The sequence below is a fragment of the Camellia sinensis genome, chromosome 1 (genome assembly GCF_055761805.1).
Source record: "Camellia sinensis isolate YWXY chromosome 1, ASM5576180v1, whole genome shotgun sequence".
In the NCBI taxonomy this organism is placed as follows: Eukaryota; Viridiplantae; Streptophyta; class Magnoliopsida; order Ericales; family Theaceae; genus Camellia; species Camellia sinensis.
This window is the reverse complement of record NC_138961.1, coordinates 145,627,572-145,771,750: the sequence shown is the minus strand read 5'-3', so window position 1 is coordinate 145,771,750 and position 144,179 is coordinate 145,627,572. Positions and strand designations below refer to the sequence as shown.

Here is a 144,179-nt window from a genome sequence, read left to right as displayed (position 1 = left end):
TTGCAAACCCTGCACCCTTGTTACCTCATTTTTGGACCAAGCCTTGGTCCTTCAAGCCTGCAACCCTTTGTGGCTTGCCGACCATCACTTTTGGGTTGCCGGCCACTGATGTAGCTTGCCGGCCACCAATGATGGCCGGCCGACCACCAGTTTCTTTTGCAGATATTTTGTGACAATTGAGCCAGCTGTTTGCACAGATGCATGCATCTGCACCCACGTGTAGGGTTGGATATCCTTGTAGGGAATTCATGTTTTCTATATATAGGAGACCCCTCTCTCTTGTTTTAAGGTTAGAAAATTTTGAGATCAAAATTTTTCCCCTCGCTCTACAATTCTCTCTCTCTTTAGCAAATTTCTACACTTTAGCCTATACACTCTCAACCTTTGCCTATACACCCTCAACCAAATCTCTCCATATTTGAGTTGAGGTGTCTTTGAGGCTTGTTAGAGCTCTTGAGGATGTTGTTTTCTTGGTTTTATTGTTTGAAATGTTTCTTCTCTTCAAGAGGTATAAGGCTTTGTCCCTTTACTTGCTTTCTCTATTATTATTCTTGCTATTTTTCAACTGATTTTGGGCTATAAAAACTCTGTGTTTTTGGACTGAAACTTGGGTTTTAAGGCCATTAAAGGTTGGGCGGTTGATAGCCCTTCTTTGTACCTTGTTTTGGCGGCCTTTGCCCTTGTGTTTCCCACCCTTTTACTATGTTTTTCTAAGCTTTTAAACACTGATTTTTAGAACTTTTTTAGTGGCCAAAATCATGTTTTGAAGTCCAAATTTGGAGGGGTTAGCCTCCCCTCCTTGTGTCTTGCTTACTAGCCTAGTTTGTACCATGTTTTAGCATGTTAATCTAGCTTTTATTAGCTCAATTCCAACATATTTTAGGACTTATTTTAGACTATTTTGGCACTATTTTTGGTTGATAGTTTCATTTGAGCATTGTTTTGCATGCTTGTAGTGTAATTGTCCTCATGAGCTTTGTGTTCTAGGCCTTAGACACCATCTCCTTTGAGTTGATAGCATTTATTTACGCTTTTCTCACTCATTTTCAGTACTAATAATCTCTGCAACCTCCCTCTTTTCTTGGCTTTTGTTTTTCTTTGAGAGTTATTTCAAGCCTCTTGTTCTTTTAAGCATGAGATTGAGCTTGTCATGTTTAATGGTTTAATCCCTTTTAGGGGTTCGTTATCAACGGCATGACATCTCTTTCATGTCTTAAGTTAATTCTTGGTTTGGTACTTCACTCCACTAGAGGACTTAAACTCATTGTTTGGACTCAATTGATTAAAGAATGGTTGGTAACCTAAAATGGAGTAATTAAAATTGAGGCTAAAATGGTGAAAGATAATAATTTGGTTGTGTTCAATCGGACGTTAATTGAACACATGGAACTTGGACTATTTCATACTTGCTAGTGATGAAATGACTTAAGTCTCCAAGGTCACCACTTCCCTTGATCTTTTATGATAGGGAGGTGGTTTTTTAGAGTCTCATTTTGTTGCATTTATTGAACTTGCACACTTGGTTTCACAAGCCATCATGCAATGAAATTGTATCCATTGATGGTTCGTGAACCAAACTTGCTACTTCTTTGATTTGTCCATGAAAAAGAAGGGTGAGTTGCGCAAAGAAACCCTTGAAAATACCCTATATATGCTTTGTTTGTCTTTTGTTGCAGCACGGAGAACTGGGTAGCAGTGGCCGGCAGACCATTTTCCATGGCCAGCAGATGGCTGACAGACCACCATTGATGGCTGGCCGGCCATCACTGGTGGCCAACAATCCTCATCACTGGCCAGTCGGCCATTGATGCAAATTTCCGCAGTGTGTTTATAAGAAAGAACAGAGTTGTTCTGGAAGTGGGCAACAATGTTAGTGTTCTATTGTGTAACAGAGGCTCTCCTGAAGCAAAACAGTGGCTTTTCAGGTGAAAATCGAGCACGTGCATGATCATTCCTTGCATTATGAGCTTGTTTTAAGTTTAAATATTTAGCTTAGCTATCCGTTGTAATTAATTAGTTATAGCTAATTAATTTTGATATGTGTTGTAACTAATTAGTTAGTTAATTAGTTATTCAATTTCGTTTTGTAATCAGTTAGTTAACTAGAATAGTTAGTTGATTTATTGTGTTGTGATACTTAGTTAAATAGTTTAGCTAATTTCATTTGTTTTGTAATAATTAGCTTAATTAGCTTATCTTTAATTAGTTAGTTAATTAGCTTAGTTCATTCAGACTCTCCTTCGTGAGAGTACAATGTAATAACGTGCACGTCTTCCAACCCCATGTCTTTCTCCCTTTTATTTACTAGCTTATGATGGTTAGTTTTGAGACATCACGTTTTGTTTAGCATACTTCAGGTTTGCATCCATTTGTATTGCATGCACTGAGGCTCAGTTTATCATTCTAACTGCATTGTTAGTTTAATACTTCTTTGAATACGCGCTTAGATCGTATGCTATTTAAATGCTATTTAAATGATTCACATGTCATTTTATATAACCGAGCCTATTTAGTTGCATATCACTTATGTTGTCATATTACATAAGTTAGGATCATGCATTTTTCTAACTCATTTCTTTTTTGGCTTGGAGTACTAGGTGAGCCTTTACTCATTTTCGTATATCGCATGTGTGTGATTGTTACCATGTTTAGCATGCTTGCCATGAGGCTAATTGCTTAATTGATAAACTGCTTGAATGCCTGTGGATGATGGCTTGTTGTTTGAATTTGAATAATTTGGGCAATGTTCATATGCGATCACTTTTTCAAGTGGTACATATTTCAAAACAATTTTGCAAACGAACATGACTCAAGTGTTCTAATTCTTGCAAAGTTAGTCTATACTTGTGTGTGCGCACATCACATTGTAATGCTAGCCTAATAACTGGAACAAGAGCATATAATGTTGATAAAAATCATATCATGATTAGTAGAGGCCGATCTTTGATCGGGTGAGCGGGGGTGCTCAAATGTATTCATGACCTTCCCCTCTCATACCTAAGTTCCCGAGCTGAGACAATCTTGGTGATGACGGACACGTGGCTTTTGGCACGAGTCATAGGTTTCCTAAATTTTTCTAAAATAAAATATTTAGGTGGTGACTTTGTATATGGCAAAGTAGTCCATTTTTGGCAATTTGATTCAAAATCGATTTTCCAGAAGATTTACTGGATTTGGACTCTTTGGTGTTTATCAATTTCACATTGCACTTGTGAGATTAGATTTAGAACCGCGGGAGTGCGAACTGTAGGCCTTATATTCAAACTTCCGAAAAGGGGCACGAAAAAGCCGAGCTACAGTTTCTGGCGACTCTACTGGGGATTTAGAGAACTTGACTTGAACTTCATGATATAAAATTTTATCTACACTTATATGTTTCTTTGCATTGCATTTGCATTTGCATTGGTGTGTTTAAGTCACTGTGTTTGCCATTTGCTATTCCTGGACGGTTTACTGGAGGCTTGCTTAAAAGCTTGCCAAAAGGCTAACCGGTCGCGAGCTCTGCCACGATGAGAACACAACCCTTGGATCTGGACTACCACTGTACCGTTTGATCCTCCTTTCACTTCTCAGCGTTAGGTGTGAGAGGTATATTAGGTAGTTTTTCTGAGGTACTCTTTTTGACCATTTGGCCTAGTTACATATCGAGAGCCGTAAAGACTGTTCCAAACTAGGATAGAATGCTCCACTGAATACAGGATTGTGTGAAACCACTTTGTTTGAATAGTGAACCCTAGTCCTGACGAAACTAGGACAGGGTAACCCTACCCCCTCATAGGGGTGTTTTGGCTCTCACTTAACTGGTATGTGCTTTACAGTGAAACTGTACAGGAGCGTGCATATCAGTTGCAATTTGTGTATCAGTTTTGGGGGTAGAATTTAGTATTGAGTGCAGTCCTACAGCTTTGATTACATCTGTGTGTTGTTAACATCTGAGCTAAGGTGTTGTGCGGTTTCTGATTACTGCTTTCTTTTTGTTTTATTTCTTTTTGCTAGGTAGTATAACACCATAGCTTTGGAGAGTTCGGATATGCCCCAAGCACTCTGGACCCATGTCAGAAAGCTTTACAGAGCCGGAGATCTTGTTAGGGGACAACCAGTGTTTACTTTGCTCTCCCTGGTTACTAGATGGAGGAGAGTAAGGTAGAGTTCACCGGTTCAATTTCTATAGCAGTCAACCCCCACTTCACCTGCATCTAGTCAGGATCAGTCTTCTACATCCAGTCCAGTACGTGATCACTCGCCAATTCCGATGGCACAATATCCCCGAGTCAGCATGGAGGACCTAATCACCTTCAACAAACAGTTGAAACCATGCAGCAAGACACTGCTCGTCAAGCTAAGGTCACAGCACGTCAGACAAAGGTAATAAGCAGGCTGTAACAATAACAACCACAGCCGGTAGCAGCTTCTGCGTCTCATGCACCTCCTACGGGTATCCCAACACCCGGAGCCACTGCCTATGTTGAGAATCAAGGCAATTCGGCAGAGCCGATCCCACCACAAGCCTCCAAAGCACTTGTGTATCAGACCGAGGCTCCATTTGAGTTTGAGGTCGACCCGACTGTGCTTAAAGTCAACAAGCTAGAAAAGCTTCTCAAAAGAGCATAGGGTGTGAATTATATTCTCGACATAGAAGATGGGTATACCGACTTTGTAGTGACATTGCCAGACTAGTTCAAAATGCTGTATATCGATAGATTCGATGGTTTCGGAGACCCCATGGTTCATTTTCGGTTATTTTTAAACATCCTATGGTCAATGGGCCTGACCAGGTTACAGAAGCTCTCACTCTTTGACCGGACCATGTCGGGAATAACGGCTATATGGAGAGCCAAGGCTTCAATGATGACCACACGACCTTTTGAGAAAGACTATATAAGGATGGTAGTCCGCAATCTGTACAAGAAGGTGTTACAGAAGATGATCGTCCTACCTTTGTTCACATTCACCGAGCTCCATGAAATGGGGGTTCAGATTGAAGACGCCATGAAACAAACGCTAATTACTGATGAGAAAGAGCAGACCAAGAGGCCTTTTGTGCGCAGTTACAATGCAACCACCAGTGGTAGCACAATTGCATGGCCGTCTGATATGAGTGTTGTCACTACCACAACCAAGACCGCCAATCCCTTTGCTATCACAGCTCCACAAACTTCAAACAACCCTGCCCAATCCCAGAGAACCTTTACCCCACTCTACATGCCTTTATCTCAAGCCATGAAGGTGTTGATCAAAAAGGGACACCTCAAACCATTAGCGGCTCACCCACTACCTTATCCTCTTCCGCCAAAACACAACCCGGCCAAGTATTGTGCATTTCACCAGCAACGCAATCACGACACTGACCAATGTCTTAAGCTACGTCATGAGATTCAAGACCTCATTGACAATAAGGTGATTGCACCTCCCCAGAAACCAAATGTAACCACCAACCCTCTCCCTACCCACAATGAAGTTCCTTCACCTCACAATCTAAACCGAATCCATATATTGGTCATCCCCTACGACCCTAGCGTATATATTACCCCTTTATTCCTGAAAGCACAGATTTGTGCATGATGGACACCTCCCTACTGCAACCTAAACCTGTGGTGGTGACAATTGGTGTAGAAGGGAGGCTGGCCTTAGAGGGGAGTATGAGTCCGCAGCCTGAGTGCTCTGAGGACTTGTCTGAGGGGGAGTATGATCCAAGCTGCTACATTGTGCTGATTGATCAAGTCAAGCCAAAAGTGATATTGCCAACAGTAGTGGCGCTCAATGTGGTTAGGGAGGATAGCCCGAGCCAAGGTTTAGATGATCTGGTAGAGCTAGAGGAGGACTTAGACAACATACAATTCTTTGATGAACAAGATCAAGGGGATGTGTAGATTGACTAGTTCGATTTGAATGGATCAGCGGACAACTCAAGGTGGTTGAGTGATTAACCTGACAAAGAGAAAGTAACTGAAACAAAACCGAAAGAAAATGGAGCAAGAATTGCTGCAGCGGCCGGAATGGCCGATGAAAGGAGAAAACTGCCGAAGAACACCGGTGTGAAAATTTCAACTCAGGAACTGGGCACTGTGAGTACTATGGACACAAAACAGGAAGCTATGCTGAAGCAATTTGCATAAGAGAGGGTTGAAAACAACCAGAAAGTTGTAAGAGCCTAACACCCCACGGGGGAAACTTGTGATGTGAAAGTAATTCAAATGGAGCCAGACAACTGTTTATCGGTTGCCGGAGGGGTATGGTGGGAGGATGACGATCTACTTCTGGCTCACACCGACAAGGACTAGGGTGAGTGCCTTTTAGATAACACGTGGTACGCTGAAGAGATTGATCACATGACGAGGAGTGGGCGATATTTCAAACCACCGCACTTAAACCAAGCTGAGGCCTTTGGGAAAGACAGAGAGATTGAGAAACAAAAAGAGAAGTAACTAGAGAAAGAGACAGTGTTGAAACAACTAAAGAAAATTCAAGCTGACATTTCAATCTGGGGTCTTCTTATGGCCTCCTGAGTGCATTGACAAGCTCTGCTGTCAGCAATGGACAAAGCTAAACTATCTATTGACACTACCCCTGAACAGCTTGTGGGACTAGTCTTCCCAGGTGGTGCTAGGCCAACCCTGACCTTTTTTGATAAAGAACAGTCGCCGGAAGGCTCAGCTCACAACAAACCCCTGTACATATCTGTTCAGTGCCGAGAAAAGTAGGTACCGGTGGTGTTGGTCGACACCAGTTCGACTATCAATGTATGTCCTTCTCGTACAGCTTATGCCATCGGCCTTAGACTGGCAGACTTCGTGCCCACAGCCCAAGTGATTCGGGCATATGATAATACTAGCGGCGAGGTTATGGGCACGGTACAAATCAGAGTTCAGGTAGGCCCAGCTCTGTAGGACGTCAAGTTCTATGTCTTGGATGTCCCAGCCACCTTCAACTTACTGCTAGGAAGACCCTGGTTGCATCTGGTGAAAGCAGTCTCCTCTACCCTCCATCAAATGCTGAAATACCTTCACGGGAAAGGAGTGGTGATTGTTTTCGGGAATTCGTCTATCTATCCACCGCCAGATGTAACTACACCAGTGTTAGAGATCGTTCATAGTAAAGAGGATATTTTCCTCTCAGGGTTTACTCTAGCTGAGGCCTGAATAGTACAGACCATCTTGGCAGCAGATGAGGGCATGTATTTCAGTGCCCAATCTGTTTATTTCATGAACAAACTGCAACATATGCCAGGAATGGGGCTTGAAAGAAGTGGCCGAAAAGGCGTCATAGCATTGGCCGATGTGCCGCATAATCTGTATACCTTTAGGTTGGGATATGTACCCACCAAAAAGGATTGGGTTAGGAAAAGGGAAGAGATGGCAAGCAGAGCCAAAGCCAAGCAGGTTGGGAAACAGTATGAGCTCATTCACAGGCCGATCTGGGGAACGCTGAATGGCCACTTTGTTTGGGAAGGTGAAGACTTCCCCTTTTGCGGCTTTCCCAAGCCCTAGATGAATTCTGCAAAACAGTGTGTCCCTGGCTTCAAAATCTTCTTTGACCTCCAGTTACAAGATAATAATGTCGAGGAAAAGGTTGAACCAACTGCTAAAGTTGAAAAGAGCATGGAAAGTGACTCGGACAACAGCGAGCTTGGAATAGGGGCAACACTGGCATGTCTCCTTACAGATCCTCCGACCGACTCAGAGGGCTTAGGGGATAACCTTACCATCTCCATAATCGAGGGATCAACCAGGTGTGAACCCGTCCAGCAACATTTTGGATGCATCTGAAGCACCATCTCTTGTTTGGTAGCTGGAGGAGAGCTACTTGTCTAGTTCTGAGTTGGGTGATGAGCTAGAATCTGATTCCACAAAGTCTATGGAGTCAGAATCAGATTCCAGTTCTTCTGAGTCCAAGTCTGGTATTCCTAAGGATGATAACTCGGATGCCAAGGTCTTGTCTAGGTCCTCTTTTCCTTTTGTTTTTGAGCCGGTTGTAATTGAAGAGCTGGACCTTATGAATGAGAATGCCGCTGCTGATTCTGAGTATTTCTCTATGTCGCTTATTTATTACATTGACCAAGATTTTCAGAATTTTAATGAAAACGAAAAGGAAAAAATTCCTCTAGTTTTGAAAAACTTGATTAATCGAGAGGATAAGAGGTTTGCAAAACCCTACGCCGATGAAATCATTGCTATTAATGTGGGTACTAAGAAAGATCCGTGTCTGGTCTAGATCGGGTCCATGTTGTCTTCGGAAGAGCGCGAGCGCTTAGTCACTTTATTAAAAAATTTCAAAGATATTTTCTCGTGGTTCTACGAAGACATGCCTAGAATCGATCTTGAGATTGTACAGTATTGGATCTCTTGACCCCGAGGCCCGACCCGTCAAACAGAAGTTGTGAAGAATCCGTCCAGATTGGGCGTTGAAAATCAAAGAAGAGGTCACCAAGCAGATCGAGGCAGGTTTCTTGTTAGTATCTGAATATCAGACTTGGTTGGCCAACATCGTCCTAGTGCCGAAAAAGGATAGTAGAATACGGGTGTGTGTGGACTTTCGGGATTTGAACAGAGCTAGTCCAAAGGACGACTTTTCTCTGCCGCACATCAACGAGTTAGTGGACTTCACAGCACGTCATGCATTGTTATACTTTATGGATGGGTTTTCCGGGTATAACCAGATTCTCATGGCGCTCGAAGACAGAGAGAAAACTGCATTTACTATGTCGTGGGGTACCTACTACTATCGGGTTATGCCGTTTGGTTTGAAGAATTCCAGGGCTACAACCACCATTCTACACGACATGATCCACGAAGAGGTCAAGGTGTACGTGGACGACATGATTGTTAAGTCCAAAGAAAGAGAGGGCCACTACACCGCATTGAAGAAATTCTTTCAACGGGTCAGAGAATACAGATTGAGGTTGAACCCACAAATGTGTACTTTTGGCATAACAGCAGGGAAAATGCTGGGCTTCTTGATCACACAGAGAGGCATCGAGGTAGATCCTTCCAAAATCAAGGCCATCCTAGAAATGCCACCACCAAGGACTGAAAAGGAAGCGCGAGGCTTACTGGGTAAAGTGCAATTCATAAGACGGTTTATTTCTAAATTAACTTTGACTTGTGAACCACTATTTTGTCTCCTAAAGAAAGAAAGAAACTTCGATGGGATGATCAATGTCAATTCACTTTTGAGCAGATGAAGCAGTACCTACAGAATCCGTTTGTGTTGTCACCGCCAGAGCTGGAGAAGCCTTTGATTCTGTATCTGTCAGTCACAGACACAACAATGGGATGCATGCTTGCTCAGGAATCTGAGGATAGGGTGGAGAAAGCCATCTACTATTTGAGTAAGAAAATGTTAGATTATCAAACCCGCTACACTTCGTTGGAGAAAGCTTGCCTAGCCTTGGTATGGGCTACCAGGAAGTTGAGGCACTACTTGTTAGCTCACTCTGTAATTCTGGTTTCGAGATTAAATTCCATCAAATATCTCTTTGAGAAACCATCGCTTACGGGTTGGTTACCCATTGGTTGCTTCTCCTCTCCAAATTTGATCTCAAGTATGTTACCCGCAAGTCAATCAAAAGGAGAGCTGTAGCGGAGTTCCTGGCAGATCACGCAGTAGAAGGAGATGAAGCGGTGGAATACTTGTTCCCAGATGAAGCCATTCTGTAAGTTGAGGAAGAGACTTGGACAATGTACTTTGACAGAGCATCCAATTAGTACGGATATGGGATAGGTGTGTTGTTGATAACACCCGACGACTCCCATATACCTTTAGCCTTCAAACTCCGGTTCAAGGTGTCCAATAACAAAACAGAATATGAGGCATGTATTGCTGGTTTAGAAGCCGCCCTGGAACTAAGGGCAAAAAGATTGGATGTTATCGGGGACTCGAGCCTAGTTGTGACTCAAGCAAATGGAGACTGGAATGTCAAAGAAGAAAAGATGAAGGTTTATCACCAAACCCTGGACGTTCTGATTCCTAGGTTTGAAAAGTTAACTATTACGCATCTACTGAGAGAGAACAACAGGTTCGCTGATGCTTTATCAACTCTATCTTCTATGATAGACATCCCGCTTGGAATTCGGATGCGTCCGATCATCATTGAGTAGAGATACATGTCGGCCTATGAAACTATCGCTGCAATAGATGAAGCGCAAGGCAAAAACCCTTGGTACTATGATATTTGGAACTTCTTGGAAATGGAGATTTATTCACCAGGGGCGAATGCGAAAGACAAAAGGGAAATACGGTGAATAGCCGTCCAATTTATCATCTGCGAAGGTAAATTGTACAAATGAGGTCATCTAGGAATGCACAAGTTGTGTGTCAAAGAAGATGAATCAAAGTGCCTGATGGAGGCCATCCATGGAAGAGAGTGCAGAGCACATATAAATGGAGTGATGTTAGCCTAAAAAATTCTCAGGCAAGGTTACTACTGGTCCACTATGAAGGGGGATTGTATTGGTTTTATTTGGCGATGCCACAAATGCCAAATTCATGCCAATCGCATGAATATCCCATCATCAAAACTATATTACATGACTTCACCATGGCCTTTCTCGGTCTGGGGAATCAACGTCATCGGCATTGTCACACCAAAAGGGTAGAATGGGCATGAATACATTCCGGTGGCAATTGATTACTTTACAAAGTGGGTAGAAGCTCAGTCCTACGCAATGCTGAAAGCATTGCATGTGGCCAAGTTCATCCGGAACAATATCATTTGCCCCTATGAAGTCCCAAACGAGATCATATCAGATAATGGCTCCCATTTCAAGAAAGAGGTGATTGACTTGTTGAAGAAATACAATGTGGCTTTCTATAAGTCATAAACATGCAAGCCGCAAACCAATGGAGTTGTTGAAGCCACCAACAAGAACATCAAGAATATTTTACAGAAGATGGTTGAGACCTACAAGGATTGGCCAGATAAATTGCCATTCGCACTCTGGGGCGATAGAACTTCAATCCGGACATCTACAGGGGCAACTCCTTATTCTCTTGTCTATGGGATGGAAGTTGTTCTGCCAATTAAAATAGAAGTCCTGTCGCTGCAAGTTATGGCTGAGTGTCAAATAACAGAGACGGACTAGCAACAAAGCAGATTTGAAGAGCTGATGCTGCTTGATGAGCGAAGGCTGAAAGCATTATACCATGTTTAGGGCTATCAATGCAGAATTACTATGGCTTTTAACAAGAAGGTTAAGTCCCAGAATCTCAAAGAGGGAGATATGGTACTGAAAGACAACCGAGCTCTCATCCATGACCCTAGGGGCAAGTTCAAACCCAATTGGATTGGTCCTTACATCATCAAGACTATCTGGTTGGGTGGAACTGTTATTCTTATGGACCTAGATGGCCTGGAATTTTCATAACCGATCAACATAGACAAGTTGAAGAAATACTATCCCTGAGAGGCTCGCTAGGCCGAAAACTCAGAAGGGAAACCTAGGCAAAAGTTAGAGCATGAAAAATTAGAAACAAGGAAAAACTGAGCTCGCAAGGTTGAAAAACCCAAAGGGCGGCCTTGACAAAAGTTAGAGCACAAAAGGAGAGAGTTAATACTCAAGTGAACCTGAAACAATCTACGAAAGGCCCGATTCCCATCTTCGGCATACGTAGGCAACTTTATTCTAAAGTTTGGCCGTAAACACTTCCAATTCAACTGTTCTGTCCACGTGTTTGATCAGGTCATCTTTGTCTGTTCCTTACCTGAGGTTCGATTGTGATCTTTACCCTGAGAGAAGAACTGGCTACAATGCTGAGCAGTGCTATTCAATCAAGGGCCAATTTACGATCTTTGGATTTGGGGTTGTACATCTCGAGGATTGATTCCATACGTGTCAAGTGGTGATCCTTTTCGAAAATGGTTTTGGACAATTTTAATAAAAGTTGATTTTGTTCAAATTTTACCTTTTACAACTTAAACCATTTTTGGACCAAAAGGAAAATTCTTAGTGCTCACAACTTTAATTTCATTAATTTTAACATAAAAGTTCTCCAACTCTCTGATACAAATCAAAGTTGCTTTTATTACATCAAAAACTTGAAAGGAAAGGTCAAAGCAATAAAATAGGGGCATAGATGAGTCAGATGTTTCTATGTCCCCTGCTCGTACTTGTAGAAGCTTCTGAAGCCAAAGTGGGCCCGGTTTGTGCCTCATCCTCGAGCCAAGCCAAACACTCGCCAGAAAGGGCGTAATTAAAACTAGGGGCAGGGGCCAGAAGCTCTCTTGTCCTCCAAGCAGTGAGGTACCTAGCCAAATGTGAATCATGGATGGGGAATGAAATCGGGTACTCTACCCCCTCCTCTGGGCGGATTTGATCATGCCCAAACTGATGTCTGAACCAGAAGGAGAAGTAGAACACACAATACGTAAAGCCGATCAATTGAATACCAGGCTGCCGAGTCATGCTGTAGCTCATCTCGGTCAGGTTAAACTAGGGGCAACGCCAAGCTATGTCAGCAACAGACCTGTTGGATAGCAAATGTCACCGCCATCCCTTATTCGAAAAATCTACTAAACAGTGGCGGAAGAAATAGCCTCGAGCTAAGTACTCAGGGCAAGAATCCACTACCTTCAGCTTATCCATAAGCCACACCTGGGGAGGGATCAAAGAAAAGAAAGATTAAAGAGTAGAGAGATGTATGTTGAGAGAAAAGTGAGAAAAGGGTTTTGACAAAAAAACATAGCCTGAGTTCTGAGCGATGTGAGAAACACATATAAGCAAATGGTGGGAAACAATACCTAAAGAAGTAGTGGGCTCGCCGTGAATCTGGTAGTCTCCTGCCGATGAAATGCGTCTAAACCCATCAAAGTCTCGGCAGCACTAAGCCAATGCAACTCTTGCCCTCTTTCAAACCTCAGGCCACTTCGACCAACAGAATGTTGGACCCGCCGAAACTAGGGGCAAGAAGGAAATAAGCAAGCATACATAAGCAAAGGGCGTGTTGCCAAAATCCTCGCCAGAAAAGGTCGCCTCTGTCACTGACGTCGAAAAAGCGATGAATTAGGCTGGGAATATCCAACTCTCCATTGTGAACCAAAGATCGAGCCTCGTGTAGAGTGAGCCCACACATTCGTCCTAAAGTTTGGACGTGACCAAAACGGGGCTAAGGTATGATTTTCTCATTGCGTCGGGATTCCGTTAGTACTTGAAATTCTTCAATTGTCGAGCATATCTCTTGTCTCCCGAAGCTAAAGAGATATGTAATCGGGTCCTAGTATCGTGCTACGGCATGAAGGAACGGAATACAAAGTGGAGTACGACTCTGCGGGAAAAGTGCATTTATGTCGAAACCCCAAAAATTTACCTTTTTCGAGCCGTCTAAAGTCGTAATCCAATCCGAGAGCTTTTCGGCAAAAAATGGCTCTATTTGTGAAGAAATTGCAGCTGAAATGAAGTTCTGGAGAAGAATTCATGAAACTGAACCTTTTGTAGAAGATAAGGCTGTGAGTAGAGGCCAGCTGTCAACAATCTGGCCATTCTCACCTTTGATGGCCGGCAGGCTACATTGATGGCCGGCAGGATGCGCTAATGACTGATAAGCTCCCTCTCTGGCCGGCAACCCTTTTCTGGTTTGCTGTCCACCTGTGTGCGAAGCAGTGCTAGAAGTATGTGTTTTGTTTTGGGTCTTTGTGTGTTACAAGGTCTTGTTTTGAGTCCTTTTTGGTTTTAGCAAGTTAGTTTATTTGTATTGAGTTGTTTTTGCTTTGTTTATCGAGGTGTTTTTGCTTATCGAGTTGTATTTTGCCTTTTGTATTCTGTTTGTTGGCCAGTTCATTACCCGATTAAGAACATTGTTTCAATCGAGCGCTCTTGGCCAATTCAATCCCGTGTTCATTTTCATGTAAATATGGTGCTCATGATGCAAAAATAAAAACACTTTTTATAAAACTGCGCAGTTTTATTTCGATCATGGTTTTTACAAAAGAGAAGTACAAGTTTTAGAGCAAATAACACCTATCTAAAACTATACATCTACTAATGCTACCAAACAAAAAGAAACTAAGCAAAAATATAAAAAATCAGCGCCGGTCGCCTCAGGCTCGAGAGGCCCTCTTCGTCTTCTTCCTCGGAGGAGAGGACTCTGGGGCACTATTTCCATCAGCATCGTTGTATGAATCAATCTCTGAGCCAGAACCAGAGCCAGCATCGTCTCCGCTCTTTGCCCCAGAACCTGCCTCGACATCATTACCTCCGCTCTCGGAACCAGAGTCGACATCGTCTCTACTCTCGGACGACTCAGAATGCTGACTCGCTGCCTCCTCAGAGTTGCTGGTCTCAGCATCGTCATTGCTCAAGATAGGCTCTGGAAGACTACTCCGGCCTCAAGCACCCCTATCTCTGCCTTTCCCTCCTGTTGTTGGAGGAGGTACTGCCGGTGCTGGTGTTGCTGCTACAGCTAGTACACTCGGTATAGCTAGGATTAGAAAGGATAGTTGTCACATATTAGTTTCAGTGTATATATCAGATGCAAGCATAGTATGCAATGTATGTACCAGATGCAAGTATAGTATGCAGAATGGGTGTATGCAGAAGTCAAATATAGTATGTAAGTACAATGTGCCAATGCAATGTGTCAGCACAGTTTGGAGAAGACTACAGTTGAAATGCCAGTGTATCAGTGGAAATATGATAGCATGAAGTGTAAATTGAAGAAATTTCTAGGATTCCATGGAGACCAAGCAGTGTCTCCCTCATCTGTACTATACCCATCAAGGAGGCTATCAGCTCAAGAGCGCTCCCTGTGTATTCTATCGATGCCTATAAATGCATTTGGATGATCAGTGTCTACAATAAACATATCTGAACTGAAATGTAGAGTGCAAATTGTAAAGTATGGTCCATACCTTAGTCGGGCCTCGAACCCCGACAAGCTCATGATCTGCCGCTGCAGGCTCAATCGAGACCTGGTAAGCCGCCCCAGTATGCTGCCAACATGTCAGCACGGTAGGAAGCTCTGGCCAACAAGTCCTCTGCCTCTCACGAGGAGCCCCTCTAGCATGGTCCTTGGTCACCCTGGTTACCCTGGTCAACCTACACGCCTCTCTCGTTGCAGGAGCCCTCGCCCCCTCACCTCCGCGAGCACCTGTCAGAGATGGCATGAGATGGGTCTGAATGAAGGTCGTGTAGTCGCCCTCTGCCCTAAAGTAATCAGCATTCAAACCCACCATAAACTGAGTGATCGCACCAATGGATAGGCTGTCTGCTGATCTCATGGACTCCGGCTGTGCCATCGGAACGATCAAGTCTAGTAAGCCCACAGTTTGACGGACAAACCGCTCACTCAAGAGCCAAGCCCGACAGACTACGCCCTCAAGTAGAAAGTGAAAGTGAGAAGTGGCTCAGGCCCCAGTGTACTCGTCCCGTATCCCAGCCAACATCATGGCCTAGGGCTACCACATGATCTGCAAACAGAGAGTGTACATATTTTTAGTTGCTGAATGTCAATCAAAATAGTGTTAAGGAAAAAATGACTGAAAACACAATGTATGATATGTGAGAACACAATGTATGAATAGATATAGAAAATGCAAAGCAGAAAGCTCACAGCATGAACAGGATGCAGAAAGTACAAAGCAGAAAGCACAATGCATGAACAGATGCAGAAAGTGCAAAGCAAAAAGCATAGGTGTTGAACAGATATGAAGCAAAAAATGCAAAGCAGAAAATGTAAAATATAAAGAGGAAACTGAAATGCATACCTCCCAGGCTCGCCAGTAGCCTCCGATCATCTCTCCCCTCAGGCGGGAGGTAGAGCTCATATAGCCATACAAGGTGGTAAGGCCAGCTCCACCCTAATCATAGAAGTAAACCTAAGGAAGGGTCACCAGGGCACTCAGCAGATATAAGCGCACTCAACAGATATAAGCCCACGGTGTTCCACCTGTTTTAAAATAAGGTGGTATCGAGAACAAACATCAGGAAGCCCCTAGCGTACTGCTCCATCTCCTCTGTTGTCTCGGGCTCGCCCCATCGAAACTACTCAGTGAACCAGCTATATCTGACCATAGTTGTTCGATACAAAAGTGGGCATGCTCCTAACAGCTCGATCTAGGCGGCCTCCCATTCCCCCATGTCGGTGTCAAACGGGATCAGATCACTCCCTACTCCTAAGTCGGTGATTATGGCGAAGTCATAGGGAGTCATCGTCATCGTCATCTCCTCGGCAGTGGAGAAATGAAAGGAGTTGGTGGTGTCCCACCACCTCTCCACTAGTGCTCACAGAAGAGGATGGCTAGCGATGAACCACATCAGGCCAGAACAGAAGAGGCCGAAACTAGTCGCGTCCACAATGTCACGAACTCCTGCAAGGAGCTTGTCATACCAATCTCGTGTAGTCATGGCTCCGTACCCTTTGAAGGCACGAGACTCACCCTGTGGCAAAGAACAAATGAATCAAATGTGGCAGTAATAAAAGTACAGTCAGATGAAAGGCAGTGCAAGTAATGTAGTAAAGGAAAAGCAAGAATGCATGAAAATAGAGTTCATACCTCAACGGCGACGGATGAAAGGTGAGAAGCCAGCTCCCTTAGCAGGAGGTCCTCCGGTACATCGAGAACAAAGTTGCTAAAGCGCCTAATGCCATCGGCTAACAAGATATGTGTACGAGGATGGTACCTCGCTGGATCAAAAAGCTGTGCCCCCAGTGGTAGCGGCTCTGGCTCCACCTCGAGCTCAAACTCTGCCGCAAGGTTGGCCTCGATGCCCTGAGCCGCCTCACCAGTCTCGGTAGTGACCAGCTCCTCTGCCTCGACAATAAGGGGGAAGTATAAGGGGAATCTCCGGAGGAGCCCTGTCGTGTGGTGAATCATCTGCCATCTAGAAAATAGGTGAAAAGTGAGTAAAAAATGAAGAAAAATGAAGAAAAGAGAGTAAACTTGGAAAAAGTCAACCCTAGCAGAGAGAAAATGGAAGTAAAAGTCAAAGCTCAAAAAAGTTGGCAAAACCCGAGAGAAACTCGAGGGGAACAAGCCTAGAAGAGTGAAAATAAAGAAAAAGTGTCGAAATCAAAATCCAATCGGTTCAATGTGAAGAGAATCAAGAGGGTTTAGCGAATAAAGTTTGCGTGGGGCGTTGGAAAACGCATAAAAAGCTCGGATCTAGAGAGGGAAAGCATCTAGAGAGAGGGGGGGAACATTTTCGGACATGAGGTTATGAGGAAATGAAGCTTGGAAGCCTATACTTAAAGACCCGTGTGTGAAAAGACAATTTTGCCTCAAATTGCCATCGGTGGCCGGCAGGCCATACTGGTGGCCGGCAAGGCTATTCAATGGCTGGCAGGTGGCCGACAACCTCCTCTTGTGGCCGGCTGCCTTCCTCTGAGTCTTGATGCAGTTTTGTGTCTTTGTTTCCCAAGAAGTGCAAGGAAAGTTCATTATTAGGTTCAAATTGTCTCTACGGAAGCTCAAAACTGTGTTTTTGGCGCAGGATGTTCATCACTTGTCAACATGAATGAGGTGTATCCTTTTTAAACATATTGCAATTCCTCCGAGAGGTGAATCAGAAGGTGCCATCGAATGTCGCTTTTGTTCGTTTTGCCTGCATTCTCCTTTCGTTCTCTATTGTTGCATAGAATATGCATTTCACATATTTGTTGCATAGAATATGCATCTCACCTGTATTGTTACATAAAATATGCATTTCATATATACACATTGCATGTGTATCTTGCATCATTCCAATTTCACATAGAATATGCTTTTGTTTCTTGCATAGAACATGTTTTCACTTAACATCATACATCGGTCGTCCGTCTTGCATAGAATATACTTTGTGCATCTATCGCACTCGTTCACTTTGTGCATCTATCACGCACCCCTCTGTTCTATCTCAAGACACGCGAAGCACAGCCCTGGGTGGGTTTCATCTCGAAATGTGAGAAGTATGACCTCGAGCGGTTTTATCTCAAGACGCGCAAAGCGCGGCCCTGGGCAGGTTTCATCTCAAGACACGTGAAATGCGGCCTTGGGCAGGTTTCATCTTAGGACGTGCGAAGTGCGAGCCCGAGCAATTTTATCTCAAGATGCGTGATGCGCAGCCCTGGGTGGATTTTATCTCGGAACGCGTGAAACGCGAGCCTGAGCGGCTTTCTTTTATCTCAGGACGCGTGACATGCGATCTCGAGCGGTGTTGTATCTCAGGACGCGTGAAACGCGAGCCCGAACGGGTTTTCTTGTATCTCGGGACGCGTGAAGCACTAGCCCGAGTGGTTTTCTCTTATCTTAGAACGCATGAAATGCGACCCCAAGCAGTTTTCGTTCTTTAGTTTCTTGGGACGTATAAAACGCGACCCCGAGCGATTTTCGTTTTAGTTTCTCAGGATGCATGAAACGCAACCTTGAGCGGTGTTTTTCTTTCCTCGTCCTTTGTTTTGGCATGGTTAGAATGTGATTTTATCTTTTTGCATCGAACGTGTGTTGGTTTTAAGCTTGAAGCGGCTCATTCGTGTGTTGTTACCTCGTTATTGCCTATTGTATTTGTTATTGCTTATTGCATCATCTCGTATCATCGTGAGTTTTCAAAATAGTCAGCTTCGCGTAGCGTGTGAGTCCAGCTTTCAAAGTTGCATTGTGCATATCATTTTCTTTTGGCCCCAGAACTACGCTGGTTTGATTCCTTTCAAAGGGATATGTAGGCTGTCTGCAGGGGCAACCATTTTATTTTTATCTGGATTGTTTGTCCAAGTCTTACGGCCTTGTCAAAATGGGTCGTCTTCGGGCTTTGACATTCACTCACGTCATTTCATGACGTCAAGCTCTGTCAAAGAGGGGCAAGTGTAGACACTCCATTTTTGACGACCCTTATGACTTGGACACCATTGCATACACACCCGATGATGATTCTATATGCTCGCCAAGTGCTCGAAGTCCTCAACGAAATGCCACAGCTTTGGGCCTTGCAAACCTTACACCCTTGTTGCCTTATTCTTGGACCAAGCCTTGGTCCTTCAAGCCTGCTGCCGGCCACCTTTTGAGCTGTCGGCCATCACTTTTAGGCTACTAGCCACTGATGTGGCCTGCCGGCCACTAGTTTCTTTTGTAGATATTTTATGACAACTGTGCCAGCTGTTTGCACAGATGCATGCATCTGCACCCACGTGTAGGGTTGGATATCCTTGTAGGGAATTCATGTTTTCTATATATAGGAGACCCCTCTCTCTTGTTTTAAGGTTAGAAAATTTTGAGATCAAAATTTTTCCTCTCTCTAGCAAATTTTTACACTTTAGCCTATACACTCTCAACCTTTGCCTATACACCCTTAACCAAATCTCTTCATATTTGAGCTGAGGTGTCTTTGAGGCTTGTTAGAGCTCTTGAGGGTGTTGTTTGCTTGGTTTTATTGCTTGAAATGTGTCTTCCCTTCAAGAGGTATAAGGCTTTGTCCATTTACTTACTTTCTCTACTATTATTCTTGTTGCTTTTCAATTATTTTGAGCTATAAAAACTCTGTGTTTTTGGGCTGAAACTTGGGTTTTAAGGGCATTAAAGGTTGGGGGGTTGATAGCCTTTCTTTGTACCTTGTTTTGAAGGCCTTTGTCCTTGTGTTTCCCACCCTTTTATTATCTTTTTCTAAGCTTTTAAACACTAATTTCTAAAGCTTTTTCAGTAGCCAAAATCATGTTTTGAAGTCCAAATTTGGAGGGGTTAGCCTCCCCTCCTTGTGTCTTACTTACTAGCCTAGTTTGTACTATGTTTTAGCATGTTAATCTACCTTTTGTTAGCTCAATTCCAACATGTTTTAAGACTTATTTTAGACTGTTTAGCATTGTTTTTTTGTTGATAGTTGTATTTGAGCTTTGTTTTGCATACTTGTAGTGTAATTGTCCTCATGAGCTTGGTGTTCTAAGCCTTAGACACCATCTCCTCCTTTGAGTTGATAGCATTTATTTATGCTTTTCTCACTCATTTTCAGTACTAATAATCTCTGCAACCTCCCTTTTTTCTTGGCTTTTGTTTTGCTTTGAGAGTTATTTCAAGTCTCTTGTTCTTTTAAGCATGAGATTGAGGTTGTCATGTTTAATGGTTTAATCCCTTTTAGGGGTTCATTATCAACGGCATGACATCTCTTTCATGTCTTAAGTTAACTCTTGGTTTGGTACTTCACTCCACTAGAGGACTTAAGCTCACCGTTTGGACTCAATTGATTAAAGAATGGTTGGTAACCTAAAATGGAGTAATTAAAATTGAGGCTAAAATGGTGAAAGATAATAATTTGGTTGTATTCAATCGGACGTTAATTGAACACATGGAACTTAGACCATTTCATACTTGCTAGTGATGAAATGACTCAAGTCTCCAAGGTCACCAGTTCCCTTGATCTTTTATGATAGGGAGGTGGTTTTTGAGAGTCTTATTTTGTCTCATTTATCGAACTTTCACACTTGGTTTCACAAGCCATCATGCAATGAAATTGTATCCATTGATGGTTTGTGAACTAAACTTGCTACTCCTTTGATTTGTTCAAGAAAATGAGGGGTGAGTTGTATAAACAAACCCTTGAAAATGTCATGTACATGCTCTGTTTGTCCTCTATTGTAGCAAAGAGAACTAGGTAGCAGTGGCAGGTAGGCCGCTTTCCACCTGCCGGCAGACCACCATTGATGGTCGGCCGGCCATCACTGGTAGCCAGCAATCCTCATCACTGGACGGCCGGCCGGCCACTGATGCAAATTTCAGCAGTGTGTTTGTAAGGAAGAGCAGAGTTGTTCTAGAAGTGAGCAACAGTGTTAGTGTTTTATTGTGCAATAGAGGCTCTCCGGAAGCAAAACAGTGGCTTTTCGGGTGGAAATCGAGCACGTGCGTGATCATTCCTTGCATTCCGAGCTTGTTTTAATTTTAAATATTTAGCTTAGCTATCCGTTGTAATTAATTAGTTGTAGTTAATTAATTTTGATATGTGTTGTAACTAATTAGTTAGTTAATTAGTTATTCAATTTTGTTTTGTAATCAGTTAGTTAACTAGAATAGTTAGTTGATTTATTGTATTGTAATACTTAGTTAAATAGTTTAGCTAATTTCATTTGTTTTGTAATAATTAGCTTAGTTCATTCGGACTCTCCTTCGTGAAAGTACAATGTAATAACGTGCACGTCTTCCAATCCCATGTCTTTCTCCCTTTTATTTACTAGTTTATGATGGTTAGTTTTGAGACATCACGTTTTGTTTAGCATACTTCAGGTTTGCATCCATTTGTATTGTATGCACCAAGGCTCGGTTCATCATTCTAACTGCATTGTTAGTTTAATACTTCTTTGAATATGTGCTTAGATGGCATGCCATTTAAATGATTCACATGTCATTTTAGATAACCAAGCCTATTTAGTTGCATATCGCATGTGTTGCATTAGTCATATAGCATAAGTTAGGATCATGCATTTTTCTAACTCATTTCTTTTTTGGCTCGGAATACTAGGTGAGCCTTTACTCGTTTTAGCATATCGCATGTGTGTGATTGTTTCCATATTTAGCATACTTGCCATGAGGCTAATTGCTTAATAAATAAACTATTTGAATGCTTGTGGATGAAGGGTTGTTGCTTGAATTAGAATAATTTGGGCAATATTCATATGCGATCACTTTTTCAAGTGGTACATATTTCGAAATAATTTTGCAAACGAACACGACTCAAGTGTTCCAATTCTTGCAAAGTTAGTTTATACTTGTGTGTGTGCATCACATAGTAATGCTAGCCTAATAACCGGAACAAAAGCATATAATGTTGATAAAAATCATATCATGATTAGTAGTGGCCGAACTTTGATCAGGCGAGTGGGGGTGCTCAAATGTATTCATCACCTTCCCCTCTCGTACCTAAGTTACCGAGCCGAGACAATCTTAGTGATGATGGACACGTGGCCTTTGGCATAAGTCATTGGTTTCCTAAATTTCCCAAAAATAAAATATTTAGGTGGCGACTCTGTATCTGGCAAAGCAATCCATTTTTGCCAATTTGATTCAAAATCGATTTTCCAAAAGATTTACTGGATTTGGACTCTTTGGTGTTTATCAATTTCACATTGCACTTGTGAGATTAGATTCAGAACTGCGAGAGTCTGAACTATAGGACTTATATTCGAACTTCCAAAAAAGGGCGCGAAAAAGCCGAGCTACAATACGTTAGCTCAAATCTAGGAAATTCCCCTTGAATCTCTTCCAATCTCTAGCTTCTCTTCTTCAACTCTAGAACTCTCTTCTTCCTCCCTCTCTCTCTGACTCTCTAGCAAGAGTTCTTAATAAAAGATGATCTCAAGACAACTTACTATATGCATAACTTAGGTTAGCTTAATTTAGGATTTATGCTAACTCAATTAATTCATTATGAATCATAATTTTACAAAATTTCACAGTAGGCTCTAAAAATCACACTAAACACAGATATGAAGTCGGTTTTGGTTTCTAACGCCTCTAAGGCTTTCAATTTTCAGTTCAAAGTTCTAATTATAACAGATTTTCCTACAACATATACAAATTCAAAATCACATAAATCACATAATTAATCATGTAAATTCATATCAAACACATAATCACATGCATAATTAAGCATAATACGGGTTAGGTTATCACAGCTATGATTGTTGTAGAAATTGCATGAGAACTAGGAGAATTGAAATGATTTTTTCATCCATTTACAATGGGCATTGTTGCATATTAACACATTAAAAATGTATATCGTTTTGAGAAAACGAGGTGAATACTTGGTGAATCTGGGTAGGAGTGTGGTTACAATATTAAGTTAGCCTATGGGTCCTTGGTGAAAGACCAGAAACCCGCGTGGATAGGTGTCGAGCCTTCCGGTTAATATCGGTAAAAATGACAGATTGGTAATACTTGTATGGTCTACTTGCAAACACGAACCTAGAGATTCACAAAGTTGTATTTATAGTCCTGCTTTTTTTGAAAAGGAAACGTTTTATGAATTGCGATATAAACCTGGCATTGCATAGTTTTAGAAAGAGATATAAATGTTTGGCACGAGCATTACATATGCAATCACCTTATGACTTTGTTAAGATTCATAAACTGTGTTGTAGCATCTCTATTGAGTTTTAGCTCACGCTATGTGGAAAAACCATTTTCAGGTGTTGATGATATGCCTCTACCAAGGCAATAGCTTAAGAGGACTTGGAGCAACAACTTCATTTTCAAGTTCTTAGACCGTTTTGTGGTTGTCTTTGTTAATGACATCTTGATTTACTCACCCTCTGAGGAGGAACACAAGGAACACTTACGAGTTGTGCTTGAGTTGCTTAAAGCCCACAAATTATATGCTAAGTTCGGGAAGTGTGAATTTTGGTTGAAAGAAGTGAATTTCTTAGGGCATGTGGTGTCCGAGGAGGGAGTGATTATAGACTCTTCTAAGATAGAAATAGTGCAAGATTGGGAACAACCTAAGAATGCCTTTGAGATTCGTAGTTTCTTAGGGTTAACCGGGTATTATCGTCGTTTTGTGAAGGATTTCTCTAAGTTAGCCTCACTTTTTACTAGACTGATGAGGAAGGGAATTAAGTTTATATGGAAGGAGACTTGTGAGAAATCGTTCCTAGAGCTTAAGGTTAGACTTACTACTGCTCCAATGTTGATTATTCTGGAGAAGGATTTGGGTTATTCAGGGTATTGTGATGCGTCTTGGGAAGGTTTGGATTGTGTCTTGATGCAAAAAGGGAAGGTAGTAGCTTATGGCTCACGCTAGTTGAAAACACACTAGAGAAACTATCCTATGCATGATCTAAAGCTAGCAGCAATGATTTTTGCCTTGAAGATTTGGAGGCATTACTTGTATGGTGAGAGGTTTGAGGTATTCTCTGATTGCAAGAATTTGAAGTATTTGTTTTCACAAAAAGATCTGAATTTGACGCAAAGGAGGTGGATGGAGTTTATGGAGGATTACGACTTTGAGTTGCATTACCATCCTGGGAAAGCCAACATAGTGGCTGATGTCTTGAGTAAGAAGTCCTTCAGCAGTGTAGCTAGTATTGTCATTCAGAAATGGGAGATGTTGGGCACTATTGGTGAGTTCGACTTGCATTTTGGCTAGTTCGTTAAGTCAGCTACCTTGTTTACTATAGTTGCACAACCTATATTTGTGAATCGAGTTATAGAAGCACAGAGGGGTAATCATGAAGAAGAAACCCTCTGGGAGAAGATCCCTAGTGGCGCTTGAACATGTTTTCTGACTCAAGTATTAGATACCTTGACCATCTTTTCATGCCGAAGTTTTATAGAGAGGAGGTACTCCGAGAGTTTCACATTCACGCCTTACGATACATCCAGGAGGCACAAAAATGTGTCACAACCTTAGTCGCCAGTTTTGATGGAAGGGGATAAAGAGAAACGTAGCCTTGTTTGTATCAAGGTGCCTTACTTGTCAACAAGTGAAGGCCGAGCATCAAAGGCCAGCAGGTTTGTTGCAACCCTTGCTAATAGCTAAACGAAAGTGGGAGTATGTCACGATGGATTTTGTTCTGGGTCTTCTAAGGACTCAACGGGGTAATGACGCCATTTGGGTGATAGTTGATCGATTAATTAAGTTAGCGCATTTTGTTCCTATGCACACGAGTGACTCGGTAGATTACCTGGCAAACCTTTATGTTAGGGACATTGCTCGACTTCACGAGGTCCCTGTGACTATTGTTTCGGATAAAGATCCGCGTTTCATGGCTCAGTTGTGGCAAAGCCTACAGAATGCCTTAGGCATTAGGTTGACTTTTAGCACCGCTTATCATCCTCAAACTGATGGGTAGTCAGAATGTACCATTCAGATCCTAGAAGATATGCTTCGAGGTTGTGTTCTTGACTTTAAGGGGGCATGGGGGAGACACTTGCCTTTATTGGAGTTTGCTTATAACAATTATTTCCAATCGAGTATTGGCATGGCACCGTTTGAGGCCTTGTATAGCTGATCGTGTAGGTCTCCTGTATGTTGGGTCGAGGTGGGTGATGCACCTATGATAGGTCCCAAGTTAGTCTGGGAAACGACGGAGAAGGTTGCGCTTATTCGGAAGAGGTTGGTTACAGCTCAAAGTCGCCAAAAGAGCTATACTGACCGTAGGAAAAGGCCATTGTCCTTTGAGGTAAGAGATCACGTCTTCTTGAAGATATCACCTTCAAGGGGTTTGATAAGGTTTGGGAAGAGCGGGAAGTTATCTCCTAGATTTATTGGGCCCTTTGAAATCCTAGAGCTGAATGGGGAGGTAGCTTATCGTTTGGCCTTGCCACCACAACTTTTTAAGGTTCATGACATGTTTCATATCTGTATGTTTCAAAAGTACAAGCTGGGTCCATCACACGTGTTGGATTGGACTGAGTTAGAGGTAGATGATGATGCCTCTTATAAGGAGAGACCGGTTAGAGTCCTAGATACATGGGACCAAGTCTTGTGAGGCAAGACAATTCCATTGGTAAAAGTATTATGGAGACACCACAGGGTTGAAGAGGCGACTTGGGAATGTGAGGCGAAAATCCGTGAGAAGTATCCAGACCTATTTGTTGATGTTTGAACATGTATTAAAATTTTAGTTATGATAATGTAATATAAACATTGTATATGTTTTAGAAATGTGAATTGTATATTCAGTAATGAGCACGTGTTTATCACAGTAATGAGAATAAATGACCGGTGGATGGGTCATGGTGATGAATTTGATTTACTATCATTGTTGTAATTAGTTTAAACATGGTTTTGGTTGTTGATTTAAAATTTTGAGGACGAAATTCCTTAAGAGGGATAGTTATAGCGATTCTAGTTTAAACCCAACTCATTTGATGTGTTAGGATCCGGGTTCCATTGTCTTATATGGTTACTCATGCTTTATTTCCTCTTACTCCTCATTGAGTTTGGTTATTGGAGTGTCTTGGTTGCGTTTGGAATAGGTCGGAAGTTAGTTTTGCAAAATAGTTCTTGCCCAGATTTTGGCTTCTTTGCTCAAGCGACATTTCTTGCACTCGAGTGGTCTTTGAGAACTCTCAGTACTTTTGCAGGCCTGCAAAGATACTGGAAGTTGGCATTCTGCGCTCAAGTAGTCATTCTTGCGCTCGAGCGGTATCAGCTCGAGTGACCCTTTTTGAGCTTGAGCGATAGTCCTCTGTCTGTAAAACTTTTAGGAGTTTGTATTCTTTGCTTGAGTGGTAACCTTCTTCGCTTGAGCAGTCTCACTTATTGTGTCTGGTCGCTCAAGCGGCAATTCTTGCGTTCGAGCGGTCTACGCGTATATCAGTCCATAAAGTCACCTTTTTGGTTCACTTTTTCATATCTCTCTCTCTAAACTTTCTAAAAACCCTAAATCTAGAGTCTTTCTCTCTAAAACTCACATTCTCTCTACAAATACCTAGATCCATTGATTTCTTCACCCGTGTCCCTTTGATAAAAAGATAGAACACTCCAAGAGCTTCCTTTTGATTGGAGAAAAGTTGGGTTTCAGCGTTGTTGAAGTTTCTCCATTCCTTCTCTTGTCTTCTAAGCTTGAGGTAGGGATTCTTCACACTTTCTTATAATTTTTAACTTAATTATCTGCTATTTTTTAAACAATATTATAATTTGGGGTTTTTGGACAAATCTAGGGTTTTGGATTAAAACTCAAAAGAGAGATTTTCAAATGGATTCTTGCAAATGGTTGTGGGATTGTAAATGAGGATGAGTTATGATAAAATGATGTGTTTTTACCATTGGGGTTAATTTATAAAGAAAAAAGGGTTTTTCCCTAAAAGTTTCAAATGTTGATTTTGAAAGGATAATGGAATTGGTGTTGGAATTGTGAAATTGAGTTGGTATTGAGGTTTATAGAGTTGGGTATCCATTACCACTCACATCTTGAAATTTTAGAAAGTTTATCTTTATGGAAAAATAATTTATCTATTTAGAGATATTAGTTTTGGGCTATCGGTGGAAGATATTTATGATTGTTGTAGAAAGTGCATAAGAACTAGGAGAATTGAAATGATTTTCTCATCCATTTGCATTAGGCATTGTTGCATATTAACATATTTAAAATGTATATTGTTTTGAGAAAACGAGGTGAATAATCGGTGAATCTGGGTAGGGGGTGTGGTTACAATATTATGTAGGCCTGTGTGTCCTTGGTGAAAGACCAGAAACTCACGCAGATAGGTGTCAAGCCTTCCAGTTAATATTGATAAAAATGACAGATTGGTAGTACTTGTATAGTGTACTTGCAGACACGTACCTAGAGATTCACAGAGTTGTATTCAGAGTCCTACTTTTTTTGAAAAGGAAATGTTTTATGAATTGTGATATAAACCTGACATTGCATGGTTTTAGAAAGAGATATAAAGGTTTGTCACGAGCAGTGCATATGCATTCACCTTATGACTTTGTTAAGATTTATTAATTTGTTGTAGTATCTCTACTGAGTTTTGGCTCACCCTATGTGGAAAATCATTTTCAGGTGTTAATGATATGCCTCTACCAAGGTAATAGCTTGGGAAGACTCGGAGTAAGAGCTTAATTTTGTTTACTTGTTGTAATTATTTTTGTATAAGCCTAGGGTTTTATCTGTATTGAGTTTAAAACTCACTTTTGTTGTAACCAAGCATCGTCTTAGAAAATTGTAGCCATTAGGGCGTTCTCTCATTTGTTTGTGGTCATCCTAGTTTCTTATTATGTAACATATGCTATAGATTCAAGGCTAGACTTGTGAATGTATTTCTGCATATGTTACTCTTTTATTCAAGTAATTGAGATTAATGGAGGATTATTATTTATCACGTTTTGTTATTTAATTAACATGATATATGGTTTATTGTCATTTATTTCGGGGCGTTACAGTTAGGTTACCTTATTGAGCTCCCAATAATAAATGCGCAATGCTCCCATTTCTTCTAGAATAAAACATAGGCTCTTCAACCCTTTCTCCAGCAAGATAGGGAAAAACTGACTTGGAGGTTGGAATATAAATAGGCCTTAATCAGTTCTTGAAACTCTTTCCTGAGCCGTACTCTAGGAGCACCTAATAACCACTTGAGGGAGAGAGCATGCATACTAAAGATAGAGAATAAGAAGATGTGCTTAAAAATAGAGAATAAGAATGTATGCTTAGTAAAAGGACAATTTTGTCAATGTTGCAACTGGGGAGTTTTTGAATGCACCCCAAATATGTCTTGAACACCCCACATTTAATGATTATTTTTAATATCAAGTTACCAACAAAGACAGAACCTTAAATTCATTTCTCTTAAAACTCAATCTAAACTACCATATTCTTCAAGAGTTCGGATCCTCTGCAAGGTTTTGTTGCATGGGTTCCTGTGATGCTACAAAATAACGTTGTTTTCTTTTCTTTTCTTTTTTGATGATCTTCTTTCCTTTGCTTATTCTTTCGTTATTTTTTCTCTTAATTGTGTAACCCAAAATGCGAAGTAATAGCGAGGAGGCGGTAAACGAAGACGAATCCGAACAAAGACAAACTACAGTGGCGACTAGAGAGAGGAAACCGGTGGCAACCGGCATGGCGACGACCTCTTTCCTCTGCTTATTCTTTCCTTAGCTTCTTGTGGGTGAAGATACTACTTCAACAAAGAAACAACCCAAATTGTTACATTGTTGTTGTATAATATGAAGAAAATCTGAAGATACAATGATTCAAGAGATTCCAAAATCTGAAGACACCATCCAAAATTACAATTATTAAAAGAAATGTTTTTTTTTTTTATAACATTTCACTCAATACAATGATCAAAAGGCAATTTCTCAAAATTAATAAAGAATCAAATTCAGAGTGATTTCCTTTTGATTTTATTACAAATTTGAGAGAGATATATCAAATTACCTCTTCTTTCCAATTTTTTTAGAGTGAGGAAATTAGCGAACTCTTTCACAGGTGACCCATCGGACTCACTCGTCGCGGTCCTTTTTTCGCTGGTCACCAGTCCACTACGTTACCCTACTCATTGTCTCCCTCTTTCGACTTCGCTCTGCTTCATTTTGGGAGTTAGCTGTGGTGAAAGAAAGAGCTAAAAAGAAGATTAAAAAATTAAAAAATTAAAAAAAACCTAAGCAAAACAACATTATAAAAAATAAAAAATAAAAACCTAAGCACAACGACATCGTTTTGCTAGCATTACAGGAACCCTTACAGGAAAACCCTGCAGAGGATCCGGACTCGCATTTGACTATGCTCACCACCATTATATGTGATTGCCTCTCATTGCTCTCATCCAACTATCTCCACCACTCACCACTTCTTATACCCCTTCCGTTCACCTTTTTCCCTCCTCCCACTTCCAAGCACCTATGTCATTCACCCTTATTTCTAACCTCTTTCATTATCACTCTCTCCACCTATCCAAACCCTTACCACCAGTATCCAACACTACCATCTCCCCATTGTTCATGATCTAGAGCAACACAATCATTTTCTTTCTTCCCTATTCATGATCTCCATTCACCCATACAGAATTGAAACATATTTTCCTTGTTTTAGGCACCAACAACAAGACAATCACTCTTGGTTTGACACTACAATTGGACAATATATTACCACATATTTGGCTTGTTCATGTACAATCGGACAATCATATCTAGTTTGGTACTCTATAATAAAATTCCTGTGTCATGTTCGATTATGAAAATCTGAACGAGTTAGGGGCATTGAGAGGGGAAGTGAAGGCAGTATGGATAGATGGGAAATAAAGTGGGGTGCATGGAAGATTAAGGTTATGGATAATGTTGAAATTGCTATCTTCTAAGAAAAAGAATAAAGTTCAAATTTATTTAGGAACATAATGCTCAAAAAATAGTGTTTAATAATTTTTTGGGTGCATTTAGAAGTGCTCTACAACTATTTGAGTCAAGATATTAAGGTCATTTTCTTAAATAATAAAAATAAATAAATTATATTAACATTTCATGAATTTTGAAGTTTTATAAGTTTTGCATAATTATACTATTATTTAAGGTTTCAATTTACTCAACACTTAACTCATTTTCATTAGTAATTTATTAGTCATATGAATTAAAAAATAATGATGTGATTTTTTTAATATTGAAATATATATTTATGTCCTTAGGCTATGTTTGATTGCCTCACTATTAATGGGATTGAAAGTGAAACAAACATTTAAGGTGTGACGACCCCAACGTGCATATAATAATTATATTTATTTAATTATGTGTTAATAATTAATTTTGATATGCACCATGTGATTAATTTGAGTATATTTATTTGATTTGAAAATTATCTGTTATGATTTCTGTAATGATCTGAAATTGAAGGCCTTAATGGCGTCAGAAATCGAAATTGGCTACATGGATGGACTAATTGGATTTTTTAGAACTATTTGGTAAGTTTATTTGAAAATTGATTCAGATTAATAAATTAAGTTGTGTTTAATTAGCCTAATATTCTAATTGATGTATTATGCCATCCTAAACATATATAAGTGAGCCTTAAGCTCATTTGATCTCATTCTTGATCATTTTGGGTGCAAAAATCTAAGGGAGAGCTCTAGAGAGACAGAGAGAAACTCAATTTAGAGAGAGAGAAGAGCTTGTAGACAACTCAAGTTTTTTTGCTAGAATTGTTGTTCTTAAACGCCTTAAGATCGAACATTGAAGAGGACCATCAGATTAATCACGGTAAGTAATATCTTAGTAAAGATATTTTGTTATAAGCTATTTTCTTAACGCTTTTATGGTAAGTCTTGGAACTTACAATTTCTGAAATATGAATGAGACTCCAAATGTTTCAATGTGACTTTGAATTTGACTTGATAAAGATTAAAGCATGATGGACCCAAGGTCATTTGTAAATGATGGATCTAAGGCCGTTTTGCATAAGATGGACCCAAGTCCATTTTGTAAATGATGGACCCAAGGTCGTTTCGTAAATGATAGACCCAAGGTTATTTTGCATAAGATGGACCCAAGGTCATTTTAGTAAATGATAGGCCCAAGGTCATTTTGCAAAAGATGGACCCAATGTCATTGTGTAAATGATGGACCCAAAGTCGTTTTGCATATAATGGACCTAAGGTCATTTTGCATATAAGTTGGGCCTAAGGTCATTTTGTATATGGATATATATATATACATATATGTATATTGGGCCCGAGGTCGTTTTGCATATGAGTTGGACCTAAGGTCGTTTTCTATATGGATATATATTGGACCCGATGTTGTTTTGCTCTGTTATGATCTATTTGAAGTTGATATAAATGAGAAGGGTATTTTAAATGTTTAAATTATAAGTATGATTTATTTATGTACGAATCTCATTCATTAATGTTTTTACTTTGATGTTATTCACTGAGCTTTCGTTTACTTCATTATATATATATATATATATATGTAGGTGAGCAACGGGATGTCCAGCCCTAGTGAACCTGTGAAAGAATTACCTAGTTTTGTGGAGTCAGCCAAGGATGCCTCACGTATGAGGCTTTTATCTATGATCTTTTGTCTTTTGTTTTGTCGGTCATATTTGACCTCATTTTTGTATCTATTGTATTTACTCCTTTGAGTTTGTAATGCAATGACTCGTATTTGTGAATGACTCTAGGACATATATGTTATCTATGTGTTTGCATACGGATGCGAGTTATTAACGTATGAATATTCTGTTTACTTTATATATGCACTACTCATTGTGCAAAATTTGTTAGTCTGCTTCCGCTTCTGGCCCCATTACTAATTAAATATTTTGTTAATTCTGATTTTGAGGTCGGGTAATTTGGGATTACTGGCTGGTCATGACTTAAACCTTTAGGGACGGGTTTGGGTTGTGACAGTTGATATCAGAGCACAATTTAATAACTCACACACTTGTCTAAATGAGCAATTAGGTGTCTAGAAAAGACTTAAGGTACATTCATCTGATAAGTATTGTGTGGGTGAAAATCTGACCACACTGCCCGTCTAGTGATCAGCTGGAGAGCACAAGCAGAATAGATGGCTTAAGCAACCTGAAACAGAAAGAAAAAGCTCCGGCGGTGGTTCTTCCACCCGGGGACACTCCGACGATCAAGTCAGTATATCTCTCAAAGATAATCAAGTACTAAACTGAATACTCAAAGTCTATATTACATACCTTAGACCCACGGGGGTGCCTCTCTTTTATAATATACTCAATCCAAGTCCCACTAGAAGTATGACTTCTATGAACTCTAGTTCACTGCTTACTCTGGACTCTTTTAAGTGATAAAGATAAACTCCCTAAGAGTTTAATCCTTATCTTGATTCAATCCCCTTTGCCTTAGGATTCTCGCCCCTTATCTCGGACTCCGACATCTTCGGAGATGACCTCGGCTTCTCCGATATTACCTCGGCTTAACTACCAGGGCACGTGGCACCTCGGCTGACACGTCGGCGTCACCATGCCACGTGTTGGTATCCAGAAAATACATCCCCACAACTGCCCCCTAGGTTCTATTACCTCGGCATTCTGAGGTGATGGAACCTATTCCGAAATTTTGTCACTTCTATTCTGAGTAATGGCTCAAAAACCATTTTGCCAAGATTATCTACTTTCAGCCGACGTGTTCTCTTCGGAGAACAAGGCTTCAATCGTATTCTCCCATGCGCATGAGCTGTCATGCATATCTAACTGTTTCTTTTACGTGTTTCATCTTTATTGGAGCGTGTCGGTGACGCGCCTGAAGCTGTCTGTTCATTTCGTCTGCGCCGCCTGACGCGTGCGTTACTCTAGGCGTAATGATTACCCTGATTTTGCCGCCGTTTCACATTTTTGACAAAACTTTTCTTTTGCCTCTATCTTTTCTTCACTTTTTCATTCCGTCTTCTTGCTCTTTCTCTCTCTGAAAGCTCATTCTTCTTCGAATCTGCCATTGCCTCAATCTCTCTTCTGGATTTGCTTTTAACCCCTCATTCTTGCAAAGTCTTCTTGCTGTTGCAACCGGTTTCTGGGTTCGGCGAACATTGCCTCGGCTTCCTTTGTCCTGGTAAGATCCTTTCCTTTAATTCTTCCATTCTTTTTATGTGCTTTTGTCTGTTTGTCGCCATTACTGATCTTGTTCGAGGTCTTGGTTTTATTTGTATCTTGAATTTGTGGCTTTTACCTTGAACTTTTATGCTTTTTCATCATTCTCTTTGCCGCTGTTCTTGATTTGTTTCTGTATCTCTATTGTTTCTGAGAACTATACCTCTGTTCTTGAATCTGAAACTTCGTCTTTGTTTTCTCTTTTTTGTATCTGCCCCAGATCTGTGCCCTCGATTTTTATCTTCATACTTCATTGATTTGGGATTTGTCTATACAACCCTTAATCTTTAGGGAAACCTGAAAAACGCCCATCTTCTGAAACATATTCCTCTTAGTTTAATCCAACATAATGGGTATGTGGAGGCATAGGGTAAATACCCCGACAAAACTTGAATACTTTAGGCAAGAATTCTCTATCCCAGCCGACGTTCATCTTAAATTGGCTGGGGATAATGATACCATCGTGCCCACAGATCATACAATGCCTTTTCCAATAGTTGCTTTTACCGAATGTGGACTTCGGCTTCCACTTGATCCCCTTTTTCGTCAAGTTCTCCATTTCTATAAGCTGAACCCTATGCAACTTACTATCAATTCCTATAGGGTAATTAACGGTATTATTGCCTTAGCTAGGCAAGAAAACCTTAGAATCACCTTAGCCGACCTTCAATATTGTTATACCATGTGCCCTCTCGATCTGAAGGATAGGGGTTTTGTCTATTACCTTAAGCCGAGATCCACTCAGTACAAAATTATAGCCGACCTCCCAGACTCCAACAAGGGGGCTGGAGATGATTTTCTCATTGCTTCTGGAAATTGGGAATTTGGCCCAGATGAAGATGTCCACCTCTACCCTCTTCCTCGAACACTTACAGAGGGCAAGAGTAAGAGCCCTGAGTCAACACTTAGTTGTTTTTACTTAAGACTTTAATACTTTATTTCTGACGCCTGTTTCTTTGCAGATCTTCATCAGCCACCGAAAAATTTTCGCCAATCCTTCTTCCCAGGAACAGATTTGAAAACACTTCTTGGCCTCCCAATCCATAAACGAAAAGCCCCAGTATTACTAAACTTCATCCCTACATACAAATCCACCTTACCCGACGTCCCAAGAAAAAGGAAAAAGAGCCTTTCTCCACCTACAGCCACAACCTTAACTGCTTCTACATCCCGAACAGATCAAGAATCCACATCTGACCCAGCCGATCTTCCATCAACTTCGGCCCCCTACTTAATACCAATTCCTGAACGTAAACGCCGAAGAAAGCTTGTAAAAACAGCCGAAATGGTTCATCCAAGGCCTGTCGTCCAAGATCTTCTCGCCGACCTTCCAACTGACGCCGAAGCCGCACCAACGCAATCAATGCTTCCACCCAAACCAAAGAGGGTAAAAAAGGCTCAGCCTAAGGCCATGGCTACAGATGCCGAGGCTGAGGATGCTCTGCCGATTTCGAAGCTAGCTGAAAGCAAAAAATCAGCCTCTACTTCAACCAAAAGGTCTGCTGAGGGCCAACCCTCAGGGTCTACACAAACAAAGAGGCCAAGGTCATCGTCTGCAACGACCTCGGCTTCGAAGAAGCCCGACGTCCCCTGGGCCCCTGATCTATCCCTGGAGGATAGGACCATCATGGCTAGTGAAAGTGCTGACGACATTAATGTTGTTGTCGCCCTTAGCACTGCTCTTCTTCTACCAAATGACTTGGAGCGAAATAGCAAGCTTAGTGAGTATGAAAATTATGCTCTTATGCTCCAACATTCTGCTCAAGTAAGTGTTTCTGTTTGTACTTGTGATTTTTTTCCTTCTGTTCTTCACTGAGAGTACTGTCTCACATTTCTGTTTTTCTGCAGGCCATTCAACATGCCCACTCATTTGCCATGCAATCCTTTGAAAATCGTCAAAGGTTGGTTGATATGAAAAGGGAAGCATCTTCTATGAAGAGAGAGATCAAGTCTCTTGAAGCAAAAATGAAAAAGTTGGAGGATCAAGCCGAGGCTGCAACCAAAGTTCAAACTTTAGCTCTTGAGAAAGCCGAAGCTGCTGAGGCCGTTAGAAAAGTTGCTGAGGCCGAGAAAAGAGAGGCCGAGGTTCAGAAGGCCCAAACGGAGAAAGAACTCCAGCAAGCTCTGGCTACAAAAGAGGCCGAAATCAAAGAGGCCGACGAAAAGGCCTATGCTCAAGGTATGGCCGACGTCGCAGAAGACTACAAACTTCAAGTCAGGCAGGCATGCAACAGGGGATTTTCCCTTGGTTGGATGTCCTTGATAAAGAAGCTTGACCTTCCTGCTGACTCGCCATTGCGTCAGGCCGACGCTATTCCGTTACCGTTTCCTCCTCCTCCTCCTGAAGGTGAATCAGAGTCTGAGGCCGAGGCCGTTGATGAAGATGAAGAAAAAGATGATTGTGACGCCTTGGTGAGAAGACCCAAGAATGCTGCCGAAGCCAAGTCCCCTCCTCCTGCTGAGCAGGTTATGGACTTGACTTTGGATGAGGAGGGTGATGGGGCTGAGGGGGCACCCAAGGAGACTGCCACTGGGCAACTATCATCCAATCTTCTGTTGGTAGAAAGAAGTGTTGAGTCAACAATCGCTGAGATTGATGCCGAGATAGAAGCGGAGAAAGTGGCCGAGGAGGTACCACCAGAGTCATCTGAGGTCCCAGTCCCTGCAGTGGCTGATGCTGAAGAATCTTGAAAAAATTGTCCTTTGTACTTTTTTCCTTCTTCTTTTTTTTCTGTTTTTTTGCGCTTTGTACTTTTTTACTTTCTGGGTAATGCAAAACTCTTTCTTTTGGCCGACGTGGTTTCTTCTATATGTAACTGCAACAGTTCTTCTTCTGGATGTTCCAATCTTGTGATATTCTGTTGACTATTTCTGCATAGTCTTGTACTTATGAAATTTTTGCATATTTCCTCATGTTGCTTCCTTTGTGCAATCTCCTCGGGGTTTCATACCTCGGGTATAACCATAAAACTTTGACTTCGGCAAGATACTATCCTGCAAACTTTTCATAGATTTCAACAAGTATAGAACATATAGAATGTAAACTTTGCAAGCTTCTTCTCAATTAAGTATTAAATGATAATCTTAATCTGACCCACTTGTAAATTGCTACAAATTTTAACAAGTAATGAACAATATACTTAGCCTTTATTTTAACCTGTAACTTTCTGTATACCTCGGCGGTTGATCATATGTCGGCTTAACATAAACTTGTAAATTGCTACAAATTTCAACAAGTGTTAAGCATCTTCCCTTGGGTGTAAACAACCCACATATTGCTATGAGAACTTAAGCAATAACCTCGGCCTATCTTCGACTTGTAAATTGCTACGAATTTCAACAAGTGTTAAGATAAGGAATCAGCTTAATTCCAACTTGTAAATTGCTACAAATTTCAACAAGTGGATTAAGGAATAACATCGGCTTAACTTCAACTTGTAAATTGCTACAAATTTCAACAAGTGAAGATAAGGAATCAGCTTAATTCCAACTTGTAAATTGCTACAAATTTCAACAAGTGAATTAAGGAATAACATCGGCTTAACTTCAACTTGTAAATTGCTACAAATTTCAACAAGTGAAGATAAGGAATCAGCTTAATTCCAACTTGTAAATTGCTACAAATTTCAACAAGTGAATTAAGGAATAACATCGGCTTAACTTCAACTTGTAAATTGCTACAAATTTCAACAAGTGAAGATAAGGAATCAGCTTAATTCCAACTTGTAAATTGCTACAAATTTCAACAAGTGGATTAAGGAATAACATCGGCTTAACTTCAACTTGTAAATTGCTACAAATTTCAACAAGTGAAGATAAGGAATCAGCTTAATTCCAACTTGTAAATTGCTACAAATTTCAACAAGTGGATTAAGGAATAACATCGGCTTAACTTTGCCTGAGTTTGATATGTCTTCGAAAACATCCATGCATAACCTTATCAATCGAACATGTTGAAAGGATTCTGAAAAGACTTTATTGATAATATCGGCCAAACAATGATGTTTATCTAATGATAGAAAAATTTCAAATTACAAGTATTCCAAGGTCTGGGCAATGCTTTGCCCTCATTGTCCTCAAGCCGATATGCTCCATTGCCAAGTACTGAAGTAACTCTGTAGGGTCCTTCCCAGTTTGGGCCAAGCTTGCCCTCCCTAGGATCCTTCTTGTTCCCGACGACTTTTCTTAGGACTAAGTCGCCAACTTGAAAATCTCTTGGATTGACTCTCTTGTTGTAAGCTCTGGCAAGCTGTTGTTGGTATACTGCGAGCTGAATTGCAGCCTTCTCTCTTCGTTCTTCCAATAAATCCAGGTCTCGGGCTAAGAGTATGTTATTGGTGCCATTCTCTACTCCCTGGGTTCTGATCCCTGGGATGCCGATCTCCAATGGGATGACTGCTTCTGTGCCATATGCCATGGCGAATGGGGATTCTCCTGTTGATCTTCTCGGCGTAGTCCGATATGCCCAAAGTACGTTGGGCAATTCGTCCACCCACTTTCCTTTTGCTGCCTGGAGCCTCTTCTTTATTCCATCCAGGATTACTTTGTTGGATGCCTCTGCTTGCCCATTGCTTTGAGGAAAACTTGGTGTTGAGAAATAATTCTTGATCTTGAATTTTGCACAAAAGTTTTTGATAAGTTTGCTGTCGAATTGTGTTCCGTTGTCGGCAACTATAGCTCTTGGAATCCCAAATCTGGTGATTATGTTTCTCCAAATAAAATTCTTGACATCCACATCTCGGATTTTGGCAAGAGGTTCTGCCTCTATCCATTTTGTGAAGTAGTCTGTTGCTACCAGCAAGTATTTTCTCTGCCCAGTTGCCTGGGGAAGTTGTCCAACCAGATCCATGCCCCATTGGGCAAACGGCCAGGGGCTGGATACTGGGTTTAGGTCGGCAGCTGGCTGATGTATCAAAGGTGCAAACTTTTGACATTGTTCACACTTCTTTACATAAGCTTCGGCATCCTTTTGCATGTAGGGCCACCAATACCCCTGGGTAATGGCCCTGTGGGCTAACGATCTGCCCCCTGCATGGCTTCCACAAATTCCTTCATGAATCTCGTAAAGGAAATCTTCAACCTGCAAAGGATGTACGCACCTTAAAAGTGGTCTAGTGAAGGACCTCCTGTAGAGATGGCCTTCCGCTGTTAGACTGAATCTGGCCGATTTCAGTCTAATTTTATGTGCTTCTTTATGGTCTTCTGGCAGCTTCCCCTCTTTTAGGAATGCAATGATTGCATCCATCCAACTTGGTCCAAGGCCCACGCACATTGCTTCTTGTTCAATGCTCTGTTTATCTATGCTCGGGGCCGACATGTAGTCGATCATAATTGTCCTTGTTTTTCCAGTTTGAATTGAGCTGGCCAAGTTTGCTAACGCGTCGGCGTGGGTGTTGTCATCTCGGCTTACTTGGAGTAATCTGCAGTTTTGGAATAGGGCTGCCAGTCGGATGACTTCCTTTGCATATGCCGACATTCTTTCGTCTCTGGCTGCAAATTCTCCTGTTGACTGGTTAACAATCAATTGTGAATCACAAAAAACAATTACCTCGTCTGCCTCTGCTGCTGCTGCTAGCTTTAGCCCTGCAATTAATGCTTCATATTCTGCTTCGTTATTGGAGGCTTTGAACCCCAGACGGATGGACTGTTCTACAATTTCTCCATCTGGAGATATCAGCAGTACTCCTGCTCCTGCTCCCTGGCGGTTTGAACTTCCATCGACGAATAGTCTGAATGAATCGCCGATGTAGATGCTGCATGGTCTGAGCTTTTCTTTCTCTTGCTTTTTTGTCTTTGACTGGAATTCTTTTTCCTTGTCGGGCCGATGCTTATCTTGGCTCGACGGAGCCTGAGGTGTGATGGCTTCCGGTGTGAGTTCTGCGACGAAGTCGGCCAAAACTTGGCCCTTTATTGCTGTTCTTGGTCTAAATTCTAGGTCAAACTGGCCTAGTATTACTGCCCATTTTGCTATCCTTCCTGTTAAGTCTCCTTGATGTAATAAGGACTTCAGTGGGTGCTCTGTTAGGACCACAATCTTGTGTGCCTGAAAGTAATGGCTCAATTTCTTTGAGGCCATTACCAAGGCTAGCATTAATTTTTCCAGTGGTAGGTACCTTGTTTCTGCGTTAGCCAGAATCTTGCTTACATAATAGACAGCCTTCTGTTCTCCTTTTTCCTCTCGGATTAGCACTGCACTGACTGCGTGTTCAGAGACTGCTAAGTACAAAAACAATTCCTCCCCTGGGATTGGGTTAGAAAGGACCGGGGTTGTGGTCAAGTACTTTTTTAGGTCGGCTAAGGCAGCTTCACATTCTTCCGTCCATAGGAAGTCTGTGGCTTTTTTCACCAGGTTAAAGAAGGGTCTGCACTTGTCTGAGCTTCTGCTGATGAATCGGTTTAGGGCTGCGGCCCTTCCAGTGAGCACTTGAACTTGTTTTGCCGATGTTGGACTCTGTAGTTCCAGGATGGCCTTGATTTGGTCTGGGCTGGCTTCAATGCCCTTTCTTGTTACCAGATATCCTAGAAATTTACCTGACCCAACTCCGAAGGCGCACTTTGAGGCGTTGAGTCGGAGCCGATATCTTTTGAGTATGTCAAAGACCTCTTTTAGGTCGGCAAGATGACCTTTTGATTCCTTGGTCTTTACGACCATATCATCGATGTAAACTTCTACCGTTTTGCCAATCAGGTGTTTAAACATCTTTGTCACTAACCTCTGATAGGTTGCTCCTGCGTTTTTTAGCCCAAAAGGCATTACCCTGTAACAGTACAGGCCTTTCGGGGTGATGAACGCGGTCTTCTCCTCATCTGGAGGGTACATAGCAATCTGGTGGTACCCTCTGTATGCATCTAAAAAACTCATCCTTTCATGTCCCGAGGTGGCGTCTACCAGTTGGTCGATTTTGGGCAGAGGAAAGCTGTCTTTCGGGCAAGCTTTGTTGAGGCTGGTGAAGTCTACACAAACCCTCCATTTGCCATTCTTCTTTTTTACTACTACTGTGTTGGACAGCCACGTTGGGTACTGGACTTCTCGAATAGCCCTGGCTTCAAGGAGTCTGTCTACCTCTTCCTTGACTGCTTCGACGTGCATTAACGTCGGCCTTCTGGCTCGTTGAATCACAGGTTTTGCCGATCTGTCGACATTCAGACTGTGGCAAGTGACCTCGGGGTCAATGCCAGGCATTTCATAAGGTGTCCAGGCGAACGCCTCTATGTTTGCCCTTAAAAAATTTTCCAGTTCTTTTTCTTCTTCTCTGGCTAAGCCTAAGCCGAGAAGAAAAAATCGTTCTTCGTCGCCCTCCTGGACGAGGATTTTCTTTAGCGCCTCTTCGCTTTTCTCGGCTGGTTCTTTCCCAACATCTTCCAGGACTTCCATGTCCTCATCTTCAACTTCTGCTTTCTTTGGTTCCTGTACACTACAGGTGGATTTTATTGCTGCCATGGAGCAATTTTTGGCTTGTAGTTGATCCCCTCTGACTTCTTCAATCCCATTCTCTGTTGGGAACCGGAGTAGTTGATGCAATGTCGAGGGGACTGCCCCCATTGCATGCAACCACGGCCTTCCCAAGATGATGTTGTATGGTGAGGGTGTGTCAATTACCAGGAATTCCGTCCTGATCTTCTTAGTGCCGGCTTGTACTTCTAAGCTTGTTGCACCCAGTGGCCATGTCGGCGTTCCGTTAAAGCCGACCATCGGGCCGCTTGATTGTTCTAGGTCATCGGGGTGAAGGCCTAGCTCTTTGTAACATCTGACATACATGATGTCACAGGAGCTGCCTTGATCTATTAGGATGCGTTTAACTTGGCACTCCCCGACCTGTAGGGATACTACCAAGGCATCATTATGCGGGTGTTGGACCAGTTCTAGGTCGGCTTCAGTAAAGGCTATTATTGGCCCTTGGCATTCTTCTGGCCGATGTCTCTTTTCCCCGACTTGATAAATATGCTGTAAATGTCTTACCCTCTGGGTTTCTCCTCTGATTTCGTTTTCATTGACCCTTGAGTGGATTACATTGACCACCCTTGGTTCTCCTGCTTGTGGTAGCTGTGCTGGGGGAGGGGGTGCTGCTGGTGCTTAGGGCAGCCTTGCCTGCTCTTCCCTTGTTCTGGCCTCATCGACCAGGTCCCTCAGAAGGCCTTGTCTTACTAGGTCCTCCAAGTGTGCTTTTGAGGCTCTGCAACCTTGAGTTGGATGCCCTTCTTCATTGTGGTAGGCACAACGTCTACCAACGTTCCTTCCCATGAATTCCCCTGGTGCTCTTGCCGGAGCCTTGAAATAAGGTTGATTTCGAATCCGATCCAAGATTTTATGGATTGGGATCCGGAATACTGTGGTTACCGCCTGTTTATTTCTTAATTCTATTTCTTGTTTGGTAGGCCCATTGTTGATTCGGCCTCGCTTTGGCGAGCTGTTTCCCTTTTCTTGTTTCACCTCTTTGTTTCCCGATGTATCTTCTTCGGCCCTGGCATATTTCTCAATTCTTGCCATAAGTTCTTCCATGCTTTTTGGCAATGTTTTTGCCAAAGACTTCCGTAGAGGGCAGTCATCTTTCAGGCCGTTCTTGAAAGACACGACTGCTACTTCCTGGTTGCATTCAGGTATTCGGTTGAACACCTCGTAGTACCTCTTCGCATAGGCCCTGAGGCCTTCTTCCTTGGTGATTCGTAGAGCCATCAAAGCATCAACCCTCAGGGGTTGCAGCTTGTTGGTCACGAATCTAGCCATAAACATCTCGGCCAAGCCTTCCCATGTCTTTATACTTCCTTTTGGTAACTTGTGAAACCAATCAGATGCAATTTCCCCAAAGGATGAGGGGAATACTTTGCAGAGCAACGGCTCGTTTCCACTATATAACGCCATTGAATTTAGGTACAACCCAACATGAAAGTTTGGATCTGATTTACCGTCATAGATTTGAAACCTCGGCATACTGAATCTTTTGGGCGGTTCGAATTTGTCCAGTTCCGCCGAGAAGGCTGTCTTCGGTTTCACTGGGGAGTTTACCTCGGCTTCTGCATTCTGTTGCCTCCTCTTGAGGTAGTCCCTCATGTCTTCTTTGCTCCTCCCTGGAGCTCGGCTGTCTTTGGATTTTAGTCTTTTTGGTACACTGCTTTCGGCCTCGTGGTGGGGTCGTTTGGATCTTTCTTCGTGGGATGTGTCAAAATGGAGTACTTGCCCCTGAACATGTCGATGTTCTTTGGGGTCTGGATTCTTCATGTGGTGTGTCCGTCGGGACTCTTCTTGCCTCGGCTTTTCCCGTCCGACTTCCCTGGAAGGCCGGTGTGAATGCCTTCCGCTTCTGGTATGCTGAGGGACCTCGGGGATTGTTTTTCTTACCTCCTTCTGAGTGTTGTTCGCTGGCATCGGCGTATCTTGCAGCGGGTATGGTGGCTGCATAACATTATTCTGCATCATGAAGTTGACGACTGACTGGAGGTCCGCCAACTTGTTTGCTAGTTCTTTTACTTCCTCATCCCTCCGTAGGCACCTGTCCCTCCATACCTGGAGGTTATCTTCATTGTAGTATTTTCCTTGGTTTGCTCTTTTTGACGTGTTGCCTTCTGGGATGACGTCGTTCTCTCTGTGACCCTGGTCACGGGCTTCTGCATTGTGGTTATCTCCTTCGATATCAAGATCAATTGGGCTGTCACTCCCAGTGGGAGCGTCATCCCCAATATTTTGTTGTCCGTTACTGGCCATCTATTCTTCCTTCGTTCCCACAGACGGCGCCAAATTGTGTGGGTGAAAATCTGACCACACTGTCCGTCTAGTGATCAGCTGGAGAGCACAAGCAGAATAGATGGCTTAAGCAACCTGAAACAGAAAGAAAAAGCTCCGGCGGTGGTTCTTCCACCCGGGGACACTCCGACGATCAAGTCAGTATATCTCTCAAAGATAATCAAGTACTAAACTGAATACTCAAAGTCTATATTACATACCTTAGACCCACGGGGGTGCCTCTCTTTTATAATATACTCAATCCAAGTCCCACTAGAAGTATGACTTCTATGAACTCTAGTTCACTGCTTACTCTGGACTCTTTTAAGTGATAAAGATAAACTCCCTAAGAGTTTAATCCTTATCTTGATTCAATCCCCTTTGCCTTAGGATTCTCGCCCCTTATCTCGGACTCCGACATCTTCGGAGATGACCTCGGCTTCTCCGATATTACCTCGGCTTAACTACCAGGGCACGTGGCACCTCGGCTGACACGTCGGCATCACCATGCCACGTGTTGGTATCCAGAAAATACATCCCCACAAGTATATATTTGTGTGCATTGATAATATGTGAATATGTAAAAATATCAATATGAGAACATTTGCCTATGTGTAACTACATCTATGTGTATCTGTGTATATCTCTGTAGTTGTCATTATATGAGTTCATGTAGAGCACGGAGAGAACAAAGACATATGAGTTGGAAGAATCTTCCACAGCCTGACTTGATAGACTGGAAAGAATAGTAGAAAAAATGGTAGAGAGCTTAAGACAGCAACAACAGTTACCATTACGGCAAAAACCTCCGCTACCATCAGTTCAGGAGCATCAAGTGAATGCTTTGAAGGTAACAAAATATGTTGAGGTGTTAGATTGTGCACTGATATCTGAAGCTAACATGAACCTACATTTTGAATGGAAAAAGGAAGAGACTAAGTTCTAATGTGAACAAGGAATTCTTGAAGAATAAGAAATCAAAGACATAAACATCTAGGTAAGATGAACTCCCTCAAAGAAATGGCTCAGCACCGATTTGTTCAGAATGTAGAAAAAAACACCGAGGGATTGGTTACCAAATTTCCAGGACTTGCTATAGATGTGGTAAAATGGATCATATGGTACGAAACTACTCCGGACTGAACAAAATGTGAATAGACCGCTACCTCATCTACTTTTGTACCAATGACCGAAGTTGTTATGACAAGAAGAACTGCTAGCCAAGATAGAGTAATTGCACTCGTTTCAAAAAACACTCAAAACACTAGGACTGCTATTATAGGTACCTTTACTATTTATGAACGAATGCTTATGTGTCGATTAATTCTAGACTCTTATATAGATACACCTTTGGTTAGAATGTTAATTGATTCGGGTGCGATACATTTTTTTGTCTCTACTACATTTACATCTAGATTGAGTAGACCCATGAAATCATTACCCTATCTATTGTGTATATCTGCTCTATCTGGAGAATCTGTTTTGTGTGAATCTGTGCATCATGCTTGTGAAATATGCATTGAGAATGTTAATTGATTCTGGACATATATTTATACCTTTGCTTGGAATGATTTGTCAAATTACTTGTTCCCACTGACTTAACCATCAGGACTATGATTTTGTAATTATGTGACTAAGTTGGGCACTCAAGTAGTGAACTCTATATTAGGTGTGACTGTGTACCTTGCTTATTTAAAGATTGACTAGACTATTCGACCAGACAATAGGAACCATGATTTTGTGATTATATGACTTATTTGGAATTCCCACATAACGAACACTATACCATGTACAGCTGAGGAACTTTGCATGATTTGGTTTTGTGTATCTATATACCTACATGTGAGACTTTTTTGGGAACAACTATATTAAATATGGCATGATACCTCATGATATGAATTGTCATTATACGACTTTGATATGACTTTGAGAACTGATGAACTTAGAACAATTGTGAAATTATTGACTATATACCTAAGCGAACGGAATGTGACCTATAGAACCAAATGTACTTCATTGAGAATGATGGGGTAGAATCTTTATTTGATTGATCTAACAAAACCTTCATCTGATTTGATCTAATAAGACCTTTGTTTGGTTTAATCTGATAAGACCTTTACCCGATTTGAGACCCATTATCTAATCTGATTTTGTTTACAGGAGATTATGAACTTTTCACTAACAAATGACCGGGTTATTCTTGTCAAGGGAATTGATAGACCCAGAACTTGAATCTGTTTTGAATAATTAACTTATTTAGAAGACCATATGTGAACTGCCAATGGATTGATTTAATTATGAACACTATTGAGAACTAACCTTCAACTGTCAAAGATATAAGTGTTATAGATAAACTGAATTATGCAAGCCCAAAGATTGAATGTTTTAGAGAATGGCTGCTTTGTGTTACCGTATTTTAAATTCCATGCTATAGGGATTATTAACAGCAGATTATTTAATTATGAACAATATTTAAACAAGTACCTTTAACTGATTAGGAACACATGTAATATGCTAAAGATTGGTTGCCTCGGTGTTATCAGATTTTGCAATTCATGCTATGGAAAATATGAACTATGTATGACATGTGATTGATTGCTTCGCTATTGCCTTTGCTACTATGGGATTAATATTTGGATCCGTTTTGTATTCTTGATGACTTTTAGATGCTTTTGAATGACGATAATAAATCACTAACCCGAATACCAAATTGACCTACAGGCTATCGAATGATTGAGAAATGAATCGAACTTCCGTGACAAAGGGGAATGGATTGAATTTCTGTGATAAGGTTGAGAAAGAAACTGCTTGCAAAAAGAGAGAATGATATGAGACCAATGTATTTGATCTGTTTTTGATACAAGGTATCTAGAGTTTTTTCCGACATGCGGTAACGCAAGTTTGAAAGACCAAACTTCTTAAAGAGAAGAAGACCATAACAACCCTAACATGCATATCCTAATTATGTTTATTTAATTATGTGTTAATAATTAATTGTGATATGTGTCATGTGATTAATTTGAATATATCTGTCCGATTTGAAAATTATCTATTGTGATTTCTGTAATGATTTGAAATTGAAGGCCTTAATAGTGTTAGAAACTGAAATTGGCTACATGGATAGACTAATTGGAGTTTTTAGAACCATTTGGTAAGTTTAATTAAAAATCGATTCAAATTAATTAATTAAGTTGTGTTTAATTAGCTTAATATTCTAATTTATGTATTATGCTACCCTAGACATATGTAAGTGAGCCTTAAGCTCATTTGATCTCATTCTTGATCATTTTGAGTGCAAAAATCTAAGGGAGAGTTCTAGAGAGAGACAAACTCAATTTAGAGAGAGAGAAGAGCTTGTAGACTTGGAATTTTGCTTAAGGATTGAAGAATTAAGGGAGACAACTCAAGTTTTTGCTAGAATTGTTATTCTCGAAAACTTTAGGTTCGAATGTTGAAGAGGAACATCGGATTAATCAAGGTGAGTAATATCTTAGTAAAAATATTTTATTATATACTATTTTCTTAACACTTTTATGGTAAGTCTTGGAACTTATGATTGAATGAGACTTCGAATGTTCTAATGTGACTTTGAATTTGACTTGATAAAGATTAAAGCATAATGGACTCAAGGTCGTTTTGTAATGATGGACCCAAAGTCGTTTTGCATAAGATGAACTCAGTGTCATTTTTGTAAATGATGGACCCAATGTCATTTTGCATAAGATGAACTCAATGTCGTTTTGTAAATGATGGAGCTAATGTCGTTTTGCATAAGATGGACCCAAGGTCATTTTGTAAATGATGGACCCAAAGGTTTTGCATAAGATGGACCCCAAGGTCGTTTTGTATATGAGTTAGACCTAAGGTCGTTTTGCATATAGATATATATTGGACCCGAGGTCATTTTGCATATGAGTTGGACTTAAGATCGTTTTGTATATAGATATATATTGGACCCGAGGTTGTTTTGCTTTGTTATGATCTATTAATGTTTAAATTATAAGTATGATTTATTTATATACGAATTTCATTCATTAACCTCTTTATTTTGATGTTATTCATTGGACTTTCGCTCACTCTATATATATGTAAGTAAGCAGCGGGATGTCCAGCCCTAGTGAACCTATGAAAGAATTACTGAGTTTTGTGGAGTCAGCCAAGGGTGCCTCACGCACGAGACTTTTATCTATGATCTTTTGTCCTTTGTTTTGTCTGTCATATTTGACCTCATTTTTGTATCTATTGTATTTATCCCTTTGAGCTTGTAATGCAATGACTCGTACTTGTGAATGACTCTAGGACATATATGTTATCTATGTGATTGCATATGGATGTGAGTTATTAACGAATGAATATTCTGTTTACCTCATTGAATAAAATTTGTTAGTCTGCTTCAGCTTTTGGCCCCATTATTAATTAAATATTTTTTAATTCTGATTTTGAGGCCAGGTAATTTGGGATTACTGGCCGGTCATGGTTTAAGCCTTTAGGGGTGCGTTTGGATCGTAACATGAGGTCTATTGGATTGTTAGTATCACAACTCAACCCCAGGGGCTTAGGGCTGGAATCGCAACTTATTAATTAATTCTAAGCTTAATAAATTAAATGGCGTAGGCAGAGGCAAAATGGAAATAAGAAAATAATTAAACAGAAAATTTACTTCATTCGACTATTTTGATAAAAGAAAGTACATCTATAGGGCTTTTATTTATTTTTTTATTTTGCAGTGACCGGCCCTCAGTAAAAAAATAAAAGGAAGAAAAGGGGAAAAAAAACAAACAAACAAACAAAATAACGGATCAATATCAATTCTTGTTCAGGTTTCACTACACGAGGTTACAAGTCTTCCTTACATCTCGTCACTTGAAAGGGTAACAGCTATAAGCACACAACAGAGTGAGAAATATTATGTCAAGAGTATAGGGACCACGAAATAATCATGGATAGTTAGTTAACCTAAAACATTTACATAACTTAATTTGAATAAACAAATTATTCAAAGTGGCGGAAATTGAAATATGGAAATTATGTAAATAAGTAACCATAACCACGGTACATAATAGAGGTCACAGGAATGACAATCAAAATAGAGGTCAATGGATCCATGACAAACAAAGGACCGCAAGTGGCCAAACAGAGACCAATGGTTATTTAAGTCCCCAAGACATGAGACTCCCGTGGTGGTACTTAAAGAAAATAATTGTTTATAAAACCATTGTCAAATAATTTCTAAAAGCTAAACAAATATATTCATGAGTTTTAATTTAAGCAAATTGAGTTCAGAAAATAATTAACGTAATTAAAATGTAAATATAAGTTATAAAACAAATTTGTATAAATTAAATTATGGTAGTTCAAAACATACGTAAAATATATTATGATAACTCAATGTGTAATATAACTTACATTTATTTTAATTCTTACTATTCCCCTCTTCTTCTTTTTTTCTTTCCGACTTTTCGAGTTCTCTCTTTTGTTTTTGTTTTTTTGTTTTTCTTTTCTCTTTCACAGCCCCCTTCCCCTTTTTATACACGCCCCTGGGTGATGACTCATCCCGTGATGATGAATCAAGATTGATGACTCACCCTCCCCTAAGTTTAGATGGCACAGATGGCCCAATAACCATTACTCCAGAAATTTGCAAATCTATTCCGTTAATTGTTACTGCTTAACTTGACCTGCTTAACTTGACCTTATTAGTATTCTTATCCTTATTATCGCTATTACTTCTTATTATTTGTAATATCATTATTTTTTAATTGTTGTTCAAATTGTGAAATTAAATAAATAGATTCACGAATAAATTAAAAAAAAATTACCAAGAACGCATGCTGAGAATTACAACTAAATTACAACAAAAAATACATAATACAATAAAATGGTAAAGAAAGCAAACCGAAGCCTGCACGATAGCAGTTTCCTTAAAACAGATTTTGCCGCCTCACGGGTCGAGTGCTTGAGGAATTCCAGCGTCTGTCTCCCCCCAGGATACGACGGTCAAAAACCAGCTACGGCAGTAGCACTTTCTATCTAGCTTAGCAAACAAAACCATGGCAGCACTCTCTCACTACAGGAACTTTCTAGCAAACTGACTTGTAAAAAGGAAGCAAAAATTTCTGTGTTTGAGACATGACAGGAGGGTCTCAATTTATACATGTATAAGGGAGAGAGGAGAAGCCTCCAGCCTTTATGGCTGGTCACTAATGCACCATTAACCTCTACAATAAAGGCAGGAGTTATAAACCCATTAATGCACTATTAAACTCTGCAATAAAGGCAAAAGTTACAAACCCCATTAACTCTTTCATGAAGTTAACTTCATAGGGCAATTTCTCATTCAATTCTCAATGGTTTTTGGCCATTCTATTTGTGGTGTAAAGATCTCATTGCAAAGTATCTAGACCCACTTGGACCCAACACAATAGATGGTTGGGACCCACTTTAATATTTAATTAAAGTCACCAAAAACCATTTTTTCCAACAATCCTCCACATGAATAAAAATTGACCGAATGACTCAACAAACGGATTTTGTTCAACAATAAAGACTTGGAGAGAGTTCAACGGACTAACCCCGACATCAAAGAATGTAGCTTTTGGCTTTGAACCTCTCCCAGTGAAAACCTATCAAGTTTACTGGCTGATCAGTGAATATGACATCTTGAACTGCTCTGCTGTTTATGTAAACTGAGACAATAGATCTCACATGGGAATTACTCCTACCACCATTCTGTTCTCACTGGTGTGCCCTATATGGCCCTGGGCATTAGCCTGGTTCAGCGAGTGGTTTCAACGAATCTTGGCCTGCCCAATTCTTCTAGAAGCGACCCCACTTCACACTCACATAGATGACTCTGCTTGAGTATCCTGCTATACTCAGCTCAACAGCTTAACACACTAGAGTCATTAAAAGCTCAGCTTAACCTCTACACTTGCAGGTATCACTGATAGAAGGAATGGCTGGAGGTTTAACCTCCTCAGTGACATACCACCGTTACACGCAATTAGGTTGTCCCATTGAACCTAGATCTTGGGATCTCCAATCAACTAGGTTGGGTTTCCATTCTGATAACTTCCAAAGGCCTCAACCTCATTCCTTTTTACGACGTCTCGACCAACACTCATTTAACCCTTTGGTTAGCGGATCCGCAAAGTTGTCCTTAGACTTTACATAGTCTGTAAAAACAACTTCATTTGAGAGTAGTTGTCGAATGGAATTATGTCTACGACGGATATGTCTAAACTTTTCATTATACATATAACTATGTGCCCTACTAATTGCAGATTGACTATTACAATGTATACAAATAGTTGGCATAGGTTTAGACCAACGTGGCAAATCTTCAATGAAATGGCGAAGCCATTCAACTTTCCCCGCTGCTTTATCAAAAGCAATAAACTCTGATTCCATCGTAGATCTAGATATACACATTTGCTTGAAAGATTTCCAAGGTACGGCTGCCCCACCAAGAGTGAACACAAATCCACTAGTGGACTTTGAGTCCTTTATATCTGATATCCAATTCGCGTCACTATAGCATTCTAGCACCGCTAGATATCGAGTATAATGCAGCCCATAATCCCGAGTGTAGCGTAAATACCTTAACACCCACACAATTCCCTTTCAATGAGAAGCATCGGGATTACTTGTGTATCTACTAAGCCTGCTAACCGAGTAAGCTATATCCGGCCAAGTACAACTCATCAGATACATCAAACTGCCAATGACCCTAGAATATTCTAGCTGAGAGACACTCTCATCATTATTCCTAGTCAAGTGCAGACTAACGTCTACCGGTGTCCTAGACACACTTGTATATGATTTATCAAATTTTTCAAGTCTCTTCTCAACATAGTAAGACTGAGAAAGTATAATTCCACTAAATGTTCTGGTAATCTTAATACCTAGAATAACATGTGCAAGGCCCATATCTTTCATGTCAAACTTTGAGTTTAACATTCTCTTGGTAGTTTGAACCATTTCATCATTACTACCAACAATGAGTATGTCGTCTACGTAAAGACACAAAATGACATAACCTCTGTCAGTATCTTTAACATATATGCACTTGTCACGCTCATTGATTCTAAATCCATTTAACAACATAGCGTTGTCAAACTTCTCATGCCATTGCTTTGGCGCTTGTTTCAAGCCATATAATGACTTGACAAGCTTACAGACTTTCTTATTTTTCCCTAGAGCTGAAAACCCCTCGGGTTGTTCTATGCAGATTTCTTCATCTAAATCTCCATTTAAGAAAGTTGTCTTTACATCCATCTGATGTATCTCTAAACCACGTAAAGTGACTATCGCAATTACCATGCGAATGGATGTAATCCTTGTCACAAGTGAATACGTATCAAAGTAATCTAGGCCTTCTCTCTGCTTGTATCCTTTGATTACTAGCCCATCAGCTTTCTAAAAATCCACTTACTCCCCAAGGCCTTACTGCCTAGGGTTAGATCAACCAACTCCCAAGTAATCCGGGCCAAAGGACTTTGCAGTCCTAGCCCCCTCTTACTCCTTCTTAGCTCATCTACATCTTCAGCTTGATCATCAACTTGATCACACAAGTGATCATTTGTTTGATTAGCTATGTAATCATTGTCACCTTCAACCTCTTTCATGGAATTCGGAATACATTTTCAAAGAAAAATGAATTTCTTGATTCCATGATAGTATTCTTGTGTATATCTGGAATAGTAGACTAAACCACAAGAAATCGATATGCACTACTAGATTGTGCATAACCGTTGAATACAAAGTCAACAGATTTTTAGGCTTATCCTAACCCTCATGGGTTTAGGTATTCCCGCCTTTTGCATGACACCCCCACATTTGTAGAATTTATACAAAGGCTTTTGGCCTTTTCCGAAAATTCATACAGTCTTTAAACAATTCCTTGTGTCACAATGATTATGAAACTCTCAAAATCATATCACAGTAAATACATTCCCAGAATATCATCAACCGAATTAGGCACCCAAATATATTTGGTCCAACCTATCACTCTGAAGCCAATAGTCTTACTTTTAGGAAACACAAATCCAGTGTTCAATAGTCTACTATATGGAACTTCATAACATGGCCAGTAGTCTTATCACTAGGAATCACTAATTTCTCAGCATGTGGTCAGTAGACTTTCTACTACTAAGAATCATAATGTTCTAACATAGGATCAATAGACTCTTTCATTACTAGAAATCATCATGTCTTGACATATGACCAGTAGCCTCTCTATTACTAGGAACCATGATGTCTTGGCATGTGATCAGTAATCTGTTCACTACTGGGAACCACAATCTCATAACTGTGTAGCCAGTGGTCTAACACCTCCTAGGAACCACCAGTTTTTTATCTCTGTGATCAGTGATCTTGTACTCACTAGGAGCCACCAATTTAAGAATATATTTGGAATTTAAAACTCCAAAAAATATTCACCCACTATAACAGGTTGTCATCTTTACTTTCAAACAAAGTCACATAGCAATCATAAATGCTATAAATAACACAAGGTTACCATACTAATTGCCTCTGATCAATTCAGAAATGTTATTATGTAATCTTATGATTTCCTTTAATCACACTTGATCTCTCTAGATCATCTTTTAAGAATCTCGCAAGGCTTAACGTTGTCAGGTGGAACAACATTTTTGTTGTCACCTCTTGAAGCCATTTCTGAAAAATCACAACAGAATTTCATTATTCTGTTTTTTCCATAAACTAAACTTAACACTAGAAAATCCACAGTGGGAAATTTAATTCAAAATTAGTCTCACCACTTAACTTAGAATTGAACATGGTCAAGAATGTTCCCAGAAAGACTGGAGGGGTCACAATGGTCCCACTTAAAACTCAGTTAACCTTTTGACAAAACTTTCAAGAGCATGTTGACTCCTAGTACATGGAAAACAAATTTAAAAATTAAGTTTTTCAGAGGATAAATCAGGTTATAACAAACCAATTCCCAAGCAAATAAAATTTGCTACCAGAATTATACCACTCATAAAAGTTAACCGGTACTCCCGGAACTAAGCCCATTATTTCTGAATAAACTCAAAAATATTTTAGCTAATGCTAAAATTTGGTTCTTTTTTCAAACCAAAACACTTTAGAAATAATCAGATTATAACCAAAGACTTTCTCCAAACTTTGTTTTCCAACACTTTGGGAATAAAATGATTAAACTCAAAGACTTTCTCAAACCCCAAAGGTTTGAAACCAAATCCATCTTAGTTGTCATTTCTGAACAAATAAGAACTACTCTTTAGCCAATGCTAAACACTTTGGTTTCTATTCCAGAAAACTAAACCAAGTTCCAAACTTACAAGCAATTTAAAAATTGCTATCCTCAAATACATGCATATAAAATGCTTCTAATAATACAAGCAAACAAAACTTGCTATTACAAATTGGTAAACAAACCAACTAAATCTCAAGCAAAAAATGCTTCAACCATTTAAATAAAATAGCAAATCCATAAGGATTCTATTTAGTCCGAAATCTTTTCCACGCTTAGAAATTCCTGTTCATCACAAAGGTTAGTCGTCCAGACTTTTTGTTTTGACACCCCAAATACTATACATTTGGTTTTGTATTTGTTTTTCCATTCCCTTTCGCATAAGTATTCCTGTAAAGAAAGTTAGCAGAAAAAACCACAACAAAATACAAACAAATAATCTAAGCAAAAAATAAATATAATAAATAATTGAAACCATCTAGCCAACTATTTATAAAATTAACCAATGAATTAAAATGCCAATTAAATTAAAACTTTAAAATAAAGTTCAATAGCCATGAGTTATGAATGAAATTAATTCATAATAAACATTTAAACTAATAACTCCAAATAAATAAGTTAAATTCAAAGTTAATACACCAAATTAAATAATTCAGATTAATGCACCCAGTTAAATTCAGAATATTCATGTACATAAATTCATACAAGTTACAAAACTATATAACTCCAAAATACATTAAACTAAAATTAATAGGCAAGAATTATAAATAATTGTTAGAAACCAAGAACCATTTAGCAATTAACATGCAAAAAATTTTAAAGATTAAATCATGCAAGAAAACTAAAAGCTAGAAACTAAATAACATGTCAAAACTTGCATAATTTACAAATATTGAATTTTCAGGAAAAAACCAGTGGACTAAAAACCATAAAATTGAAAGTCTATGAGCAGAACATGACAAACTCAAAAGTCATGCAAATCATATTAAAAAAAACTGAAAGCAATCAACCATAAATTATCTAATAAACATAAACTAATTATCTAATAAATTGGATTGCAACCATAGACAATGAGAAGTAAAACAGTAGCATGCAATCTTATGAATTTAATTTTATAATTTATGAAAACATCAAAAATCTGTTTTAAGCTTGTTGTTCAAATTGTGAAATTAAATAAATAGATTCACGAATAAATTTAAAAAAAAAATACCAAGAACACATGTTGAGAATTACAACTAAATTACAACAAAAAATACACAATACAATAAAATAGTAAAGAAAGCAAATCGAAGCCTGCACGGTAGCAGTTTTCTTAAAACAGATTTCGCCACTTCACAGGTCGAGTGCTTGAGGAATTCCGGCGTCTGTCTCCCAGGATACGACGGTCAAAAATTAGCTACGGCAGAAGCACTTTCTGTCTAGCTTAGCGAACAAAACCATGGCAGCACTCTTTCACTACAAGAACTTTCTAGCGAATTGACTTGTAAAAAAGAAGCAAAAATTTCTGTATTTAAGACTTGACAGGAGGGTCTCAATGTATATATGTATAGGGGAGAGAGGAGAAGCCTCCAGCCTTTATGGCTAGTCACTAATGCACCATTAACCACTGCAATAAAGGCAGGAGTTACAAACCCCATTAATGTACTATTAAACTCTGCAATAAAGGCAGAAGGTACAAACCCCATTAACTCTTTCATGAAGCTAATTTCATAGGGCAATTTCTCATTCAATTCTTAATAGTTTTTGGCCATTCTATTTGTGGTGTAACGATCTCATTGTAAAGTATCTAGACCCACTTGAACTCAACACAATAGACGGTTGAGACCCACTTTAATATTTAATTAAAGTAACAAAAAAAACTATTTTTTCTAACATTATTATTATTATTTATTTATTTAACCCAAGTCATAACATAATTATATACTATTTTTTTATATTTATTTATTTATTATTAATTATATAATTTGGGCGTCACAGTTAGTTCGTTATTTGATTATAAGGTTAAGTTTGGCATCCTTCAAAAAATCTAAAAAGTCAAAAAGTCACTATCCTATTTAAGTCACATCATCTTGTTTAAGTCACATCACCTCTCTAACACATCACTTCAAATCCAACCCAAATCCAACCCATATTTCATAAAAAGTCAAAAAGTGCACTTATTTAGTCTTCCCAAACTTGGCCTAAGTTTGTTATTTGATTATAGGATAAAGAAAAAGGAATTAAAGGTGGAGAACATGTGAGTCGCACCGGATAGGTCAATGTAGTGTTTGTTTTGCATCATACTAAACTATTGGGTAATTTTAATATTGATACAGAGTATTAGATGGAGAATGATGAGGGATTAAATAATACCATAGGTATTAAGGTATTAAAAGGATGAACTCTCGCTGGATTATTTTTCTTCCCTTCATCCAACAATAAAAAATAATCATACTTTTATTTCATTCTAAACAAATGCTATTCATTCTTTCTATCTCATTATTTTTTAAAATATGAATTTTTTACTGTAATTTTAAAAATTACATTTTGCCCTTCAAATTTTTAATAGCATTACAAATGACTCATGTCATTAATAAATAATTAAGTTAATTAATAATTTTTAATAATATTAAAAATATTTTTTAATTAATAATTTTATTATTATATAAAAAAGTAATTAGAATGTTCATTTTTTTCCCTCTAAATTCTATTAAATGAAAATTTTTAATAAAGAAATATTTATAGTATTTTTTTTTGGGTACATCAGAAATAAAAATATGTATAATTTTTAAAGTCATACAAAAAAATTTATATTTTAAGTAAATTTGTAATTTATTATTATTATTATTATTTCTCATTTTGTTCAATTTTTTCTTTTATTTATTTATTTATTTATTTTGTTATTGCTTCACAAAATGAACATTCTCCGAACAACAATATAAAATCCAAATAATGCCCAACCAACCCTCTCCATTCCACTCCACTCCACGCACAACACAAATAACAAATCCATTTTTCCAACTCATTCCCCCTGAAATGCCGAACCCTAACTCTCGGTATCGCTTGCTCACTCACTCAGTACTGCCACTCCTGATCTGAGTCGCCTCGCCTCGATCGGAGCTCACAAAAAATGGATAATTCAACCCGTCACAAACCGCATCACCGCCGTCAACCACCCACGCGCCGCCGCTCATGGTGCTGCTCCTTCGCCGTCACCCCCCGCAGCCCTGAAAACCCTACCTTCTCTCATCCCAAACCTCCTCCCAAGCCTGAAACGCCCTCGAAATCAGCCGGTTCGTTCCCGAACTCGCCTCAGAATAGCCGGCTTGGCCTCGTTGGCCGGATTGACCCACGCCGGATTTTGTCCCCCGGCCGCGTCTCCCCCATCGACTCCGACCACCCCACAGTCGATTCGCTGCCAGAAATTGTGGTTCCGATCGCGAATGTGCAGTCGAGATCGGTGATGTCGCCGATGCCCGAGGGTTCGTCAGGTTCGGGTTCAGGTTCGGCTGATAATAGTGTGAAGGAGGAGGACGGTAGTTTTGGAATTTTTGATGTGAGGTTGAACTTGAAGGGGAAGAGTGGGGGTTCTCTGGTGCTTGAGCTGAATTCAGAGGTGTTGAGTGCGAGTAGTTCGGTTTTTGCGGACTTGATTGCGGATTATCGAAAGGGTGTAACTGGTTCGGCTGCTAATCTGTGTAGGATTGAGGTTCCTGAGGTGGAGAACTTGAATGTGTTTCGGGAGACAATTGGGCTGATGTTTGATGATGATATCCCTAAGCGGCTTTTGAAGATTGGGGTTTATCGGTCCATCGATATACTTGAGGTGATTCTTTTGGATTTGCACTTTCTTCCTTCTTGATATCTCTACTTGCATATTGGTTTCATGTGGTTTTCAATGACACACTTCTGCTTTGGAACTGTGGTTTTATATATGTATAATGTATGTACATAGGGTAATTATGTTTACCCACCATTTATATTTTTCGGATATAAAAAATTATGAACAAAAAATAAATGTTCGGATTTAAACTTATGAATAAAAAGAAATTGTTCAGACATAAATAGTTGACTCTATGAATATTGGACTGACTGGAAGTTCTTATTTTGTGCTGTGAAATGTGTGGAAATATAATTCATTGCATATTGGAGTAACTTAGCTGATATATTCTTTAGACCATTGCGAACTGCATTGAAACCTGTTAAGAAAATCTTTTACTTTACCTGTCAATTTTTATTAACTTTTTTATATGATTAGAAGCATACTACTGAAATCAAGATTCTTAATAAAAATTTTATCACGGATAATTTTGGAAAAGTTAGAAGATGATCATGGATAATAGCTAGAATATTGGGAATTTTGCCTACAAAGCTAGCCAAGAAGGGTGGTGGTAGCGAGAGGAGCAACTATAGATACAGGAGGAGCAAAGCTAGCTTAGGCAAGAGGCACTGTGGTGGACTGAGCGAGGAATTTTGATGCAGGACGACTAGGGACAGCAGCAAATGTAGGGTTTTGGGTCTGATTTTAATTGGATTTTATGGCTGCAATTGCAATAAGAATATAGGGGACAAGTAGGGTTTGTTTAGGGTAATAAATAGGTAAGAGTTTAAGTATGGAAAGATGGGATTTTAGCACTGTTTAGGGACTGTTATAAGGTTGTGAATAGTAACTCGTGAATAGTAAATTAAAATAGAAAAGAAAAAGAAAGGAGAAGAAGAAGATAGATTTAGGAATTACTCATAGAATTCCTTAGGTATCACACTTACGATTTGATTGCATTACACAACCCATAAAGAAGATTCAAAACTCTCAACTTTTTTTTATAAGATATCAACTCTCTTGAATTATAAACATTGCATGACTTGGGGTTGTTTGGGGTGAACTATAAAAGTGCATTTTTTACTAAAAAAGTAGAGGAAAAAAAAGATGTATGTTTGGGATAATTTTTTGATTTTTTGCAAAAAAAATGTGTATTAAAATATTGTATCAACTAATAGAATTACCGAAGTACCCTTCTGAGTACTGACATACACTGTGTTGCGTCAGTGCACTGTGCGGCGCTTTTTTTTTTTTTTTTTTTTTTTTTAAATTTATGTGCATGTTAACAAGGGCTTTTTAGTCTTTTTGCCTTTTGTGTATGCTGATTTGTTGACTAAACAATTGATTAGTGAATAGTGTTAACTTTTTTGATTTTTTGGTAACTTTTTTGACTTTTTGTCTATTTTAGATGATCTCAAACAAGCACTTTACATGGAATTAAGAGACTTTCTAAACTAACTATAACAAAAATAAAAAAGAAACTACTATAATATTTTTGACTTCTAAAACTAATTTAAAACTAAATAAGAAACATAAATAAAATTAATTAAATAATTTGATCCACAAGACAATCCATAGATGATTCATACGACCCATGTTAGCAAATATAAAATTATCAAAATATCCCTAATCTTAAAAATCTTAGAAAATATAAAAATAATAATAAAATAAGACTCTGATAATACTAGAAATATAATTATGGAAGATTTCTATCAGTTTCTCTATAAAATGATGCCAATGTCCAAGTATCATCACTTTTCTGAATTTAACCTCTTTGAACTTCTTATACTTTGCATCAAGTTTTCTTGAGAGAAATTTCTAATCTCAAGCAAAGATTGAAAGGGAATGATATTCATGTTGGTGATGGAGGATTGATTTCGGAGGTGACGTTAATGAAGGCAGTAGTGGAGAGTCGTTCTGTGGAGGAAGAGAATTGGAAGGTGGTTGAAGATTTAGAGGGATATGATGGCAAAGGAAGAAGAGGTAGCAGCAAAGTTGTTCTCGACAAATCAATAGAGGTCGGAATGGATGGATTATGTGGGATGGAGGGCGCCGGAGATTCTTGATGGTGGGTGGCTTTTGGAAGCAGGGCAGATGGGAATGCCAAAGGGTTGTTGGAAACATTAGTGACGGTTGCGCATGGGCTTAGTCTGTGCAGGATTGTGGCAGAGGAAGTGGCGCCAAATTTCAATGCATCTCAAGTAAAAATTTTAAATTTTGAAAAGGTGGCTGGTGTAGAGACTAGGTGGCAGCCATCTACTGTTATTGGAAATTTGAATTTTGAAAGGGCAAGTGTGAGAAATAGGTGGCCCCACAATGGGGTTTTAGGGGGGTAAGTTTGGTTCAGGCTCTTGGAACAAACTAAAATGGCCCATTGAATCAGTCACTTTTTTCTTCAGCTTCTAATTATTCTACTAGTGCAGTGGTATAGTCTAATGATCTTAATTCGTTTATTAAAGAGGTCCCATCACACAAGCTTAGATCTTTAAACAAGAGAAGTGCAAAACTTTCGTCCTTCACAATCAATTTGAGGTGTTGGATATATTTTCAGAGATTTATTCTAATGTTGAGGTTGGAAAGGGAGTGAACAGTGACTGCAAAGGCTCATCTTTGATGAAGGATTTGGAGAGCAGCACACGTAAGAAGGAAGAGTTGGGTGGGGCCGCAAAGCTCAATATTTCTATTTGTTTCTTCCTCTTCATCACGTCTTCAGGAGCAAAGTAAAGTCTGAAATGGTGGTTTGCAAGGGGGTGAAGATTCTAAGCTTGGGTTACCAGTGGTAGAGATGGAGGTGCACCAAGGAGTCATTACTTGGAAACAAAAGCGTATGTGATGGTGTGAAAGAGGTAAACAAGCAGGTGTGAAAGAGGTAAACAAGCAAGTTGAGATGCTTGCTATTGCTAATGATGGTACAAATTCAATGGAAAATGTGAGAAAAATTAAGGGTACAAAGCCACTATTGGTAAAGGGACATACAACAAAAATGAAAGTTTGAAGAAATAGATGAAAATGAAAGATCAAAACTCGCAAAGTGAAAGTGTTTTGGAGAATTTAAACATATTTTGGATGAAAGAATTTGCACGAGTTTTGGGTGTAAGAATTTAGTGTGTATTGGGAGTTTTGTTATTGTTTGTTGGTTTCTTGCCAACCAAATGTGCACGTTTGTTGCATCAAAGCTTTCCCAAATTGATGCTTATTCATGATTTGCTTTCCTTCTTGTAATGTTTTATTTATTTAATAAAATTTTACTTCTTTTGCCGATAAAAAAAGAAGGGAATATTGGGAATTTGGATGGATTGTTGTAATTTATTAACTTGTATGTGTGTGACCCTCGTAAATTTAGGAAGCATGTGGCATCTGGGAAAAACTCACATTTTGCTGCATGCCTATTGTTTGCATTATCTTATAAGGGTAAATTACACTGACACCCCATTGGTTCTCCTAAAATATCACTGTCACCTCCTTATTCTCTAAAATATCACTTACCTCCGTTACTTTAGAATTTTGTGAAACACATGGACCCATCCGTTAGTCGACTGTGAATTGACCTATCAGAATTTGTTGATTGTCATTACTTTAACATTTTTAAATGCCAATATTGCCCCCTTCAATTAAAATAATCTAAAATGCATTGTATTAATTTTACTAAAGTAATAATTACGTACCACACACCATCTTTCCTCTCTCTCCTTTCTTATTCACCACCACGACTCATTGCTCCAACTATACAGTGTCACAACCACCACCAAACGATTTCACCTCCACAGCCCCAAATCGCCAGCCCTTCTAACCATGAGTCCACCTCCATAGCCCCTCTACTGCCAAAAATAACATCTTGCTAATTTGGGTTGAATGGTGCTTCGATTTGGAGAGAGGTGAGATGAGAGAGAGAATGGTGCTTTGATTTGGTCATCTGCTTTTTGAGGGATTGAAGAAAGCACTTGCCATTAATGGAAGTAAAGAAGGAACAATTTTTGGGGGAAGATGGTGGTTTTGTAGCGCGACCAATTTTGGGTTGAAAGGTGTGATAGTTGTCAATGCTGCGAGGGACGCGGGTAGGGTGGTGATGGCAGTGACAAGACTCTTGTCTACTATTGATTTTTACACCACAACAATTGTTTCTCAAATTGTCATGGATTTGGCACCGATAGATGGTCTGGTTTGACCAAACCCTAACTAGAGGTGGGTATAATGGAATGGGGTGTTGCGTTTGTGCATTATGAACTTATGGCTGAGATGCGATTGAGGTAGGTGGTGGCTGTGCTTGGTAGCTGTGGGGGTGGCTCTGTGTGGAGGCTGTGTTGGTGGTTGCGGTGGAGATTCCATGTGCTAGTTGTGGATGGTGGATCTGCATGGCATCTGTGTGTGGTGCTTGGGTGTTAGTTGATTTGTTTGAATCAAGGTTTTTAAAGGTGAATGCGTATCTCGAGGCATTTTACCCCTCATGAGGCGAGGCGTAAGCCTCAGGGCGTTGAGGCGTAAGCATTTCATATTTCAAATTTTAATATTTAGTGAATAAATTAAATATTTTAATATGGTAAAACAAATAAAAACAAAATTAAATATAAAGGTGTAAATTCATTTCTCCTTAAGGTTTTGAACATTTTACTACATAGAAGGAATTTTTCCTCCACTGAAAGTGAAATTGATATTCTTAATTTTAGTGATTGAGCATCTCACTTGGCCATTAACTATGTTTTTTCTTGATTGATCATTTACTTAATTTTTCCTATAGAATATAGTTGTAAAAAGGAATTCCTTTTATTTTTTTATGTTTAAACAATCTAATAGACTAAGTTTAAAAAAAGTCCAAGGCAACCTCTGCATGTGCATACTCCTCACATGCTTATGCGCAAAAACATACAAAGCGCACCTAAGGCGCATGTCTCAAACTATGATGTGCAAGCCTTTGGGAAGTAATGCCTAAAAATCAAAGCCTTGATGCGTTTTATCTTAGCCTCGAGGCGAGGCGAGGTGAGTATCGAGGCGAGCCTCAAGAAAGCCTTTGAAAACTTTGGTTTGAATAGGTTGTTTCCTTGTATTGTATGTTGGTTTGTGGCTAGGTTAGAGTTGTGTTGCTTGAATTACACAAAGGTCCCACTTTGTTGTACGTTTGTTTCAAATATTTTATCGGTGCTCCATTTCATGTACTGGATAATAGATTCATGTATGCCCTTGAATCCCAACAACTTGTAGTTAGTGCATGTACTGGCCATTAGTGTTGTTGTACCACAAAATATTGGCTTGTGTTTGCTTTATTATTATGAATTGTCTATTCTAGTAGCTTTTCTAATTATCATAGCAATGAAATTCCCTTACTTAGGAGTGGTTTGGATGTTCTAAATAAGTGTACTTTTTGACGTTTTATAAAAAAAAATGTGTAGAAAAGTAGAGAAAGTGGTTAGAAAAATAGAGAGGAGATGTTTGATAGATATTGATTGATTTGACCCAAATAAGTGTATGTATGTAAAAAAAAAGTGCACTTTTTAGTTCTTCCCAAACACCTACTTAATGAGCTTCTCCACTTTTTGGCCTTGAGATCAAACATAAAATTCAATATAACCATAGAAAACATCTTTTTTGGTTGTTACAATATTGATGAAAAACCATTAGAAACCTTCAAATTGTGATAATATGATTAGAATGCTCAGAAGATGCCTATCAATAAGTTTCTTTGGCATTTGCTAATGCTCAAAAAAAATTTACAAGCTTGTTCTTTGAATCCCATTACACAATGACTAATACATGCAGTAAAACTGTTGCGATGACCAATACTGTGATTTAAAACCATGCTGTAATCTATAAAATACATAAAAAAAAATAGACAATATAACCCAGGGCATGATTGCATAAAAGCTCTAGGTGTACTTCATTTGAAATTCCAACTTTTCCCTTTTTCTTCTTTTCATGTTCCTTGCTGGAAGGTCAAAGAAATTTGGGTTGGGCTGATAAAAATGGCATAAGTGCCTTGAACTTGAATGAGCATATGACTTCTCAGTTTTCATAGAACCGTGAATATGGATTTATGAGATCAACCCTAGCCAAATCGGAGTAAGGCTTCTTGAGTTGAGTTTTAGTCAGCATCACCAAAAAGGGAAATGAGAACCTCAACAAATAGATCCTAAGAAGCATGGACAAGCACATGGACACCGTGATTTCAAAAAAATGGGTTTTTATTTTTATTTTTATTTTTTTTGTAGTGGTGGTGCTTCTTTTTTTTTTTTTTGGGTTGAGTTTATATTTTTATTATGTAGATTAATATTACATCAACAAACAATCGAAATGAACAAAAACTAGCTTTAATTCAATATATATATATAAGCGTTCTCAAGTTAGCTCGTATCGTTTAGGCCCTTTTTATGAATTATCTATTAATTATTTAAATCTAAGGAAAAAGTAGTAAACATTCAATTTATCAAAAAAAAAAAAAAGTTAGTAAACATTCAACATCCAATATCCAATATCCATCAAAAACACTAAAGAAGAGAGTGGAAAAAACTTTTGGAAACTAATTTGTGTCCCCACTTTTGAAGTGTCGGAGCTTTCATATAACAGACCTAATCAACAGCTGGAAAAAAAACAGTCCTTTACTTGGCAGATCACCTCTATTAAATGTTTAAAACTCTTATGATTGGCTATTTATCAAAACGAAAATAAATATTAAAAAAAAAAATGCTTTGGATTAGTTGTGCAATCTTTGTATCCTTCAATTCAAGCAGAACAAGCTTATTGATGTAAGGCAAGTAGAGACAGCAGCAAATTTGGGCTTTTGTGGCTGATTTTAATTGAGTTTATAGATGAAATCGCAATAAGAAAATAGGGTTTTGAAGGGGTTTTATGCGGGTAATAAAGGGGTAAGAGTTTAAGCATGAAAATATGAGAATTTGGCAGAGTTTAGGGGTTGTTTCAAGGGCTGTGAACAATACCCGTGAACAGCGTTCAGGCTGTGAAAGTGTAGAAAATACAACAGGGAAAGAAAGGAGAAGAAGATGATACTTTCTTAGAATCACTCCTAGAGAGGCCTTAGGCATCACACCTAACGTTTGATTGCATCACACAATCTATAAAAAAACTTCAAAGCTCTTGAAATTTTCTAAAATATTAACTCTCTTGAATTAAAAGTATTAAATGACTTCCTTAACCAACCAAGATTCCAAAATGGGAAACTACTAAAATCTTGACTCTTAAAACCTATTTAAGACCAAATAAAACCATAAATAAAATAAAACTAATTTAATCAGTTGACTCACAAGATAACTCATGGGTGACCCACATAACCCATATCTAGAAATTATGCAAATTACCAAAATATTCCTAACCTTATAACTCTAAAAAAACATAAACTAAATATAAAATAAGATTTTAATAATACTAGTAGTTTGAAACCATGGAAATTTGTAAATATTGCCACTTCTATAACTTTGCTTTTTCTTGCTCTGCTTGTGGATTGCATCATTCTCCCCCGGTTGAAAAAAACTTGACCTCGAGTTTTAAAGTACTGAAGTTATCCACAAGCTCTGCAATTGCATACATGACTTCATATTAAAATCTTCAAGGTGATGTTGCTCTTTCTTATTTAGTGGAGGTAGTAATGAAAGCAAAGACACATTTCCAAATCCGAAAGAATTTTTCTGGAATGACTAAATCAATAGAAAACGAATACTTTAATTGATCTATGTCTTGGGTTGCAAAATTCTGCCTATTCATTTCATTATCTTTTGGCTTTGCAATTCCTTGTTCATGCTTGATTTGAATATATCAATTCATAGCAGCAATCATGAATTCCATATTCTTAACCTTTTCTTCAACCAAAACAACATCATGTAATTCAATCTTGCAATCCTTTTGTGACTGGCACATGCTGGACATTATTCATGGGTAGAGAGGCTCATTAGTGGACTTTGTTGGCGTCAAATTAGAAAATTCAAGCTACACATTGGTGACCTTTGAAGGCATATTTTGCTTTGCTTTTGAATCATCAGTAAGAGCCTCGCTGTCCTTCAAAATCTGGTCATCTTTCACATTAGGAAAATTTTGAACTTATTCATTGGCTTGCAACTTCAATTGTGCAGGGATTTCATCCCTAAGAACAATATTAGGCTTTGGTGCATCTTGTTGTGGCTTTTCAGCATCTTTTTGTGGCAATTTAGCCCTTTCTTAAGGAGTTTTGTTGGTTTCTTTTGCTGAACAGTCTTCGCACTATGCATAGGCTTCAAAACTGTAAATTTCTCCTTAAATTTTGCAAAAACTCAAATTGTATAGCTATTTCAATAGCATCTTTGAGATCTTTCAAATATGCATGAGACATTTCTTTTTTAATTCTAGGTCTCAACCCACTTTTGAAACGAGCAATAGTCATCCATTCACTTTCTACCATTGCAGACTTGATAAATAATTCCTTATATTTTCTTATATAATCAATTACATGCATATCACCTTGCTCAAGAGTATACAATTGATCAAGAAAATCATCTAGAAGATCTCGTAGACGAATTTCTTCTCTAAGAAGCACTTTACCCTCTTCCCAAGTCAATTTGCATGTATAGGATCTCCATAATGTGTAAATATCATGGTGAAACCTTAAGCTTTGATACTAAACCGATGTAGGACAAGTGGAGATAGCAGCAAATTTGGGCTTTTGGGGCTGATTTTGATTGGGTTTATTGCTGAAATCGCAATAAAATGTAGGGTTTTGAAGGGTTTGTATGGGGTAATAAAGGGTAAGAGTTTAAGCATGAAAAGCTGAGATTTTGACACTGTTTAGGGGCTGTTTCAAGGGCTGTGAACAATACCCATGAACAGTGTTCGGGCTATGAAAATGTAGAAAATACAAGAGGGAAAGAAAGGAGAAGAAGAAGTTAGTTTCTTGGAATCACTCCTAAAGGCCTTAGGCATCACACCCAGGTTTTGATTGCATCACACAATCCATAAGAAAGCTTCAAAGCTTTTGAAATTTGCTAAAATATCAACTCTCTTGAATTAGAAGTATTACTTGACTTTTTATATAAATTTTAGAGACTTCCTTAACCAACTAGGATTCCAAAATAGAAAACTACTAAAATTTTGACTTTTGAAACCTATTTAAGACCAAATAAAACCATAAATAAAAACTAATTTAATAAGTTGACTCACAAGACAACTCATGGGTGACCCACATAACCCATATCTAGAAATTTTGCGAACTCTAAAAAATGTAAAATAACCATAAAATAAGATTTTAATAACACTTGTAGCTTGAAATCATGGCAATTTTCAAACACTCTTTTTAACTTTGTTTTTTCTTGCTCTTCTTGTGGATTGCATTACTAATTTTCTAATTCATTATCTGCATTAGCCTATGACAATATACCACGTCCCATGTGCCCTACAGCATCCCTATTCTCACTACTATGCAGTGAGCTTCTCGTGCTGTGCATAGTAGAACAATACATGTCCTGATTAAATGTTGTTTAATCAGCATAAATTATATGAATAGTATGATTTTATCAAGGTTACATACTGAATTTCTATGTTATGTGTAAAAAAAAATGAGCTTATTATCTGTTAACGGTATGGAAAATCCTTAAAGGAAAAGCATTAGCATGATACATAATGTGGAGCATAGGGGTCACAACAACTCCTTTCTTGTTACTGACACTAGTAAAATTGTGAAGGATACATTTGGATTTTTCAATCGGTGTATCTATCCATAGAGCGGATTCAGAAACACAAAGTAAGTACTTCTAGAAAAGAAGCTGGCAAATTTTATAAATGAAAATTTGTATCCTCTGTCATGTGAAATATGAGTAGATGTTAAACCACTTTTACATTGTTTTTATTTTACTCAGTGTTTAAATAGTTGTATGCATAACAATTGTACATTTTAAAACATAAATTTAAAAAAAAAAAAAAACACTTGATAACGAATTGCAAGTTGGAGAGGGGCGGCAGAGTTACATTATGAGGCTATTTTCTCAAGTCTCATGAGGAACGAACACTTTTTAATTTAAAAAGCTGACAAAACCATTAGATGCCTCCTATAGAAGAGTTGTTTGACTCAACATTCTTAATTTCATATATGTATATATATATCTATAAAGAAGCAAGCAGAATTGTGGTATGTTTGTGGTTATGCATTTAAATTATGACTAATCTTAGCTGGATCCCTGACTTTGCAACTATTTCTTTGGTTGTAAGGTGTTTTTATCATGAATAATCACCACTCTTTCTTGTTGATGTTAGGTATCAGCAGTCATCATGTTCACCAGGGGTGTTTTGTCCTGTTTAAGATACCTCGAGGCAATGCCTTGGAATGAGGAAGAAGAGGAGAAACTGAGGAGCTTGTTTAATAGGTTTAAGCTTGATGATGATGCAACTAGGGACATCCTGGCAAGACTCTATTTACTGGACTCGGCAGATTCGCAACAACGAAATTTAGCTAGACAGTTGGTATTGTCCATCACCACTTGCCCTGGTGCCAATGCAAGGAATGAGCTCAAGTCCTTAGTCAAGGGTCTCCTTTGCAAAAGCTCAATCTATGAGAAGCACTATGCAGACATTGATGAGGATGATCTATATGTCGTTTGCCGGTCTTGTTTGAGTTCACTGGTTGTCCTGTTAGAGGAGGCCTCTGGAACTACCAACGGCAACAGCTGTAGGAAGTTGGGAAAAAAGGTCGAGACAGATAAGCCTTTGATTGAACGCATCTCAAATCAGGTTGACAATATCAACTGGCTCCTAGAGATCCTGCTTGATCGGCAAATGGCGGAGGAGTTTGTGGAGATGTGGGCAGATCAAGGGAAGCTGCTTTGTATGCATGGGAGTGCATCCCCAATGGTTAGGTATGAGCTCAGCCGGGTTTCGGCTATGTTGTTCATTGCGCTAGGGACCAGAAAACTGCATTGCCGGTCAGAAGTAAGGTTAGGGCTACTTGAGGCATGGTTTAGTCCAATGCTGTTGGACTTTGGTTGGTTGCAAAGATGCAGAAAGGGGCTAGACATGAGGGAACTGGAGGAAGCCATGGGGCAGGCGCTCCTTACTCTTCCGTTGAAGCATCAATACGTGCTGTTTATGGAATGGTTCCGATGTTTCTCCAAACACGGCACTGAATGCCCTAATCTTAGTAAAGCATTCCAAATATGGTGGCGCCGATCATTCCTGAGAGGCTCTGAATCTTATGCAATTGAATCCAGGTAGCTAAGTTGCTCTACCCCTTCCATTTCTTTCTCGCGTATCATTTTAATGTTGCAGTGTTGTAGGTGTAAGTGAGATCCTGAAACATATATGGAAGTCAATAATGCATGTAGATATTCTAACCAAGTAGAATGTTTAAAAGCTTAATCAGTGACAAATGGCGTAGTAATTCCAGTTTGAATATTTTTTTTTTAAATTTATTTTTGCTCATCTGGAAGCTGATGCTGAAAAAATTAAGCTTACCTTTTAAATTTCATTTGGATGGATGAATTTCAAATCAATGGATTTGATGTTAGAATTTTAGAAAACATATAGTTTGGTGACTTGGGAGAGAAAAGAAAAGAAAAGATTATAATTTCTTTCCATTTTGTTTGGATAGATAAGAGAGAATAAAAAAAATGATATGATGTTATATTACCAAATTAATGTTTTTATAGGTGTTAGTCTTTTTATTTGTTGTAGTTTTGATATTATAACAAAATAATATTTAGTTCTCTCCATTCTTGGAGAGATTGAAAATATGGGTCATGAGATAAATGTGTTTCTCTCTATTTCTTCCCATTTTTTTTTTTCATTTGAAATCCATTTCTCTCAATTTCTTTTTTTCCCGCCAAATCACTCAAACCAAAGAAAGTGATGGGGAGATTTTAAGCTTATAGGAAAAGGAGAAATATATAATGTGCACTTTTTAAGGTAGTGTACATGGTAAAAAAATTTTAATTTTTTATGATGAACGTTATGATTATTTGTGATGTGTTTTGGCATTTTGTAGTAAAGTTATAAATAACGAATTTTTTATGTGCATTCCAAAATTAAAGATGATAATGTTATGACAGTATGATTTTTGTTATGACATTTTTTTTTTTTTTTGAGAACATGAAAAATATTATATTAATAAAAGACAATAATAGTATATAATCAAGACCCCAAAGGACCATCCCAACCAAATAACAAAACAAACGAACAACAAAAAAGAAATCCGTTAAAAATAACAGGTATGATTTAGGGAAAATCACTGATTTATTCAAAGATGTAGTCTGGAAAGTTAAAAAAAAAAAAAAAAAAAAAAAGATCATGACTTTTGTGATGAAAAGTTACGACATTTTGTATTCAAGTTATGAAATTTTATAAAAAAAATTATGAAAAGTATATGATATATTTATTATGCTCGCCCAATTTTCATGCCGAAACCGACATTGATGTAATGTTGTGATTTTGTTACATACGTTACAATTGAGGCACATGAGAGAAGCCATTAATGGTCACTATGTGAGTAGGTTCCCCAGATTTACTACTATTAATATAAGCTCTATATAATAATCAGTGGATTGAAAAATCTTCCTCTGTTTTTCAATCTATTTTTCAATCCATTAATTATTATATAGAGCTTATATTAATAGTAGTAAATATGGAAAACCTGACTCAGATTTAATACGGCATTGTATGGGCCACAACAAGGAACAGCAGCGGGAGTTACACAGTAATGACCCGCATCCAAGTTTTTAAAATATTAAATTTGAATCAATTTACCCTCGAAGACAATATAAAAATAAAACATAAGTTCAAAAGTTATATAAAATTATTGTAATGCTCGAATTTTAATTTATTATTAATTTAATTATCATTTGTGCGCGTGTTTTAGAATTGGTACGAAAGTTTGATTTTTCAATCTTACCAATATTGATGTATGAGCATGAGATACACTGAACGAGTCAAATAAGATAATTAAAATAATAGTACTGCATTACAAATAATTATCGAACAGAGTAATACTATAATTAGATTATTAAAATAACTTAGCGAAAATCTTAAGAAAAATCAACTATGAATTATACACAAAGTTTGACATCTATTATTAATTTATTAAATAAAGTTACGGAGCTAGCTCTTGTAGAAAATAAGTAAAAATAATACAGATAATTATATTCATCTTTATGGTAGAACTCTCCAAAGGAATCTTTTGAATTAATAAATAAAATTTAAAAAAAAAATGTTAAAATGGATCTAAATAATTAGTCTTGAAGAATTAGAAATAATGGCAGAATAAGAAAAACATAATGAAATGAAATATAAAATAATATTAAAAATAGCCAAAAATTTAGATAAAACGGTAATTCTGTATTTAGAAAAAAAAAATAATAATAATAGTAGAATAGAAATATATAAAGACCTATATAAGCAACTGGACTAATCATTTTGGAGAAAGATACCAATTCTAAAAAAAAAATAGGCAGAGGATAATTAAGTTAACGATAAATTAAAATTCGGGCCTTGCAACAATTTTATATAACCTTCGGGTTTATGTTTTAAATTTATATTATTTTCAGAACTGAATTGATTCAAATTTATTACTTTAGAGACTTAATTGATAAAATCAAAACTTTAGGGTCTTAAACAAAAAAAGTGTTAAAACTTTAGGGATTATAGTTATAATTTATCCTATTATGTTTGGTAGAATATTAGCATTTTCTATAGTAATTATCCCATTTAAACTCTCTCTCGTCTCTCTTAGAAAAAAGCAATTGTGAAATTTTACATTTTCAATAAATAAATAAAATTTATTAAAACATTATAACAATTAAATCATTTAGTAAAAATGTGAACATTCACCTTTTTAATAAAAATTACAAAAATTATCAAATAAAAAGTTTGAACGTTCACTTTTTTTCTTTTTTAAAATTTTAGATACAAAAATAATTTGATAAAAAAATTAACATCAAATATGTAAAATTTCAAATTTTTTTTGAAAGCCATAAATTTTTGTAAGAGCAAGAACACGAGATAAAAAATTCGGGAGATCAAAACCTATTATCTCTTTCTTTGTTATTAAAATAAAAGGGCCCTTTAGGTACAAGTGAAATAGAAAGTGATGCCATTTGGGAATCAATACAATAGAAGATGAAACTAGCCATACAACTCCAACTAAACTGACTCTTAACATTGTGTTTGGTTAAAGGATAATGGTGTAAGTAAAATATATTTTATGTATATATTTTATTTTTTTTTTCTTTTCAAATCACTTCCTAAATGTATGAACCAAAAACAACTTAAATGATTAAGGGGTGGTTTGGAATGTTCTAAATAAGTGTATTTTTTTACTTTTTATAAAAAGATGTGTAGAAAAATAGAGAGGAGATACTGATTAATGTGACCCAAAAAAGATAAAAAGATAGACTAAAATAGTGTATGCCAAACAACCCCTAATTTGTGAGAATAATACCAATAGTAAAGCTCAAAGGATCAAATGGGAAGTCTTTGAACGAATAAAAGTGAGACTACTACACACATGCGTGTGTTTGTAATATGTAATTGCACATTGTCAAAAAGTTAGTTTAAGAATTAAGGAAGAAAAAGAAAAATTTGTGATATCTACACGAATGACTAATCTTCATATTATTATTTTTCATATTTTATTTTGTGAGTCTCACTTTAGGCTTATTACGATGATTTGGACCGTTTATGTCGTAAGTCTTATAGTGAAGATCGTCTGTGTAAAAAATTAATTTTAATCGGATATTGTTTAAGTTTAAACTCACAGTTTTCATCTATTTAAAAAAATAAAATATAATTTGTTCGCATATCTAGTAATGTATGTTAAAATTAATTTTTTGTTCCTGATTAAAAATAAAAAAAAATAAAAAAAAATAAAAAGAGGTTATACAACTTATTGGGCAACTTACACTAACGGTCCCTATAGTTTGGAGTTTGTATCACTTTAGTCCTCGACTTTTCGATTGTGACACATTTGACTCTGAATTTTAAACATTGTTCCAAATAAGGACAATTGAAGATGTCATTGCTTAATTTCAAGGGCAAAATTATTAATTTGATAAATTATAAACTAATTTAACAAAAATAAATGTCAAAAAATATTTTTGAATTTTCAAAAATTATTTCTATCTACTAAAGAGAAAATTATGTAAAATTGATAAATCTTTTTGACATTTATTTATTTTTTTATCAAATTAAATTTTATTATGTGTTTGGATGGTGATCATGTAATGGGTGGTGGTTTTTATTTTCATTAAATTAGTTTCTATTTTTTCAAAAGTCAATATGACGCCAACTTTGATATCATTATTAAACCAATCCATTAAATCAAAAAATCCAAAACTACCCATTACATGATCATCATCCAAGCACATAATAAAAATTAATTTGGTAAAAATAAATAAATAAATAAATGTCTAAAAGATTTATCAATTTTATATAATTTTCTCTTTAGTAGATAGAAATATTTTTTGAAAATTCAAAAATATTTTTTTTGAAATTTATCTTGTCAAATTAGTGTATATTTTATCAAATTGACAATTGTACAATTGAAATTAAGCAATAGTATCTTCAATTGTTCTTATTTGGAATGAGATTCAAAATTTAGAGTCAAATGTATCACAATTGAAAAGTTAAAAACCAAAGTAACAGGTGCCTCTATTTACACACTATGGCCCGTTTGTTTAGAGAGTTAAAAGGGGAATTGGGATTGATAGTGAGGTGGGACCCACTAATATTGTGTTTGTTTTGAGAAATGAGGAGGGGATTGATAGTGAGTTTCGGATTAGAATGGGCCTCCCCAAGGGGATTCGGATGGGCCTCCAGGATTTTGTATTAGAAAAATAGTTCGGCGGACTAGAAATTTTTTATTTTTATTTATTTTTTATTTTATTTTTTACATGTCGGGCATTTTTTTTTAAATATTAATGTTTAATTTTTTGTATTTTTTGTTAAGTAAAAATCATTATTTTATTTGTTTTATTTTTTTCTGGAAATTTTTTATTTTATTTTTATTTTTTAAAAATTTTTTACATGTTGGGTATTTTTATTAAAACATTAATGTTTAATTTTTTTGTATTTTTTTTATTATTTTATATTTATTTTATATAAAAATAATTTGACAATCCCTACACTAACAATTATCATCAAAACAAACACAATTTTACTTAATCCCCTCACTAACAATCCCCTCACTATCAATCCCCTCCATTCTATGTCTGAAAACAAACGAGGCCTATATTTTATCTCAAGGTAAACCATTATTCAAGGCACACCCTTAATATTTTGATAAATAATAATTTTACTTAATACACACCATAAACTTCCATACTCACCCTTACTCAAACACCCCACCCACAATCTACTTCCATGTTTACCCTCACTCACTCATACACCCCACCCACCCAAGATATTTCCATCTCCCCCTCCATTCTCTGTTTAAACCGGTGAAGGAATACACTTTCTTTTCTCATCAAAGACGTCGTTGGTGGTGTGCTCAACACAGTTGGAAACAACTCCACATTGGAGATACAGTAGGTGAGTTCTCATTCGACTTAGATTTTAGGGTTTTATGCACTTTATTCCATTGCCATGAAATTTGTATTAGCATAATTCAGTTTCGGACCGTTCGACACTAAAATTTCGAACCCCAAACATCTGTACAATCGATTATTGTTGAACAACATGTGGTTCAACACTTGACTATCGAACAATAGCATTTGGTCTGGTCAATTTATGTTGAACATGTTCGACATCTTATTGTCGAACTTTTTTATTTAATTCGGATGTAGAATTTCGAACACTCACAACATGTTCGATGTTGTACTATCGAACAGTTTCTGTGTTTGTTTTGCTTTTTTTTTTCCCCCTATCTTATTGATTTCTTTGTTGTGAACAGTAGCTAAAAGGCCAGACCAATTCCTTTGATGAAATGGAACAGTCTATGTGTTTTAATAATTTTTTTTTTCTTCTTGATTATTTATTTATTTATTTTGTTAAATTCACTTTTCTTGAACTTAAAGTAGAGTTCCAAAAAAGGGTTAATAGAGTTGCAAGGGCTTTTAATTTGTGTTACTTTCTATGTTTGGCCAACCTTGTAGTTATGCAATTCAAACAAGGTTGTTTAGTTCAAAGGAGAAATGCATTGGCCTGTCATGTGTAACAAATAGGATCCATGCTTTTTGGTGTATAGGGTTTGCTCTTTCGGATGCCTTATAAAGAATTTTGACTGTACAGGGTTCACACTTTTAGGTGCTATGTACAGGTTTGCCTCCTTCTGGTGGTTTGTTTATAAAAAAACTTACAAAAGGTAGATTTCAATATAAAACTAAAGATCTAAGGAATCCAAGCTGATTCTTGTTTTTTTTTTTTTTTTTTTTTTTTAAACACCCAAGCTAATTCTTGTTGTCACCAATTATCATGGCACCCAAGGCTTAAGGGATATCTTCAACTTGGTAAGAATGGTTTAAGTAGCTAAGACACCTTTAATGTTGTATGATTACTCTCATGAAAAATCTGACATGCAAAGACATCTTTTCTACCATGATTGACAAAATTATTAGATTGGCTAGAGTTACCTCCTAGTTTGCTAGGGCTTTTAGCTTATTTCCTCCAGTAGACTGAAAGCCACCCCTACTTCTATATTTGTCAGTACCGTCACTACTAGTTCTATGCCTACTAGTATTTTCATTTTGAATATAGCCTTTTCATTTAGAATTGAATCCATTTTGTGTGTTATTCTTTCAGTAATTTTCACCACAATTAGGCTTTTTGATCCATAAAACTGTTTGAGGTAGACTTGGACCATGAAGTTTAGTATGAGCTTCATGTCTCTGGAGAAGAGGAATAATATCATGATAAGAATAGGAGGTTTGAGCATTGTGGTTACAAAATTGTCACATTATGGACAAGGCCTTGAACTTCCTAATGTATTCGTTTGTAAAGTTTGTGCCTTTATGAAGAAGGGATGTTTGCTGCATTAATTGTAAAGGCTTGTACATAATAGGTTTTCATAGTTGCGACAATTCTGAACTTAAAACACGTAAATGTTCTTGCTAGCATGAGTTACCATTATCACTAACAGAAGCAAACCTTCAAAAAAAATCTCATGACAATTAATCTGACAAATATGTTATCTTCAACCACAGAGCCAATCCATGTTAAATATGGAAATTTCTACAAAAACCAACTGTTACAGGAATAATTTCACAACGCAACTCATATTTTTTAAAAAAACTAAAAAGTTTGCTGTGTTTTACAGTTTCAAAAATTGTTTCTACGCAAAAGTAAAAATGATGGGTTATATCAAACTTAAAGAAACAAGAATTTGAATGATTATGAGTATTTTAACATAAATGATTTGTGTCCTTCTATTAACTTTATTGTTTTCTATTTCATTTTTAGAAATAGATGACCCTTCGCGTATTCCACCCACTGCCTCAGAGAGACGATGTTGTGCATTAACAAATCTTGCTCGTGGCCGAGGTTGAGGTCGGGGTCGGGGTCGGGGTGATGATATTGTGTTGGAGGAAGCACCTCAAATCTTGGAAAAGGATGTGATTGATAATGGTTCAAGGGATAATGATGATGCTGCTGATGTTGATTAGGCTGAGGAGGTACTCACTGGTCTGTTTCCTGGGGGCCCATTAGATCCATTAATACTGAAGAGCTTCAAGGCACATATTGCAGTAGCTATATGAGAGCAAAAGGTAGTAATACTAAAGCATCAATGCCAACATCATTCGCTCGCTTACTCTCCATTAAGACATGATCTAATGTAGTTATGGAGATATTGCCTCGAAGCTCTCTAAGATGGGATGGTTTGAACTGGTGTTGTACAACGGTTAAACTCTTCTCAAACGATGCCTTGATATCAACATGCTGCAACTCAAACAAACTATGGATCTTGGTCCAAGAACACTCAAAATTGACTTGGTTAGATCCAAGCTGCCATTTAAGTTTTGCATAACGTTCAACTCTGTGTACAATGGAAACAATTAACATAATTAAGTTTAAATAATCAAATCATAATGACTAATAGTGTAAGATAAACAAATATATATTATTTGTTGGTTGTAACATTCCCGAAGTGCGTACAACTATCTGTCCATACGGCAACAAACTTATCCTTATATGGATTTAATCAACTTTGTGACACGTATTGCACTACCTGAGGATATGTATCAAAATCCGCAAGTAGCCTAGCAAGGTGTTCATTGTATTCAAGCTCAGTTGAGGAGAGTACTAAGAAATTTCATAAAGAGATAAGCTTGTCCCATTCCTCGTTACTCTTAAACATTTTCTTGCATTTCGCCAGTACATTTCTACTAATATGCCATCGGCATAATAAATGTCGAGATGTAGAAAATACACTACCAATAGCATTCATCAAAGCAACCTCCCTGTTCGTGACAATCACCTCAGGAATAGCAATGTCATCAAAGAGACTACACAATGTAGTTAACACCCAAACGTAGTTATCAATTCGTTCAAATTGGAGATATGCAAAGGCTATAGAGAATGACAAATCAGTGGATGTCACACCAACTATCTCAAGAAGAGGAAGACGATATCGATTTGTCTTATATGTGCAGTCCATGATCAACACCTTTGGAAATGAACGGAGCAAATCTAAACTGATAGGAATAATGTCACAGTCATCGTGTTGTTGTCACACCTATGCCGCTCAATGTAATTATGCTTTTCTAATTCACCCAACAACTATTGCATCTGTAATCTCCCAACTTCCTCAATAATATTATTCCTATGATGTACATTGTAAATGGTTTTCATAGTGGTTACATTCAAAGCATCCTTTTGTTTCAAGGTAACCAAAATCTTTTTTAGTCTAACCATGCTTTTGGACATATCCACTAATAATGATGTTTCCTCCTCAGATAACCTCCCTGCAAATGAATGTCCTTCAAAATGTTTAGCAGGAGCATGGTTATGCATTCCACGTGTTACATCTACTATCCCATCATCATTAGCCATCAATTTACGAGCCCTCAACTGAAAGAGACACCCGCATTTCTTTGTACCCGTTATCTTCACAATTTTTTTGTTTGAATGATATCCTTTTAATTTCTTATGAGCTCTATATTGACCACTTCTCTCACAAGCAAGAAATATCCTTGGTCTCCTATGACCACCACCATAGTCCGATGTCTTGATGACAATCACAAAACCATTTTTCCTTCCAACGTCCCGTACCCAACTGAGCAATTCTTCTTTGCTCTTGAAAACCTACATGTCAAATTAACCAAAAGTCATTAAACATACGGGAAAAAAAAAAAAAAACAAATTTTTGCCATGAGACTACCTCATTAGTAGTAAATTGACTTGTATAGTCAACAAGACACTCGGATCCAACATTACTGCATTCCGTGGATGCATAATTCTAGAAAAAGCCAAAAAAAAAATTATACTTGTTCTGCAGTACAGAGTTGAACAAATCACATATGTTCGACTATTGATAGTCGAACATGTAGCTTGTATTCGACACATAGAAACCGAAAAATTGAATCAAGTTCGACATTAATAGATCGAACAAAACCAATGTGTACGGCTGTGGATAGTCGAACAGAATAATAATATTCGACTCGGATAACGGACTACTACAAACAGTTTACCCCCAGCAAGTACACGAAAATGAAAAAATAACCTTTTCCTTACTCCATTGTTCCAAATCAATGTTGCCAGATGCATCAATCATTCAATCTAATCAAAATCTTCAATAATATATATATTTTTGATTGTTTCTTTCAAGGGTTTTGGGTTTTGTTTTAGGATTTTTGGATTCTTGACAGACAAGATATGTACGTAACGTTTGAGAATAAAGATGAGTATTATATTTAGTATTGTCCTTTATGGTAATTATGCAAATGGTGTGTATTATAACCTTTATCCTTTGTGGTCATTTTATCTTAGGTTAAAATTGTAATAAAAAAATAATAATTAATAGTGTGCCTTGAGATGAAACTGGTGTGTAAATAGAGGCTTCCCAAAGTGACACGAGATTCAAAATTTAGGGACTATTAGTGTAATTCACCCCAACTTATTTTTACTGTTGGGCCTAGGGCTGGGCATAGGGTTATCCGAACCGCCCAAACGACCCAACCTGAACCAATCCGCATATAAATGGACGGTTTTTCAAATACGATGCGGCGGATGCGGTTTGGAATATGGCATAATTGTAGGTTGCGGGCAAGTTGCGGGTTGCACCCGCAAGAACTCGCCCACACTTAAATTTTTTTTTTATTTTTTATTTTTAAACCTGGATCATTGTTATTTTATTATTGCATTTTGGATGAATGTAAAAATTAATGCAACATTACTTTTAGGTAAGTTTAGGATTTTGAATGATTTTACTTTAATTATATTGTTAGGTAGCAGATAGTGAATGAGTTAGTTTATGATTTGATTTAAAAGTTTAGGATTTTGAATGATTTGTTTGTGTTAGGAATTGATTTTGTTGTGTTTTTAATTTTATAAGTCTTAATTCATTAATTATTAATGTTGGAGTATTTTAGAAAATGGGAGAAAATGGCCCAAAATAAATATTTACAAAATGGGGAAAAAAATGTTCCAAAATAATTTTTTTTTAAAAAAAGTTCAATCCGCAAACTGCCTGCACATCCGCTAACCCTATCCACATAAACCGCAACCCGCACTACGGGTGGTTGCAGGTTGAATGTTTCCCAAATCGCATACACGCGGGCGGGTCCAAATCAATCCGCAAACCGTCAAAAACCGAACTGCGACCACCCCTGGTTGGGCCTATGAAATGAACGGTTCACATCATTATTGTGAGCCTAAGATAGAGTATGCAAGGATATAGATGATAGTGGTATAGAGGGGAGTCATAATATCCACACTAAGAACCTTGTTTAGCTTTATATAATAGTATAAATGTGAACCAATATCATTTTACCTAAAACATCACTTTCCATGAAGTAGTACAATGAAGAAAGAATAGAAAATTACATTGACTTCTCTTGAGATTTAAAAAAAATATAGTAAACTTTACAATTTTGACATAATTACACTAACCCCCCCCCCCTTTTTAGTAATATTAATGGATCGAAATTGTGGCAAAATTAATACACAGCGAAAAAATAGATTCAAACATACCTTTTTCGCTCAAATTGAATCCATGGATCGTATGGGTGAATCACGTGCCTCCAATGATAAACTTAAACTAGTTCCAATGGTGGAGTAAAACCACTAGAGAACTACCTACAATATTCACAGTACAAAAGCATGATTAGTTCTCTAATGGCACAGAGTTAGAGAGAGAAAGTAAAGAGATTTTTTGGTTACCCATAAAACATAATACGTATATGTAATATAGATACAAGAGATGTAACCACCCACAACTCTATCTTCTCATAAGATGAGATAGTCGATTATCTACACATTCCTAAGATAATGTGATTCAAAATTCAAACCAACTCATGTCACCATGCGTGCCTAAACCCAGGTCTAAAACCAACCAGATTTCCAACATCTTTCACTTGCATATGGGTTAGCATGACATTGCCACATCTCTATCTCCATCCAAACATCAAACAACGCATATTTGCCAATGGATCTTGCGACCACTAAGAACACCTATATGTGGGAGCTCTATACTAGAAATTCAGAAATGAGCTAGCATATTAACCAAAAAATAAAAGAAGTGTCTCATATACCCTAGACCCATATAGTTACATCGGTGCAAGCATCTCTAACTCCTCACAGAGCATGCTTGATCTTCTCATATCATGCAATATATTCACACTCAATTCGCTTTTCATATGGAGCGATTTGAGTTGCCAGTATTGAATATACGACAGAGGTGCAATATTAGAAGATCTTTCATTTGCCCTCATGCCACTAAGTTTGGAATTGATCTATTTTCCAATGATGTTTCTTAAGGCTGAATCATACATGACTGCAAGCAACATATCAAAGTAGCTAACATCAACCCCTCACTTTATGACATTGTCAAAGGTCATAAAAGGTACAAAGTGAAAGTCATACAAAAAATGACATGTAAGATTCATACGATGAGAAAATAGGGATCCATTCTCTCACCTCATTACTTGGTCGACAAGCACATGTAGTATGAATATATGCTACGCTGGAGTTACTCTTCCAAAGAGTGATGTCATACTCCAAACACCATACAAATCTTAGTCTAGTCGCTCTTAATTGCACAAATCGCTTTCTAGCACCTAACCCAAATTCTCTATTTACTCGCTTTCTAAGCACCATATGAAATCTCACATCTAGCTAATCATAACAGGAACAACATCATAAACGGATACCAACATCCATGTTCAGTCTCTAACATGGCCTCTTCTTGTCTCCAACTAAGGTGACATAGATAGTGAGTATTGTAAGCCTCTCTTGGCTCCTAAGGAAGATAAAACACTATTCCTATCCTTGTTCACTATTTAGCGCCAAGGCCGATTGCTCGTGTAAGTAAGCCAATCTTGCATGTTGACATCATCATTTGCTAATTATTATGCCACGAATCATAGTAATAGAATAGCATCAATATCCCATCATTAAATCAAGCAATCAACTGGAAAAACATTGCGCAATTCTAGATTCTAAACATAGGCCAAATCAGCACTTCTTGCATAGCATATACAAAGGAATCTTCCATGTTCGCCTCACATGAAGTAGTTTAGAATCACTACTTATTGTGCAACTACCTCTCTAAAGATTTTCTTATTGACCAATTTGCATTCATTCAAGGTGCATCCAACAAGCGCAAATGAATCTAACAATGACCAAATTTGTACACATTCAGTAGAGTATCTATTTGCAATCTCTCTATGCTAGTATAATATCCTCTAGACTACATCTAATAAGCAAAGTCAAGGTTAGAACTACTCTTAATTGACCATCCACAATAAAGTAACTCTCATCATGCCAAATACACTCCATAGCATACTTTAGACAACCTAAAACACAAAATCTAAGAATATAGGCCATTTGATTCTCTGAGATAGTCTTAGGATTTATGTCAATGGCTCAAGCTCTAATTTTTACCAATAGGTAAGTCAATAGGTTTGCAAATTTGCATCAAGAATTATTATAGGATATTCTTTATGTAAGTCATTTATGACAAACCAAGGAATCTCTAAAACAATCCATAAGGATCTTACATCATGAGCATATGGCCTGCATCACCTAGTCCATCATGTCTAAAACAAAGGATTGTCAACCCAAGGTGGCAACAACCTTTCAAATTATCTAGCTTATAATGATAGTATAGACACTCCATTTTGATTGACTATAATGCTTGGCCCCGCTTGAGCAACACTACCCTATGATGTACTAGAAAATGATTGAAAACTCCCAGTTTGTCAGCCCTAATCGGGAATTGAATGCACCATGGCTAATCTTAGTTCATTCTAACACCCTTGAAACTTATTCATAGCCAATTTGAACCACATTTAGGGGTGAGCAGCGGATATACCGATCCATTCAAACCGATCGAACCGAACCGATCCGCCGCATTTTAGACGGATGCGTGATGACGAGCGGATGATTGCGGATTGATTTTTTCCAATCCGCCTAGTTTTGGACGGATGACGGATTTGAGGTTCATTTAGCCATAACTAAACCGTCAAACCACGAACACCCCTAACCACATTGGATCTCCATTGTCCAATTCCTCTCTATTATCTCTTGACCTTGTACAAGTTCGGAAATGAGTTTTGTCTACTGCACTTCATTTTTATGTAAAACACTTTAGAATTGTCAAAAAGGGTCTACGCTAGCCTACAACATTTTGAAAAAGCTTTTTGATGACATAATATTTGTCAAAATACAATTTCAAATGAAGTTTTAGTAGACAGTTTTTGATCGTTCGTCAATTTTCGACAAGGATAAAATGGTTTTTTCACAAAAACTACAAGCCAAACTTGGACCAAACTTGTTTTTTTATTTTATTTTGGGTCTATTTTATTATTTTAATGGACCAAATTTCAACAAAAAAATGCCCCAGCCCAAAATCTGATTTAAAAATACTTTCCACCGCCTAGGGTTTGTAAGAAAACACAAGAAAGGCACACACCCCAAACATGGACGGACCAGCCATGGGCCTAATTTTCTCGGCGAAGGGCAGGCCAAACCAGCCCTCCCCATGGCCGGATCAACTCTGTTCCCTAGTTTTTCGAGACGGCAATTTTTGGCCCTTTTACCCTTGGTTGCGCAATCGATATTATCTATATCCAATTTTGTGTGATCTCACATGGTTATTGGAACAAAAAATTCCTTCTACAAGTGGCTATATAAATTCCCCTTCACCTTTAGTATTTTTCATTCAAATTTTGTTTAAGAAGTTTATGATTTGGGTTCAAGAATGTATTTTTCTAAATTCGTAAGATTACTCTAGCACTTGGAGAAATCCAGGCTATCCGGCATCTTTATACAATGCACCTTTGTGCATTGTCTAGCACCTTTTCGTTTGAGTCTAGTCTCTGTGGAATTCATGTGGAGACAAGTCGAGAGTTCTTCCAAGCAAGTAGAAAAACCTGAGGGTAATAAGGCATTTTTCATTGCAGTTCTGCACTTCGATGGGTTAGTAATTTATTATTATTATTATTATTATTATTTATTTCTGTCTTTTATGTTAGTCATATGGGCATATGACTCTTATGTGATCGATCCACTATTGACTTGGTCACGTATAAGGCAGAAATTCAGTCTTGCCTAGGTGCTTGCAAATGTTAGACATCTTGCCTCCGGATACAATGATCACCACAAACAAAAAGAGCACTCTCACGAAAACTCACTCTTTGATGCAAACGAATGAGGGAGAAAGAGGAAGATGATTTTGCTGGAATCAATTCAATGAATAAAATGGATAGGGGTACCGCCTTTATATGGGCGAGGAAGAACCTGTTCGAATATGTAGAAAAGATGCAAGAAACAGTCGCATCCGATCATGCAGAGAGACGCTGAAAAATCATGTGTAATCGGAGAAGAGAGGGTGCCCAAAACATTTTGACTAGGAAAATTTAAAATTTTTCCCGCAAACAATTATTTTGATTGACCCAACCCTACACACAACCAACTCAGTTTGGTGCAGGGTGGGGCGATGTTGGAATGGCAATGGGTAGGATATGGGTCTGGGCCCCCATAACCCACCCCCACCCCAATCTAAACCTTACCCCGACCTTGCTCGATACGCAACATAATAAAAATTTAAAAATAATATATCAACAAGATGATATTTATAATTAAGAAAATATATTATATATTGTAAAAATATTAAAACTATATTATATATAATAGAAACTATCATAGGTTGTATAAATATTATATATATTCTATAAAAATTCAACAATATATTATACATAAAACCCAACCGGCGTAAGTGTGAATATTTTGGATCCAACCCCTAGTTCATAATTCTCCTCACAAAATTTGGACCCCAGAGGCCCAATACGAAAAGCGAACCTTCGTACTTACAAACACAAAAAAATGTTCTAAGTTTCCAATGTGGGACAATGACAAACCATCAACTTTTGAGAACTTCATTTTACTAACTAATTCATGACTCACTTTGGATGCATGCTACCACTTGGATCCACCTAAAAGGATGTGTGGATCCTTCAAAAATATTAGCTCAAAATTTCCGAAAAATATGATTTCAAAACCAATTTTCCTAGCAACACATAGGTGGCAGATATCCAACATGGTGATATACCAAAGATGCATACGTGCATATTAGGCTGTGAAGGAGATATGATTACCGCCCAAAGGCACCCTCTAGGTTGATACATGGCAATTTTGGGTTGGCATCCCATTCGGTTACACACCATCACATCTGCCCCAGTCGCAAACACATGGAAACCATGGTAGTTGTGAAATTACATCCATTGCGATGAAGGGTATATATGGCATATCAAGCGTTAGATTCACAACAACGCGTGGTAGATCTTTTCAAGAGGGGGCACGTTCGGATTTTGAGAGTTGGGCAGGGATAGAAGGGTGAACTCCATGCACTAGCAGCAATGGATTTGGGTTATTTATATAATGGTTATAGATTATGCCAATATAAACAATAAATAAAGCATACAATTATCATCTCATCATGATGTAAGATTAAAGCAAGAAGGATAATCCCATCCTTCCTGGGATTTCATCAGAGACAAAATAACAGAACAATATGGCACCATCATTCAGTGACCAAATAGCAAACTAGATTTGGTTACCAAAAATAACAAAAGCTGAATCTATAAATTACGAAGGCTATCAAGTATATAATTGAACATTGTAGCATCAAATTTAAAGCTCAAAGAATGAGAAAGAAGACCATAGGCACTCTAGCTAGGTATATATTATGCACACCCCAAGTGGGCATAATAACTTCCACACCAGGATATATATGATACAAAATGGGTATTATATCACAAAATCAATACCACCAAACGTCCACACTAACGCAAGCACCAAAAGAAAAAATTGCACCGTAAAATGAACTGTGATCAATGAAAATATGTTATACACATACAATCAATTGTTGTTTATAACCACTTTGCAAACTCCAATGGAAGTATTGATGAATTAAGCCCCAACATGTGCGTGCCTGTCGGAGGTGGATATACTAACTGACCCGTATTTTGCTGCTTCAAACAACTGACCGACTGTAACAAATGCCATTAATCATAACATCCAAAAGCCTTCTTGCATATCTAATCCTTTTCCTCATTGGAATCACACTGTACAGTATGTGCTACCCAAATATGAGAAAGGGCAACAAGCATATCTTCCTTCAAGTTAAAAAATGAGAAATTCCCCTTCATCCATAAGCATTCCTCTTTCTTGAAAGGAGAAGAGAAGAACAAAGAAAATGTAAGAGAAAAGAAAAAAAGAAAAAAAAAAAAAAGGAAAAAAGAACTCATGCTGCACTGGTTTTTGCCTGGTAGACCACACCAAGTTATTTCTGCCGTTAAAATTACAAAAATTCCTCGCGCTAATAAAAAGACAGGCCAAACTGCGATCAGTAGTCCTTTTTAACCCTGACAAAATTGGTGACGCCCCATCCATTAATAAAAAAAACTGCTCGTTTTTATCACACAGCACTCCGATGCAATTCTTAATGAAGAGATTCAGTAACAGGCTTTTCCAAGTGAACAATCATGCAGAGGAAATCAATCTAGTCTCACAATATCCCATTCAATACCCTTTGATAATAATCATATTGTCGTGTCCGCCATGCATCTAAGCTGCTACTGATCAAAGAAAGCACCAAGGACACACATTGCTGCCAGAAATCACCAGATACAAACATGTTAACCATACAAGTATAATGATGCCGCACGGTATTAAAGAGTAATTATTTTTTAAAGAGTAAATCATGCAAATGGTCCCTATAGTTTACACGATGTGTCAATTTGGTCCCTGTTGTTTTAATTTGTTCAATTTTGCCCCTTAATTTAACAGATTGTGTCGTATTAGTCCAATAAATAACGGCTGTTAGGTTTGGTGGACGGAAAGTTGTCGCGTGCTCAAACGATGTGCCAATTTGGTCCTTGTATTTTACACGCTGTGTCAATTTGGTCCCTATTGTTTTAATTTGCTTGATTTTGACAGGGACCAAATTGACACATCCTGTAAACTACAGGAACCAAATTGACACATCGTTTCACTTTCCGTGCACCAAACCTAACAGCCGTTATTTATTGAACTAATATAACATAATCCATTAAATTGAGGGACAAAATAATAGGGACTCAATTGACACATTAAGTAAACTACAGAGACCATTTGCATAATTTACTCTTTTTAAAAATATTGCTTATTGAAAAGATTGGATGAAATCAAACCTCTTCCGTTAGACTTAGATGAAATCGTTTCCTTAGGTTCTGAATCGTCCGAGGCCCACCTTTAAAACATGGGAAACCAGAGTCCTGGTCGAAAACATTAGAAAAACAAGTACCTTGAGCCAATCATGGGTTGTATGTAATGATATAACCTAACCAATTATTACTTCTGTCTATTACACAAGAAAAAGACACTGATGTATGTAATACATATGATGATAAACATCCAACACATAAAACCCCAGCGATGCCACTCAATACTGTAAACTTTTGTAGGGATAAATAAAAGCATAACCATGAGCCTTAACTTCAATAATTATAAATTAAAACTATTTTGAAGTTCATTGGTATGACTTTGTTTCATATCTTCCTCCGAGTGAATACAGTAGAACAGATTAGATTGCCAAAAATTTACAATTCTTTCTCAATATATGAGAAATAAAAAGTCACTACACTACGTAAGAGCATCTAATTGGAATTGTTTGATATGTTAATTTCCATTGCGGTAAACCCAACAACATATATCGGTAACCTATGCAATGGGTGAGCTTTGTGATGCAAAAACCACAAGAAAGGGAATTAAAGTCCATTACAATTACAAACATGTTTAGATTCCAGTGAAAAATCTCAATAATTTTAGAGACCAAGGCTCTTTTTCTAAGTTGTAGGTCTTTGGTAAAGAAGTTTGTATTTTCTTAATCTTGATTGGCACTAGCTGAATTTGGAGAGTGGAATAGTGTTTCTGAAAATTATTTATTCTTTTTTATTAGAATGTCAACATTCCAAGACTAGAGTTCTCCTAGGAGTCTTTCCTGGAGCACAAATGTTGCCCCCATTAGTTATGAGTGCCGCTAAAAGCCCCCACCAAATTTCTTTGGACCCCCACGCAGCCTAAATGACTACCCACCTCTTTTTAGGGTAATTCTACTTACACTACCATTCTACCTTATTACACCCTAAAATTTTCAAAAAAATATATTGCCGTTTTAACCCTAACTAAAATTACTAAAAAAATCCTCAAACCTTAAAAACACAAACCCTAATTTCTCATTTCACCCACCATTTTCACCAGACTACCACCACTGCCACTCATCACCGCTTCCCTCCGCTCGCTCCGCTGCCATCCTAGCCCTTCTTCCCTCCCCACTACCACAACTACTTTCTCTTCCTCTCATTCTTCTTTCTTCTTTCTCCTCCTCCACACCCTAGATCTATCTCTCTCTCTGTCTCTCTCTGTGTGGAAGGGTAGCTTACTGGGGGAGGCGATCGCGGCAACGGGAGCAATTGGGAAGCAGATCGTGGCAACGGGAGGGCTAGGGAATAGATCGCAGTGTTGGCTATGGTCGAGACAATGGTGGTCGCAGTGGTTCGATGGCTATGAAGGAGGTAGTCATGCCAATGGGGTGACTGCGGAGTGGTGGTCACAGGGTGGTGGTTAGAGGTGGAGGAGGAGGTGGTGACAGTGGTGGCCAGCGGCAACAATGGCAGAAAGAAGAAAAGAAAAGTGGAGCAGACAGAGAGAAGATGAAAATGGGTGTAAGTAGAGAAGGTGAGGTTGAAGAGGGGGTAAAATTGGTATATTGGAAAGTGTAAAGAGAGTAAAATTTTGTGTGATTCTATTTGCACACCAAACATTGTCTAAGTACAGACCATTTATATCATTCGAAAATCAACTTTCGAACAAAATACAAATGTTCGGATATCTACTTCCAAAAAAGATACAAATGCTCGGATATCAACTATCAAACAAGATTTTTGTTCGAATAATTGATTTTTGTTGAGAAGTTAATATTCGAACATTTTATTTTTGTTCGAAAGTTGATATCCGAATGACATAAATGGTGTGTACTGAGATAAACGATGGTGTGAGAATAGAATTACCCTAAAATTTTGATTGATTGTAATGAGAAAATCGATGTAAGGAGACCAAATTGTGGTGCAAGTAGAACTCCCCCTTTTTATTTAGACCCCCACCTTAATCCCAACTTTACCCCTCTTTTTTGAACCCCCCCCCCCCCCCCCCCAATCAATTCTTACTCCAGCAGCCCCTCTCACTTCCAGCAGCCCCCCACGCTTTTCTGGCAGCCCTCTTTGCAACCACCCTACCTCCCACCATCCCATTTTGATTGGAACACAAGGCCTAGTTTGGTTTGGTATAAAATGAGCAATAACTGAAAAGCAATGAAATGGGCATATAAACATGTCACTTGGTTTACCTGCAACATCTCAACAAGAAGAATTATGCGCTCTGCATGCTTACGACATGTTAGGAAACCTTGAATGCATAGAACCTGAATATATAGGATAAACACCAAATAAGCCCTTCAAATAACACAAGCACCAAATACGCCCTTCAAATAACACAAGATTGTTTGACGTCTGAGTAGTGAAAAGCTAACCAAGGCAAGAAATACTCATCAATACCTTAAAATAGTCAAAGAACTCGCTTGGAATGCCCTCAGCATCAGAATCCATGACCTAACAACATCTCGATGTTTCAATCAATTAAAGAATAATAAATAAATAAATAAAAATGCTGATAAGAATTTAAGGATTAAAACTAGAAGCCCTTGAATAAATGATTAAACAAGAAATTATTATTTGTTTCCCAAAACAGGAGGCTACAAGTTCAGTAATTTAAACTCAGATTGTCAATCTTGAGGTTGCAGGTTCAAACTTTGTGCAAATAATGTCAAATGTTAGGTCTGTATTCAATCTACTCCCTCCCAGACCCACATCGGATTGCGACTAAACTGGGCATACTTTTTTCCGAAAGATTTCACAACATAATTGCTTACCTCAAGAAGTTCCCTTGTTAATTTAAATGGTGCACTCTCAAAATTGACACCGCCAGGTGAATTAGAGAGCATGAAGCCAAAATCAATGTGTATGATATGACCTTCTTCATCCAACAAAAGATTTCCATTATGTCGATCCTTCACCTAGACAACAAAAAAGAACTATGAAAACACAAATACAAAAGAAAACAATCCATCAAAAGTGCCAATTTTATAGAATAACCTTTGGGCCATTAGTCCAATCAATGTTACTAGAAAATGCTAATAAGCTAGCAATATACGTTTGAAATGCACGGAGTGGAATATGCTAAGTGAATTTAGCGACCTAGAGTGATTCCAAATTTTTTTCCTATTTGTTTCTTGAAGGGTCTGTTTGATTAGTGAGATAGTGAGGAAAAATGCAAGAAAGAGCGGGGAAATCTAAACTCTTTTGGTGTTTGTTTAGCATGACAGTCACAGACAGTGTTGAAAAGTGAAATTTCTCATACAACTCCCTAACGCTGTGTTTGGTTAGAGGATTTGGGAAAAGATTTGGAAAGGGAAAAGGAAAAGGTAGGTAAAATGTGAATAAAATATACCTACATTTCACCTAGTTTCACACACCTTTTCCCTTTCCCTTTCCCTTTCCAAATCCCTGCCCAAATCCCCCAACCAAACACAGCGTTAAGCTTTTAAACTCAGATTTGAGTTCCCACAAAATTTTCCTGTGAAAATGGGGAGAACAATTATCATTTTGTAGATTTGCCCATGATTCCCTCCACTTGTTTAAAATAAATAAGGTCAATTAGGTATAAGAATTTTCTTGCAACTTTCATGCTTTTCAAATTACAAAGCTAAATTTTTCAATCACTTGCAAAATTTTCATCCTAATCCATGCAAAAAAAAAAAGAAAAAATCTTTCTTTTCTTTTGTTTCACTTCATTTCCACCATAATTTGCCTTCTAACCAAACGGACAGCAAATGTTACTATATATGTATATAGTATATTTTATTGGATCACTAATTGTTAAAATATACTATACTTTATTAGGTGTCTGGTTGTTAAAATAAAATTGATCTACAAGTAACTTGAATTCTAATAGTATAATCTATACAATAATACAAGTCTACATCTATTGTACTACATTTTAGGACAGCATACGCATACCATATTCTAATTCCTGTTCTATGTACTATAACAATCCATGTTCCAAGTAACATAGGACCCAATACATTTTTACAAACTATTAAATAGAAATTGACAAGTTTCTATTACAATTACATTCTAGCTAGGAACAAGCAATTTCGAGCTGGAATTAAGGTCAAAAACTCATGCATTCATGGATTTACTGTCAATGTTAGATCATAATCTCTCTCTCTCTCTCTCTCTCTCTCTCTCTCTCTATTACAATTACATTCTAGCTAGGAACAAGCGATTTCGAGCTGGACTTAAGGTCAAAAACTCATGCATTCATGGATTTACTATCAATGTTAGATCATAATCTCTCTCTCTCTCTCTCTCTCTCACACACACACACACACAAAGTGGTCCGAAAGATAAAAATTGAATAAAAACTTGCCAATCGATGCAAATGCACAAAATTAACTGCACGTATTAGACAATTCATCTCATCTTTCATATCGAATAGAAAATTTTACTTAAAATATATATATATGTATAAATGAAGAGAGGCATAGCTCATTGCACATCAGCGGTACAATGTATAAGTAAAATAACACCAAATCATGATCTCAACCCATTCATAAAATAAAATAAAATGAACCATCCCCTAAACCATCTTTGTTCTTGCAAAGAAAAGCTCTAAATTATGCTTCAACTTAACTAATGATATTCACCCAATAAACTAAACTAATGAGAACTCCACCTCACAAAACAAAGTTATATTTAACTCCCATCAAGTGATGGACCCAAAAAAGATAATAAAAACACAAGTTCACAGCAAGAACCAACCATCTCAAAAGCAATTCAAAGGCTGTGGCAGTGGGCTGAATCAAAAGCACTTCTTAACTTTCAAAGTTCTTTGATGCATTTTTGGCTACACATCAAAAGCACTTTGACATGTCAGAGAATAGGGACCCAAGTACTTCTTGGATAAGTATTACCAAGATGCTTTTGTAGAAACTCTTCTTGAAAAGGACTTCACTGAAAGTCACCATACTTCCAAACTAAACACTGACTATCAAATAGAAAGCGAAGCACTAGAGCTGTCAAACTATCAATGAGCTTGGGTGCAGTAACTCAAATTCTTTCATAAAATAAAAAAATGAAAATGATTGAAAGAAATGGTTGGAATGAAGATTTGTAATATCGTCTCAAATCCACTGCCATAAATTTGAAGCCATTTTGTGTTCATCTAAAATTTTGTAGGACCCTCAATTATTCTGAGTGGGCTCTGCTAAATACAGAGGCTATTTGAATATCTTTACCTTTTTTTGAACAAAGTTCAACAATGCATCTCTACCCACATTTCCAACTGGGGATTGAACCCTACACTTCCACCTTGGGAGTTGCAAGAGATACCACTCAAGCAAACAGCTGATTGTCCAATTGATATTTTTGTCGTTGATTTTGAACAATATGTATGTTTCTTCGGTTGAAAGTATGGACGATAATCAGTTGTTCAAGTAGGGTCCAAAGTATGAGCAAAAGGAAGCCATCTAGACAGCCACAAGCAAACTCAGGCTTTTTAACAAGACCTATGTACATAAGGGTGTAGGCTTTGTGGTTTTTCTTGTGAATGCCTATGTATCCATTTTCTCTTCACTAACAAAACCCCAGGATTGCATTATCTTGACATGAAGGAATGATAATCCCCTTTTCTGTTAATGCGAGAAAATGGATACAAAGGAACTCACAAGCACATCTGATGAAGCAAAAATAAGGGAACGACTTTCATTAGAGTCACTTATTTATAGACTAAAGACCAACTAAGTCACCTAGCACAATATCTACTCTAAATCATACTACATCATCTTAAAGTCATATTTTTTTGGGGTATTGTCAACGCTTGCCCTTAGGGCACATGTTAAGAATGCTTACAAGATTGTACATTCTTTATTACATGCACTTTCATGCAGAATGTACAACCCTTTTAAACAACTTAGCATGTGCCGTAAGGGCACACATTAACAAAATCCTTTTTTTTAATCTATTCCTAAATTTATGGAATGTTAATTAACTAATATAAGAATGTAAAAATTGATGTATTATTGATTGATTTATGTTGTTGTGTATATTACAAATGGTGAGTGGCTCATTATATAGGAGAGGGTGAGTGTAGTAGGTGAGGAGTAGGTGAGGAGTAGGTGGTGGTAGGTGATGGTAAATTGGTGGTAGGTGATGGTAAATTTTAACAGCCCCCCGCAAACTCAAGGAGGATAGAAACTAACCAACTTGAGTTTGGAGAGAGTAACAAAACAAGAAAATACATAAAAAATAAAAGAAAATAAAAATGGATAGGAGACACTGTATGGTCGTGTCAGACCGTTGTAGAAGACTGTATGGTTATGGCAGACCGATGTAGAAGACAGTTTATGGGGTCATGTCGGACCATTGTAGAAGACACTGTTGTGACAGTTTACGGAGTCTTGCTGGACCCTTGTAGAAACTAACCGGAATCAATGTCGGGACAGTTTACAGAGTCTTGTCGGACCCATAAAGGAGCTAACCGGAATCAATGTCGGGACAGTTTACAGAGTCTTGTCGGACCCTTAAAAAGTCGCACCCTCAAAAGGTGTGCCCAATCTTTCAAAAGGCGTGCCATCAAAAGGCGTGCCCAATCCATAAAAAGGCGTGCCATCAAAAGGCGAGCCCAAGTCATAAAAAGGTGTGCCGGACATCATGGCGAGGCACGTGAGTGCCTTGGCTGGCGCGCCCGTTTGTCGTCTGGCGTCAAGTGGCGCGCGATACGCGTGGCTGCCTCGCTATTTAACCAAGGTTGATGCTGAGGCTGAGGCAGACAAAAAACTTCTGAAAATCCTCTGAAAAAACTCTTCCTTTGCTGAGAGATAAACTCTGTAATACTCTGTAACCAACCCGTCTCTGAAACACTCAGCAACATGGCCTCTTCTTCCCGTCCAGCTACCCAGAACATGGCCTCCTCTTCCTGTGGTCTGCTCACGCTCTTTCCAGAACTGAACGAGTCCACAAGAGAAATAACTGGTGCGGTGGCCAGTGAACCTCAACCAAACACCTCTGGTTTTGCTCCGTTGAACTTTCCGATGCGGTCGGTGGAGCAAAAAATGGCGGTGCAAACTGATATTGAGGCCAATCAGTATACTCTGAAGTCATGTGTGGAAACCATGACTGCGGTCACAAACTTGTCGCACCGGCTGCAGAGCAGGACAAATGAGGTGCAACAGTTAAACTCCCAACTGGCTCTGCTCCAACGCATGTATAAGGATGCGCGAGCAGAGATAAGTGTGCTAAAGACAGAAAACAAGGAGCTAAAGCGGAAGGCCACCGTGATGTTCCGATTTGGAGGTCTACCATATGCTGTAGTGGAGGAGCAGGGAGGAGGAAACTTGCTTGGTGGTCTAGGAAGCACGGAGGCAACACCGTCAAGGACTGCCCAGGACGGAGGCAAAAAGAAGAGACCGGCGACAGAATAGAGAAGAAAAATCCCACTGTGGGTGTGGTTGTTCTGTGTGTTTTGTGGTTGGTTGTTTTTTTTTTTGTTTGTGTTTTTTTTTTTTTTTTTTTTTTTTTTTTGGGTGTAAAATGGTGATCGGGGTGAGCCCCGACATGAATAAAATGAGTTTGTGGAATGATGAATGTTTTTTTTTTTTTTTTTTTTTTTTTTTTTTTTTTTTTTTTTTTTTGAAAAAGTAAGGGAATCGAATAATAAAAAAATATGGAGATAGTGATGAAATGATAAGCATGGTGATGATGAATATATAATAAGGAATAAAAATAGACCACCAATTAAGTTTTATAATAAAAAAATAAAATTTGGGCGGTAGAAAATGTGATAATGATTTTGGGTGGAGAATATTTTAGAATGAAAAAATGTATATATAATAATAAGAAAAGTGAATTGGGTGGCCGAGGAAACAAAAAAAGGAAAGTGCACATGGGTTGGTAAAGTAAGGGGAAACGTGGTGTTGTGTTGTGTTGGTTTTGGTTTAATAATAAGAATAAGAATAAAAAAAAGATAAAGAAAAGAGAGAATAAAAAAACATCTTTACTTAACACCAAGAGAATCACTTTGTCGGCCATTGATGATGTCTCACAAATCAGAGAAGATCAAAGATTGAAGAACAGAGAATGAAGATGCCTAGAGAATTATGTTTCGGGTGTTTGTTTGTGTACCAAAGAGAGGAGGCTGGAGAGGTCTACCTCAAGGGAGGCAAGGGCAAGAACATCTTTACTTGCAGACATGCTCAAAACAAACTTGAGTACCAGGAGACGGATCAAGGAAGCATACACAACCCTGCCACCAGTCAAGACGAAGTATGCGAATGCACGCTTGCTTGGGTCGCCAGGAGGATAACGCTCAGGATTGTGCTCATCATACAAAATTTTGGAGCTGGGATTCTTGACGGCTGCCACAGGAGCTGGAAGGTCTGAGAGTATGCCCATGTCATGTGTGGGAGCCAGCGAATCAGAAGTAAATCCTCTGATTTGATCAAGGAGCACGGAGGAAGAGGAGGAGATTTGGACAATGATGGAAAGGTATGTGTAGAAAATACTAGCGGACTAGGTTGAGGTCCGGCGGGCAGCTAAGATGAGGTTGCCGCCCGCCGGGAAGCGAAAATAGTAGGTTCTAAACCTGCTCTGATACCATGTAAAAATTGATGTATTATTGATTGATTTATGTTGTTGTGTATATTACAAATGGTGAGTGGCTCATTATATAGGAGAGGGTGAGTGTAGTAGGTGAGGAGTAGGTGATGGTAGGTGATGGTAAATTGGTGGTAGGTGATGGTAAATTTTAACAAAGAATTATTAAAAATATTATTAGAATACCATAATAATAAAAGAACTACTGGTTACATTTTATTAAATACTTGAGTCTAATAGAGATTGGCGTCTTCCGCAACTTATTTGTCCTTATTTTTTTCTTTAAACCATAACTACATTAAAATCAAAATATATATTGTTTTTGGGACAAAACTTCTTCCTTATACAAACAATTGAATTGAATGACACAACTAGCCATCCCATTCCTAGTAATAAGCTAAGAAGCACGGACACTACTTAGAAATTGGCATGTCCCATGTCGGACACATGTCAGACACCGACACTCCTTGGACACATGTTCAATACTCTTTTTCCGTGTCCAAATTTTTTTAAAAAAAGGGTAAATTACAAATACACCCCTTAAAATTTGTTTAAAATACGAATTGCCCCTTGTGGTTCTGAAAATTACATCTTGCCCCTTGAAATTTCTTATGTCATAACAAATGGCCCATTTTATCAACTTAGTTGTCCTTTCTTTTTTTTTTAAAACCATAACTACATTAAAATCAAAATATATATTGTTTTTGGGACAAACCTTCTACCTTATCCAAACGATTGAATAGAATGACACAACTAGCCATTCCATTCCTAGTAATAAGCTAAGAAGCATGGACACTGATAAGAAATTGGCATATCCCACGTCAGACACCGACACTCCTTGGACACATGTTCAATACTCTTTTTCTGTGTCCATAATTAAATAAAATAAAATAAAATAAATAGGGTAAATTACAAATACACCCGTTAAAGTTTGCTTAAAATACGAATTGCCCCTTGTGGTTACGGAAATTATATCCTACCCCTTGAAGTTTCTAATGTCATAACAAATAGCCCATTTTATCAATAAATCATCAAGTCAATTAAATTTTTTTAATGATATCAGAAATATATTTCAATTAATAATTCAGGTAATTTTATTATTGTATAGGAGAGTAGTCAGGAATTTTATTTTCTCAATTAATTTTGTTAAATAAAAAATTCTTACAATGGGGTATTTGTAATTTTCCAAACTACAAAGGGCCATCCTTTTTTTAAGTAAACTACAGGGGATGTATTTGTAATTTACCCTTAAAAATAAAAATCATCATTTCAGACAAGTGTTCGACACATTTTGTGGTGTGTCCATCACTTCTTGGACCCATGTCTATCAATTAAAAATAAGCATGAGACCAACACTTCTTGGACATTTGCTAACACGTGATTTATAAGTTTGAGAATTTGATATAAATATCTTATACCCTTAAAAAAATGTTTAATATTAAAAATAACCCTATAGAAGTTTCACATAAACTTGATGAAAAATGAAAAAGATATGTAAATGTATTAGCAAATGCTTAGGAGTATGAGTGAAATCTTGCAATTATATAATGTTCGCTACAGTTTGTCTGATCTTCAACTACCAAGGTCTCGTAGTCTAAAAATTCATGTAAAAGAATCAAATACAAGATTTACTTAGAATAAAGTAATTGTTTAATTTTATATATATCATCCACATCAATGACTATAGAATATAATATATTTCTAGATAAAATTATTTGTAGTGTATCCAAATTGTGTCCATGTTCTACTTTTTGGAATTTGCCGTCAGCGGATCCGTGTCATGTCGTATCCATGTCCTGTGTCTATGCTTCATAGGTAATAAGATTTCATTTCTAATTTTCATCTCTGCCATCCAAACGGGGCCTTCGTTCAAGAAAACTGTGTACAATACCTACGTTAATGTCCAACCAAATGGATAATCAAGACTCCTGCTGGTGACGTCATCAAAGAAAATTTTCCTTCCAAGTGCACTAAAAATTGCAAGTTATTTCCCTATTTTAGAAACACAAAAATACGAGGGGGGAAAAAACAACAAACAACATTTGAAGCTACAAACAACACACTTCCCCACCCAAAAAAAATAAATAAATCGATAAATAAAAATAACAAATTATGAGAAGCATAAGAACGCCAAGCAGTAGAATTCATCCTGTCCCCAAAAACACCAAAACATAAAAATAACCCACCAAAAAAGAGAAATATAATAGTAAGGAAGGTCATCATATAATGCATGTGCCTTGTGTATGTATGTCTTCACACATTTTTATTTTACAGAACTGTCATGTACATCACAATTATTGTGTTGAGAGAGAGAGAGAGAGAGAGAGAGAGAGAGAGAGACCTGGAGAAGGTAGCAAACTAGGGAATAGCCAGCCATACTTTCAACAAAGTTCCTCTGCGACAAGAATTAACCAGTCAAAACTGGATGTTAAAATCCATTTCCAGAAAAAAAATCAAGATCTCAATTTCCACACTCAAAAACACGAAAATTATAAGACTGAATTATAAACAAAATAAGCTAAATTTTAGGAGATTCTTGTGCAATCAGGGGCGAAAAATCAAATTATTGTGTTGCCACTGATTTGTTTTGTTTCTAAAAAATTTTAATCCGATCATTGAATTTGTACGGGGAAAAAGTGAATATATGCCATACAAATACTGTGCTAAGAGGTCTTATTGAAGGATCTTTTAATCTCAACTATCCAAGACCCTCATAAATGTTGCCCCAAAAAAGGCAATGGAGTTTAGAATGTTTACAAGCTTAGTTGTCAGCTGCCTCCATGCTTGGGAGTGAAGAAGAGCTTAGGCAATAAGATCCGCAAGTCTACACCTCTTTACTCTTTAGCATCCCCTAAAGTTTCAACTTCCCTAAAAGCACTAAGAACCTTATCTCATCACTTTAGCTATGACGTTTGGGAGACTTAAGATTGTTTAGAAAATTTTCTTTCTGATCTATTTTCACATCAAACATACCCAAAAGTTCTTTTAACAAGCAAAATAATACATAGAAGTTCTACTAAAGATTATTAGGTTCAACATAAGGATACTTCGAATGGTATTACTGCATGAATTTTACATAATCTGCATCACATACATAGTTTATTTTATTCATGTCTTGTTCGTTGGAAATTGGATCTTAAATTTTTGTATATATCATTTATTATGCTCGTTAATTTTGGTTCTCACATTATTGATCGAAATATTACTGTCTAGTTTTACTTGCTTTCTCTTGGGTATCCTATTATCATCCTAACACATTACCGAAACAATGATTTGCATTGAAATTTGACTAACACAAATAGGAGGTGAGAGGGGGGGGGGGGGGGGGGGGAGTACAAATGAAATGATATTAAAAGTGCATATCCACACCTACCATGTAAATAAACTAGAATACTAAGAAATGTGTACTTTCCAAATGTCTAAACCTATGTTACGTGGAACGTGATCGCTCCAGTACAGGGAACGGGAAAGGGAACGTGGTACACCACATGCTCTAAAATGTGGTACGATAGGGGTAGACTTGTATATATAATATACTTGCGAATTTAAGGTACTTTTAAAGTAATTTTCTTTTAACTAGTAGGCATCTAATAAAATTTAGTTTTTCTTCTTCATGCAACAAAACATTTCTATGAGTATTATGACTCATTTTTTATGTTTTTTCTTGTCAAAACTTAACTTACTTTAGATTTTAATTCACTATATTTGATTTTTTCCTCCCAAGGAAACATACATTTAAGGAAATTTATTGGAAAAACTTTTGGAATCGTTTTAGATCGCTAAATTTACCGTTTTGGAACGGAAGTGTACCATATTTTGGATTGTGCGTACCAATACGTAATTCGCTAGGGTATTACCGTTTTTTGGTAACATAGGTCTAAACCGCAGGGAAGTGAGTGGTACTCTTCTCCATTTAATTACAAACTACACAGATTTATTTCTTAGGTCCCCAGATTAACACATTTGTTTCATTAAATATAACAACAATAAATCTTTTAAAAATTAAAATATACGAAAGAATTAACAAAATAATTCTTCTTTAAGGAAGGGAGGGGGGAGAGGGGGGGAATAAAACAGGGTGGAACGGTAATAAGGCAAAAGAAGATCTTAATAGTAAGATTTACTCAGCAGGCAAGGCAGTTGCTGTACATATGCAAAGAAGATGCGTTCTTATGGCTACAGAAGTTAAAGACATCTGCTTCATTTCAAATTCATTTACCTGGGCAAGCTTAAAACTAGGAGAATTTTCCAGATATTTGGCAACAAAAAAGTCGCGTAAACTTGTGATGTTGGGAAATCTACTTTTGATAGAGTGAAGTGAAGCCTACAACAAAACAAATATGCTTTATCATTATAATACCATAGATTTTTCATTTTAAGTGCACTGCCAAAAAAATAAATAAATAAATAAATAATAAAGAGTATAGAATTACCGTATCAGTAATCGTTTCAATGAGTGCTGTGTAAGAAGAAGTAACTAGTACTTCATTAGGGCGCAACCAGAGAGGGAGACCAGCTTCCTGGAATATATCTGGCATTAAAAACAGTGGCCAAATCTGTTAACCATCAAGAAGCAAATACTAAGAGGTTCTACAATTATATATAAACATGATGAATTTGATTACTGTTCTTGCAAATTTGAGATAGTATTGAAGGGAAAAGAAACAATAATTGATACCTTTGGCTGCAAAATAAGAGTAAGTCATTCTCATAGAACTAATATAGTTGGCTCTTAGCCATGAGATAAAGAGTCTGAAAAGGCTATCACACTAACATCTAAATTAATCACACCATAATGCAGCAGGGGGGTTCAAGATGGAGAACAATGCAGTAATACAATCCTCAAGTTAACTTATCTTCTTGAACCTATAGACACACATACGCACAAATCTTTAAAGCACTAGTGATGAAATGAACATTTAAAAAATAAATAAAATAATATATTTTTCCCCATAAATAACAAGTTTAATATCATTCACCAGAATGAAAGGAGAGAAAAAAGAGTAGCACAAGGGGAGGGATTTTGATTTTGCTAACCTTATAAAGATTGGGATGCTCAAAGGCTTTGTAAGAAAAAATAATTAATTAATTATAATTTTTAGAAAATCTTTTTCTATTTTCTTTGTGGTCCTAGGGATCATCTTCCTCAATATGATTGAATCTCTAAAAAAACTCGAGCACTCAACATTAACCAGTGTTATTAAAGGCAATAGGCACATTGAAGCACCAAGGTTTCCTAAGGCCTAGGTGCAACGCAAGGCGCGAGCTTCATCGAAACGAGGCTCATGTTGACAATAAAAATAGATAATTTAACATAAGCAAATAATTTAAGGTTCAACATAAGTAAAATGTAATATTAAATATTTTAAAACATAAATACTGAAAAACACCACTGGTTATCATAAACAAATAATTCAAGATTGCACATAAACACAAACATCTAACGCAAACCATAATTTGAAAAATAGCAACGAAATCGAAGTGTCTTACAAGATAAGCAAAGAGAAGGAGAAAGAGAAGAAAAAGAAGATTGAGGAGATGAAAAAGAAGAATAACAACTGTTAGTCTGGTCAAAGAGAAAGCTCTATTCAACCAACGTCTTTGTATAATTAGGGCTAAAAAAAGTGTTTGGTTGCAATGTATGTTTAAGAGTTTAATCCCTTGTAGCTGCACATTAAAAAAAATGAAATTAAATCAAATCAAGGGAGGGGGAAAAAAAGTGAATCAAGGGTTGTAATTGTAATAAACAAATATGTTAAAAGAAGCACAAAAGTTGTGCACCTTGAGCCTTAAGCCCAAAGGGCATGCTTCATGATCCTTTATGGGGTCTGTTTTACATCACCTGGCCTAAGGCGTTCTGAAGCGCACTAACCACACCTTGATGAGCCTTGGGCCTAGGCACATGCCTAGGCGGGCCTTTAATAACACTGACGTCAACAAATTTTATTTCTTCTTTCTATCTCTTTTATCAATAAATAAATAAAACTGTCTTAGTGAAAATATTGATGAACCAATAAAACAAACAAACAAACAAAATGATGCAGCTTCTATTTCTAGGAGGGGATGGTAATAATATAAGGACCCAATCAAGATTATTCCATCACCACTGCCAAGTGCATGGGCCAAGTGACTAGCACAGTAAAACATCAAGTACAGTTAACAGTGCTTGCGTCAGTAGCAGATTGAGTAAATCTGAAACATACATAACAAGAACTCCTTGTCCCATGCGACTTTGTCGACAACATTTAGCCACGAAGTTGCCAAGAGTTCTCACCACCACATAAGTAAGGAAAATACTATAAAATCACCAAAAGCCTTCAAAACCTAAAAAGTCAATACCTAACAAACTAGTTAAGAGAAACAAAGTCACCTACCATAAAAGTGAGAAATAAGTTGCACAGCAAGATGCTCCTGCCTACAATCATCACCACTCTTCACAATAACCTATGCAAGAACAAAGACAAAAACTGAATCAGCAGTGCCAAAATCAATATAATGCACAGTAACCAGAAAATGCATAATCAGTATACATCAAATGAAACATTAGAATAGAGATAACGCCAAAGGTTATCATCAACAGTTACATGAGATGTAGCAAAATAACGAAAAACAACAGACCAGTTCTCATCCTGAACATCAAGTACCATTTTTTTTAATCTAGAAAATACAATACCACTTGCATCAAGGTTTAACATTCAAAGAAAATAAATTGTTGACACTACTAAAAGATTCGTAAAATCGATGAGTCTTAGAAAGAATTACATCCGTTTTTTGCAAGTTGACTAGGGGTATGTAGTTGAAAACTCAATCAAGTCCTTACTAACTTAATCAAAAAATGCTCTACAGAACCTTGTGAACACAATTTTAGTATAGAAAATAAAAGAAGTAACTTCAAAAATATGAATAATTCGACATGTTCCCATGTCCTTGGACATGGAAATTAGATCAATTGGACACGTATACTCGTACTTGAGTCTATGTAATACAATTTCTTTTTAAGAAACAAGAATATGGACACGAGACATGAATAGTACATAATATGAACACACTGAGACACAATAATTTAAAAACAAATAAATCAGAACATGACACAACAATAATATAAAATATATTTTTATACATAAACATAAGAATAAAAGGGAAACTTGGCCCACAATAAGGCTTGTTGTTACTGTCCCTGGTGGCACAAGTATAAGCCACATAAATCACCTCTCTAGAAATAGGGATAAGGATGTGTACATCTTGCCCTCCCTAAACCTCATTTTAGTGGGAATCTTGTGCTCTAGATCACCCTTATTTTATAGGGTAAATTACAGTGACACCCTAGTATTCTATTGAAATTACACTAGCACCCCCTCTATTCTTTGAAATTACATAGACAGCCAATGCCAATAACACCATGTGTTGAGATGGTAAAATCTATATTACCTAAAACATGGATTGTTCTGGTACGGGAACGGGAATATGGTACACTATATGTTCTCAAATGTAGTATGATAAGAGCAGACTTATATATATTACACTTAAGAATTTAAGATACTTCTAGAGTAATTTTCTTTTAACTAGTAGGTATCCAAAAAAAAAAAAAAAATCATGTAACAAGTCATTTCTATGAAAATTATGACCCATTTTTTTATTTTTTTGCCTTGTCAATACTTAACTCACCTTAGATTTTAGTTCATATATTTGATTTTTTTTCCTCCTAAGGTAACATTTAAAGAAATATATTGGAAAAAACTTTTGGGATCACTTTGGACCACTAAATTTACTGTTTTGGAATAAAAGTGTACCATGTTTTGGAACGCACATACCAATACGTAAATCGCTAGGGTATTAACGTTTTCTGGTAACATAGGGTAAAATTACCACAAATACCCATAATATCCTCCTCTGTTCTCCCTCATTTCCCCATTCTCCTTCGCACTCTAAGCCTCTACAAACTTATTGACCACCGAACCACTACCACCCACCCCTAGCCACCTCCACTTGGCACCATAGCAATCAACCACCGCCGGAGACACCCACCACAACAAGCCATAGCCACTAGCCGCCACCATACCACTCTCTTCAACCCCTCGCAACACCTCTCTCAACTAACAGTGAACGCCAACACGCAATAATAGCCACCATTATAGACACCCACTATTGTCAACCACAGCTTACCACTACACTACTCCCTCTCCTCCCTTGTATCGAGAAACCCATATGCTCTCTCTTCCCCCTCTAGTGAGATCAAATTTGTCAAATAAAATACATTACAAGATAAATAGGAACAACTGAGCGAAGATATTGCTTAATCACAACCTTTGTAGTAATTAAGTTCCCTAGCACATGAAAAAATAATGAAACAAAGTAATAGAGTTCGGTCCATGCACTCATGACTTGGCTTTAGCATTTTATTCCTAAGCAAACCATACAACTATAGTGGGTGTGTGGGAAGTTACTATTTTAGTAGGCTAAAATTTTTTATGTTTGGAAAGATAGTTGGATTTTTTTGTAGTTGGATGTGATGTTTGTGAGAGAAAAAGTGAAATGACTATAGGTTTGATGTGACATTTTGTCATATTGGCTATTTTAGCCTATTTTGTCATTTTGTGGATTTTAGCCCAAAAAGCCAAAAAAAGCCTTTGCCAAACACCCCCATAATATGATCAAATTTTAGAGTCCAGCTAGTATTAAATTATACATATATATACATATTTTGCATAGTGGGTTGCACAATGGGCACACCCACTGTCAGCACAAACACCACTGCCTCAAACCCATGGAAAGTGGCCCAAACATCACTGCCCCCAATCGATCTGGCTCCTATTTGCTTTTTATTTTTTTATTTTTTATAGAAGGTTGGAAGATTATCGAGGTGGGGGAAGGAAAGAGGGCCTGGCAAGGGTGGTCAAGGGGCTATGGAGAGCAGGCGATGGTGGGTGGAGGTGGCGAACGATGGTGGCTGAGGTAGAGAGAAGGTGGCGAACAGTGATGGCTAAGGTGGTGGTGGGAGGGGTGGGTGAGTTAAGGTTAGGATTTGTAGTTGGGGAAGAAGTAGATGAAAGGATAAAATTATCTGTGTAGTAACATTTCACTTCGAATTTTTTGTTTTTCATCCTAACTTTCAAATTTGGCATGTGGAACTCAATTTTTGTTAGTTTAGACAGAATTAATAAAGGCGGGCAGGTAAAGTGCATGATGGGTCAAAACCACGGGCATTTTTGTATATATTTAAATGTGAGTTAGGTAAACTGCCCTAGGCTAAAACTAAAAAGGGGTAAAATAGATTTTTTTTTCCCTATAGTTTAAGTTCCATGAAACTAAGTGAACTTTTTGTTAAGTCATCTTACCTCTATATTGACAAAGGTCTGCATTTTTTGTCTATTTATTGGTTGTTACATATATTCAGAGACAAAATAACAATGAGTTGTTGGACTTTCTATCAAATTCTCCTCTTTTTCTTCTTTGCAATCTCTAATGCCTAACATGGTATGAAAGCAAGGTCGAGGAGATGAAACCATAGTTGTTTGAAGACCAACATGAACCAGAAGTGTGTCCTTGAAGCTTTCAACCAAGAGAAGATTTTTCCTTGATCGAGAATAGTTGTCCCTCATTACCTTGTTGTCAATAGTCACTAGCGTCATCATTGATTTATCGTATGGTCATTGGTAGCGTTTTGTTACTGGTTGAAGGTAGGAAATGGCCCACTTCTCCCTTGACCCAATGCACTTTCTTCTTGACCCTTTTCCATTTTAATTAAACAGCCCAGGCCCATCACTGAAACTAAACCTAGAGGGAATCACTGAAATTAACCTAGAGCCCAAACCCACAAATAAAACAGTCTTACCAACTCAAATAAAACCCAATCCACTTCCTAAAATCGAAGCGAAGTCCAAACCCAAAACCTAACCTAAGTTCAACCCAAGTCCTAATGATCTACATCCATAGACCAACACATCTAGATCTGACGCAGCCATTACAATAAAAAGCAATGACGACAACGATGATGGATAGAACGCCAACGATCACAACCCTTCTCTTCTTCTTCGACTTATTTCTTCTTAGTGGCAGGAATTCTCATATATGGCAGCACACCTATTATACTTATGGGTCAGTGGTGAGTCTTTGTCATTCGTTGCAGTACAGGTCATTTGTTGTGAAAGGTTTTGGGAAAAAAGAAAAGGGAAAGGTTCATAAATGCACAACTTACGGAGCGCAAGTCCCAACCAGGTAATTTTCCATGAACCGAAGCTTTCCGTATTCTCTCTTTCTTTACCTCCCAAAGTTCACCAGATAATGCATCACCAGCTTTGGGGACACCACCATTCGTAACCTGTTTTGAATGAGACCAATCTGTCAGACTCAACATAAAACGTTAAAGCAAAACAAAAGATATTCCAACTTTCAGCAGGGGCTCACCTTTGGTTGTGCGTCTGATGAATCCTGACCAGGCCCTTTCAGAGGGAGGCCAGCTGGTGCTTCTCCCTTTAATGTTGCAGCCTGCAGAAAATGAACACCTCAACTCCCAATTCAAAGGCAATGCATGAGCTGAAAAATTATTAAATGAAAAAATATATAGATATAGACAAGGAAATCTGTTTCACGAAATACGACCACATTAACTCAACGGACTATTAAATACAGTGGATCCACACAAATGAGCATCAATGAATGCAACCTCAGAAGCATGGGCACATGACACAATATGGACACAACACGACACAGACACCACGACATGGAAATTTTAAAAAAATATAGGACACAACACATGAGGAACACAAAATATATAGTTTTGCATAAATCAAACCAAGCTTTAAGTCCCATCAAATGGGGTCGGCTACATAAATCATTCTTCTCCACACGGCCTTATCAAAGGCCATATCGTTAGTCAAATTAAGTAGATCCAAATCTCTATTTACAACGCTAACCAACGTTAATCTAGGCCTACCTCATCCCCTAACACTTCCATCTACCGTTATAGCATCGTATCTCTTCACCACCGCCTCTGTTGGTCTCTGTTGAATATGACTAAACCATCTCAATCGATTCTCTCTCAACTTATCTTCTATCGGTGTCACTCCTACCCATTCCCGAATACACTCATTCCTAATTCTGTCTTGTCTAGTCTTGCCACACATCCACCTTAGCATCCTCATCTCGGCCACACTCATCTTATCTATATGTTATTTCTTGGTTGCCCAACATTCCGTCCCATTCAACATCGCTGGTCTAATAGCCATTCTATAGAACTTACCTTTTAATCTAGTGGATATTTGTTTATCGCACAGTACCCCAGACACACTTCTCCACTTACACCATCCCGCTTTAATCCCATGGGCTACATCCGCATCAATCTGCCCCGCTGTTGTGATAATCGACCCTAAATAACGAAAATGTTCACTCTTAGACAGTTCTTGGTTCTCAATCTTCATTTCTCCTCTGCTTTCATTGTTACTGTTACTAAATTTACACTCCATGTACTCTGTCTTAGTTCTGTTTATCCGGAAACCCTTAGATTCAAGAGTTTTTCTCAAAATCTCTAACTTTATGTTAACTCCTTCTCTAGTCTTATCTACTAGCATGATATCGTCTACAAAAAGCATATACCACAACACGTCATCTTGAATATTTCTCGTCAAGTCATCTATAACTAAAGTAAAAAGATAAGGACTTAAGGTAAATCCTTGGTGTAACCCTATAGTGATAGGAAATTCATTTGTCTCTCCAGCAGGCGATCTAATAGTGGTCACCACCCCTTCATATAAGTCCCTAATCACATCAATGTAACCTTTTGTCATCCCTTTCTTCTCTAACACCCACCATATTATATCCCGGGACATTCTATCATATGCTTTCTTAAGGTCGATAAACACCATATGAATTTCTCTTTTCTTTTCTCTATACTTTTCTATTACTCTCCTCAAAAGATAGATCGCTTCCATTGTTGTCCTGTCAAACATAAACCCAAATTGATTCTCTGACACCTCTATTATGTCTCGCAATCAGCGTTTCATCACCCTCTCTCACACTTTCATTATATGACACATTAGCTTAATTCCTCTATTGTTGTTGCAATTTTAGATATCTTCTTTATTCTTATAGATTGGCACTAAAATACTCTTCCTCCACTCATCTGACATGTTCCTAGTCAATAAAATTTTACTAAACAACCTAGTCAACCAAGCAACCCCCTTTTTACCCAAACACTTCCAAGCTTCAATAGGGATATCATCGGGTCCCAAAGCCTTATTTGATTTCATCTTCTTAAGTGCAATCTCCACTTTAGAGTTCCTAATCCTACGATAGAACCTATAGTCTTGGTTTATCGTATTACTAGCTATTTCTTCCCATATTGCCGTACTTCCATGTTCCTCATTCAATAGTTTCTCAAAATAGTTCTTCCATCTTTCCTTAATCTCTTCATCCTTCACCAATACCTTAGAATTCTCACTCTTGATGCACTTAACTTGATTAAAGTCTCTTGTTTTCCTCTCCCTTATTTTAGCGAGTTTGTATACCCTTTCTCTCCCTCCTTACTATCTGGTCTAGTGTATAGGTCATCATAAACTTTCAACTTAGCCTCTCTCACTACTTTCTTGACCTCCTTATTAGCCAATCTATAGCTTTTACGGTTTTCCTCAGTTTTATCCTTCTACCACTTTTTAAAGCACTCTTTTTTTGCCATAACTACAGCTTGAACCTCTTCCCTTCACCACCAAGTTTCCCTAGAGCTGGGTCCCATTCCTTTCGACTCTCCAAGTACTTCCCTTGATATTCTCCTCCTACAGATGGCCATCGAGTTCCACATAGTGTTAGCATCATCTTCCAAGTCCCAAGTACCTTGCTTATCTATTCTATTCTTAAATATTTCTAATTTATCCCCTTTTAGGTCCCACTATCTTGTCCTACAACGCCTACCATGCTTCCTAACTTGGTATTACCCTCTAAAATATAAATCTAGTACAAAAATCCTATGTTAAGAGATCAGGCTCTCTCCAAGAATCACCTTACAATCATTGCACTTTAGGCGGTCCACTTTTCTCACTAAGAAGTAATCCATTTGACTCTTAACTGACTCACTCTTAAAGGTTATCAAATGTCCCTCCGTCTTCTTATACATAGTATTGGCCACCACCAGGTCAGAAGCCAACGCAAAATCTAAGATACTCTCTCCAGCCTCATTTCTGTCACCAAAACCGTATCCACCATGCACCCTTTCATAACTTAGTTTATCTATGCCTACATGACCATTAAAATCTCCACCTATAACCAGGTTCTCTCCAGGTTTCTCCTGTAAGATCTCATCCATATGCTCCCAAATATCTCTCTTACTCTAAACAACTAATCCTACTTGAGGGGCGTATGCACTAATAACGTTCACTATATTCCCTCTAATAACAAGTTTAACTAACAAAATCCTATCCCCTTTCCTAATGACCGCCACTACATTCTCCACAAGACCCTTGGCAATTATGATTCCTACCACATTCCTGCGTCTATCCTTACCACTATAATACAATTTAAAACCGGTATCCTCAATTTCCCTAGTTTTGCATATTTATTATAAATCATATATAAGGATAATATATGTCATGTCATGGTTATAAATATTTAATTCTAATATAATAACAAAATGCAATGTAATACTAACTTCTAAAGTCTAATTCTAAAGTCCAAAGGAGAACAATATGTATAAATCTATATTGTTTTTCTTTTATCATTGGATACCAAGTTATTTTATTCAAACTTGTAATGTGTTTCATGTGACTAAACGATAGACACGTTTACCAAGTGTCTGAAGCGTGTCCAAGTCTAGAAAATTTCAAACAATAGGAGGACATGTTGGAATTGTGACCGAAAGTTGTCGAGAAGTGCCGGAGGAATGTCGTGTCGTGTCAGTATCCGACACGAGACACAACCTTTTTAGAAGTGTCCAAGCTTCTTAGATTGTAACTAGAAATGAGATTAAATTTACATATGAGGGGATATATAGCCACTCTAAGAATTAGGCCAATTGTTGAAAGAAGAAACAATATTCCTCCCAAAATATGTATATAAATAGATATGAATCTAAATAAATAAACAAAACGACAGAAATTTATGGGAAGCATATTTGGACATAAAAGTTACTAGAGCAGTAACATCACTGTAACCAATTAGTAATTTCTAATAAGAAAATAAAATCAACCTTCATCTACAAACAAGTACTTAAATTAAAGTTCCCTATAGTAAACCAGTATCTTGAATACAACAAAAAACCAAAAAAAAAAAAAAAAAAAGGGAATTCTAATACATCATGGAGACAATTCAGCAAGTGTTAAAAAAAATAATAAAGAGAGAGAAAGAAAAAGAAGAGAAGAAGAGCATCTGGACATGAGTTTCAGAAATGAGGTACAAGGAACCAGTTAGAAAACAACTTTTTTTTTTTGATAAGTAAAATAAATGTAGAGGTCAAATAGGGGGGGGGGGGGGGGGGGGGGAATGCAACTGTAAAGGAAAACATCAACATAAATATCACTATAATTAAAAAGCCAAAAAAGTTTTTAAAAACTAGTAAAAGACAACATTGTCATTCCCCCCCCCCCCCCCAAAAAAAAATAAAAAAAAAATAATAATAATTAAAAAAAAAAAAAACACTTGCAAAACTAAAACAGCAACTAAAAAGACATTTTCCATACATTTTTAGCTTTTTGAGCCAAAAAAAAATTAAAAACCATGTGAACCACACTAATGCTAACCTTACTTCTTCTCTCTGTTCATTTTATAATAAAGGAGAAGCCTCTGACTCTTCTTTTTTCTACAATGATTTTTTAAGAAAGTCTTTAGAGAGGGTTTGCTGTTTATTTTTGAGGAGGATTTCAGTTTATCTTTTATTTTTACTTATTTTGTTGTGTATATCTGTAATGTATAGGGGTGACCCTCCTTTAACATCCTGTTAATACTATACTGTACTTACCCAAAAAAAAAAAAAAAAAAAACAGAAAATAGTGAAGACAAACCAAAATTAGATTCAACTAGGAAAGCACCTACCACTGAAAAGAAAAATATTTTGGCACCCAAAGCACAATCATTTTCCTATTGATAAGGAGAAAATCCAAACTTCCTAAACTTTCATTTCAAACATCCAGTTATATCCCACTAAATGGCCAAAAACAGTCTAATACACACCATCCATACAAATCCTACCCGCTTTTATTAAGAGAAATGCTACATTTCAAAAAGCTCAAAAAAGAGCTCCAAATTAATGTGATTCTTTTAAATATATATCTACTAACTCTGAGCTGGGTACTACCCACGCGTAATAAACATATCAATGGCAAATTAAACAGGTACACAGGCTAGAAAGCACCCTAATGACATCCCACAGAAAAAATCCACAGAGAATGTATCACTCCACACCAGTCCTTCGTTAAAGTTCCTACAAGAATAGTGGATTGGAGGAAAAATAAACATCATGTGGGACCCAGTTGTCTCCCCCATGTCATTAGTCCATTTTTTGTTTCATTTTTTTTGTTTGGAGATTGGGCCCTCAAAATTTCTTATCCCCCCATATGGTGGGCTAAATTGGAGGATAGAAAACTAAAACGACACCCATGGGATCTAATCCCAGGACATGGAATTATGTCCCTCCCTCCATCCACCTCTCCTCTTCCACCCTTTATCCTACCCTATATGATCCTATCCATCATTCCATGATATTGCTTATCCCCCTAATCCTATCCATACTTCCATGGGGTAAGAACCTCAACAATTGTTGTACTGAACAAATAAACTAAAATAAATAGGCTACTAATTTATAAGACATGAATGCACCCCTGCTGTTAAAAACTATTTTGCAAATATGAAACATCAAATGGTTGGGGACAACCTCTTAAGTTCTACTAACATGAGGATGATAGTGGAACAATCAAAAGGGGTTTTACTTACCACACTGGAAGTTTAAAAACCCTACTACCACAGGTCAGTTACACCAAACACATTTAACAATCAACTTCTACATGGGGAGTCAAACTTCTTCAAGTGGTACTAACATGAAAGAGAAGACCAATAAGAAAAGGATTCAGCAACCCAACTGAAAGTCATAAACCCCAACCACCATAGTAGACAAAATCAAGAAACTAAAAAAGATGGAAGTAATTTAAAAGTCTTTCTAGAAACCCCAATATGCTAGAAACTAAATTAACAAATACTCACTATGAGGCGTGAGCCCCACATCCATATGGGTATGGGGCCCACACCTCATTGTGAGTAGTTGGTAATTTAGAGTGTAGTTTCAATAGGATTTTTGGTCATTTAAACCAGTGCAAAAATAAGAATAGGAATAATAATAATAATAATAAATTCACTAAATCAAAGTGCATAATTAATAAAAAATGTAAGAACCCATCACACTACACAAATCAAACAGCTTCATTGCTTCTTCACTATATTATATCCACAGTTGTTAACGGGGGCCTCAGGCCCTACTTAGTTGACTGACAATGACAATGGCTTGTGAAACTAAGTAGGGCCTTTTGAATTGAATCTTAAATAGTCTATCAACGGTGCAAAGCGGCCCCTTTTCAGTAGGGGAGCGAAAGGTTAGACCTTAGAAAGGCAGAGAACAGCACCTCATGGTCTACTTTTAATACTTGTCAATGTAAGTAATTAATAAGAAACTCTTCAATATAGTAGCCCCAAGGTGTAGGCTGATAAATCATAAGAATAATAAAGAATTTATGAAGAGTATTTATATACATGCACAAACCCACATAAAACAAAATCATGTATTATGGGAAAAAGACAAATCCCCAGATGTAAACAGAGACAAATAACATGACTGTCAGAGTCTAATAGTAAATACTAATGCCAATATGACTAAACCTACCACATCAAAGGCTCACCTTTACTTCCTCAATAGCTACCGTACTTGGAACACGGCGGTGCTCCTTCCTGCGAGGTGGTCCTTGATCCATTATGTCATCCATGTTAACCCCAGGATCTGCTGTCATTACAACCCTCACCCATTCCAAATCACTACCATGCTCTCCTTTTGATACATGGCATGTACATCTTCCTTGACAACTATTGGATATTACCTCCAACGGCTGAAGACCACAAGAATGAATGCCACAATTCGAATTTCGCATTTCCATTACCTTTGCCTGACAAGGCAACTGCTTCTCCACAGAAAGACTTACGTGAACAAATTTCACTTTGGCCTCCCACAACTGAGTCATTGCCTGATCAATTGCTTGAGAAGTTGAGCTTGACATCCTATCATAACCACTACGGTACATATCCTGTGTAGTCCCCAAAGGATAAGCCCAAGGGGGGGGCTTCGGCAATAGTGCATCCCCGTTTGCTAACGGAATTCCTCCTTTAGAAAGCTTCTGAGTATTTGACACATCCTTTGTATTGCTACTTAAAAGAAGAAGAAAAAAAAAGCAAGAGGTATTATTCCGCATCATCTTGCAAAGAGAATCTATTACAACAATCATCGAACTTTTAAAGGGAAATTATAAAATAAAAAATAAATAAACCCAAGATTTGACCTCGGTAACAAATCAAACCCTACTGCTTACTTGTTTCAATTTAAACCTTGAATTTTTTATTTTATTTTATTTTATTTTTTTGATTGGCACTAAGGTGTCTGGATCAAAGCCCGGCCAATCCCCAATAAACCCTGAATTTTTAAAATGATATCAATTCTAACCATTTGTTTGTATCCGTTTGTTATAACTAACGGAAAAGAGGCAATTTAGACAATTTAACCACTTGACAGCCACCTCCCACACTTATCGTCGTCCATCACCCCCCCTGCTCTTCCCCCAATCCACTGCCATCCCTCCATCCCTTTTTCCCATCCACTGCTACTCCTCCCCTTCCCCAACTCACTATGATCCCTCTCCTTTCTTTCCCAATCCATAGCCACTGCCGCTGTCCAGCAGCACCACCAACAAAAAGTGATTAGATTGCCCATGTTCTGTTAGTTATAACTAACAAATGGTTACAATTGATACCTTTTTCAAAGTTGAGGGTTTAAATTGAAACAATTAAAAAGTCAGGGTTTGGTAATTTCCCCTACTTTTAGTTATAAATTTGTCAATCCACATTTCTTTTAAAGGTAAGATAAGGGGGCTCAAACTTGAGGGGGTTTTCCCAAACTAAACCCCTATACTAATTTATTTCCCAAACTAAGCTTACTTTTGCAGAAATTCTCAAACTAAGCTGAAGCGTGTTTACAAAACACGCTTTCAACATTTTTGTGGTCCAGGCAGACAAAATAAATAAAATCATGAAAACGTGTTTACAAAACGTACTTTTAATTAAGGTCGCGTGGTTACAAATCGCGCTTGTAATAAAACGTAAAAGCGTGTTTTGAAAACACGCTTTCAACAAAAAAAATAATAATTAGCGTCTATCTGTCTTGCCTAACCTGCTCAGAACTGATCATCCTAACATGCAAGCAATGGGTTTCAAGCAAGATGTATGCTCTACCATAACTGCTACTGTTGAACATGATGAGATTGAGCATTGTTATTCTATTTTAAAAATTAGATTTATTTTTTAAATCCGATGATATAATAATCAATTAAAATATTTAATATAATTTTCTCTCATATCTTTTTTAATCATCAATCAATTATTTCACTTATATATTATTGAGTCTAAAAAGTTAATCTAAAAATTGACTTATTTTTTAAATCTAATGATATGATAATCAATTAAAATATTTAATATAATTTTCTCTCATATCATTTTAATCATCAATCAATTCTTTCACTTATATATTATTGAGTCTAAAAAGTTAATTTAAAAAATTGACTTATATATCATTTTTTATTGTGCTTAAAACGACACAGTTTTATTTTCCTTTTTTATGTTCTTACTATGGTTTTTGGCATCATAAATTATACTTTGCCCTAAACATGCTTTCAATAAAAAAAGGTTTAGGGCAAAGTGTAATTTATGATGCCAAAAAATATAGTAAGAACATAAAAAAAAAAAAGAAGATAAAACTGTGTCGTTTTAAGCACAATAAAAAATGATATATAAGTCAATTTTTTAGATTAACTTTTTAGACTCAATAATATATAAGTGAAATAATTGATTGATGATTAAAAAAGATATGAGAGAAAATTATATTAAATATTTTAATTGATTATCATATCATTGGATTTAAAAAATAAGTCAATTTTTTAGATTAACTTTTTAGACTCAATAATGTATAAGTGAAATAATTGATTGATGATTAAAAAAGATATGAGAGAAAATTATATTAAATATTTTAATAGATTATCATATCCTTGGATTTAAAAAATAAATCTAATTTTTAAAATAGAATAACAATGCCCAATCTCATCATGTTCAAAAGTAGCAGTTATGGTAGAGCATACATCTGTCATTGCTTGAAACCCATTGCTTGCATGTTAGGATGATCAGTTTTGAGCAAGTTAGGCAAGGTAGATAGACGGCTAATTATTTTTATTTTTTTTGTTGAAAGCGTGTTTTCAAAACACGCTTTTACGTTTTATTACAAGCGCAATTTGTAACCGCGCGACCTTAATTAAAAGCGCGTTTTGTAAACACGTTTTCATTATTTTGTCTACCTGGACCACAAAAATGTTGAAAGAGTGTTTTGTAAACACGCTTCAGCTTAGTTTGAGAATTTCCGCAAAAGTAGGCTTAGTTTGAGAAATAAATTAATATAGGAGCTTAGTTTGGGAAAAGCCCCCAACCTTGAGCCTCTTTATTGGGGGAATGGGACCTAAGCTGCTGGGGTGTGCCCTTGACATATCCACATAATTACCTTAGTGTTTCACTTTTCAAGACTTCAACACAGATCAAGTAAGGTGCCTTCTCTCTGGAATTCAAAAGAACGGCTTCATCTTCCGGTATATTAACAACACGATACATTCCCTTTCCCATTGGAAAACACACTCCTGCATTTTATCAGAAAATATTTTATGAGCTTACCTTGTAAGATATAGTAATGAAACATTCTAACAAACATACAAAATTAAGCAACAGGGAACTAAAACATACTAAGCACTTTAGTACACTTACCAATATGAATGGAAAATGTATGTTGTACTGGTTAGAGAAAAATAACACATAATATTCAATTTTTACACTACAGAAATGCGAAATGCAAACTCTAAAAGAAGACATCCAGAAAATTAATACACACATACATAAAGTGTTTGCACCATTGACAACAAATATAAATAAATCATTGCTTTTTTCAGTGCAGACATGAATTATCAATGATGCTTTCACAATTTCTTTTTTTTCTTTTTCTTTTTTTTCTTCTCAAAAATTCAATGATGCTTTCACAAGCTCTTAAGATTCAAAAACCACAAGCTAAGCAACTAGTAAGTAAGTAGTACATGTAATTTTTTAACAGTTCTCTGCACTTGAAAAAACATTGGCCTAGATAGACATTAATGAGCACTTTCGAATACTGTTACAAAAAACTTTTTAAAGAAAAAAGTGAGAGGTAACAAAATAGGCAACTTTACATAACAGGCACACAAGCATGTGCTCACACATGCGCACGCACACAAAAACAAAGTCAAAAATAAAAACAGACGACCTACTCTTTTTCACTCTCAAACTGAAAAGAAAATGAAAATGAAATCACAAGAAAATAATTTACACAAGTTTTATGCCATTTTCCTTCACAAAATTTATATACACTTGAAGCATTCAAAAAATACATTTTTTTAGAACAAAAACAAATGGACTATGCCAACACTAGAGTTGCCACTTTCATTTTCCCTTCATGAATTTTGAATTGATCTGTGAAAGAGACAGCAATATCCAACTTTATCTTTGCTTTTTTTCTTATTTATTATGGCAGTGAACACAAAAAAAAAGTAAAACAAACTACTATAAGGAAACTCATAAGCATTCTGCCTCAAGTAAAACCCATGTACTCAGCAACTTAATACATACCACCACTATCCTGAGCAGTAGCCACATGCGCATTGATCTCTGCAAGTGACTAGAAACACAAAAATTCCATAATCAGTTCATGTGGCTGAAGATAATTGGGCAGATATTGGGTGGGTGAGAGGAGGGGGTAAGCAAAAGTAACAACCTCTCGAAGAGCACTTTTGCGATCTTCCATTGGAAATACGTCCACTAAGCCATATGATGTTTCACATAGTGATTGCACAAAGTCAAGTGACTCATGATACGTCCCTTTGCGAAACTGTGACACGGCATTATTTGGAAGTGGAGGCTTAGCATTAGATTTTTCATTCCTTTGCTTTGGTGAGCCGGGGCGTTTCTGCCAAACAGAACATGGTGAATAACAACAAACAAGAACACCATGCTAGTAGTATATACTTCTCAATCCAGTTTAAAGATAAAACACTACAAACATCTTCAACAAGTAAATTGTCAAAAAAAATATTTGCGAGAGCAAAAAAAAAAGAAAGGGAACCATCAGATAGTGCATAGAATAAATTACCAAGGATGTGAGCTCTCGCAAGTCAAATCACTAGATCAGTTTCATATATAATTAGAGAAAATCCAGTACACCACTAACATTTCCTCTGCAATTGTAGACACTGTTTTCATATATGTGCACAATCTTTGATTCATTAGATTTACTTGAACGTGGTTAATTGGGGAACTCTCAATCTCATAAACATCCATTTCTCAAGGTCTTCCTGAATATTTTATATTTACTAGATTTGTTGTGGGCAATAGAAAGAACATTCAGTTTTGGGATACGAACAGGTTGCATGAGTCGCAAATAGTTGTGAATCATGAGTGACTGGGTAAATCGATCGATTAACTAAAATCGATGTTTGGCTTCTTCTTGGTTTTTTATTGTTGGAAAAAGGTTCAGACCTTTTTAATATCTTTAGGACTACTATATCGCATAATCCCCCCAAACTTTTAAAAACAAATAAACAAATAAACAAATAAACAAACAAACAAACAAACAAAACAAAACAAAACAAAAACATTATGTCTACAATATTCTAGGCTTACATATTCAACTTTAACAATTGTTTGCATTTATAAAAGGAAAATTTTGAAGGCAAAAAGTGAGATTTTGAAAGAGTTTGGAGATTTGGGTGTCTGTTACTTTAGTTGTAAAAAGTTAAAGCATTACTGTTGAGTTATTGTTACTTGAAAATTGAAAGTTTGTCTTTGTTTACTTTCTTTATTAAGAATAAGAATGGTTGAAAAGAAATGGTATCTAAAAGGGAAAAGGTAAGGTGGTGAACTTGCATGGGAACCTGTGTTAACTTCTTACCTACTAGACCATATGATTATCATTCAAAACAACATTTTCATTGATATTTATTAGATATATTTAATATCTAACGGTGTAGATATATTTTTCTATGTAATTTAGAAAAAATGACCGAATCTTTACAATTCACAATTTGATTCATGATTCAATATAAGACCATTTCGATTCATGATTCGAATCCCAATTTGACAACTATGGTATAGAATAGTAGAGACAAATTTGGGTAGTTCCAGTTTCTTGTGTACAAATGCTCATGATTGAATATAGAGGCCTTGGTTCCACTAAGAAGGCTCAAGCACATTGGAGCTGCGTTATTTGTGCCTAGTTTTGGATAATTTGGTTGAAAAGAAAAGCTAGAATTTTTTACGATAACTTTGAAGTACCAGATATATGGGACATGATTTATTCTTTTGTCTTTGTTTTGAGCTTTAGTTTCATGTCCCTTTTATAATTAAATACCCTTTATAACATTATCTATAAAAATTGTGCATAGTTTCATCATTATATCACAAAAATCAGTTAATACCTACCACATCTCCTTTTGATATAACCAAACACCCACTTCCCTTTTTCTTCTTAACCCAACAACCAACAATCAAGTTGGAACAAATGATATCACATCTGAAACCCAAATGGTACCAGGTAAATCAAGTGGGAACCAAAGGCATCCTTTCATTCTCCCTGTGCTTTAGATACTAATTCAAAATCGTAACCCTCGCCATCTCAAACACGTATTCCAAAGCTGAAAATCAAGCCCATGAAGAATTCGAGGCCCATTCCACATGACAGTCCCACCTATGCATCAACCAAATCAGATTTCTCTTTGTTTCAATTTCTTTTCTTTTTTCTTTTTTTTTATCAGCAAGCAACAAAGAAAAAATATGCTGAGTCATTACAAATGAAGTGATAGTGTCATAGTAGTGGTCTAGGTATGTTACTGAAGATGGTGATAATGAAGGTGAAGGGTTTAATGGAATTGAAATCCAAATGGCCTTAGAGTTGGTGTCTAAGAGATTGATAGCATTCCATCTTATTAGTTTGTATTTAATTTTATTGTACAGAATCCCAAGTCCTTGGAGCTAGGACTTGTAAATATCAACCTGAACATATAAAAATAACATCACACCACCAAATAATTTTAAATCTCATCTTTTCACACTAAAGTCCAACTCTTGAACATGGACTACGAGTGCAAATCTAATTCTACTCGGAGGTATTTATCAATATAATATCCAAAAATAAGATGTTGTGAACTCAATATCACTCTCTAAATTGGCCAATACTAGATTTTTCTTTCTTTTGTTTAGAATAAACAAACAAAAATAAATATAAAAAAAAAAAAAAACACACACACACACACACACACACACACAACATTCTAAAAGAATTGAACAACTTGGGACTTGAGGAGTTTCATTGGTCATCAAATTGTGTGGGTGGTGACTTCTTTTCTTTTTTTTCTACCTTATTTTCTTTATGATGGGCAATAGCACCCTTTAGAAGTGTTAAAAAACGCATGCAATGATGCTTATTAGGCACAAACCTTGATTTTCCAAATGCTAGACAATCATAATTAAGTTATAAATCATGTTGTGACATAATTTGTGTCTTATTAAGTCAATATGCTGCTGCATCATACAGCTTGTTTTGAGGGATCCAAAAACCTAGAAAAGGTAACTTGAAGCTAGAGCGGTGCTTGCAATCATCAATCCATGGCATTTCTTCAACCTTTGAGGATTCCACTCTCTCCATGAGCGGCTAAGTTCTCTTCTTAGGATTGAGATGAAGCCCAAGTCAAGTATCATGTAATTTTATATTTTGATTTAATTTTTCTTTTGAATTGGATAATCGTTGTATGATTATTGAAGATCTTTTATTCAATTAAAGTTTTCATTCAATTTATATATTCGATTTCTATGATTGAGAATGCATGATCATACAATTGTTTTTACTTGTTTATATATACAAACCATGAGACGAGTCATGCTTAGAGGAGACGAATTGTGCTACAATTAGTTTAGTGTGGACGATTAGTGCCGACCAAGGATGATTCGTGCCTATGGTTTGAATATACTCATCCTCTTGACAATGATATCGAAGCCTGTAGCCATGGTACATTACTATTATCCAGAGCATTGATTTACTGTAATCAGATATATAAATTACGTGATATGCAATTAGTGGTGAATTCGAGATCCTAAGACTCTTCATATTCAGAACAAATCAATTTTACTTGCTTAAATTTAGCTTTTGCTCTTTTAATTCAATCCTCATGTTTTGATCAAATTAATTTAAAGAATTGCCATTCAAATCAACACAACTCAACCCATTAGTCCTTGTGGTACGATATCTGGACGATCCACTATCGATTTTTGGCACCACTGGTGCACAAAAAAGGAGATGACGGGTTCATTTTCTAAGTCCCCTCAAGGCCTTGAAACTAGAAAACTTTTATTAAAATGAAAAAAAGAAGAAGAAAAAGAAGAAGAAGGAGATATAAAAAGGAGGACAAGAAGCCCTCAAAAGCAGAAAACAAAAAACGCCTAAGAGTCGCACACTGACTTCCAATCCCTAGAAATCAAAAGCGGAATCCCCCTAAATGAGGGAGCCACTAATGCCCAAAAAGATGCCAAGAATCTAATTTTCTCCCACATCAAGAAGACATCAACACTTTTATCCTCAAAGATCCCCGCATTTCTTTCCAACCATAAGACCCAGAATAATGTGAAAACTGCACAAAGCCCCAACACATTCGCTTTTTTATTTGAGTCTAAAAATCGAAATTCAATAATAAAAAAAAACATGGCACTACTTGATTTGGGGGCCACCCAAGCAAGGCCACCCAATGAAAAAGATTGGTGCTACAATCCCCTTGCCACTGGGCAATGTAAAACAAGATGATTAAGAGACTCCCCCTATCCCTTACACATAATGCACCATTAGGCCTCCTCTTTTGAAGAACATCATTGGTCAAAATGCTTCCATGAACCAAATCATATAAAAAAACTTCACTTTGAGAGGCACAAAAGACTTCCAGATCTTTTTGTAAAGAGGAAAGAACGAAACATTTAGATTTTCAATGATTTTATCCAAAAAAGATTTGCAAGAAAAGACACCAGAAGTATGCAAGAGCCAAACTTGTTTATCACTCGAGGAAGAATCCAAAGACAAATGATCAATACGAGACAACAAGGAGGCTAAATCACCAACCTCCCTATCAATAAGATTTCTAGAGAATCTAAAATTCCATACAATTGGAGCCAAACTAGAACATGCCATCGACGCAATGGAAGAATCATGAGAATTTGCAACCCTATAAAGACCCAAGAAATCCTTGGCAACAGAAGAATTTTCAACCCAAACATCCTCCAAAACCGAATCTTTTCCCCATTTCCCACCCTTAGAGAAAGAAATCTAGAAAAAAAGAGAGAAAATATGAGATATTGACTTCTAAGGAGATTGACAATTACCCCTCAAAACGACATGAGCAAGCCCACCATTATCTTGAACCCCGCACTTGCTTTTAATAATAAAATGCGACAATACATCACTCTCTAAAGGAAATCTCATAGCCACTTTCCAAGAAGAGCAAGATTTTTTGCTACAGTGTTGCCTATTGCAAGCCCCCCTTCATCTTTAGACAGTGAAACGGTCTCCCATCTAACCAAGTGCATCTTCTTACCCTCATCATTTCCTTCCCATATGAAATCCCTCATTAAACCCTCTATTGATTTTGCAATCCTAACCGGAACCTTGAAAAGGGGCAAAAAATAGATGGGAATACCACTTAGAATGGAATGAATCAACGTGTACCTCCCCCCCCTTTCGAAAGCAAAGCCCTCTTCCAACCCTCCAATCTCTTACCTATCGTTTCCACCACCGACATCCACAAAGATTCACTTCTAAGATTACCCCCTAGTGGAAGCCCCAAATTTTTCATGGGGTGCTTCTCGATGGAACACCCTAGGATATCGCCAAACTTTGAACTCGACTCTGTTGCAAATTAACGCCCACAATACTACTCTTGCTCAAATTAACCTTAAGACCCGAAACCACCTCAAATACTCTTAATAGCGATAAAATGCACATCACCTTACTCTCCTCCCTTAATGAAAAAAACATGGTGTCATCCGCAAATTGAAGATGGGATACAGAAACTCTATTTCCCCCAACCACGAAACCATACACTAGATCAAAATTTTTCGCCCTATCAACCAACCTACCCATCACATCCGCCACCAGGATAAAAAGGGAAGAGAATAACAGATCACCCGACTTATCATTGACTATAACAAATAAATTGCATGTGCATAGACAACCATAAATCCATTATTTCCTTTTGTCCCCAAAACCCCCTTTTTTTTTTCGCAAAACAAAGTCCAAGAAATCCCATTCCACATGATCAGCCCTTACAAGCAACCTTAAAAATGACTCTCCCCTTCCCACCTCCCTAATGCCACTCACATCTTCAAGACAACCAAAAAAATTTAGAAGTCCTAGATTATCTTCTTCTCCTCCTCTCTTTAATTCATGTCCTTATAATAAACTATAACAAAACCTAAATAACTCCTTCCTAAACCTTTAAAAAGTCTAGAAAACACAATCCTTCCCTCCTAAACGTTCAAGCTAGTAACCATAGAACAACTTTCCCACATCCAATCAATACCCAACGAAACCAAAACCTCTCTCTCCATGAAACTGTAGCCTCAGTATCTACATTTAAGCTCAAGTTCTTTACAACTTTGGTTCCAAAAAATATGCTATTTTGCGAAGTCCAAAATATTATTTATATGGACATTGACTTTGAAAATAAGCCAATGGAACAAGAAGATGGAAAATAGTACAATTTATTGTGGTTATGGTACTTTTAGTCTAAAGGTTTGGACACGGAAGAGAAAAATATACCTTGTCCTTGTAAGGCGTAAACTTAGAGGTCAAAAAAATTGTGTCATTCAAAGCTAATCAAAACCCAAAACCCTTTCCCCCCATTTACACCTTTAGAAACAGTAAAACTCCATCTCTCTTTCTAAATAAAACTGAGTACCTCAATAACTCCTTTTGAAATATGCCTAAAATAGATTGGTAATATACTAAGAAGCACAGATACTCCCCAAAATGGGTATTGTGCCCATGTTCGACACGCATCAAAAACCGACATACCACGGACACGAGTGTCTACATGTCAAACACACCATGTGGCATGTCAATTTCTTTAATTATAATTTTTTTGCAAGACACTTCACAGACACACTTCTTGTGTTTGGACACGTACCGAGACACCTTTATGAGTTTTTTTATAATTTTAGAAATTTGATTTGGAGTTGAATTAAAATATATGAAAATAAAGAGGGGAGGAAATTAGAAAAAAAAAAACAAACAAACAAACAAACAAACAAATTACACTCTTGCATACATTGATTCCTCTTATATCTTTATACCTTAAATTTATATCTTTATACCTTAAATTTATATTCATATCCAAAGCAAATAAAAATTAAAAAAATTCCATAACCATGTCGTGTTCGTGTCTGTGTTCTTGTCCATGCTTCTTAGTTGATATAGCTTGTAAGGAAGTGTTTCGCCGCATTTATCGTACATCATTTTATTAATTTATTTTGGTTTAGGATGATCATGACTTTACCTTGTCCTAACCAAATAACAATTGCCTACATTTGGAAGATTCGTGTTTTGTTTTTTTTTTTTTTTTAATTTTTATTTTTGTTTTTTTTTTAAATAAATGAACAAATTTTATTAAAAAAAAACATCAAGATGATGCAACGAATACGGAAAAGCCCAAAAGAGAAAAACCAACTCCTACCCAATCACATCATCCAAAAAATCTCAAAAAGCAAACGTATCTAGATCAACCTTTCATTCAACCCAACTATACAAAACTGTAAGTATATGACCCTGAAGCCAAGACACAAAATGAGACAAAGATTTGTTTTTAAAGGATGATAAACAACCCAGGTCCACCTTTGGTAAATTTTAGAAATATAGATATTTCTTTTCTTTTTTTAACCTTCAAGCCAGTGAGAATAGGTCTATCAGAAAGAGGTTTTGGCTCTAATTGAAAGCTTTAGTCAATTTCTTTGGAATTTCACTACTGTTTGACTGACAGATTCTAAAAACACTGACAGTTTCTTTGAGATTTCAATACTATTTGATAGAAGGTAATTCTAATTGTGGTGGGAAGAGTGAAAACACCTACTTTGGTGATCCATGCCAACTTATTGCGAAAGATATCAAATTAATTTACTCTTCCTTTTTTGCAGTTATTACATGGACTTTTGAACAAACCATGCAGAAGCAAACAGTTTGGTCAGTAACCCTTTGGTTGTTGGAATGTTTAAGGTCCACTTAGTTTACTTTTTCCTTATTAGCTCTCTTTATCATTGAGGAGGTATCATCCTTGTCCCTCAGGTATTTCATTTCTTTCCATTTCTTTCCTATCTAGTAATATTACAATCATTACCAGAAAAACAATGAGGGAGCTTTCACGAATAAATGAGTATAACTTGGGAATCTGAAAACAATCTAAAGAATTTCAGACACCGGCAACACATACTTAGAACCATTGGCTATTAGATATATGTATGCATCATAATTCAAAGCCAAAGAGTTCAACAGAACCAAACACACATCCTTTCTCATTGAAAGAAGAATGGCAGTAACTAAATTGAGGAAAATTATTACGACTGCTGCAAACTAATGGTAAGGGTGTCATGTTCAGTATGAAATGAAAAAGGGAAAAAGAAAAACGCAACAAATAAATTGTGAACTGACCTCTTTCGGCTTATCCAATCCAAGCAGCTCGGAATCTTCTACAGTACGATCACGATCTCTGAACAGCTTGCGGAAAAACTTTTCTGTCCCTGGACTGCTTTCAAGAAAATTGCCACTGTTGCTGTTTTCATTGGCTGCTGTGGTCTTTGCATCTTCTGGATGCACACGAAACAGTCTACGAAACAAAGAAACATCTGAAGATTCTTCTTCATCGCCATTGGCTTGCCCCTTGCCTTCGTCATCAGTCCTATCATTCCCATCTTTCTTGTCCTCAAATTTTTCCTTAAAAAATTTCCGAAAGAATCCATCTTTTTCATCATTTTCTGCAGACTTTGACCCTTTTTCTTCATCATCATTTCTGTCAACCCCCCTTTTCTCCTCGAATTTCTCCTTAAAAAACTTACGGAGAAAACCCCCCTTTTCGTCCTCTTCAGCCGATTTTGAGATTACTTTTTCCTCATGATCACTTTTACTATCACGAAACAACCGCTTGAAAAATCCTTCCGAGCTCGATGTGATCTCCTCATCCTCATCCCTACTATCCCTCAAAAGCCTCCTGAAGAAGCCATCTTTCTCCGAGTCCTCTTCATGTTTATCCATTGATTTTCTACCATCCTCATCCCTACTATCTCTTAGAAGCCTTCGGAAAAAGCCATCCTTCTCTGATTCCTCATCATCTTTATCCACTGATTTCCTGAAAAACAATGAATCCCGAACTTTTGGACCCAAACTTAATTTCTTGAAAATCTTGTTCTCATCCGGAGAAGCCTTCTCCCCATCATCCTGTAAGGAGTTCCCGGATGAAGGCGATAATGATAAAGACCGTTGAGGGGGTGGCGATGATGTTAATGACAATAGCCTCTGTTTCGATGATAGTAACCTATTAAGAACTTGATTCTTGCTCGTGGGAGTAGCGGGTGGATTATGGGGCCTAATCAATGGCGGCCACTCACCCATCAAAGTTGCTGCAATTTGACACTTCTCCTGAATCCTACCAATCCCCTCATTATCATCTGAGTCCTCAAGCTCCGCCATCAAAAACCAGTGCACTTTGAGGGCTATCTTGAGTGACTTTGAGCACACATCGATGACAAACTTATCGAGTGACGGGCTGGGCTTGTGAACCAACATGTAACATATTTGAAACAAGTAGCTTTCGATGCCAGATAAGGGTAAAGTGTACATTCGATTGCAGAGGTAGTCTCGAACACCGGAGTGCTCATGCTTGTAGAGATAACTAACAGCAATCCACTCACAGAAGAAAGCCGAATCGAAAAAGCGAATGAGCCACCCATTATCTCCTCCGGCACTCTCAACAGTCGGATTGGATCGCGTGATCTCCCGAGGCTCTGATTCATAGCGAGTCAATCCCAACAGCCGCACCATTATCAATCAATCTTCCATCATAAACCCTAACCCTAATTTTCTCTATTCAGCCTACCAAAACTTCTTCAATCCAACACACTTAACCCTACTAGTTCAATAAAATATAAACTACCCTTAACAACAACAACTACTCAAAACAAAAACCCTATTAAATTAGACTTCAAATCACATGTGCTATATATAGCAATGTTTTCTCAAGGCTGATTTCCTCTTCCTCTTGCTATTCCTGGTGAAAATGATCTGAGAATTCAAAAAAAGTTTGAATTTGGAATTGGAAATGAGAGATCGGACTGGATTGGATTGGATTGGTCTTACAAAGATTGGGCTCTGGCGATTGAATGCGAGAGAGCAACAGAGTAGCGACCGCTATCCCACGTCGTCCTGAGTCGTTGCTGTCGTCGTCCTGTGTCTTCTTCTTCTTCTTCTTCTTGTTGGAGAAGCTTATACATGTACAATATACAATAATAATAATAATTTTCAAATTAAAAAAAAAATTATATTTTTGAAATTTTTTTAGAAATGCTAACATGTGCTGAGATTGGTGTCGGCCGGGTTTCTTTCCGGTGGCACACAGACATACGTGATTGACGATAAAGCATAAGGTATGTAATATAATATTACAAAAATCAAGACAGGTGACAGGTCAATTTTTACTTTTGTTTTTGGTGTTTAGTTAATACTTAAAATATTTTTTAAAACAAAAATCTTAATAAAAAATTAATAGGCACATAAATCTAACTTTGAATTTATTAGATAAAAAGTCGCACCTTAAAATATTTACTATGTTTGGATTGAGCGATTTGGAAAAAAAATAAAAGAAATTGAGAGATATATATTTCTCTTACTTGATGAAAAAAATGGAAAGAAATTGAGAGAAACTTATTTCTTTTATAACCCTCACTTTCAATGTTCCAATAAGTGAAGAAATTGAGAGAGAAAAGAAGCCAACACATTCTTGTATTTTCATAATACCAATTTTGTCTCTATAAAAATAAAAGAAATAAAATGATTGACACTCATGTCCTCAAGGGCTTTTCATATCCAGGAAAAAGTTATTTTGGTAATATAACATAAAAAAGTTTTTTTTATTTTATCTTATGAAATCTAACTAAACAAAAAGGAGAGAAATCACAATCATTTCTTTTCTTTTCTCTTATAGCTCAAGTAATCATTTCTTTTCTTTTCTCTCCTAAGTTCCCAAACATAATCTTGAATGACTAAAATACTTATGTATATATATGGAATACACGGTGGAAATAGGGATGGTAATAGGGATCCTACCCTATGGATACCCATAGAGATCGGACCCAAATATATGGATTTTTTCCTTTTTTCTTACCCTTCGGGTCAATTAAGTGGTGTTTTTTACACATTCATAGGATATGGGTCGGGATGGATACCCCCCTCATTTTCCCCCATATGTTGTGTTTAGGGTTCTCTTCGTTACTTTCCTCTCTCTCTCTCTCTCTCTCTCTCTCTCTCTCTCTCTCTCTTCTCACAGGTTCAACTCCCTTACCTCCTCTATTAGACCACCCACATTATCATTTGTTCCCAAAGTCTCAGAAATTGAACCAATCGTTGTCGAATCCGAAAAAGTCCAAGATTCACAAGTCGTAGAATCTACTAGTGGAGATCGAGACCAGGGCAGACTGCCTTGATAGCTCCGTCATATTCCATGCCGTCGTTGACATCCTAGGGTTTGTCCTTTACATGCACCAGCAAATCCATTCGTATGTTCTTTCTTTTCTTTTCAAAATTCCCATTTTTTTTTCTTCTCTAATTAAGTTTTTGTCTCAGAAAGTAGAGTTTTTTATTTTTTATTTTTTGGTGAGATTTAAGAGCGTTTACGGTCTCATTCACACTAATTTCTTTGTTATTAGGAATTTTCCTAATGTTTTCTTGGAATAATTCTTTGTGATCAAATTTAATGTTTGATGGAATTTTTGTTCTTCTTTCCCTTTCTCTCTCTAGTTTTTTGGATGGGTATTTGGAAAAGGCTGTGACTTTGATACTTTCAATCTCATTACTAAACTAGGTAAAAGATCACTATAACTAAATATCTCAATCAACTAACTAGGTTAAAAACTAGTAATTTCAAATTTGCATATCTAGATAGCAATAAATTATTGGTAATCAATCACCACTGAAATTTCAGCCAGTAATTTTTTTTTTTTTTTGGGGTAGGAGCCAAATATTCCAGCTATTATTTGTCCTGAATTTCTTGATTCTGATGGTGGATGTGGTGAATTTGAATTTACTGCTTAGCAAGGGCCTCTAAAACTAATTTATATTTGTAGTATTTTGCAGGATATGAGTTTTGAATTTGACACAATTCAAATTGAGTATAAAGAATTGGCATGCTAGCTAAGTGAAGATAGTTTCCATTGTAGGATATGAGTTTTGTTTCATTGCGCTGTTTGACTAAATGCCTAAATGGGGATTCTAGGTTATTTATTTATTTATTTATGTTCTCCAGGATTTTTAAGCATTGATAATGTTTGAAGTTGGAGCAAACTCTCAAGCAAACTCCTAACTACTCGTTAATGGTTTACAACTATCAATATCGATTGAGAGTGAGACCTCTCTACCATCACAATCTCCCCTCCCAAATCAAAATGTCCTTGATGTAGATGATTCTAATTCTAGTTTAGCTCGTAGAAAAAGACCCAAGTTTTGTGAGGTAACACTTTAAGGGGGAAGAAATTGATGGGGTATGGAAGGCAATATGCAATTATTGTAAGAAGCATCTTAGAGGTAATCCGAAACATGGAACTTCACACTTGCGTGGTCACTATAGAATTTGTCTTAAGAAAATGGAGGGAATGGACATGAGGCAAAGAGTTTTAACTAGCAATTTTAACGAGGAGAGCCCGAAAGTCTCTTATAGTTTTGATGAAGATATTGCTAGGAGAGAGCTTTCAAATGCCATAATCTTGCATTAATATCCTTTGTCTATTGTGGATCATACTAGGTTAAAAGATATTCGATGGCACTTCAACCATTATTTAAAGTACCTTCTCGAAACACGATAAAAAGTGATATTTTGAAGATCTATGACAATGAGAAGGAGAAGATAATGAGATTGGTACAGAGTAATTAAAGTAAAGTGGCAATCACAATTGATATGTAGACTTCTAGTAATTAAAAAAAAGGGTTTATTGTAGGGGTATATAGCTCCTTAGTGGAATATGAAACCCAATTGGTTTGTTAAAAGAATTTTAATTTTGTTTGGTTTGGGTATAATATATTTTATGTATCATAGCTAACTTTTGGATGTCCAATAAATATTTTATAATCAGTTTGGTAGTAGCTAGGATTTGATAAAAAAAAAAAGCCCACAAGATTCAACAATATATATATATTTGATATTGTTTTGTTTTTCAAATAGAAGAATGCAGCGGCTGTTTTTGTATGTGTGTGCTGGGTGATCATCATTGTGGACAAGCTTGGTGCTGCGGTTTTGATTTGGTGGGATTGCTTTTTTGGATCAAAAAACTTTGGTTCAGAAAGTGTTGGTTTTGGTTCGTTATTTTGGGTTCTTTTCAACTTTGTTTTGAAGATTTTTTGTTCATCTATTTGGTGAGGTCTTTCCTCTTGATTATTTGTGATTATTTAAAATTCACCTAAGGTTGGTTTGTGAGACCATTCGTGTCTCGTTTGTAATCATTTGGAAACTTTTTAGTTGATAGTGAAATCGAATTTCGATCCCATGGACGTACCTCACATTGAGAGAGCTACGTAAAATTCTTGTGTTGCTTTTGATTTAATTTTTCCGCATTAGTTTTTATTCCCATTGATTGATTTACTTGTGGGGAATCATATATTTTCTTTAACAACTGGTATCAGAGCTTACGATTTATTTGGGTTTATTTATTTGTGTAAATCAATAGAGGGGAATGTAGGTCGTATGTCTAGCTTCAATGGAAGCAATTGGGTAACTTGGAAAACTAAAATGGAGGACCTATTATTTTGTAAAGATTTGTATGAACCCATTGAGGGTGATAGTGGCAAACCTGAGGGCATAGCAGACAATGAATGAAAGAGGCTTAATTGAAAATTCGTTGGTGTTATCCATGAATAGATTGATGACAGTGTATTTCATTATGTTGCTACTGAAATTTCAGCACATGATTTATGGAAAAAATTAGAAGGCCTTTATGATAGAAAATCAGCCACAAATAAAGCTTTTCTGTTTTCTAAGTTGGTTAATTTAAAATATAAAGATGGCAGCCCTATTCCGAAACATTTGAATGAAATAAAGAGTATCGTTAACGAACTTGCTTCTATGAAAATTATTTTTGATGATGAGTTGTAGGCTTTAATGCTACTTAGTTCTTTGCCCGAAAGTTGGGAGACTTTGGTTGTGATGGTTAGTAATTCAGTGCCTAATGGAGTTGTCACAATGAGCCAAGTCACTAGTAGCTTGTTGAATGAAGAAATTAGAAGAAAATCAGTGAGTTATTCTCATTCGGAGGCATTTGTTGTGATAGGCCGAAGCAAAACAAGGGGGAGGAGTAAGACTCCTTATGGTCGTGATCAAAGCCGTGACAAGTCAAGAGATGGTTCTTTTTCAAAGGAAAACATTGAGTGCTATTACTGCCTTGAGAAATGGCACATAAAGCGGGATGCCAAAAACTCAAGAACAAAGAAAAAAAGCATGACAAAAGTGTAGATAAGAAGCAAGAAGACACAACGGCGGTTACTACCGATGATCTCATGGTCGTTTGTGAAGATAATTGTATCAATTTTGTGGGCCAAGAGAGCAATTGGGTGATTGATTCTAGTGCTTCTTTTCATGTGACTTCTCAAGTTGATTTCTTCACTACCTACACCAAAGGAGATTATGGTTCTGTTCGAATGGGTAATGAAGGTTTGTCCAAGATTATTGGTATGGGTGATGTTTGCTTGGAAACAAATTTGAGCTGCAAGTTTTGCTTAAAGATGTGAGGCACGTTCTTGACATTCGCCTCAATTCGATCTCTACCAAGAAGCTAGATGATGAAGACTTCAACAACAAATTTGGTGATGGAATATGGAAGCTCACAAAGGGTTCTTTGGTGGTGGCTAAGTGCAAGAAGACTCATGCACTTTATTCGATGCAAGGAAAAATTTGTAAAGGTGTTGTCAATGCACTTGAAGATGATACTTCTACAGAATTGTGGCACAAACGGCTTGGGCACATGAGTGAAAAAGGGCTACAAGTTTTGTTCAAGAAAGAGCTTTTACCAGATTTGAAAGGTACACATCTTAAAACTTATGTTTATTATTCGGCAGGTAAACAACATAGAGTTTCTTTTCATAAAAATGTTGCTTATAGAAAAGAAAATGTTTTGGAGTTGATTCATTCTGATGTTTGTGGTCCTTTGAAAGTTTTTTTTTTTTGGTGAATACCTTTGAAAGTTAGAACACATAGTAGTGCACTTTATTTTGTTACTTTCATTGATGATTATTCAAGGAAATTTTAGGCTTTTATACTAAAACTAAAGATCAAATTCTAAATATATTTAAGCATTTTCAGGCCATGGTTGAAAGAAAAATAGGACAGAAATTGAAGTGCATCCGATCAGACAATGGTGGTGAATACATTGGGCCATTTAATGAGTATTGTCGCAGCCAAGGTATTTGGCACCAAAAGACAGTTAAGAAGACTCCTCAACAAAATGGCATTGCCGAGAGGATGAACCACACCATTGTGGAAAGAACAAGGTGTCTGCTTTCACATGCTAAATTGCCAAGATCTTTTTGAGGTGAGATAATGAGGATAGCAGTTGATGTGATCAATTTGTTTCATTCCTATCCTTTGAATGGTGATGTTCCAGAAAGAGTTTGGACCATCAAAGATAGTGTTTAGTTGTCGAGCCTTTGTTCACATTCCAAAAGATGAGAGGTCCAAGTTGATAGCAAGTCAAGACAATGTATTTTTCTTGGCTATGGGCGTGATGAGTTTGGTTATAGATTGTGGGATCCGATTGACGAGAAAGTCATTCGAAGCCGTGATGTTGTGTTTCTTGAAGACCAAACAATTGAAGACTTTGGCAAAGGTGATCAACTAGAGCCAAAAAGTAGTGATCTCATTGACATTGATCCATCTCCTTCGTCTTCGATGGATAATGAAAATTGGGGAGATGTGCAGCCACCTCTTGAAGATGTAGATGATGATGCTACCCTAAATGAAATTGAGCCCGAATTGAGGAAGAGCATCTAACTTAAGAACCACCACCACATCTTGAGTTGAGGAAATCTACAAGGGACTGGAAACCTTCAAGAAAGTATCCTCCCAATGAATTCGTGTTGATTTTCGATCAAGGGGAGCCTGAGAGCTACGAAGAAGCAATTGAACATGAAAGATAATTGGAAAAAGGCCATAGAAGAGGAGATGAATTCCTTACTTGAAAATCACACTTATGATTTAGTGAAGTTGCCTAAGGGGAGGAAAATTCAGAAAAATAAGTAGGTTTTCAAATTGAAGAATGATAGTAAGAATCTAAGGTACAAAGCACATCTTGTTGTGAAAGGCTTTGGGCAAAAGAAAGGTATTGACTTTGATGAGATTTTCTCACCGGTTGTAAAGATGTCTTCTATTCAGGTTGTACTTGGCATGGCTGCAAGTATAAACCTTGAAGTTGAGCAACTTGATGTGAAGACTGCATTTTTTCATGGTGATCTTGAAGAAGAAATTTACATGGAGCAATTAGAAGGTTTTGTAGAGAAGGGGAAAGAAAAATTTGTTTGCAAATTGAAGAAAAGTTTGTATGGCCTCAAGCATGCCCCGCGGCAATGGTACAAAAAATTTGACTCTTTCATGATGTATAATGGTTTTTCTAAAACCATTTCGGACCATTGTGTGTTTGTGAAAAATTTCTTGGATAGTAAATTTATTATTCTTTCACTTTATGTTGATGACATGTTAATTGTGGGTTAAGATTGCACTATGATTAACAGGTTGAAATTGGAGTTGAGCAAGTCTTTTGCTATGAAATATTTTGGGCTAGCAAAGCAAATACTTGGTATGAAAATTATTCGTGATCACAAAAAGGGACTGATTTGGTTGTCTCAAGAAAGGTACATTGAGAAAGTTCTTAAGAGGTTCAACATGGATAAAGCAATGCCGATTAGTTGTCCACTTGTGGGTCACTTCAAGCTTAGTTCGAATCAATGCTCTACAAGTGAGAAAGACAATGAAGAGATACTGAAAATTCCTTATGCTTCAGCGGTTGGTTCTTTGATGTACGCCATGGTTTGTACAAGGTCGAATATTGCTCCCTACGTTGGTGTGGTGAGTCGTTTTCTCTCTAATCCGGATAAAGAACATTGGGTAGCAGTAAAATGGATTCTAAGGTATCTTTGAGGGACTTCGAAAGTGTATTTGTGTTTTGAGGATGGTAAGCCGATGCTTGATGGGTTCACGGATTCTAATATGGTCGGTGATGTTGATTTTAGGAAATCTACTTTGGGGTATTTGATAACATTTGCAGGGAGAGCTATGGCATGGCAATCTAAATTACAAAAATGTGTTGCTCTCTTAACTACCGAAACTGAATTTATTGCCATTATGGAAGCTTGCAAAGAAGAGTTATGGTTAAAGAAATTTTTGCAAGAATTGGGTTTGAAGCAAGAAAGGTATGTACTTTATTGTGATAGTCAAAGTGCTATTCACTTGACTAAAAATTTTACTTTTCATTCGAGATTAAAACACATTGATGTGAGATACCATTGGATTCGTGATGTGTTAGATTCAAAATTGTTGCAACTCGAAAAGGTTCACATGGATGATAATATTTCAGATATGTTGACAAAGACTTTGTCGAGGGGACAAACATTTGAAGTGTTGAACTTTGGCGGGTATGGTTGATGTCTTCACCTAAATCAGTAGGGGGAGAATTGTTAGGGTATATATCTCCTTAGTGGAGTATGAGACCCAATTGGTTTGTTAAAAGAATTTTAATTTGGTTTGGTTTGGGTAAAATATATTTTATATATTATATTTAACTTTTGGAGGCCCAATAAATATTTTATAATCAGTTTGGTAGTAGCTAGGATTTGATAAAAAAGCCCACAAGATTCAACAATATATATATATATATATATATACATTTGATATTGTTTTGTTTTTCAAATAGAAAAATGCAACGATTGTTTTTGTGTGTGTGTGTTGAGTGATCATCATTGTGGACTAGCTTGGCACTGCGGTTTTGATTCGGTGGGATAGCTTTTTTGGATAAAAAAACTTTGGTTTAGAAAGTGTTGGTTTTGGTTCGTTATTTTAGGTCTTTTTCAACTCTGTTTTGAAGACTTTTTGTTCATCTATTTGGTGAGATCTTTCCTCTTGATTATTTGTGATTATTTGGAATTCACCTAAGGGTGGTTTATGAGACCATTCGTGTCGCATTTGTAATCATTTGGAAACTTTTTAGTTGATAGTGGAATCGGATTTCGATCCTGTGGAAGTATCTTACATTGAGAGAACCACGCAAAATTCTTGTATTGCTTTTGATTTAATATTTCCGCATTAGTTTTTATTCCCATTTATTGATTTACTTGTGGGGAATCATATATTTTCCCTAACAATCACAACACACTTTATTGATGATTCTTGGTCATTGCAAAGCCGTATTTTGAGGTATATTTTTGCATATAAATTAATCTATGCTTTATTACAAATTATTGTTGCATCATATATCATATGCATTCTACTAAAAACATGTCTTGATGTGCTTTTGGTATTGGACAATTACAATGGAAGCTATTCATAATGTTTTGTTAATCAAAATTTTGTTTTAATTTAAGTTTTAATTTATGATTTTAAGTTCCTTTATGTTCCATGTCCACACACAAAAGAAGTTCTTTGTGATATTTTGCTCAATTGTTTGATGGATTGGGATCTTGATAGAAAAGTATTTGTCATCACTGTTGATAATTGTTCCATTAATGATGCGATGATTAACATTTTGTTGGATAAATTGGATAGTAATTCTCTTCTTTTGGGTGGGACTTTGTTTCATATGCGTTGTTGCGCACATATTCTCAATTTGATTATCAAAGATGGATTGGATGTGATAAGAGTAAGTGTAGAGAAAATTCAGGATAGTGTAGCTTATTGGACAACAACTCTTAAAAGAGTAGAAAATTTTGAAGAAACAGCTTGTCAAATAAAAAACTTGAATACTAAAAAGATAGGACTTGATTGTGCAACTAGGTGGAATTCAACGTACTTGATGCTTCAAACTGCCTTGTTGTATAAGGATGTATTTTACCGCTTGAAATATAAAGAGACCTAATATACAACATTGCCAAGTGAGGAGGAGTGGGAGTTTGTTAGAGAAATTTGTGAGAGGTTCAAGATATTTTATAAAGCAACTGAATTGTTTTCTGGAACTAAATATCCCACGACCATTGTTGTTTTTCCAAATTTATGTGAGATTATGATAACAAACTCTCAATGGCGCTCTTGTTCAATTGATGTGGTTAGATCAGTGGCCTCAAAAATGTTGGGAAAGTTGGATAAATATTAGGTTGTTATACATGGTCTTATAGGAGTTGCTGTTGTACTTGATCCTAGGTACAAACTTAGTGTGTTGGAGTTTTATTTTGATAAACTTTATGGAGATACAACTGAAGAGGAAATTGCGAAGATTCACCAATTTTGTTATGCTTTGTTGCAAGAGTATAAAAAAAAACTTAGTTTGGGGACTAATGCTTATGTTGAATCTTCTACGAGTTCAAATTTTGGGGATTCACAGGTAGTTTCAGATTATGATTTGTTTATTAGTAGAAAGCAAAGAAAAAAAGTCAACAATGTAACATCATAGTTGGATCATTATTTAGAAGAGGATGTTGTGACAAGAACCCCTACTTTTGATGTGCTGGCTTGGTGGAAATCAAATGCATCGAAGTATCCAACCTTACAGGCAATAGCTAGGGATTTTTTAGCTATTCTAGTATCCACTATTGCTTTTGAGTTTGCATTTAGCACTAGTGGTAGGTTGGTAGCCCGTGTCGGAGTAGACTTCATCCAGATACTTTGGAAGTATTGATGTGTGCACAGAGTTGGTTGTGGGCTGTAGAGATGCAAGGTATTTAAATAAATCAATATGTAATTATTTTTAAAATAAATATATTTTCATTGAATCGTCTTAGTACTTAATTTCTTTTCTTATTTTTCAGGTAATTCAACATTGGAATCAGTTGGTTACGCTACTATATATGATGAGATGGATGTGAGTTAGAGTTGATCTTTCTTTTGCATTTCTCTTGTTGGACGGCTCAAACTTTCATGGTTGGATCTTTTTACATGTTATACATTGTCTTTCAGTATATCATTACTAGAAAATTGACTTTTTTCGTCTAATCTTTTGTGACGGCCTATTTAACTGTGGCAAAATATATATGGCCACAACATAATATGAGAAGCAACCCAATTTATGAGTGACTTAAAGCCTCATTCACCCATAGGAATATAAATCCCAATTTATTTGTTCTATTTTCTTTTATTTATTTGATCCTTTCCTTTAGTTTTGCCCAAGCTAGACTCGCTCAAACTCTTGACATTGCTCTATTTCTCTCGCCAACTCATCGTCGTCTAAAGAATACCGGTATGAATCTCTCTCTCTCTCTCTCTATATATATATATATATCTCGGTCTTCTCTATTTTCATCTCTGTCTCTGTTTCTCTTTCTCACCCTGTCGATCTTTGAGTGTCTCTCTCGATCTCTGTCTCTCTGGCACAATCTCGTTCTCTGCGTACACATTATCTATACTTTTTTTGAATAATTTTTCTTCTCCTAAAAAGGTCTCTATACAAGTATATATATGAATTTATGTATGTATCTATATGTATTGATTGAATAATCATCCTTATTTCGTTTTCAAGTTCTTGAATGATCCAATCATTGATCGGCAACAGTGGAAAAATCGACTCCTGAAAGAAAAGAACCCTAACTTTCTCATTAGAGGTAAGTTCTAATTTATTTGTTTACATGTTTATTCAAGTTTTGATCTTGTTTAGATTTGTATTAAACAACTCTTTGTTAGCTTTTTGTTCATTGTTTGGGAATTGATTTCAATTTGTTAGCTTTTGTAGTTTGAATGCAATGTTTATTGATAAATTTGTTCATTTAAAATACAATTAATGTGTTGGTTATTGTTGATGTTGTGGTTAATTGCAGCAAATTTCAACAAAGATGAATGGGAAATTAGTTTTTCTGAGGTAGCAGAAAGCAAATTAGAGCTGTAAGCTTTTATGAGGTAATTTTGCAATTATTATTATTATTATTATTTTGTTTCACTCTCTAATTCTCTCTCATTCTTGTCAATTTGAAATTTATAAACCTTATTTTCATCTCATGTGCCCTCTTTAAATTTGCTTCTTTCAGTATTGAAGGAAATGATTTTTTTTTTTTTTTTGTTTAATTTGTGTCATAGTATGAGAGATTTTCATCTTCGAATGCATTAATTGTTGGTTTGGAGTTTGAAGTATATGTCTGGATTTTGTGGATTGATATGTATGTGAAATATGTAAAATTGATTGATGTTCATATATTTGATAAATTACCTACAAGAGATGTTTCATCTTCATGAATTGATTGCTTGATAATCTACCTACAAGAGATGTTTCATTCTCATGGCTAGTGTATGGGAGAGATGGACAATATGGAAAAAATTTGAAGAAAAAAAAAATTAAGCATGACTCAGAACCAAGGCATGATGAAGATAGGTTGGTCATGTAGTATTTGAATTCTTTCTCCCCACTCTCTATTTTCCTTTCTTTTTTTTTTTTTTTACACAATAATATTTTGCTAGGATAGTTGAAAAGAATGAACCCATTGCTATGAATGACATACTGGTATTATAATGGCTGATGTTTGAGCTATTTGACTTGTCTATTTCTAGGATAAAAGTTAGGAAGAACATCTGCTTGACAAATTTGGAAGAACATCCTCTTTTTGATATTTCTATAAGGCTTCCTGATTCTTTCCTTCTGAAAATTATGTTGGTTCCTTCAGATCCTTGTTTGTGATAGCATCTTTGCAAGTTTAGTGCTTGAGAGAATGGTTTCCCTGATATTTCTCTATTATATATGTCATTTCTCTCACTGCCTAATTTGGTAGTTTGTTTATTTACTTGACTAGTCCTACACGAAATAAAATAGAATTGTCAACTTATTTTTTAGGGAAAAGGTGTAGATTTTTGATAGAATTAGCAATGTTCCAAGGTCAAAATCATTATTAAGTTGGCAAGAGGAACTTTTGCAAATATCCGTATTGTCAACAAGCTATTGAATGGGGGAAGTTGGCCCAAAGACACTTCATGTCCTACATGGGAGAAATTTTATGTGTTTGATGCAGCAGCGGTCAGTTCTTTAAATGTTAATTTTTTGCATGTGCTTTCATCCTGCCTATTCGTGTCTTGGTTAGTTTTGTGCCAAACAATAAAACTGCCAACATCTATGATACTAGTGCTTTTAATTTCCACAATGATGACGGATGTAATCAGATTTATTGTGAAATTGTTTGTTGCTTGTAAATACTATTAGGGTTGTCATCATTAAGAGATCTGTCATATTTTTTTAATGACTTGGGTCTGGAATTCAGCTTTGTTAAACAAAATTCTGTTACTTTGAACAACATTGCTGAGAAATGAACTTTCATATGCCACAAATAAACAAAAGAAAAATCTTATTTGAAGTCATTTCTTGTAAATTATCTATTCTTGAAAGATAGTAATAATACCCCCTATTATAATTTACTTTTCATTACTAAATTTTTATGGTCAATCCACTTTTTCAGAGGTACAAGGCTGCTGGACAGGATACTATTGTATTAGAATTAAGCATTTTCTTTGGTGGTGTGTAGGATATTATAGCAACAGGTGGGGCTGATACACGTGTTGTACTCTTTGATCGGCCATCGGGAGAGATTTTATCTATACTTAATGGTCATTCAAAGAAGGTCTAGTGCTTTCCTTTCTTTTGTTTATTGTTTGAGTTTTATTTACTTACTTACGAAAATCTTTTAGCTAAGCACACTTGTCTCTTCTTTTTCCTCTGCTCATTTTGCAGGTTACAAGTGTTAAATTTGTAGCTGAGGGTGACTTGGTTATTACTGGTTCATATGATAAGGTAAAACATGCCAACTTCCATTGGATTTGAATTTTTTAATATATATGTTTTTTTTATTCTGCTGCCTTCATGCTCTACTTGTTTGTTTGGTTTTCTCATTCCAGTCGCTAATGCAGTTGTTGTGGGTTGATTTAGGTATATGTGGGCTGGTATGTTTTAGAGTATTGGGTTGAGTTTTATCAATTTTGCAGTTTAAGATGTTTGTTATAATATGCTTAGCATTTAGTGATTAAAAAATATACTAATGTGGATATTATTGCTGCAAAATGACATACGCAAGAATCCTACATTCAGGAAAAAAATTGGTAGTTATTTTATAGGTACATATCTAGTGTTTGAAATTGTAAATGGCACTTGGGTTGTGTTCTGACTGTCTATTTTGATTTTCATAATTTCTTTGCAATGTTTATTAAGTTTTCATTATTTCTTTGCAATCTCTGCCTTTTCTCTGCTCTGATTGAGGCTTTATATCTAAAGAAAGATCTAGAAATTGGGTACTCTGTGTTCTGATCTATTCCCCCTCATAATGTGTATTGATCAGGTGCAAGCTTGGATTTGAGGAACATATATCTCCATGGTAACAAATTGGAACTCAACCGGTACCTTGTACAGTGGTGAACACTAGCATTGTAGATTTTGACTTTGCTAGCATTCTATTTAGATTGTATTTTTTTTGCATAAAAGAACTTTTTCCAAGTTTTTAGTTGTAATAACTTTCACATATGGCTCTAATTTTGAGACTCAAATGGAATGCTTGATTAAATTACAAAGTTATACTGTTTGAATTCTTGTCATTGTTATTCCTGGATTGCTTAATGTTACACTTTTATGCATCCATATTATTTTTTATTTTTTTTTTGCGACGGTAACAAGATAGTCGCCAAAAATCATGTTAGTGTGTTTTTCTTTGTTTTTTGTGACGGCAAAATAGCGGTCACCATAAGTAGTTTCGTATCACGACCCAAACCCGGCCCTATGGGTTTAGCACCGTAACCGGCTAGTAATCCGAGATTACCAAAGGCCTGCAGAACAGTAATATAGTAAAACAGAGTACAGGGCCTGGCGGAAGCCAATACAGTAAATAAATAATGTCCATTGAGCTATGACAGTCTGTATGCCAAAAAGATTTTTCATGCATTCGTATATTCACAACAGTACATGCTATACAAGCATTTACAGACATTCAGTACAGGGATCTAATCCCTTGATAACAGTACAGTACAGTGGATAACAGTCTATACAGTAACACAAAACAGTAACAGGGACCAGCGGGGGAAAAGACACCCCAAGCCATAGCATGGCGAATTCGGAACCTCGCAGTGAGGCACGGTGGTTGGCTTGACAAAACTGGAATAACCCTGACGCCTCTAGCTTTGGTCCGGTGCCTGTACACCTACATATATATATGAGCAGTGAGCTAAAGCCCAGTGAATAACATAAAGCGTAAAGGGGTTTGGAATGAATGTCCTTACAGTAATGAAAACAGTTCATTTCAATCAGTATTTCAGTTGCTCAGTACAGTAAACAGTCATATGTGGTACACCCATTAGCATATCAGTAACAGTAGGTCTTAAAAGACCGAACAGTAATGATGGCCATCAGTCAGTAAACAGTAGTGGCTCCACGAGGGAACCGACAGAGATCTCTGTAACAGTAACAATAAACAGTAGGTGCTAAGGATGCCACAGTACAGTTCAGAAATAAAGGACATACATTCATTCAGTAATACCAGTTCAGTAAACAGTTCAGTTCAGTATTCAAAAGATAATCAGTTGAACATATCTTTACACAATTGTTACTCACAGAGTTCTGGGCTACAGTAGGCTAGAGCGTCTCCTCGAAATGCCAACCCTATACAGTTAACAGATTGAACACACTCTAAGTTTCACAGATGGGAAAGGTAATAATTAAATCCCTAAGTTTGCCTCGGTGTGTTCTACATCTATATCCTCATTAAGATATCTAAAACTAGGCCTAAGAATGCCTAGAATGGGATGAGGATGCAAAGATGTACATTTAAAAGCATTTTCAGAAAAATAGAGTCCCGCTCGAGCGTAGGTTTACCCGCTTGAGCGGTCATGCAACAAAGGTACACGCTCGAGCGTCAACTTTCTCGCTCGAGCGTACTGTAAAAGTACTGGATGGGTGAAATCTCCACTCGACGCCCGCTTGAGCTTGAGACATGACTCCGCTCAAGCGCCCAATCCTTCGCTCGAGCGGACTGTAAAACAGTGCAGAGAGATGCTGGATGCTCGGATTCCACGCTCGAGCGGCACTTCCCCCGCTCGAGCGGAAGTGCAGAATCTGGGAATTCCAGATTGCACCTCCAAGCTCAAACTCACATTCAAATGCATCAAAACCAATCCTCTTGGGCCCATTTTCTGGAAAACATTTATAAACACATAGAATATCATAGTTTAAAGCTCAATTTGAGAAATCAAAGCCCAAGGGTGTTTAATTCAAACTCAATTTCAAACTAATTTCATGAACAATATGAACATGCAAACATGCATGAATTCAAATCATTTCAAAGCTTCGATTTGATGCTCTAAGGAGCCAATTGATCCAAAAACAAGTTGAAAACATGGACCATTACAAAATTATGAACATGCATGCACCACTTTACCATGAATTCAACTCCAAATTCAACCGAGAACACATGCAAGCATGAATTATGCTCTATATCAACATGTATGAACTAAAACATGACTTAGCTCTACAATTTAACATAGACCATGCAAGAATTAGTTCAAACACAAGAATGAGAAGGTGAAATTCATACCTAAGTTCCTTGAATGCAAGTCTAGAGGTTCAATTTAGCAATCCACACTTCAATTAGCAAGCAATTCACCAAGCAATTCGAGTCAACTCAACAAAATGCACTCAATTCTCTCCTCTAGTCTCTCTCTAGTCGACAAGGCAAGGAAGAAGGCTGAGGAAAACGTTTTTGGCTCAAGTATAATGACCTCAAAAGTGTATAGGTAGTGGCCCACTCAAGGGCAAGGTTGTAATTAAGGCCAACTCTGTATTTTATCAATATTTAATCTAATTTAATCATACCTAATCAGTTTCCAAATAATTACACCATAAAATCACATTAATTATGACGATCATAAAACACTAATCGGTTTCTAATTCGGCCGCCGATAAGGCCTTCAATGAGCAGTTTAAACATAAGACATGAACAGATCAAACAAACAGTCAACAGATACAATGCAATTCAAACAGATGTATTCCTTCGATTCAGTTTCAATTTCGGTCAGTCAATTCAGTACTTTTAATCAGTTCAATTATCAGTCCTGATCAGTTCAGTTTAACGGTAATCAGTGTTTATCGGTAAGCAATCAGTCATTAATCGGTAAACAGTATGAGGGTTGTTACATTTAGGCGATCTTGAATAATTTGCGATTGTTGCTTTGCCGTCACAAAAAGTATTTGCCATCCCCATATTCACGACCTTCATTTGCCGTCTCATCGGCTGTCCACAAAAGGTCTTTTGTGACCTTTTTTTATTATTTGTGATGGTTCATAGCGGTCGCAAAAAGTGCTTTTTTTAGTAGTATAGATGTGAATCAAAGTCAAGAAATATTTTTTTCTTTGATCTTTATTATCCTTGTGTAGGTTTTGTTGCCGAAGCGTTGCTGTTGTTAGAATGTTGCTGCTGCGGGAGTGTTGCTACTGTAAGAAACTTGTAAAAAATTAGAGTTGAAATGTCAAAGAATGCACTTTGTTGAATTGGGAGCTGAAATGTCAAAGAATGTGCATTGGGAGTTCAGTGTGTTTTGCTTCTAGTTGAATTAAGCTTTACTATGAACATCTAAATGCTTTAATAATTTTGTGCAATTCATTTATGATGTTTAGAATTACACAGATAAATACTTTGACATACAAGTTATCCATATGTGGGTTTTGGTTGGTAGAGAGTTTTTTTGACATTATTTTGTTGGTTCTGTCATTAGGATCTTTGCTATGCATTTTGGTTTGTGACAATTTTTTTTTTAATTTTTGTGTGCGCTACCATTGGGATGAATATGGGTATCTCTGTATTAGTGTTGGTTGGTAGAGATCAGCAAACAATTCCTTGTTTATGCCCTGATGCAATTTAATCTAGGTCATATAACACTTTCTTCAAACAGGTTCTTCCATATTTTTTTTAATTATTAAAAAATTATTTGATTGTCTCAAAATTATATATTTGATTATTTTAAAGCAAACTTTTTAATTAATTAATTAATGTGTAATTGATTTTGTTGTTGAACCAAATAAAATAAAATAAGATTGTATGTATATTTAGCCTTGGTTGTGAACCTTTTTAAAAAAAAAAATGGTCAAGTTGGGTTGGGGAAAATCTAAACCCATTAGGAGATGGAGAGGGTAGTACCCATGGGGAATGGGAAAAATTTATTATAGGGGAATGGAGATGGGGAATTAATATCCACCTCATTAACTCCCATTGCCATCCCTAGGTAGAAACAAACCAAACTCTCTCTCTAAAACCTTTTTCTAGTATTTTTTTTGTAAGACACCATTAAAGCTCTGTTATGAAGGCTTTGAATAATAGTAATCCATTAACGCTCTTCATCTTTTTCGCTGCCGACTGACCATCACCACCTTCATTGCTGCCGATTTGTCACCCGTTGGTCTCTCTCTACTTTCTCTTTCTCTATTCTCTCTTACTTTTATCTTCTTCATTGATGATTCTGAGCTCCATTGCTGTCGATCTACCGAGTTGAATAGATTTGACCACCACCACCGCCTACAATAGCTTGAGCGATTGGTCTTCCAATGACAAATCTAAGGTTTGTATAGATTTCTCCAACCTCATTCTTCTACGATAGTGCTATGAGATTACTTCACAAAGTCGCCGCGTATTCAATCAATCTCCGCCACATCAGAGACATCTAGATCTGACATTAATTGAGGAGTCAAATCGGAGATATGTAACAGCGTAAAGGACAGAGATTGAAGCAATGAAACGAGAAATGATGCGACATCCATAGCTGGCGAATAAGGGTTTTGGTAAGCTCCAATAGGTCTTCTTTGACGCCTTGTTTGGGTGCGGATAGTGATGATGGATCAGACTAATGATTCTAATCGTCCTTGGCATTAACGTTTTAGAGGATTTTATCACCATTGTTGTTGTTGTCATAATTAGGATCACCATCGTCGAGTCTGAGAGAGTTTGCAATGGATCGAACAAGTTTTTGTTGGTTTTTTCCTCTTTGACCTACTTTCTTGACATCAAATGCTTGTCCTTGTGGTTGTTTTTGTACAGATAACAAATCTCAGTAAACATCTCTAGTATTTTTCATCTCTGGTATAAATTAAAGGTGAAAATTTTGTACAGATAAAAAATTGCATAGATAAAAATTTGGACAATTAATTTCAATAGATAGAAAATCACACAAAGAAAATTTCAACAGATAGGATCAAAATTTGAACAAAAAAGATAAAAAAAAGTAGAACAAATAGGGAATAAATTGAACAGATAGATATAAATTTAAACAAATAAGTTTGAAAAAATTGAACAGATAAAAAAAAATTCAACATATAAGTAAGGGTAAAATTGGAAACAAAATATACTTCTCACCAAACTATTTCACAAAGCATGGATTTCTCACCAACAAAAAATATCCATTGGACCTAATACTTTATGCAATTGCTAGATTAGACTTTTTAACAATTTTCTCAAATTTAATTATAAACTCCTCAAATAAAAAGAATGAAAGACATGATATTCATACATAATTTTTATATGTAATTGAACACATATCTGATATGGCAATAACACTCTTACAATAATGAATTATATAGTAATGAAAATTTTGATTTTCAATAAATGAATATAAATGTGACAAATCATTATATATATATTTTTTGTACACAAATTTTGTTTGTATATTATTACTCAATAATAAAATAATAATGATTGAAAATAACAAAAAAACAATTCCAAAACCTAATCATGATCAATTACTCCAGACAACAATAATATATGTATCATATGTACAGTATATACATACACGGAGAGGGAGAGAGAGAAAGAGAGAGAGCGATAGAGAGAACAAATACGTGCAGTGTATATAAAAATAGTGAGGCTTCACATGTATGTTAAGCAGTATTAATCGTGATAAGAAAAAATGAAAAAAAAACTTACGAAATTTTTAAACATAAATCATTATACACTTTATAATAAAAATATTTTACTTACTTTTTGGGTAAACTAAACAACAAAAAGTAGGTATATTGAAACAAATGGAGTATTAATGTAAAAAAAAATTCAAAATAAATAATGTACATTCTCAAGCTTCTACTTGCTGATAACTTAAGTTCACACCATTTCTTTAATTTTTCTAACTACAATTATATCTCTCAAGTAATTTTTTAAAATGCCCTTATTTTCTGTTCTCACTACTTGATCATCATCTTTTACCTAAAACCCTATTTAGCCACACTTTTTTCGCCTTGTTAGAAATTGCTACCGTTGTCGCCACTCTCAACCATCCACCATCAATCATTGTTGAGTCTTTAAGTTATTAGTATATTGAAAAATAAATCTTAATTGACCTTCTATAACTCCAAAATAAAATAAAA

At 36.9% G+C, this 144,179-nt stretch overlaps 3 protein-coding genes and 1 long non-coding RNA gene across 8 annotated transcripts; 2 read left to right on the top strand and 2 right to left on the bottom strand.

Annotated features, from left to right (window-relative positions):
- The first annotated feature begins 55,797 nt into the window (after nucleotides 1-55,797).
- LOC114290047 (PRLI-interacting factor) lies at nucleotides 55,798-68,072 on the top strand. Its single transcript, XM_028233922.2, has 2 exons — nucleotides 55,798-56,706; nucleotides 66,922-68,072. Exons 1-2 carry the CDS (start codon nucleotides 56,011-56,013, stop codon nucleotides 67,873-67,875), a joined length of 1,650 nt encoding a protein of 549 aa, XP_028089723.2. The 5' UTR covers nucleotides 55,798-56,010; the 3' UTR covers nucleotides 67,876-68,072.
- Nucleotides 68,073-76,362: 8,290 nt separating this feature from the next.
- Nucleotides 76,363-77,356, bottom strand: LOC145820199 (uncharacterized). The gene is made up of 2 exons (XM_082915176.1): nucleotides 77,306-77,356; nucleotides 76,363-76,887 (listed from the first exon to the last, which is right to left on the bottom strand). The coding sequence occupies exons 1-2, from the start codon at nucleotides 77,354-77,356 to the stop codon at nucleotides 76,363-76,365; spliced, it is 576 nt and encodes a 191-aa protein (XP_082771302.1).
- Nucleotides 77,357-83,852: 6,496 nt separating this feature from the next.
- LOC114290046 (phosphatidylinositol 4-kinase beta 2) lies at nucleotides 83,853-125,049 on the bottom strand. Of its 2 annotated transcripts, none has more exons than XM_082886191.1 (17): nucleotides 124,783-125,049; nucleotides 123,082-124,693; nucleotides 115,123-115,314; nucleotides 114,978-115,026; nucleotides 113,830-113,962; nucleotides 110,921-111,437; nucleotides 104,457-104,537; nucleotides 104,248-104,370; nucleotides 100,427-100,496; nucleotides 98,486-98,583; nucleotides 98,272-98,376; nucleotides 96,394-96,447; nucleotides 88,271-88,414; nucleotides 87,897-87,950; nucleotides 87,689-87,763; nucleotides 85,476-85,559; nucleotides 83,853-84,913 (listed from the first exon to the last, which is right to left on the bottom strand). In XM_082886191.1, exons 2-17 carry the CDS (start codon nucleotides 124,465-124,467, stop codon nucleotides 84,812-84,814), a joined length of 3,267 nt encoding a protein of 1,088 aa, XP_082742317.1. In that variant the 5' UTR covers nucleotides 124,468-124,693; nucleotides 124,783-125,049; the 3' UTR covers nucleotides 83,853-84,811. The 2 variants fall into 2 exon arrangements, with proteins under 2 accessions (XP_082742317.1, XP_082742313.1); XM_082886187.1 differs by having other exon boundaries at nucleotides 110,921-111,440; nucleotides 124,783-125,016.
- A 940-nt stretch (nucleotides 125,050-125,989) lies between these two features.
- Nucleotides 125,990-141,672, top strand: LOC114290045 (uncharacterized). 4 transcript variants are annotated; one of them, XR_014339381.1, is made up of 10 exons: nucleotides 125,990-129,705; nucleotides 129,986-134,540; nucleotides 134,632-134,743; nucleotides 134,980-135,059; nucleotides 135,339-135,420; nucleotides 135,634-135,712; nucleotides 137,320-137,415; nucleotides 137,526-137,905; nucleotides 138,127-138,162; nucleotides 141,207-141,672. It is a non-coding gene; the product is annotated as an uncharacterized LOC114290045 (long non-coding RNA). The 4 variants fall into 4 exon arrangements; XR_014339380.1 differs by lacking the exon at nucleotides 141,207-141,672 and having other exon boundaries at nucleotides 138,127-138,379; XR_014339382.1 differs by lacking the exons at nucleotides 129,986-134,540; nucleotides 141,207-141,672 and having other exon boundaries at nucleotides 125,990-126,164; nucleotides 138,127-138,379.
- Nucleotides 141,673-144,179: the final 2,507 nt, after the last annotated feature.

Excerpts from the sequence above, each read along its gene's own strand:
- LOC114290047 (XM_028233922.2), top strand. The coding sequence starts at position 56,011 with ATGGATAATTCAACCCGTCACAAACCGCATCACCGCCGTCAACCACCC. Across the intron at positions 56,707-66,921 it reads GGTCCATCGATATACTTGAG|GTATCAGCAGTCATCATGTT; the intron begins GTGATTCTTTTG and ends TGTTGATGTTAG.
- LOC145820199 (XM_082915176.1), bottom strand. The coding sequence starts at position 77,356 with ATGATTGATGCATCTGGCAACATTGATTTGGAACAATGGAGTAAGGAA. Across the intron at positions 76,888-77,305 it reads AACAATGGAGTAAGGAAAAG|GTTTTCAAGAGCAAAGAAGA; the intron begins GTTATTTTTTCA and ends TTTGACATGTAG.
- LOC114290046 (XM_082886187.1), bottom strand. The coding sequence starts at position 124,467 with ATGGTGCGGCTGTTGGGATTGACTCGCTATGAATCAGAGCCTCGGGAG. Across the intron at positions 115,027-115,122 it reads GCAAAAGTGCTCTTCGAGAG|TCACTTGCAGAGATCAATGC; the intron begins GTTGTTACTTTT and ends TTGTGTTTCTAG. Across the intron at positions 104,371-104,456 it reads CATCAGACGCACAACCAAAG|GTTACGAATGGTGGTGTCCC; the intron begins GTGAGCCCCTGC and ends CATTCAAAACAG.